Genomic DNA, 144,179 nt, shown 5'->3' with positions numbered 1-144,179 from the left:
TTTGTATCCCCTTTAAATCCCCTCCCCATGGGGTCTCAGCCTAAATGAAAGGAATAGAGCCTTATTTTGGCACAGTAGAGTTGTACTAGTTATGGCAAGGCATTGGGATGCAGAGCGGAGCTAGACCAGAATGGTGCAATGGCAGAGCAATAGATATACCTGTAGCCTCATTCAATCAGGAACAATTCTTTGTTCCCCTCCCCAGGCTAGGTTTTTGAGGGGCACTAGCCCCTCCTATGTCCAGCTTTTAGTGTGCGTGTAAACACAAACTTTGTCCCAACACAAACATTAAATGCCATTGATTATGAATGGCCAGTTTTGAGTGTAAAACACAAACAATGTGTAAACACAAACATGAAGGTGAAGATGAAAGTGAAGACGCAAATTCTAATTGGCCGGAATGAGATGATGTATGAGGATGATAAGAGCGCCCCTCACTTCACAGGGGTGTGATTGTTGACGGGTGCTAGCCCCTCCTATATCCAGCTTTTGGTGTGTGCTCTACACAAACATTACATTCCCATTGACAATAAATGTCAATTTTACGTCATAGTCATAGATAATAGATCCTCATCAGCAATGTAGTAACTATAGTAACCTATCCAATCTATTGGATGTCTGTAGACACTATGGTATACCAGAGGCTGGAATACGTAAGATATCTTACAGCACGTGCCAAAGCTCACAGTTACTGGACTGTGTTTAATTCCCTGCCACCTGCTCTGCCGGATTGGAAAAAAGACAATATTAGAAATCAGGGCTATAGGTTTCAATTACCTTTCCAACAGCAGAGAGGTTGGTGCATGAAATGGACCCTAATTTATACACAGTTGCACACAGGTGTCATGCACTGACAATATGCAATCTTCAAGTGGCACACGTGGCACCGCGACAATTGTGAGACATTTTTGGGTGTGCAGCATACTGCATGGTGGCTGAGTGTATATGCCTCAAACATAGACTGTAAAAAATATGGACAAAGCGTTCTCCGGGTCTAACATGAACGTAAAATGAAGCCCGTCAGTCCTTGTATTGTAAGTCGCCATCTTTCTAGATCCGTTTGGGCCCAGCTGGCCCATTGGCTGGCCCAGACAACGAGGCGGGACTTCCCCCCTTCTTCTCCGTTGGTTTTTATTTTGACTCGAGTGGGAGGGGAATCCCGATCATAGACTGTAACGGTAGCCACGCCCCTCAGAACATACGCGACTTTATGGTCATTTTTTTCATAAATGGGACCATAATTTTCCAAAAAGAATATTATGACATTAGAAATGAGACTTTAAACTAGTGACTGGAAGCAGAAAGTATTCATGACCATGTTTATTACGGTAATACAGTCTAGGACGGTGAAGTTGGGCCCAAATACATGGACCTCTAAGGGGCTATGGGTTTTTCTGGGTCCAATGACAGCGCCACAACAGGCCATTATATGAACTTTCAGGAAATCCCGATTTCCTCAGTGGCTTCACAAAATATCTGTCTGACTGCCCTGGCCTCAAAGCAACACGTGAAGAACTGAAGTATGTGCACTCATCTTCCATCTCTGCCTGACTTACAGCCGGGTGTCCTATATTCATCAGCAGTAGCGTGAATGTCATAGAGGAGAAGAGATTAGCACAGTGTCAACGCTGACGGGGGTTAATGCAGGAGCAGGTCGACCATTTGTAACCCAAAAGGAGATTAATTACTGGGGGCTATGTATGTGTGCGTGTGTGTTAGCCCGTGCCCCGCTGATAATTTTGTGGACTGTTGATCTGTATTAATTTTGGCCAATGAAAATCTTGCGATAATTGGGCTCATCTCTTGTTCATTAAATCTTTTCCCCTCAGCCGTAGTACTTGAGTTAATATTTCAAAGGAGCGGGAACAGTCCATCTTACTTTGCTGCAGGTTATAGTTTTTAATGTAGTTTTTCATTTATGTTTTAGCTTCAACTTAATTTACTTGAGCTTAGTTAGTATTAATGTGAAAATCCCTTTTTCATACCAATTTCAGGCACTTAACCAAAAGCCTATAGATAGACGTTTGGAGAGAGAACCAGCAAGTGCAAAATACTAACACATTTTTGGGGGACTACAAACTTTGCCACTTTATTGGTGAAAATGTTCAGTAGGTTTTAAAAAGATTTTCAGAAAACACAGGTTGCTAAAACATTTCACTATTCATCGTACGACAAAGCAAAAAGTGGTTAAAATAGGCTGAAACTCAGAACCTGGGTTAATTCTCACAGCACTGCAGGGACATGAGATTCTCCAGTACAGGTTATTTATATCTATAGAGCGATGTGGTCTCTATAGATTTGCTACCTCTTTAAGCCTCTACGTTCATTCTTCTTTTAAAAAAATATTCATTTTCCAACCGTTAGCCGTTGCATACAAAACACGGCCATGCTCCACTGCAGAATCAAGGTGTGCAGAGACCTTTCAAGGTCAATTAAAAGACAGGGCATGTACTGTAAGCGTGACAGCAGAGGAGAACATCACAGTGTACAGAAGGAATATATTATCTGTTCTGCTCTCAATATTTAAAAGCTGACAAGGAAAGGAAAAAAATCCAAATGTCACAGCTACACATATCACCTGGGGAAATCAAACACCTGGGTTCATATTAACATAACAGCTCATAACCTCCAGGTGCAACACATGATTCTATCATGGTACCTGCATGCAACAGAGCCAAAAGCAGGGCAGTGAACCAATTTGTACCTTGTCGCATGAAGCCTATGCTATGTCTCGTTATATTCAGCCCAGAGCACATGAGGACCTCTATGGCTGATCCTCCAGTGACATAGAAGGAGCCCAGTCACTGTTAGGGATAAACGGGGGAGGATGGAGGAAGCCATCCATCGACAGGTTAGCATGAGGGACAAGCCTGAGAATAACGACTATGGAAGACGGTACATGAAGCTTAGTGGGGTGAGGAGAGCTCAGCGCAATCCCTCATGGTGCCTCTGCCTCATGAAGACCGTAGTAGCTGCTAACTGGCTACACATATTGTTCACACGCACGCACGCACGCACGCACGCACGCACGCACACACACACACACACACACACACACACACACACACACACACACACACACACACACACACACACACACACACAGTCACACACACACACACACACACACACACACACACACACACACACACACACACACACACACACACACACACACACACACACAAAGCTGTTGTTTGCAACAGGGCAAGCAGGAAATTATACAATAATTCCTGTCCCAACTCTCTCGTGGATGCCCACTCAATTGCCTCAATTTAGTGTGGTACGAGGCGTCAAAAAAACAGCTCCCGTAGGATTTTTGTGCTAAAATTGATTTTTTTGCAGATCTTGGTTCTATAGGGTCCAAACTATGAGAAAATTATGGGGTTCAAATTTTTCCGACCCCCACCCCGTTTCTGGGGGGGTCATCTATTTGGGACCTCCCAGAACAGTATGCCAGCCAGTTAATGTCCGATTTTCATAATATTATAATTGTTTAGTATGGTTTAAAACATTCTGAGTTGATTTCTTAAACTTTTAAAGTGGTCAAAATAATATTTTTTTACTTTTGGTAGGGGTGTTTCCTCACCTGGGACCTCCCGGACTGACCCCTGGGCCTATCCCAGTTCTCATTACATTCCTTGCTCTGCTCCTGCTCCAGAATATTGTCAAATTAGATCATAAATGAAGCATAAAAGTATTTGTAGCTGGGCTCTGATATGAAAAAATAGTAGTAGCCAATACCAGGGGTCTTCCACAGGGGGCCCATGACCCCTAGGGGGTCCTCAGAGTTACTATACAGGGGCCCACCAAATCATTGTGGGATAGGAACTTTTTTCCTTTTTTACATTAAACCACTTGAACCATAGCATCCCTTTTCCAAGGAGAACTTTAGCCAACAATAGCTGATCTACAAGGTTGTAGTTTGAGGTTGTAGATCAGCTCTTTGAAAAGTAACGTGCCTCAGACCCAAGTGTAGCAAATATTGCTGCTAAATAAAGATCAGCCAAGATCAGCCAGGCTGCTGCTGTCTTTCTCTTTTCTCTTTGTCTTTCTGTTGTCGCCGTCGGTCAGGTGACTGGGAGGGCTACTTGTCATCCTTAGAGGAACTCATCAAGTATTTCTTTGCTCGTGATCTCCTTAAATATGCTCGACTGATGCCAGTCTATCTTGCCCAAATGAACGCTCTTGAACAGGATGACCCAGAAACATGGAACGCACTGAAGTCAGGTGAATTTGTGGTGGCAAAGTCAGAGATACCGTTCACTCATCTCTTCACAGATCAAGCCCTTGAGCAGGAAATCAATAAGCTAAAGGGACATGGTGGGATGGTTGGACTCAGTAGAGTTGAAGCAGCTCTGGACCGACTAGTCACTACCACACCTCATCTTTCTGGTCTAGTGAATCAGTACCTCAACAGCTTCCCAAAAGCTTCCAGGTCTTCCAGGAAAGAACATTATCAGCTCTCAGGAGAGATTGCATTGAGGTCAAGAGAAAATGCTCTCAAGCAATGTAAATTGATTGAGTTGCACTGTGGAGGCAATCTGTTCAAAGAGAACACACCATTGAAGAGTCTGGTTTCATCAGCGCTTGTGTCAGATGGGGCAAAAAATGACATTCTTCCTGGACCTACACAATTTCCCTGGGCCTACACAATTTATCTGGTGGTTACAGTCCAAAAGGTCCAACAACCTTGCCATTACTAGATGGGAACTATTTCGGTCAAAGAACTTGGAGGGTGAGATGCTACCTCCAACTCGTGCTGCACTGCTACCACATATCCTCTGTGCCAACTACATCACAATGCGGGATAAGTCATTCATACCTGACAAATTGCCCTGAGCTTCCACCAATCGAACAAAATGTGTGTGTGTGTGTGTGTGTGTGTGTGTGTGTTGTGTTGTTAGTGTGAGTGCAGTGTGTGAAATAAATGGACACGTTCTGCATGCCCAAAGTGAGAAGTTGCAATACCTTTATTCCCTGCAGTAACATCTGTCAACAATAATGGTAGAATACTAATAAACTATCAAAGTACTTTCAAAGGTACATAAACGCAAGATATTCTAATAATATTTGAAATACTTGTGATACAAATCACATATATGGGTGCTGTGGAAGACCCCTGGTATTAACTACTACTCATTTTTGTAAACTTTTAATGCTTCAATTATTATCTAATTTGACATTGTTCTGGAACAGGAGCAGAGCGAGGAATGTAATGAGTACTGAGATGAGTCCGGGGGGCCCCGGGTGAAGAAAGACCCCCAACCAAAAGTCAGAAAAGATTATTCTGGCTACTTTCAAAGTGTAAGAAATCAATTTAAAAACCTATAAACAACCCTAATATTATGAAAATCGGACATTAATTGTCTGGCGTACTATTATGGGGGGTCCCAAAATATATGACCCCCAAAATAAGGGGTGGGGGTCGGGAAAATTTGAACCCCATCCTTTTCTGACAGTTTGGTCCCTATGAAAGCCAAAAAAGCAAAAAAATCACTTTTAGCAAAAGAATCCTACGGAAATACACCTCGTACCACACTAATTATGGTTGGGTTATCCCGTGCAACTCCCTCGAAACATCCTGAAATCGGCAGTTAATTGACCAAAGTATAGTAAAATCCCTGGGCAGGCATTCAATCTGGACCGTCAATCATCACCTCCTGTGTGATTTTACAGTATTGACAGCTTCCTGCCAGCCAGCCTTTCCACCATGGTTCATTTCCATGTAAAATACCTAATTCAATTAAGTGTGTCAATGTGGTTTAATCTAGCATCTGACATGGCTGGGCATAGTTGTAATTAAGGCTCAGTGGGAGCTGGCAGCCCTAGAGCCCATGCAGCTAGGTCTCCAAGGTCAGAATACAATAGACTTCACGTTGACTTTTCGCCGCATGGTAATCTTAGCTTGCAGCCAGGTGGCTTTTGTTGTGAAAAACTTTAATTGGAAGCCATCACTTTTCACAGGCTGAGTAATGGCTGTGAATGGTTTTCAGAGATTGTGAAACAACAGGTCATTTTCAATTACCAGTGTAGGCCTGAGCGCTCAAACAGCATGAAATAGAACAACGATGGAGTTTAGGAAAGCTTGCTTGCACATTTTAAACGTATTCATTTGGAAAATGGACTTCCACCAATCGTGTGTGTGTGTTTGCGTGTGCGTGTGTGTGTGTGTGTGTGTGTGTGTGTGTGTGTGTGTGTGTGTGTGTGCGTGCGTGTGTGCATGTGTGTGGCTGCCTGCATGCGTGCGTGCGTGTGTGCGCGCACACTCGCATGTCAGTGACTGACTGGCGGATTAGAGATGTGACAGCTGGAGTTTTGGGATGACCTTAAGTACTGACCTAGTATACAGTATACCTCCGCTTCGGGGGGGATTCAGAATGTATGTGTTCTTGCCTGCCTGCCTCTGTCCTGACTGACTGACTGACTGACTGTCAACACTCAACAGCACTGTTTGCAAATGTAGTAGGCTACATTTAGTCACAAACACAAAAATATGCTGCTGATGAATGGGCAACACACAATCAACCAAACAAGCTGAACACAAGGTGCCAGCCAATTATGGACCATTATGGTCCATTAACAATGAACAGAGTTTAATGATTGTTTTGTCTGTCACTGAGCAAATCGGCTTATGTTATGATATCGCGATGATGTAAGATGATAAGGGTTGGTAAAGCGCCCCTCACTTCACACGGGTGACGGGAGTGATTTTTTCTTTTTAAGCACTTTAAATCGTTGTTCCTGTTCCATTTTCTCATACCTTATCTAAAGCTTCTGTGTTGCTTTAAATGATTATATTATTTATTATTTATCTATCTCATCATGGAATTAATGTCAATATCTTGCTCAATACTAGGCTTTTGGCTTTGTACTCAATTAATATCTTCATATCTTGCTCAATTCATATCTTGCTCAATACTGAGAGTTGTACTGATTGACTCAAGTATAGTTAGTATAACCTTGTGTCCCCACCCCCCGCAAAATGGTGTCTGTCACACCTAAATAAAACCCAAATTATGTGGTGTGCACGCACGCCACAAGTTTTCAAATTTCGGCCTGCCTGCCTGACTGCCTGCCTCTGTCCTGACTGACTGCCTGCCTCTGTCCTGACTGCCAGACTGACTGACTGCCTGCCTCTGTCCTGACTGCCAGACTGACTGACTGCCTGCCTCTGTCCTGACTGCCAGACTGACTGACTGACTGCCTGCCTCTGTCCTGACTGCCTGCATGCCTGTGCAACTGCAAATGGTTATAGAACACGGTCCCAAGCCTCCCTCCCCCTCTTTCTCTCCTCCTTAGAAGTCTCACTTTAGACTTTACTTCACTCTTTCTTCATCCTTCACAGCCTCTTTTGTTTGACACTGTGGCATCACTACTGCTACTTTTGGTCCTAATGTTGTCTGTCTCTCTCATTCTTCCTTTGCTCTTATAGGGAATCAATGAATATATACACACAAATATGACACTGCCAGTGTGTTTGTGTGTGCGCTCGTGTGCATGTGTGTGTGTGTGTGTGTGTGTGTGTGTGTGTGTGTGTGTGTGTGTGTGTGTGTGTAGGACACAGACATGGATGCCTGTTGCCATCCATGGTCTTTACTCTGCAGGTCCCATCATCACAAAGAGCTGAAGCTGCGCTCTCTCAAGCCCTAAAGGGTGTCTGCATTCCGCATTCCTATTTTAACCAACCTGTGTGGGTTTAACAATGTTGACAATGGAGCTTAGAATTCAGGCATTCCCACTGGACACAGTGAATCACTGAAAGCAGCAGCTTATAATGCCTTTCGTTGATATCCAGAATAAAAGCTATACAGCGTGTGTCTACATTTCAGTTATATAATACCCATGAAAACCATTAAGAGTGAGAATTAAAGTAAAGCATCACTACAGACTGTTATATCACCACTGATAATAGAGAATTGATTTATTCTCTCCTATATGGAGCCAGTGCATGCATTAATTTATAATACATTTATTCCAATTTTGGCATATATTTCTCTCTTCCTTGCCACCATGTTTGGCTTTGAGAGAGAACAGAGGAATGGATGATGTCTAGAGGTCAGCTCTCGAGGGGTTCCACGCTAATCCAATCACGTAGATGCAGATCAAGGGTGGCTGTATTTTCCTCGACTTGAAATGAATTGGTTTTAATTTCCATTAAAGAAATTCACTTAAGTGACCGCTGGAGAACAAGCCATGAGAGGGAATGGACGAAGGCACAGGGTTCCTTTGTCTACCACATTGTCAAGCACGGCGCTAACAATCGGAGCGAGAGAGGACAATAGCTGAGTAAAGAGATTAAGAGATCAATGGAAATCATGAACAATAGAGGGATGTGTATCTGGGAAATAAAGGCAAAATTGGACGTTGTAAGTGCTCTTCATGGTATTACTGAACAAAATAGAAAAACATCTATCACGGTCAGCAACATGGCTTGGTAAATTAACCACTTCTTACAAGCCTTCCAATTCTAACATTCAGAGCTAATAGACTGTATAGATCTGTAGTTCGGCTAATTTCAGAACAGAGATTTGTTGGTGTATAGACAAAATACTAGAAGATCTTGTATATGGCCTGGTGGATTGTAGTAGATTGATAGTGATTGTATACAACATACTGTACACATGTACTGTATGGCTAGTGACCTAAGGGTGGCAGCGGTGGCAGTGTCTTGAGTGTACAGGGTTTGATGAGGGCCGGGCCTTAATTTTCGGGCCTGTTGAGAACTCTAGTTTTCGCTGGCTGCCGGGCACAAATAACTTTGGGGCAGGCCCATCTAGAGTTTAAATGGACAGGTATCAGTCAAAAAGGACACATCAAAGATAAAGGATGGATGGGGAAGGATCAACATTATGGAATGTCAGAACAGGTTCCGACATACTGTATATCCATATATGGGCTTAATTGCGACAGCAGGTCGCATTTACTACGATATGATCCCTGATTTACTATCATCCCTGATGGTGTCATAGTGATGTCACGAGACCCATGTCATAGTGATGTCACGAGACCTGGGCACAATATATGGGGGCTTTCCCCATGGGGATTGTCAGTGACGTGACGTGACAAAAAAGGTTTCATAGTTAACTGCGACCTTTGATCACAATGAATGAACAATATATAGTCTACTCTAGAAGTCCCACTAGCAGCCTCTAGTCTATGCCATGCTTCTCATTACACCTCACCTAATTTATCAAGACAAATTCAGAGCTCCGCTGAATCTGTCGCTGTGTGATTCTCATTTCGGAGATGGATAGCTACACAGTAGCAACATGTGGGCTAAGCTCCCTCTGTTTAGTGTGTGTGTGTGTGTGTGTGTGTGTGTGTGTGTGTGTGTGTGTGTGTGTGTGCGTGTGCGTGTGCGTGTGCGTGTGGCTGCAAATTACTCAGATTTTCAGATGTGCGCACGGGCGCGCCACACAAGGAACGTTGTAACATTCATGTTAGAGTACAGTTAGATAACAGTCCACCAACAGTAATATAAACAGTACACATCCAGTCTATCATTGTCATCTTTAGAGCCCTCATGTGCTCTCACTAGAAGAGATAAAAAAAAGTGAGAGCATGGTGCACTTATATGTAATCCACTTGGCTTATTATTATTACCTTTCATTGCATTATTGTGCATATGCCTAGGCCGTTAGTCATGACACTAAAAGCCTTTCACAGCCTGTGTGTATTGTCCTGATTTTGAAATTCTCAGGAATATGTTCAGTTAGAGAGAGATGGGGTCGCAAGAGAGATAAAAGAGAAAGAAAAGTCACAGAGGGCTTATTGAGTAGGGAACCCAAGTGAAGAAAGATATAATGAGAATTGCCTTCGTAATGGAAGCAAATTACACCCTGCTATAGTTTGAAGTCTACACAAGCACGATTGCCTGAGACAATTGGAAGTGCAGAAAAGCACCTTAGTGTCACACCATTTTCATCTTCATGTGCTAAAATTCAAAACACATTTTTGCTGCAACTTGTTAGTCAATAGTTATTGTCTTTATGCTGTACAACGCCCTCGCTCGAACAAATGCTGTATCCGTTGTCAGAGTAGCTGTTGCATCTGTCTGTCTGTCTGTCTGTCTCTCCCTCCTTTTTAGGCCCATACATTCTAACCGTTGGTCATTATACTGCACTGTACCCCTCATACTGTAGCCTAATTAAAAGATATACGACAGGTCATCTGATTAATGTCCTGTTCAGTCCGCGATATAGGCTGCATCTGACATGCACAAAGAAACGTCAAACGCCTCTCCAAACACAGTGAGAGAGAAACACCCCCCGGACCCACTATATCCGTTTGTCTAGCTGTGAAAATTTTATGCCTATATTTGGAGATATCTGTACCTGTATGTATGTATGCATGCATGCATAAAGGGTCTAAAGGATTTAGAACAGCAGTTGTAATAGACATTAGAGTTCTAGAGTACCTGTGCTCTCTGCTTGCGCACAAGTAGGCCATGTATGGCCTACTTGTGTGTAAGGTGAAAGTTGGCACCTCGACAGAGTGCATTTCTAGTTATTATTATGATGATATATATAATAAAATTAATTGAGGGGCGCTGCCGCGCTTGCCCCTCCTATGCCCAGCTTTGTGTGTTTGCGTGAATAATAGCGATGATTTGGCTGAGCACCCCATAGCAATGATTTGACTGGCTGAGCAAAGTACTTATTGAGGATAAAAAGTGAGGACGGAAAAGTGAGCATGCAAATTGTGATTGGACAGAATGAGATGATGTATGATGATAAGAGGGCCCATCACTTCAAACGGGTCTGATGTTTGTCTCAAAAAGATAAAAAATAGATGAAAAAGGCAATTGAAAAGACACACGTTGGGAGGAGATAACTGAGGAGGTTTGGGATGCAATTTTGCAGCGTGTACATGGGTCCTCTATTTGTGCGAGACGTGCTCTTATTCAATGCAAGTTGTTACACCGTATCTATTAGACTAAGGCCCAGTTGTCAAAAATGTATGATAATGTATCTCCCGATTGTGATAGATGTCAGCAATCTCCGGCAGACGGTGACAGACCTCATTCATATGCTCTGGCTTTGCCCATCTACTATATACACAACTATTGGACAGAGATCTTTCATTATATTAGAGATAGTGGGACAAAGAGTGGAACCTACTCTTTTGGGTATTCTGCTTGGGGATTTCCCCTCACTGCCCTCACTCCCTAATTGAATGAATGAATGAATGAAATGTCTATTGACTGTAGTATGGGTGTTGCTTGTAGGCAATTTTCAGCATGTGACCATAAAATCTAGCATTACGAGATCTTCAAGGCCGTAGCACTTGCCCTAGCCTCGACGACATTACAGGCATATATGCAAAGGCTCAATTTATGTAATTTAGATAGCATTTTATGTAGACATAGCACCTTATAGTGTATACGCATATTTTCATTATATAGATATTCCACTGTTAGATGGATATCAGGTTCTTATAGCTTATGTATGATTCTTGATGACTATTTTTATGTATTTGATGTATTACCATGTGTTGTTCACGCTGGATTAAGAGTATCTGCTAAATGCCTAAATTGTAAATTGTAAATTGAGTAGTGAAATCGTTCTTTTTATTTTTGCAGCTGCAGCGTATAAGGAGAAGTCCATAATCCTATGGACCAGAGCTACTCTTGACTTCTTTATGTTGAAATATTAAAGAAGAGTAGGCCTACCTCAATTGTTTTTGATTATTTTGATGAGAAATATTTTTATGGAATTTATTATATCGGGTAAAACCCAACGTTGGTGATGGTGTAACAATTTTCAACTTTAGTGTTCTAGGGTTAACAAAATTTACTAGTATGAAGGAAAGGCAAAACGGCCAATGTGTCAATAATGTCTCTCAAATGTTGGCCTTCATTGTTGAATTTCATGACTGCCACATTTTGCATTTGCCTTCCCTGACCCTTCTCCTTGAGCTGGAGTGTACCCGACCCGGGCACCACCCTTCCTTTCCGGTGCTGTCCACAGGTTTTTGTGGCCACCACACGCTGTCGTCCACAGTGTGACAGTCAGACATGGACTTGGCCGCCACACAAGCCATCTGCTCCTTTCTTCACGTCCAATGGCAGGAGTGCCTTATTCGGGTCAGCCAGGTAAACCACCAGAGCCTGGCAATGTCATGAGGGACGTATATGTTTTCGTTCTACTGCCATTGCCGTGGCGAGCAGCCGTCACTGTCTGGCAATGCTGGATGACACATGGGTGTAAGTCGCATTCCGTCAACACGTCATCATGACTAGCCATGTCAAAGCCTGGGCTCACACTTAAAATATAGAGCAGTATGTAGGTCGTTGCACACTGGAGTGACTGGACGCGTTTTTCAGATTTTTAGCAGCGTTTTTCCGTCGGTTTTCCGAAAAACGTGTGCAACCACCTTTACTGACCATTTCAACAAAGGAATATGATCCCCAAAAGGAGTCATTCGGCTCCATGTCGGCTCACTGTGGCAGAGCCAATGTGGAGGGCAATGTAGATAGTCCTGGCTTGTATAGAGCTTAACAACGCCAAAGACACATATATATGTAATATCACATGCACCACATGTGATATAACATCTGATCAGTGGACACCTTCGACACTGTAAGATTGTGAGCAATACAATTGCAGGTCTCAGACTCCTCCATTCCCATGAGGGATCATACATATCATGGGACTAACACATGGATTTTCAAACCTCCATAAGTCGGAATCTAAGAGAGCTGTCCTTGGTGGATCTTCAGCCATCCAAAGTTCGGATGTCATTCGTGACTTTGTACCGCATCGCTCCCGACATGTTAACGTTTCTGGCGACAGTGTGCGCTAATGCTAAGGATAGCAAATGGTTGCAGTGAGTGGTTGCAGGGGGCTGTATCCCCTACAGATTCTGTTAAAGTGGACGCAGACGTGGCACATCTTAACTATACAATTATGCTAACAGCTAGCAGCAAAATAAATAGTTAACCGACAGACATCACTGAGCATCAGCACCTTACTAACTAACACTAACTAACTAAGTAACTAAGTATAACTAACTAACTAACTACTGAACACAATGTAGTATGCATGCATTACAATGCTTTTTGCAAGGGTTAAGGGTCTCCTATAGCCCCATTCATTTATTGTGCTCTACACAGTATCATCAGGGTTCATTTGTAACTCTGGGAGAGTACAAATGCAACCGAATGGACCTGTAAGAGGGTCAACTGAGATGAGGATTTCATGTGTTCAAAATGCTCCAATGACTCCATGCACCTCAATCACCTCATCCCTATCCAACATGACTGTTTGTGTACAGCACACAACAATGCCAGTAACCCAGAGCTTTTTAGTCTCTCTATCATATCGAGGCCAAACCAAACTGTCTTCCATTACCATATATGCTTGATGAGGATGACAGTCCATTAACCCTGCAGGGTCAGGTATATCTGCTTTCCATTACTGTCATGTTGTTCTACCCAGCACCAACTAAGTGGTCTATGATCAGATCTGACATTGGGTTTAATAACAAACAGACATATGTTTACATGCCAGTTATCTACATAAATGGAATTATGCATTCAACAGCCGGTTAACAGCCGGTTATTAAATAGGGACATCAAATGGAGGGTGGGTTTTTCAAGGCAATTATCCTCATATCAATTAAGCCATGCAGGCGTTTATAACACTCATATTGGAGTGCTTTTTGATTGTATTGTTTAATTAATTCGTCATTTGCATGGGAGTAAACAGCAACAAACAATCACTGCCTAGCATGAAGACAATGGTTTCTTCCGGGACAGCAACGAATGCTGTACAATTAACTATCTTACACTGTCTTGTCTCTCTGACGCACACACGCGCACGCACACGCACACACACACACACACACACACACACACACACACACACACACACACACACACACACACACACACACACACACACACACACACACACACACACACACACACACACACACACACACACACACACACACACACACACACACACAGATCCTTTTCTTCCAGACTTGTGACATCTAGTCAGTTATAATAGCTGTCAAAACAAGTGTTTTTGTGTGTTGACAGAGATCTCTACGGCATAGGACGGCACAGTAGAGACAGATGGAGGGAGACGAGAGAGAGAGAAGCGGTTGAGTAAGAGAAAAGGAAGCTAAACCCTAGCTAGCCCACAGGGGTAGTTGGTGAGATATATACCAGCGATAGACCTTGAATGATAAATGGAAAGAGAGGGATACGCGCACACACACACACACACACACACACACACACACACACACACACACACACACACACACACACACACACACACACACACACACACACACACACACACACACACACACACACACACACACACACACACACACACACACACACAGACAGATGGAGAGACCAAAAGGCATGAGATAAAACAGCATTAGAGACAGATTAGACGTGTATTTACATTATCTGACATGCACAGTAAAATCCTAATTTAACACCCGCTTATTATTAGATCCAACCGCTATTAGTTTCAAATTAAATTTATACTGAAGATTTCACCATGCGTATATACATCAGGCACACACACACGCCATCTGTATAACTGTCTATTGGCCCTTTTTTACAATCCTTTTTTAGTCCGTCTGTAACTACTGTACCTGCACTGCATCGGCCCCTGTACAGGGCAGGCATTTCTGACATCTCTGCTCTATAAGCTGAATAATATAGGCTGCCTCTCTGCTAGAGCCTTGAGGAGCTCACTGTATATCTGATCTAGCGGCAGAACCTCAGCCTCTGATGATTTGACTCAACGATTCTCTGCTCTTGCTGGGGAGTTGAGGGGTAAACATGAACCGTCTTCATTAAGATTAATGCAGTGTTGGCAACCGCCATGGATAGATAATATTGAATGTTGTTGTGGGTTGAGTGCAGTAAATGCACAGCGATATACCGACGTCAGAGGAAACCTGTTGACTGGGACTGAAGAGAAGCAATACGCCACGGGCTACACCGAGAGCAAGCCAGGCAAGCATGTTTAATGGCCGAAGCAGCTTTGAAACATTGTCCATTATCACAGCCTCTTGCCAAGACTAAACTATAAAAAAAAAAAAAACAGTATAAGGGTGGCTATATGCTACAGTAGCTACTGACAGGAGTCAGGGTCAGGTCTTCCCGTCCTTATTTTAAAAGGATTCTAATTCATTATGCTGCATGCCAGTTCCAACTGTAACTGTATAGCCCCCTTAATGATCTGTAATCTGTAGCCCTGCGCTCATTTTCCATTCTCTCTCCTAGAGGACGACCTCTGTTGCTCTCTTATTACCATACATTGATCGGAGGAAGGGACTCCACTTATTGTGTCGCTCTGGGCTGCATCGCCCCAGTACTGTATATGCACAATTTCTAATTATTATTTATAACCCCCTGGCCTTTAAACTCTATATCCATCACTTAATGTGAAATAAATGACACCGTCAAAGTTAATAATTCTTTGAGAAATCACTATTGTCATTGCCCTTTCTATGAATGCTTACAATGCACTCTATGACTATAGTGATGAAAAACTATAATATGTTAATGTGTTCTTCTGCCACTGAATGTGGCTTTTACGTAGTTACCGGTATTAATCATGTTTTATAAAGATTTGATTACCATCATTCCAACTCAAGTAGATTTCAGTCCACAGTCACCACATCCATAATGAATAGTGTGTTCACAATTTAGAAGTTTGGTGTGGATGGCCATTACTCATGTAAAATGCTTGTTTATACATTCAAGTTCAGCATTTAGTCAAATGAATTGTTTATAATATTTACATGAAGTCTTGTGCATTCCTGTGAAGTGCTGCACTAAAATATTATTGAAATATTTACAGGCTTTGTTATAGAGATTGACACTGGAGGGACCAAAAGGTTACAAATAAGGTCCTCACAATAGCTGCCATAATTGTCTTTGACCAAGGCACCAACATTCTAAACAAATTCCTAATTTGTGTGATATGGCTATTCAATTACGATCTATTTCAGAAGACCCTGCGAATGTTCTCTGCCCAGGCTTATATACTGTAGCTGTAGCCAGGGCTGCATCATAGTTTTTCTGCTCCTTTTTTCCCATCCACCAAATTATCTATTTGAAGATTAGCCGATGTACAAGGTCACAGAGCATTGTGTTGTGATGCATTTTGAGTGTATAGCTGTTATACTTTCATCAATTGTTCTCTCCAGAATTGCTAGGCTAGGGTTCATGTGGTTAACATTTACACACAGATTAGAGAAAAAACAGTGTCATCAGTGTGTGTGTGTGTGTGTGTGTGTGTGTGTGTGTGTGTGTGTGTGTGTGTGTGTGTGTGTGTGTGTGTGTGTGTGTGTGTGTGTGTGAGAGAGAGAGAGAGGGTCTGAGGTGAGCCTACTTAAAAACACTGCATGAATTTTTTATCTGCCAGCAGCTGTTTTCATAACCTTTTCTCAGGACACCTACTGCAGTTCTGCAGTACCAGCGATCCAGTGGCACACGCAGGCTCGACGAGGATTATGGGGATCTGGAGTAATATGAGGGAAAGGAAGATGTTAGATCTTTGGCAGGGGTGACAGGTCAGCTGTGAGGGACTCATGCGGTGGATCCTTGGGGTCTTGTATTTTCTCCCTCTTTTTTTTCTTCTTTTTTCCTGAGAGGAGATGAGACAGCAAGCCTTTGTGTTGTGGCGAACGGCTGTCCCTGGCAGGTTTCCCTCCAAGGGAGTTAGACGAGAGACAGGATCTTTATCCCCAGAGAAACGGCCCATCCCTGTGTGCCAATTTGGTCCTGCTGCTGGTGCATGATGGGAAATAAAAAGATCCTTTCCTCTCTGTTTTTTCTACTCTGCGAAAAGCATGCTGACCTGAATACCGATTCAGAGGAATAATGCTTGCTCTGTAGACGAGGGCAGACACGACTTTTTGACTATTCATCATCCCCCTCACTCGTCTCTTCAAGGTGAGATTTTCTGGGGGTAAGGGCGACAGAATTACACACCAGCTGCCATATCAGGCGAGAACGCAAGAGAAAAGATGGTAAGAGAACGCTGCAAGGAGGGTGGAAAAAACAAGAAAATGTGACTGCGCAGTCGAGAACTGCAGCCTAGATTCACAATCATACTGGGAATCACAACACTTTTTAATAATTCAGGACGAAGAGAGGAGAGAAAAATCTGCAGTAAGCGAGGAAGAAGCTGAAGAAATGACAGAGGGTCTGGGAAAAAATCCAGCACCGCTCTCCATCTATACAACATTCCTGTCTATAGAAAAAGCTGAATGGATGCTATACAGCACCGGTTCTATTCTAATTCTAATTGATTATTACATTCTAATTAAAATAAAATGAATTGTGTATCCAGCTTGCGAATCAATCCATTTTGTGTTTTTTTCTCCACTATATGGTTCTATTCCTCAATTTCTCACCACTTGACAACAAGGTATTGAGTGAAATAACAAATTCCCAATTAGTCAGAGTCCTTGTGAGATTTTGAGACTCTCGCTAACAATAACCATTTGCATGAATTATTCATTCAGAGGCAGCACACACTCAGCCATGAGTTGAAAGCGAAAAAGTGCTGCGGTGAGATTCTGACAGTCTGTGTACAGTACACAATGTTCTGAAGAGTTCCCTTTGACTGTCTCTTAGTGACACCGTGGCCAGTGCTCTATTGCTCTTGTTTTGTACGTACAATTACGCTGTTAGCATATCTTGAAAGCACTTCTTCTTGTTGACAAAATGTAACAGTACTGCGGATTTGGGCACCTCCTCAACCTCTGTATTTAGTTGAATCACAAATGATTTATCTCTGTGCTGCTCTGTGATGGTCCACTGGGGATCACGTTGTCTTTGAACACCCTTCTGTGACTGTCTTGGTGCCCGAACGAGCAGTTTGTTCATGGGAAATGTCTGCCCTCATGAATTTACATTGGCATGAAGCAGCGCTAGTGTTTTTGTGGCCTGGGGCAATAGGCGGGAATCAGACTGGGACAAACAGAAGGCATATACCATTGTTTATTCTCCTATCTTCTTTCAAGTTGTTGTTTGTATAGTGGTGACTTGAGATGAGTTAGGAGTGTGATTGTCAGGACCAAGCATGCTGTGCTGCTGGGTCACAGGACCATGCGCACTCGGAGGTCGTGACCATTACGTTCAGACACACTCTCCAGGGTATAGTGCAACTCGCACGCACGCACGCACGCACGCACACGCACACACACACACACACACACACACACACACACACACAAATGAATGGTTGTTTGTACTCTGCCTTGATTCCTCTCTGTTTCTTTTTAGACAAACACACACACATGCATAGTCTCTTGACATGTCTTATTAATCATAAGCCGAAGAAGAGACAATTAAGAGCTGGATTACACACAGCAGGAGAGAGATGACTAGTACAGAACATAGGGGAAGGTCTGGCTGGGATACAGCAGGGAAGAGAACGTAATGTAATATACTTGTTGCACATCTAAATCTGTGCAGCGAGGTATGGTAACATATTCCATTTTCACACAGGTATACATAAATTAGAGGTTTTGCACTGATGCTGGTGCATGCGTATTCGAACCTGAGTCTACCGTGTGGAAAGTTAACATCTTAACCACTAATCCAAAGGGATAGCCGCATGACTCGGGGGAGATATTAGACTATTGAGGCCACTCTGCTACACTCACCCCCCTTTTGACCTCCTCGGAAAATCCGATCCGGGTCATGACACCAGTGTAACACACAGAAATCGAACCCGGGTCCCCTGTGTGGAAACTAAAGCCAACATCTTAACCATTAAGCCAAAGGGATCCACATGACTTGGGGGAGACATTCTGAGGCCATCAGGCTGAGGTTCTGCTACACATGAAAGACTGAGGTCTCTACCATAACCATTTATCTCCTTTATCAACGCTAATGAAATATGCACATCACTTTTTTGAGGTGCTGGATTAGAAAGATTAAGGCAGGATATCTGGACCACACCAATATACTATTTTTACAATCACACATCATGAAGCTAATGGACCTTGTTGAATATAAAACTGCCCTAATTATGTTTAGAGCAAGGAAAAATACTTTACCAGGTAACCTACAAAAAATGTTCAGTGACAGAGAGGGGGGCTATAATTTAAGACGAGAACTCAACTTCAAAGTACACTATGTTAAATTAAAATCGAAGAGTATGTGCATCTCAGTTTGTGGAGTCCAATTGTGGAACGGACTAAGTAACGAGGTGCAACTCAGCCCTAACATTAACCACTTTAAGAGGTCATATAAAATGATCATATTTAGGAGGTATTTAGACGAGGAGGGGCGGTGTTGACGCACTGAGTCAACACAACTGGTTGTCTGTCCTAGCACCTTTGTGCTAATTCAGCCCATTGTGGGCCTCTGGAAATATATATCTTTTATTTTATTTCTTATTTAGTTAAAGTACTGGTTTTACCAGTTGTATTGACTTTATTTCTATTATTTTCCGAGATTGTTTTTTATTTTATTTTATTTTATTTTATTGCTCTATTTTCATGTCTTCCTTTAAGCAATGATAAACCGGGTTATTATAAATGTATATATACTATTAAGTTATAAGGGTAAAAAAAACCCAGGGGGGTAGGGGCCAAATAAGTTTAACACTTCACCCTACTCCCTTTCAGACATTGTTACGAGTATTTTCTCTTTCGTTTCAGTGTTTTTTTTGTGTATTTGACTTCAAATAATGTTCGAAATAAACTCATTCATTCATTCATTCATTCAAAGATAAAACCTGCTCACTAATATGCTCCAGTATACAACATTTCAAATACGCCCAAATATGGAGTGTCGTCATGGCACCCACCACTATGTTCATATGGTCATATGGACCAACCAACATCAAAACAAGCGGCAATGACTCAAGGGAGTAGTTTCGATGTCCATTGTCCAGTTGTCCAGAACCACCTCCAACAGGTATAAAGACAGAAAAGGACATCTCCATCCATATATGGACACAAAAGAGACACAGACAGACGGGTACAACGGGTACTTTGACCAAACCCAGACACTATGATTCAGACATATTGGTTGGATCAGCGGGCATCAGGCAGCTGTAGGTAAAATAGGTCAAAAAGGTAAAATAGAAAAATACATAGGCCTACAGTGTTAAAACATTGACTTCTTACCCAATCAATACAGGCCTATACTTTACTACTTTTGCCACAGTTCCCTCATATTTGCCACAGTTTTTTGTCTGAAAAGTGACTTTTCATACAACATGACATGACTTTCAACAACATTACATTGTCTGGTATGATGAGTCACAGTAACCAGGTGGCATGCTAAGGGAGACTAACCTGCCATTTTACTTCAGTCAGCAGCTTTCCACTTGAAGGATAAGCTGACCTTTATGTTGCATTGTGCAAAACATTGTAAATCAAAACACAGCTACCGGTATCTGAAGTCCACAAAATCAAGCGTATATATAGAACCAAATAAAAAGGCCACAGCTTGTTGAGTTGTCACATCAACTAGAGTGATGTTTCACATGGACCTGTGCCTTTACACAGTTTAGAGACATTCATCTTAAAAGGTGAGTTTCATTATGAGGGAAAACAGCTCCTGGAAAACAAAACAGAGACTTCAACAGGGCAACATTTGTAAGCATAAGTCAGCACTGTTCATCCCATGGGCCATTTTGTCTCCGCATAAGTATTTATTTAACACCTGGTAGGTAGGAGTCATAGTGCTATACATATGCGCACGCGCACACACACACGCACACGCACGCGCGCACACAACACACACACACACACACACACACACACACACACACACACACACACACACACACACACACACACGAGAGAAATAGGGGGGGGGTGCACACCCCAGGTGCTCCCACACAGCACCATCAGCTATTTCAATCAGTAGTAGGATAATTGTGTCATCATCTCTTATGGTTTCATAAGTCGAGCTGCTCCTCTGCTAGGCACAGAGATGAGAACCTGGATGAATGTGTGCACTCTGGCGGCACAAACAAACAGCACTGTTAGTAAAGTGGCCTGCTGTGAGGGCCCATGACAGATTGAACTGTGGGAATCATGGCTGCTCCTCTGTGCCACACATCAAGCAGCAGAGCTTGCATGGAGATTTGGAGGTGAATGGGAATGTGTAGATCCTAAACAGAGTAGGACAAACACAGCATGCTAAAGTGCTCTCTCTCTCTGTCTTATCTGCTTATATCGCTTGTTCACAGTCTCATGGTATCCATGTGGAAACTGTGCAGAATTCTGGTGGTATGGATTTCAATACGGTTTGCTTTGGATGAGTGCGTGGGGTGGTGAACAAATATGTGAATACTATATTAATACTAATACATCTTGCATCGTTTTAAAACCTTGGTGAGCATACAGACCCCAACAATGTGTAACTGTTTTTAGATCATTTTGAAATTTGTTTTAGCTTTTATTTGTAAACCTATGTAATTTCACATGTATACCTTGTATTGTATTGTATTCTTTGTTTTTATTTTCCTGATCTTCTGATGTATTGTGATGTGATTGTATTACTCGACGACACTGAAAATGAGTTTGATTACTCAGTGTAATTTCGAGAATAAATAAAACTTGAATGAACGTCTTATGATGGATGTTGAAGGTCTTCCTGTGAAAGCAGACAGAGACAGCAATTAATTGCTGTCTTTCCTCATTCCGCTTTGTTCCTCCTTTGAGACAATGAAAAATCAATCTATGCCTCATCTTGTCATTTGGTGTTACGTAGGGTTAATGTATTTATTTAAAGGGTAATGGCTTGCTAGTGTGTGTGTGTGTGTGTGTGTGTGTGTGTGTGTGTGTGTGTGTGTGTTTTAGGCTGTGCAACAGTGACGCTTGGTTGTCAAAACCAACCAAAATATATTTTCGTGCTCGGACACAGGGACACCCCCAGGGACACAGCCAGCCAGCCAGAGACACACATAGCTGTCTATAGGAGTGGCTGCACCTCTCAAAAAGGAGGAAGCCTATAAACTACTTATACAGGGTTTAAGTCATTAAACAACACTTTGCATTAACTTTTCTCCTAACACTGACATTGAGAGTGCGTTTACGTGCACCTCAATTCCCTGATTACTGGGAGAATCAGGTTATGGTAATAACTGTACTGAAACATCATGGTGGATGTGGGTTAACATGTAGTATTAGTGCAATTACTGCAGTACCCTCGGTTAACATGTTTTAGTCAAAAGTGCTGTTTAGGGTTATTAGTATTCAAACAAAAACAACCATCCCTCTTAATTGTGTTTTAAAGTTACCTTGATCAAGACCATGGAAATTAAAAGGAAATGGAAATATGTAATCATTTAACTAGTACTGCGTTAATGAGGGTAAGATAGTCATATTGATGTCCAAGTAAACACATTCAATGTCACTGAGTCTATTATCCTTCCTTTGACTCCGTTGCTGTGCAGCACCCACTAAATAATAGTCCCCTGCGACAACAGTCTGTGATCTACAGTATACCTTGGTTTTATGACATTTTAAAGACATGTGTTTTGTATTCTGCAAGGCGGATGGAACTTCAGACACGCACATTTGATGTGAGTACTAGACTAAATCAAATCTGATTACTTTGTGCAGCCACCTCAATTATGTCAATAACACACCCAGTCATCTTTAAAGGGCATTGATGCCATCAGGTCTAAGCCTATTACCATAATGACAACATGTTCATGTGAGATTACATTTCATGCTGATGATCATTCTCTCCAGATACATGATTACAATAAGCGTGCAGCATGAGTGTGCACTTGGACCCATTGCTGTCACTAGACGTATCGGCCGTTTTCGGGACTAGTATGTGACGAGTATGTGACCTTTGCGACAATTTTATGGTGTCTGGGTCTGGGTTGACTGACTGATATCCCCATTGCCACGTGAGGAGTGTGTCTAGGAAGTGGCTCCAGGGGACGTGCTATGGCGTGAAGACTAATTCACAGTGACTAGTAACCTCCCCATCTGTGAAATGAAGAGAGAAGGCGTGACACGGAGAACCTGCTTCTTCCATTAGAGCCCTGAGACAACGTGATTCCTCTTTGACTTTCTCTGTCTCTTACTGAGTGCCGACTTCTGCTTCCTGTAGTTATGACATGAAACAAATAACCAAAACAACAAAACGTTCTGTTATAATTCCATTTTGTTACCCTTTTTTTGATGCCTGCTGTTAAATTCCCTTGTACTTGCCCACCTCTGAGAAAACAGAAGAGGTTCTAACACTGGCAGTAAGGTAAATTAGCGTGAGTGACACATAGGAATGAAACACCCAGCTCTTATTATGGCCTAAACGCACAAGCACACTTCTGGGAATATAGATGTGTAAATGAGCTCCCCACACCAAGCGCTGTCTTTTCTGGGCGGTTGTTTTGCTCTTTTAAATAATTGACAAGGCTGTGCTTGCAAAGACATTGACAAATGGGCTGAGTTAATATCCCAGCCAGAAGAGTTTTGCACCAAATGCTATCAATCCCTCCTGCAACCATTATGGCAGTTCATAAATCTTGTGTAACCCCAGCTCAGCGATATAACAAGTACATTCTTGCCAGTATGTTCTATTTATTGTTTCATTGTCAAACCAACAAAGGATGATGTGTACTGTATTTACCCTCCGGATTAGGCTCCATTTACAAACAACACTTTAACGTCAAGCAGGGCCTGTAGCATCAGGGCTAGGTAGTCTGATCATGTGTGTGGAATGTTTTGTTTTGGCCCCCATATTGGGCCAAAAGAAACTTGGTAATTGGTGCTGCAAACATGGCTTAGACATTGAATGAACAGAAGGCCATGTTGGGGCAGAGCCATAGACAACATGTGCTCAGTGTCAGTGGTGCCTATGTTCGTCACTCTCCCATATATGAACACAACTGTGTGTGATATTTGAGGCCTATAGCTCGACTATGGAGTGTGAACTACTGTAGGGCATGCATGATTATGCTTAACTGATAATCCTGCTTTGATTAACATTGTGATCATAATTGTAATGATGATTTTAGGTGGAAAAATATATTTTAATAAGTTACATATACTGTATATAAGTACATATCAGTACTGTGTATACTGTATACCATGCCAAGAGGTATGTAATGAATGTAATGTGGTTTTATTTTTGCACAATGTTCGTGAGACAAAAGCAAGCTGCAACAGCTGACAAAATAAGGAGATTTAATTAATTGCGAACTTTCAAGATAGCAAGATGCAGCAGAGGTAGCAACCTGACTCCGCCAGACTGTAAGAAGCTTGCTTCACGCTCGTTTCAAACTACTTCCATCTGGGATCACTGTAACCCGGTTCAGTTCATCGCTACTCCACCTGAGTAGAGCAGCAGCTTGGAAATCGGAAGGTTCCGGGTCCCATCTCCAGCTCCCCCTGAGTTGGTGTCAAAGTGTCCTTGAGCAAGACACTAAACCCCTAACTGCTCCCGATGAGCAGATTGATGCCTTGCATGGTTGTCTCCCCCAGGCCACATTACACATTTTGTCCAAACATCTCGCAATTCGGTACACAGTCTCTCTATAGCCATTAAACGAAACTGGTCTTTCAGATTTTCATACTCCATCTAAAGTTTACAGGAGTGGAAGTTTGCAAATCATGAAGGCAGCGTCCAATTGTGGTGAAACTGTGCACGCATATTCCCACTAGGCTGAGGAAGAACTGCCCCGATATATAACTGCACCAATCTGCGAAAAATGTATACACACTCCCTAAAGACCAAGGAAAAACATCTGTCCTGCATTTTTCAAATCTACCTTTTAGAGCACCATCAGGAGGCCAACATACTGTATGTGAAACACATTTTATTTTTCTTCGTGGTCCGACCTGTCATAATAAATCATCTACAACACACTACAATTAAGGTCTATTGGCTATTGACTGCTACTTCTATGGTCACTCAATAGCAAACAATGCATGCCCATAACAAATGTTCCTGACCTGCTCCAATGGAGCACTTTTTCTATAGTTTCCTCTGCCTTCGGTGTGTGAATGGAATGCATATTCTAAAGCACTTTGGAGAGAGGTGCTACACCAAAATAAACTGGTCTACTACTACTAAATTGGCTACTACTTGGCCTCACTCCCCGAATCCACCTCACCCCTGCCCACTTTAACAGGTTGGGATGGCTTATAGCAGGGTGCGGACTTGTAAGAAATCACCAAGATTTGGCTTTTTTAAATTTTGGTGTGGTGTTAGGTGTTGAAGCCCCCGCTACAAGGTCCCCCAGCTATCACAGAAGTAGTATTCCCTCTTAGGAATAACGGAACCTCTGAGCTCTTGCTCCCTATTACAATCTCGACCATAGCCAGCCCTCGTTGCCATGCGAATAACATCTGAGGATGTTTCATTCAAACTGCCTCACACCGTGCGTTTTTACTCTGCTTTTCAGAAAACCTCATGTGATGTCTGTCCATTCAATACATATTTCTCCCAAGCAGTGGCCTTGTACAATACTTAAAAAACCTCCTGAGGGGTAGATAAGGAAATCTCTATGTTATCTTTCCAGTTTCCACGGTTGTTTCATCTTAGGTACCTGGATTTTTTACAAGAGAAAATGGAAATGGAAAACTGTTCATTGGAATGCACAACTGGAGCACTGCAGAACAGCGATGTTTAGAATATTAAACAACTGGCTTAGTCTGGCTACCATGCAGCCTCTAGTGTTCCTTACTACTCAAATCTCTGCCTCCTTACAGAAGGTACTCCCCCCAGCCACACCTTTTTGCCCAGGAAAGAGCCAGACACTATTGCACCAGTTAAGGTAATGCTCCATAAAAATAAGCATCCTATCTGAAATCATCTTGCAGTACGTTGTATTGTGTGTTCCAAAGTCCAAACCCAACTCTGCATACCAGCCTCTATAGCTACGCCTGCTACGGTCTATAGCTAGTCTTTAAAGGCATAGTGAAACGGAAATGGTGGACACTTTATTTTGAAGTTTCAGACGGTTTCAAGTTGAAACACTGCTATGAAGTTCTGAACCAATCAGAGCATCCCTTCAGGCAATGGGACGGTAACTATATGCTATACGCAGCGCATGGTGTGTGTTTGTTCACAAGTCAGATCGACGGCCATGCTGTACCAGTTTACTGTTATGTGGCTTATTTCTACCCTATAATGTTTTCAGATACATATTTTAGCGTGATGATTAAGTTTAAACCGAGCAATACACTGTCTGGATGTCATCTTGAATGGGAATAAAAACAGAGAAATTTTATTGGCTTTTATCGATGTGGGCCTCGACACGTCATCACACAGCACGTTTTCGTTTTCAGGAAGTAATAAAAAATATATTTTTATGTGTGGAAAACACACAAATGAGAATTTGCCCATTTTTTTGGCATCCATTGTTAGGTATGCCCATATGACGACCACGGATATGGTCTAAAAGTGTGAAAAACTTATTTTTCATTTCACTACACCTTTAACCACTTTCAACATAGCATCTCTATTTCGAGCATGTCATAGGTGAAAACTTTCAAGAAAGAAAGAAAGAAAGAAAGAAAGAAAGAAAGAAAGAAAGAAAGAAAGAAAGAAAGAAAGAAAGAAAGAAAGAAAGAAAGAAAGAAAGAAAGAAAGAAAGAAAGAAAGAAAGAAAGAAAGAAAGAAAGAGATAGTGAAAATAACAAGCTCTCAATGTGAATGTGTCAAACTTGTAGATTGTCTATTTTGATATTTGTCATACATTGACACATACTATAAGGCTTATGTTGTTAACAAGTACTGGAATGATTTATAGCCCTTATAAACTTGGCACCTCTATTTGTAATGTTGACACACACTGTTTATGATACCACAGTCTTAATCAGCCACCTAGAATGGCTTCTATTAGTGGGGTCCAATACCGAAGTGTAACACTTGTTAGAGAGTGAAAAACATGGACGAAATGTCAAGGACTTCATTCTCATTCAGAATGCACGAGAGAGCTTGAGAGAAAGTGTTTTTCTGTGCCAGAAATAGATTTCAATTGGCAGAAGGTAGCTAACACAGCAAGTCGTTATAGACTCTGGCAGCTGTGGCAAAATGTGTAGGATAGAGGATAATGGCCAATTCCAAATCATTATAACCCCCATTGCATGATTAATATGGTCAAGATATGACTCCGCTCCGACACAGAGCTAAGACAATTGTGGAAGTGTTTAAACACAACAAGATGTGCAAGTGTACAGTACAGTAGCATACTGTAGACCTCAATCCATGTTCTGCGGTTCCATATTATGTGCCCGCCATATGTGCCCACCTATCCTTATGCTTTTAAGATAATTATCCTACTTAATTTAGAAGTCAGTGCTGATAAGACAAATATGCCTTGATACATTAAGCTTGATACATTAAGAAAAGATACATTAAGCTTGCCCTATATAACTAAACATTTTAATTAAAAACAAACACATTTTGTAAAATGGCTATAGGTTGTCCACCTATAGCCATTATAAGACCTCAGGCAACATAAACATATGTATCAGATTATTTCGCCTTAGAAATATTAAGCCTCCTGGCCATTGTGTTCTTGTCACTTTCAAACCCCACCTGAATATAATAGGTGTGTGTGTGTTCTCGTGCGTGTGTGTGCGTGTGTGTGTGTAACACAGCATAACAACAGCATTAATCTTCAAAGGTTGCCACCCAAGACTGAAGATGAATCCCTACAGTCACCCAAAAAGTCAGCGCCCCCAAGAGCCACGCAGAGGTAAGCACACAGATAACACTCCCCAGAACAGCACATCTTACAAGGGACTGTCACAGAACAGCAGGCTGGAGAGGTAGGTAAATGGGGAGAGAATAGGTAACAGGAGGATGATTATTGTTCCTTCTTCGCACCATTATGCCCCCACTGACTGCTTTTTAATTCTGCCCTGCTTCTGAGCAGAGATGTGCATTTGGAAGCATATTTAAGTGGTTAATTCATAATGTACATTTTCCCTTCCTAGAAAAGTAGTCAAAAGTACAATATTTACCTTTGGCATGTAGTGGAGTGAGAGTTAAAGTATCCCAAAATACAATTTCTCAACTAAAGTAGAGATAATAAAAAACTGTAACCCTCTGGCCGCCGGGATTAATAAATACATTTGATGTAATTCACGCCAGGATTTCCCCCGTTTAACCCCTATTTTGAAGAGCCAAAACCCGCAACTGGATGTTACAAATGTACTACTACTGTGTGTGTTGTCGCATCTACTCCGGCGGCCATCACAGCGTCGGCTATGGGCCGTGGAATAAACCTTTTTGACCAGAAATGCACGCAGGAAGCGTGTACATTTGTGTGTTCACTGTTCACCACTGTCTGATAATGTATGCACTATAAACTAGAGACGTCAGACATCTCTGAATAAATTTGTTCTGAATGTGACGTGGAAGAGAGTGAGATTAATCTAAGGCATAATAATAAACAAGATAAATTGATGCTCACAGTGTTATGTCACACAGCATATGTGTGTACAGTACGTGACAGAGAGAGAGAGGGGGGGGGAGGGTACAATAACATTTGTGACTATAAAAACAAAATGGTGAGGGAAGACATTTCAAGGTGAACAATATCCTTCCCCTCCACCTCTCTCAACCTCAGCTCCAGTTTGTCCTGATGTGCCACTCCATCTTAAGAAACACCATAATTCTCAATGCCAGAAGGGCATGATGATGCACAGGTGTGCCTGAATCGCTGTCCTCAGCACACAAAGGGAATGCCGCCTTGGGAGGACAACTCGGGACGGGGGAGAGCTGTCAGAGTAACAAGAGAGCACCTGGGATTACTGTCAACAGTCTCCTTCTGCCTCCCACCTGTCTCTGAGACCAATGGCATTCCCATTGACATTGACCTTTAAGCTCCAATTAGCCACTTAATCAGAAATTAATTATTAATATTAGTTAAACCAACAGGGCTTAGATTGTTTGTCTCTTTCACCTCATTATCATCTGCTAATGACCATCCTTGCATCTCATTTCCACAACAAAGGGGAGGAGACAATGTATGCAGAAGATTCCAGTATTTTTTTTTAAAGGGCAAACGGGCAAACTGGAAAGAGCTGTGCTCCAGTCAGGTTTGCTTGATTTTTGAATGCTCTTCCCAATTAGCATGTACTGTGCATGTACAGTCTGGACTGTACAAATTCTGGACTGAACGATTCTAAAAACGCCTTCTAAATGCTGAGGGCAATATTTACAGCCATTAAGTCATCAATATTGTAGGACACATAGTGAATTCTAAGTAGTTTAGAGACAGTTGGCACTTTATCCATTATCGTTTGGCAAAATGCTGTTCACTATTTAATATCATGCAGGATTTAAACATCGCTTTAGCTCGTATTCATTGCCATGTTTTAAACTGTATGTCGAGTGGCAACAAGGATCTGTGCCGGTGATCTGGCAAGCCATGACGCCTACTTTTTAAGAGTTGCCTTCTCTGCAAACCCTTTTGTCATCTTTCGTTAAGTGTCACAGTTGTGGACAAGTGCCAGAAGCTTCCATGGTAACACTGTCAAGAATTGGCCACTAAATAAAACGTCTTTCGGATTCAAACAATCTCCTTCGACTAAATGAGCTGCTTGGCATGCACTGAATGAGCCAGAGGTGTATTGCATAGCAGTCTAATAAATGTGACTCAGCTATGCAATAAGTGGTAATGTCCTTTCAATTACCCATGATTCTCAGTTTTATAGGCAAGCTCCGCAGACTACAAATAACCAACTTTGTTCAAAAATTGGTGAAGCAATCAGAGGTTATGAGGAATACTCTGTATCCTCATCTGATTGACCTCTTGATTTGTTGATTCTATCCCTTGAAGTGGAAATCTTGTAATGTGCATTTGAGTGAATGTCAAACAGAAATAGCCTAGTCGTGTTCTCTTGACACAGATTAGCTATACATTTCAGGCAGTTTATTACAAATTACAGGATCCGTTCTTCACATCACTTCAACCCTATACTCCTCTAAAGCCTCAGACACCTATTCTTCACACAAATACAAGTAAAAGTGACTTCTACAGCCATACAGAGTTGACATGCAATATCACAGAAAGGCACAATGCCATGATCACTTATCGGATTAGGAGGAGGATAATATGAGAAGGAAATCTGCTCTGCTTAAATATGACTCCCTTGGCTACTCACTGGGCCTTGGCTGACGGCATGACGTTTTCAACACGTCACGATGACAGGTGGCTGTTCGCTGCAATTGTGCAAATCCAGGGAGCGGTATCAAATCACTTGCATGAGGCTTATCACCACTGCACAGAAAAATCCTCAATGTCCATTTATCCCCGAGCATAAATGGAGTATTAACACTGAGGAGTTCATTGTGCAGTTACTGTCTATATTTCCTGCTCAAGCCAGACGGCTGCTCGTCCTGGTGACACTGATAGACACTAATTTTATTTTACGCCCCTGACTCATACCTATGCTTCACCGCAACACTAGATGTTAGAGAATTATCTCTCTAGAGTACAAACATCTCTCTGGCAGGTGGGGGAACAAAAGGGCCTCTTGATGCCTTGAGAGTATCACACTTATTTTATCAGTGATCCTCTGCATATTGAACATTGCGGAGAGCACACTTGAAGATGTGTGGTCTGAGGATGTCCATTGAGTGCATTGCCACCGTCCCCCAAGAGAAGGCCCGGGAAGGTGTGCAGCTTCAGAGCAAAGGACACAGGTGCTTTCCCAGTGTTGTGTTTTTCACTGAAGTCATTAATGGCAAGTCGTGTCTTGGTCTCAGGCTGTACCGCTGAATGGTTAGTGAGCCCGCCCAGGACTGTGGAGGTCCCAGAGGTATACCAGGTACGATTCCAGCTCTCAGCATGTGAGCAAGTGTCCCTGAGCAAGACACTTAACCCCTAACTGCTCCCCCCCATGTTTGCCCCTCTGTGGGCAGCACTCTGGGTGAAGCTGAAAACTTCCCCCGTGGGATATAGTAGGCTATATATCGCAAAAAATAAAAGAAATAAATAGAAAACCTCACCCTGTCTGCTTCTACTGGGAAAACAAGGCAAAGTCAAAGAGCAAATTACTCTGGGCTACGCTTTTAATTCTCAAAGTATCACTACTGAATGCTACAGTACTGCTCAAAACAATTACCTATGGACGTATATCATTGCTGTCAGGCAGAAACCTTGTATCTCCATATTTCATCTTTTTTAGTTTTTTCTCTCTCCCCATAAATTAATGCTATTGGTCATCCTTTAACCACTTAAGCCCTATTCTATAATATGTCATAAGACAGTGTCGCACATTATATTGGCAAAAATATCCGATCTACAAGCTCAAAATGCAGCACATGAGTGAGCTTATAGATTGCAGTGACATTTTTAATTACAATTACATGCCCAAAGTAAGTAAGTAAGTAAGTGAAGGGCTACACACACCGTCTGCGAACGCCGCGCGTCAAAACAGCCGCCTCCGTTATTTTCAATTAACCTATCCCACACCAGCTCCGTCCGACGCGTGTTCACGCCTCGCCTGACGCTCCGATACGCCACCGTTCTATTTCCCAGGCGTTGCCGCGTGGCAACGCCTGTGCCGCGTCGCTGCGCACCCGGTGTGTGCTGGACTTCAGTAAGTAAGTAAGTAAATAAATAAACAAATAAATAAATACAAGAAAGAAGAAAAGTAATGTGCAAGTAATGTTTTGGTCGTAGCCTACTGTACAAGGTTTCCACCCAACAAGCCACAACGTATAAAACCAAATATACTGTGGTTTTAATTTTGCGATGGTATGTCGAAGACCAAAGTTGATGGCAGTTCACAACAGTGGATCTGACTGTCACTGCATCATTACAAAATCTTGCAAGATCTACTATGTTCTTTCAATTCCGTTATCGGTCAAAGCTAAATGTCATTGCAAAAACTTTCATCATGGTGAATGATGCTCAAGCATCATTTTTGAGTGGTGCAACCACTCCAAGGAACAGCAATGTCTGTGTGTATGTGTGGTTAACCTATGTGTTCACCTATGTGACGTTAATGAGCACCAGTATGAGTACCAGTAGGGGCGCTGTTGTGCCATGCAGAAACAGAGAGAGACAGTGCTGCACTAATATGAGAGAGAGAGAGAGAGAGAGAGAGAGAGAGAGAGAGAGAGAGAGGGGGGGGGGGGGGAGAGAGGGGAGTTGCACGACTCGTGTCACACGGGTGTGATTTTATATTACGCTCATCTAACATCACAAACATCCCTGTGTATGTGTGTGTGTGCGTGTGTGCGTGTGCGCGTTGCGTGCGTGCGTGCGTGGGTGTACCGTATACTATGTGTGCACATGCTTGTGCATACATGTACTCAAACGCACACATTCAAGTTTGCCTACATGTACATTATTAGTTAAAATCACAAGCAAAGAGATGGAGAAGAAGAAAATAAATCCTATGTGTGACATACAGCAGTAATTATAGTAAATCACGGCATGGGACATATTTAGTGGACCTCTTGTCGTCTAATTTTCATTCCATCTCAGAGCAGTTCAGACACATCACCCAGAGTGACTCTGAGAGTCAGAGAGAGAGTAACAGAGAGTCATACACAGGCACACATATAAACAGCACACACACACACACACACACACACACACACACACACACACACACACACACACACACACACACACACACACACACAGCAACAGAAATCGAGAAAAAACAAAAGAGGGGGCAGTGCCATTAAATCTGTGCTCTTGCTAATGTTCTCCACATCTAGTCAGAACATGTTTGTTACTGTACATCCAGGCAAAGCTAAAGCCTGTATAAGCTCCAAAGGCTACCAAAAATGGCATTTTAAAACCCACTATACATTAACATGGTAATTAAGCATGACTAGTCACAACAGGAATTTGACCCGAGTGCTGCTGACAGTGTGTGCCTGTGAAGAAGATGCCCAGTCCTTTGTGTGCACGTGAATCCAAAATCCAAAATGTCGGGCCGGATATGTCATTCATACTCTTGTGGATGTGTTGTTTCAGGTGTAAAATGCCTGATCCAACAGAGGACTATAGCAGTGTTCCTGCCAAAAGTGACACGTCTCCAACCTGCTATTCTAGGAATGTGGCATGAGCACTTTTGGCAGTGATGTATGCACTTTGAAGTCATTTGTATTGAATTAAGTGATTTTCTGTCTGTGGCTGTGCTTAAATAGAGACAGCCGACTCACAATCAGAAATGCAGGTTACAACAAGGACATGACAGATTACTTAATTGTCACCCACTCTCATTTCAGGCAATCATTCAAGGTAAAACGGTAACCTTGGACATCAGAGGAAAGTTCTTGCAATGAGAAATGCTCCCATTCTGGATCCGGTAATTATCAATGCTATGACCGTAACCCACGTCCATTAGCTTGACATAAGAGACTAACCATTCCTTCCACATTAAACTGCCAAACAAGATAAGATGCGGTACCTTCTGCACTATGTCCAGACACACACAGCTCATTCTTCAACATACTGTACAGTAGGGCTCAGGCAATCCTCTCCAGTTTACTATGGGTTCATAATCTGTATTTGTGTTTCACTGCTGGAATTGCAATAAATGAAATTATTATAGTTTGACAGACATTTTCTATGCCCTGAGGGCTAAGGTAAAGGACCTGTCCCTCTCTGTCTCCCCCCTCTGTCTTTCTCACACACACACACCACACACACACACACACACACACACACACACACACACACACACACACACACACACACACACACACACACACACACACACACACACACACACACACACACACACACACACACACACACACACACACACACACACACACACACACACACACACACACACACACACAAACATTATTACAAATGTTTAGTGACATAGGGGGTCACACTGCAACTCAGTAGGCTATTTGGTCAAATAATCTAATTAATATGTCTGAATGCTATGTGTTTCGCCCTTTATTTCACTTGTCAGGAATCGATTGCAGAGTAAGCCTTTACATTTTGCAGAAAATAGGTCACTCAGATCTAGACTATATAGATCTTTCGAAAATAAACTCAAATCAAATAGCCTGCATGGTGTTAAAGGTTTTTCAGTGGACTATCACCCCAAATATAACCTTGTGAACTGCTATGCTTTGTCCAACAGTAGCCCTATGCCTAACTGCTTTCTGACAAAGTAGAGCCTGCAATGATTTGTGCTTATTTAACAGATAGACTTGTGTCCCCGACACAACTCACAAACTGCAGTGCGGCATAAGCCGTTAATATAATATAGTCGACTCTCTCTCAGCCGAGCTCTTTGCATACGGTAGATTAATATTTCATCCCCTCCAAACTGCGCGTTCTGCGCGCGTTGAGAAAATGTAAGACGCGCTTCAAATGGCGCATTGTCTGGAAAACAAAAACATGGAAAGAAGAATATCCTATATATACGGGAACGAGAAACTTGGTGCATTGCATGTGAAGTGTAAAAAAACATATTTCATGAGAAGCCAGCATGCTAATATATAGGCTACATTACTTAGATTTGGGTATAGGATTGAGCAGGATTGAGCAGATCGAGGATTCGACACTATAAATCACAGTGCAGTGCACACCAAAATGCATAGACTTACCCCTTTTGAACATTTTGCAGGCTTTAGTTGTTCGTCTTGTGTCCTCTGGGAATCATCTAATCTTATATTCCAGACTTTAAGTTGTTCGCTGTAGTTTGTTATTGAAGTTAAGAGGCTTCAGCAGGTCTTCGTAATAATGTCAATTTTCACTCATTTGGCTCGCCTTCCTTTACGGTCCTCTCCGCAATGTTGGGTTGCAGTGTAGGCTAGTCTACCGGTCCGTGTGTCTTAAAACCCATTGGCAATAGACATTATCCTGCTCGGAAAAAGTCTGGTCTCCTTGAAATCGTCCCGTTTCCCCCGAAATAAAGATAGCCTATAGCTATAGGCTATAACTCCTGGCGGGAGGCATCAATCAATCAATCAATCAATCAATCAATCAATCAATCAATCAATCAATCAATCAATCAATCAATCTATGCACATTGTAGACTTACATCTGCCTTTGACATACCCGAACACACATTTACAGCTGCAAACAGTTCTAAAAACGGCGAGCACACGCAGCCTCCAAAATAGAGGGTTTCGGTCTCAAAGGGACAATCTAGATTTCTTCACGTAGAAGACGAAGCTCGACGGGTCAGAGCGGTTCAATCATATCATCAAACTCGTTGAAATCTCTAATTAACATAAGTTATTTGGATTCACATTCCGCCTCTGATGTCGGATTATAAACGCGGAATCCTCCTCAAATCCTCCTTAGTAATAGACTTTGATGCTCTCGCTCCATTAGAATCCCTTTCAGCACTTATCTCCTTCAGTTATATATTTTCTGACCTTGTAGATCGTTTCAGTTTCCACCTCAGTGTGCATTAGCGGGCGTAGACTTTCGCCATGCGCTCGGAGCGGAGGAGAGAAAGTATAGGCTATGATGGGCTGTTTGTTTCTGGTTTCTGCTCCTTCACCGGGCAGCCGCCTATAGCTGCCCTGCTTCATCATAGGCTGGGTGTGTGAAAGTGTCACTGCACTCGTGTCTCGATCTCTTCACATCCCCGTCACCCTTGTGTTTTTACACAACAAATGATTAATCTAAACCGTATAGTTATTTTATAGACGGCATTTGAACATTATATCAGAGACAGATTTTGACAGGTATTATATGCGACAGATTTGGTCACCAATAGAAGAGAGAATGCGAAGAGAGAAATCTTTCACGCACTTTCCTACTAGGCATCCAATTGCCATCAAAGGCATAAGAACAAATGGCACCCTTTTCACATTGGCTTATTATAACGCCACCAGGAGGCCATAACCTATGACCTGCCCTGGTGGAGACCTGTGCCCCGAGGGGAACTTTTTGTAGTTGTATTTTGTTTAGGGCCAAATAGCATTCTCAGTGATTTTTGTTTAATTCTTCACAATCCCTCTGCCTGTCTGTCATGATGGAACTGTCAATGGTCATGTAACTGTCCATGGTCCTGAAACACGCACGCACACACACGCGAACTGTCCGTGGTCCTGTCCCCCACCGCCGCCGCCTCACACACACGCACACACACACACACACTGGAGAACTGTCCATGGTCTCGAAACACAATACGTTTTCCCAGTAACCACACACTTTAGGAAGCCACTTTGAAAGAAGCCAAAACTAAATTACTTTTACTCCGTTTGTGAGTAGAATGTCTATTTTCGCAAAACGAAAAACAAAAAAAAATTAAAACTATTGTGAAATACAACAACGCAATAACCCTGCATTAAAGGCCTACATAAAATCACACCCGTGTGAACTGAGTGTTGCAACCCCCCCCCCCCCCATCTCTCTCTCTCTCTCTCTCTCTCTCTCTCTCATCTCACATTAGCAGCACTATCCCTCTCTCTGTTTCTGGCGCACCTACTGGTACTAATAATCATGGCCACATAGGTAGGTAGCCTACTGGTAGACACATAGGTACGTAGACACGGACATTGCTGGTTGTAGCTTGTAGGAGTGGTTGCACCACTCAAAAATGAAAATGAAAAGTATAGTGTATATACTCGCCCAGTCGCCCCTTTACCAACTCGCCCCTGCGAAAAGTGTTAATGTAGTTAACAGTTAATTTAGTGTTTCCCTGCCTCCCTGAAATCTGAAATGATCTTGTATACAGATTTATTTGATTGTATAGTAGTCGATCTCTATACTCTGTAAATCAAGTAAGAATAACATGAGACAGAGACGGTGACTGGCCATAGCCGTGGCAACTTTAAGGCCTATTCATAGTCTGGATTTTCGGTGGTAAGGTCACGTGACCACCGCTCCGGTGGTGAGCTGACCACCGGAGCTGAAATAACGTTGAGCGGTGGTGAGTAAAAACAGAGAGAAGGGCTGGAGCGGTGGCGGTGGTTTGCTCTTCACCGTGGCTCGTGACGTCATGTTGTAGTTCGGTGGTCACCCCACCACCGTAAAACCAGACTATGTATGAGGCTCATACATAAATCTGGTTTTACGGTGGTTTAACGTTATTTCAGCTCCGGTGGTCAGCTCACCACCGGAGCGGTGGTCACCTTACCACCGAAAATCCAGACTATGAATAGGCCTTAAGACTCCCATGCACGCGCGCACACGCAAAGAATTGCCTTTTTTTCTCCCACAACGGCGCCGCATAATTTGCAATGACAATATCATCCCTTAATTTATACTACATATAGATCTGATCATGACTAGACAGACAGCTGCAGTGACACATGTATTTATAGAACAACTCTGTATAGGCAACTTTAGGAGGATGAAAGACATAAGAATGAAAGTAGGCCTATTACAATTACTAGTAACTTATCACTTTGGGTCCCAATTTATTTTCGCATACTGCACTCACACTGACAACTCAAGTTCAACACACAACAGAAAAGGTGGAGATTCTTATAACTTTTTTTTACATACCTTGAGGTGAGCGTGAGCAGCTGCTGCAGGTCGAGTTCAATAATCCAATCGAAATGTCACTTTAATCCAACATCACAATAATGAATAATCCAAGCCGACACCAACCAAGCTGGTTGAAAAGAACTGTGTGTTTCTGTCCCAAAATCAACATATCAGCGGTGCTGGCGCTGCTGCTACTATAGTAGCTTCTCCTTCTCTTCTCTTAGGCTTTGGAGCCGGTTTTCGAAACCAATCTGAAATCCGTTTTTGAGACATGATACTAACTCGTACTACTATAGTGCCGATGCGCATTCGATTATTGCCCAACTTCTATCTACAATGATGCCGGATGTAAACAGGAAATACACCTGTCCAGCGTGCACCGCGGTGGCGTGAATTCATTGATTGATTGATTGATTGAAATATGTATTAACAGTTTGTAGAATTGACAGTACATTTTAAGCACAAACTCAATACAAAGACTGTTAACTGTGAGTGGACGACCCAATTAAGCATTACACTTGTTTACACCTAGGGTCCACATTGTTCAATTCATCAAAACATTCAGAGACATACAAATAGACACTTCTATGTAGTTAAAGAACAGAACAGGAATTCATCATATATAGGAAGCAAAAAGGGAAAGGATACATATACAGTGAGGGGAAAAAGGGGGGGGCGGTGGGGGGATTCAGATTCTACAGAGGCCAGTTTCGAATTGCAGCCATCCGTAGGTGCCCTTTGAGAGCGGTTTTGAAGGAGTCAAGGGATTCACATGTCTTAATGACTGTTGGTAGGGCGTTCCACATTTTGGTGGCATGGAGCGAAAATAATTTAGTCCCTTGTTTGTGCCGAATCTGGGTTGTACATGGTTTGTTGTACTCCCTCTGGTGTTGTGGGTGTGGACATTGCAAGATGCTGTACTCTGTCGTCGACCCTAAGCCATCCCAGCCTGTCAAAGTGGGCAGGGGTGAGGTGGGTTCGGGGGGTGAGGCCAAGTAGGAGCCTGACCAGTTTGTTTTGGGAGGTCTGGAGCCTTGTTTTAAGGGCCTTTGAGGTGCTGTGGTATACCAAGAGGTGGATGCATAGTCAAAGAAACCTTGTACGAGGGCTCCTGTTAAGGTCTTCAAGGTGTTTTTGTTGACCAGTGAGGAGATCCTGTAAAGGAATCTTGTTCTTTGATTGACTTTTTTGATTACGTTGGTGGCCATTTTATCACCGGAAAGATTGGCCTACAGGATGGAACCTAGGTAGTTAATTTCATCTTTTCGTGTGATAATATTGTCACCCACTCTAACCAAGAAGCCATCTGCCTTGCTGAGATTACTATTTGATCCGAAGAGAATGGATTCAGTTTTTCCCAGGTGTAAGGATAGTTTGTTATCAGCGAGCCGAGCCAGGTGCAGATTCTACCGAGTTCAGAGCTGAGGGTCTTTTCAACCTGCAGTTTGTTTCTGTCCGAGACCAGCAGTGCTGAGTCATCTGCGAACAGGAACAAGTTGCAGTCACAAGCTGAAGTCATGTCGTTAACATATATTAGGAACAGTAAAGGCCCTAGTATGCTTCCTTGTGGGACGCCACAGCTCACTGGGAGGGGGGGGGGGACAGTGTTCCGTTCACCTCCACCATCTGTTCTCTCCCCTCCAGGTAGGATTGCATCCAGCTCGTTGATGTGCTATCAAAACCAATAGCTTTAAGCTTGTTAACCAGTATGGAGTGGTTCACAGTGTCAAAAGCCTTTTGGAGGTCCAGCATGACCATGCCGCAGTATTTTCCAGCATCCACCTCGTTTGATGTGGTCGCTCAAATAGAGGAGGCATGTGTCAGTGGAGTGTATATTTTGTGTATATTTTGTAAATATTGCACTAAATCCCCCACAAAATAACCAACAACATACACTTTATGCAAAACATTGTTTTTAATTATTTGAGTTAAAATGGTTATGATATAATTATTTTCCATTAAAAAAAAAGGAAAGAAATGGAAAAACTCCCCTCCAGACCACTGGGGGTGCTATAGCACCCGCAGCACCCGTACTTCCCACTGCTTAATTCAGTTAATTTAGGACCCTATAGCTGTTCATTTCGTTTTATTAAACACATTTCTTTATAGCCCATGTTTTGTAATGGCAATGGCATCATTATGCTATCAGGCCCATGGATATACAGAGTGAACTTAACAATTATAAATTAATATAATACCTTTTATATTATCACCAACATTAATTTATGTTTGTTATTTACAGCTAGGTAGAGTACAGTATAGTGGGGCGAGATGGAAAAGGGTCGACCGTACCTATATTACCATAGAGAGTGGTGGTGTCACACTAATGAAAGCTGAAAACCTCACATTCCCATTGAAAAATGTCCCATTATTTTTGGCCATATATGTTTAAATGTGCAACGGTAATAATAGTGTAGTGTGTACTGTGTTCTATAGGTAGGCCTATACACGAAACATAGGCCTATTGTGTTTTTGTATTTGTTTCTTTACCTGTAAATAGGGCTTTATATAACGATGCTCTATAGTTTACACAATTCTGTACCCCTCCAACTAGCCTACTTTCCCAATTTTCAACCATAGAGTATATTTTCAACAGCCAGACTGAGCATGTCCGCTATTTTTGGTCTTTAGAGCTCAGCTATGTTCGCTTGTATCGGTACTCGACTACCTCCGCTGCCTGTCAGTGTACTCTACTTTCGATTGGCCATGCCTTTCTAAGCTCACGCTTTAGAAAGAAAACAACATGGCAGCGCCCCTGAGCGAAACGCAAGTTGCTTCTACTAAAAAGACCACAGGTAAAGATGTACAATGTTCATTTCACAGCAGACATATCATGAATGTATTATATGTCCACGCGAGGATGTGTAACTTACAATTCATGGCGAGGTTATTTTCAAACAATATCCGAACGACCAACGCGGATGACAACCATGCAATCATTGCAACCAAATGATGCAAAATGTCATGTGCATTGCATCATTTGGTTATCAAATTATCATTAACCTTAAGTAACGAACAAACCGTGTCTGTTCAGAATCCAGAGAAGCTGTGCTGTGTTAGTTAAATGAACAGAAAGCAATACAAAATAAATATGATCCATATCAGGCTTTATAAAGCCTGTACTTCTCCAAACAAAAACATGCAAAAATATAAAATGTTTTACCCGTAGGCATACCCTTTAGTCATTCGGAACCTGTCTGCACTATATTAGTAGTCGGTATTTAAAAATAAATGTGCTTCAAAACCCGTCGGAAGTTCCTCAATGGTTTGATGAATTGAACAATGTGGACCCTGTTGTAAACAAGTGTAATGCTTAATTGGGTCGTCCACTCACAGTTAACAGTCTTTGTATTGAGTTTGTGCTTGAAATGTACTGTAAATTCTGCAAACTGTTAATAAATATTTCAATCAATCAATCAATCAATGTTGGTTGTAGTGTCGGGGCGCATCAGGTGAAAGGCGGTATTTCACTCTGATGTAAACGAGGCATGAATGCACACACTGGCTTAAAAGCCTTCAATCTAAGGAAAAAAATAAACTACTATTAATTGTCTCCGCCAGGCCGAAGGCGTGGCGAGAGAGTATGTTTTGCACCACCCTGCCTGTCTGTCTGTCCGTCCGTCGTCCCAGTGGCGTAATCGTATGCAGGAATCACATTTAAAGCCCAAACCACACCAAAGGGTCGGGTTGGGACAAAACCTTTTTTAAGGTAAACCACACCAATACAACTCATTGAGTTGCAATTGGTGTGGTCTACCTTAAAAACCGTTTTGTCCCAAACCATCCAACCCTTTGGTTGCCTGTCCTTTTGTACACATAGGAATTCAATCCCCATGACGATTATTAAAATATTTCGTCTCTGGCTAGCGCCCCTAAAAAAAGCACAGTAGGCCTATGCAGCATTACATAAGGCGAACATGATGAATCTGACCTGCAGAAATATATGACTCACTTCAACATTGCTTTGGAAGTAATTACACTGCTTAAATTGAGTGTGAACAAAATGTTGTTGGGCTGTACTAACTTCATTTGCGTCCCACTTTTCAAAAGCATTTTGTCGTTGAACAATCAGAAACACTAAACAGGTTTTCAAAGAGATTTTTCATGCCAGGCGAGTACAGGTGGTGGTCCACTCAGAACAAATTGCCTAAAATCATGAACATAACGTGCAATTTCATTGAGATTTTGCATGCACATTCCCACTTTTCGCCTCAATTCATGAAGGCAAGCCGTGAAGACATGGCAGTGATGGCACCCTTAATTAACACATCTAGTACAGGAACTGCATCAAAAAAGAAGCTCCGGGGTGCCAGAGTTGTCTGATCGCTTTTACTTTGAAAGCCATGAACCGGAAACACTTTCCTAAAAAAGTTGACTTTACAAAGAGACCTCAGATCTCCGATCATCTTAATATATTTTTTTACGCTCCAAAAAACGTTCATATTTTACGGGAGAGACGGATGAGGAGCAGAAATGAAGCGCCAGCATATCGATCCATTCATCACCACGGAGAGCGCCCTGGATTAGGAGATACGAGTCATTCTTTCCGCCGCGCTAACATGGGAGTCAATGACAAGCTAATAGTTGCACTGAGCGTTAGCATACGGCAAGCGAAAAGCGAAATGCCAACAAAAAAAAATAGGAAAATTTCTGAATATTCTTATCTCGACCTGCGTCGCTGGGACGTCGCTAGGACGTCCTCACACGTCAATAGTACTAATATTTCGGGATCCTTATGACGTTCTCAGACGTCCTATGTATAGAATCTGTTTTAATAACCTTGGCCTATTATAGTCATTTATAGAGATAAATGACAGATTGCCTTGAAAAACTAGGGGTTATGAACGTAACCAAAGTTCTATAACAGTGAGCAAGGCTGCTCACTTATAGGAGTTTGCGCCTCCTGGCTTGAACACAGAAGCATTTATTTATAAGCTCACAGACAATAATTAGCCGTTCGCTAAGTCCCACCCAAGCCTGTTCTTGGCCAATACCACGTTAGCGACGGTTACTAGGTAAGGATCCTGGTCAAGCTTTAAATGCTGGTCAAAATGTTTAAGCAGTGTCAATAAATATATTTGCTGTAGCATGTGTGGACCTCAGAAAGAGGGTTTGTTTTCTTACCTTGTTATGAGCAAACTAGTCCATTCCATGAATTATTTCGCTCCGTTGTGCAGTTTAATAGTAAATATTAGAAATAAAAATAGGCTCTCATAGACTTCCATTGTAACGGGGAAACGGCTCTCAAAGTCACTCTTTAGCACATAAGCGAACACAACAAGCTGATTCTGACCGTTTATGACATCAGGAATACTCCGATAATACATCAGAGTAAAAAACGATCTGATTGGTCCAAATCTGTACACCCACTCCTGAAGCCGTATTATTGGAATGCCGTTGGATGTAAACAAACGTATTTGATCTCGTCCGCTTGTCGCTAAAAACCATACACAATGAACGTGTTTGAGAGACACTTTAGAAGACATTTTAGGAGAAATGTCTAGGACTGCTTGTCTGGCTGCAGCTGGGTGCATCTCAAACAGCATGTTTACATTTACAAACAAAACCTCGCAAGATTTTCTTGGCTATTTTTTTGGAATAGATTGAAAGTAGTCTAACAGGAAATGGGGATAGAGATGGAGGAAAGACACGCGGCAAAGGCCGTCGGGATCGGGTGGCACGCCGTCCGGCCCGGGCGTTTAGGACGAGAAACTCTCGTCCTTATGGAAAAACCGAACAGGAGACTTCCCTGCATTGTGTTGAACACATGAGAAGAAACAAACAAATGAAGACGCAGGGCGACGATGACGCGCTGTTATACCGGTGCGCCGGCGGGCGGAGTCAGTGTCCTTGCGTCTTAAAGTCCCAGCCAATTATTGTCAGTTTATAAATAAATGCTTCTGTGTTCACGCCAGGAGGCGCAAACTCCCATAAGTGAGCAGCCTTGTGAAGCTGATTATTAGAACCATAGTGCTTACTGGGTAGGGCTAGGCTAGAATATCTAATCATGATGTGTTCGCGTTGTAAAGCCTGGTGATTAATTTGAGCATTCCATTGGGTTCACACAAAAGTGCAACTGCTTCCTATAAGGGGGAGGCGTCATAAGGCGTCCTGTGGCACTGGGTGAGTTTATGACCAAACAAACACTGCTGTGAGTTATATCAAGTTAAGCTGTAAGCGGTTTGTTTCAGGACATGACATGACAGTGATTCCCATTTTTGGAATAGAAAATGAAGGACTGACTAAACAGAGATCCTCTGTAAACTCGCTAATCCTGCTTTCTGGGATGCAACTTTGTTCTAGTTCAATGTTTACAACATTACCAAAACAAACCTTTACAGCCACAAAACAGAAAGTACAATTCTAATGTACCTGTCATTTAGTCTTTGTTTCTTTTCAAAAAATAGCAGATTTACACACAAAACCCTTGTAGAATGCTTGTACTTGTAGATCAGCTATTTCTTTCAATTCAATTTGATTAAAGTGTCAAATCACAACAAGTTGTCTCAAGATACTTTACATATAGATTAGCTCTGACCCATAGCCTTACTGCTCTTGCTGCCGTTGCATTAAGGCTATGTCACTCTACTCTACTCACCAATACAAAGACGGGTTGTGTAATTAGAAAGCCTACTGCGTCCACTAATGAAAGTAGGCTTTCTAATTACACAAACCGCCTTTGTTTTGGTGAGTAGGTAAAACGTTTTTTATATTTGCGTACAGACGAGAGGCATTAGAGCTATGGACCAGAGCTACATGTAGACCAAAGGACCGACAGAGATCCCACCCTGAGTTTTACGACAGTGGTTTAAGAAATTAAGAGGTTAATGTAGCTAAATCATGTTTCTTCTATTTTAGTGAGAGGACCACGACGGATCGCCAATCAAATTCCAGATGAGATCCTGCAAGACCCAGAGTTACAGGATGCCATCCGAGCCTTGCCTGCAAATTATAACTTTGAGATCCACAAGACGGTGTGGCGAGTCAGACAAGCCAATGCTAAGAGAGGTGAGGTCACACTCCCCAATACACATGGTTCATTTGACAGATTGATAAAGTGGTTAGATTGATTTTCTCTGCTGTTCAGCCAATTTCTTGGATTGGAAGTTGGACAGTCTAATTGTGCTCTCTTGGATCACGGTTTTCAACAATAATACAAAAATTCTAGTATTTGCCAGACTTTGGCAATTTTACAAGCATAATCATATTCTGCACTGGTCAAAAGATATTGAGCATGATAGTCATGATATGAACTCATTCACTGCCAGAGAAAAACAAATAATCCACCCACCACTGCCAGCGGTTTTTGTTTTCCTTTTAAGCAGTCACAGAATATTTATCTGCAGTTCGATCGTTTTATTTTTGTCAAAGCGACCATCCATTCTTTAGTTATGGTCGATTGAAAATAGCCTGTCTGGCACTCGGTGCCGCACTATGAGCTTGTAGATCTGCTATTTTTCAATAGCTAAATTATAACATAATGTTTAAAAAACATTCCAGGGACCACAAGGGGGCGCTCCGCAGGCCGCTAATTGGAGAACCCTGGTGTACAGACATACAGAAGTGCACTTCCAGTCAAGTTGAAAAATTTGTGGTTAAAGATAACAAAATGTTAATGTCCATAATGAATTGTATTTTTATAGCGCTTTTCCAAGTGCTCAAAGCGCTTTACAATTCAATACATTCATACATCGGGAGGTGAAGCGGCGAACAGTCGACACCAGTGTCCTCATGGGCGTTCTCACTTCCCACATTCACACACCATCATTGGACGACCTGCTCTACCTCCTGAGCCACAGCCACAGTCCATAGTCAGTGATATTCATAAGATGCTATGTAATTGAGACTAAAACTAAGTAGGCTATTTAGAATCAAAGACAAGCAGGAGAAGGGCACACACCAACATTTATGAGGTGCTAAAGGCCTAAGGCGATGAACAATGAAAAAGAAGAAAAAGGCTTCACACTCATAGCCACGATACTGGAAATTTAGCAGAAACCAACATTACGACCTGTAAGGTCTTCTTCAGGCATTTCACTGAGCATTCTTTTGTCTAATAGAGTGCCTTGGATCCTATTTTTTTTATTTTCGACGTCTAATATAAGTCTAAAGGGCCATCTAAAAACCTTTAACCCATTTTTAGGCGCATGTCTAATAGCTGTCTATTGCTCACAATGCTCAGTGGTACATTTATAGATGCAGTAATAAATAGAGAAACAGAGTAAGAGAATATAACAGCATGAGTAGTAGGCCCTACACCAAGCCAGGGAAAACAATAACGGCATGTTTAAATATTCCTTGAACCATTTTTGGAATCTTGGCCTACTACTGCACACAATTAAAGACCCTGCTTCACACATGAGAATTTGTCTAATTTGCTTTGAAGACTAATAATTGGTCTGTGCATATAATTCCTCTTTGGCTATTTCCTGTTAAGCTGAGCATGACTGAGTGTTTCAAGGGCTGCCTTCAGCCTGAGGAAAGGCAAAATTGTTCCTGACTAATGTTAATGTGAATGCATAGAGAGTCTCAGGCTGTTGGGGAGTTTGCAGGTGGTATGCCTGGACAATTAAATCTTCTTCTTTTTTTCTCTTTTCTTTTTGTTGTTGTTGCCCATGTCCATGCCCCAAGGGTGGTGTTAGGTTTACGACAGCCTGTCTGGCTTTTTTTTTGCTGTGATGTTTTCATTAAACCACAATATATCTCTTGTGACTCAATAGTCTGCTTCTGTCTGTCCCCTTCCCATCCTTTGTGTCCATCTGTTCCTTTGTCATTCTTTGAACTCTATGAATATCACCATGTTTATGCTGTAGTGGTAATGTAGTGTAGATTCTGTTGTAAGTGGCTCTATTAACAACAATATTTTACTGTAGGTTAACTTTTGATCATTATATTTTTAGCTAAGGTTGTGTGTACCTTCATACATTCATGTGCATACTTATATTAAAATTAGGGTAAGTGATATATGTTTTGAGTGGTGCTAGCCACTCCTATAGACAGCTATGTCTGTCCCTGTCCGTCTGGTTTGTTGACCACCAAGTGTCACTGTTGCGCGAGCGAACACACACACACACACACACACACACACACACACACACACACACACACACACACACACACACACACACACACACACACACACACACACACACACACACACACACAGGCCAGATAAATATTGCTATATAAATATTGTTATATACTTGCTGAACTCCAGATACATTTGTGGACAGTGAACACAATCTTGAGTCTTAATTTAACTGTGAAAGTTTCAGAGTAAAATTATCAATCAGTATTTTGCTGGGTGGGTACCTTTAGGAACCATGAAAGTGGTTCTGGAGAGCCCTGGAGAGGCTTTGACATGCTTCAAGGGAACTGTTTGTGTTTCTGAAGGTCTTCCAATGTCTGCACTGTTAATTATCAAAAGGTTAGCACAGCTACTATTTCCTTTCTAGACATTTTCAAATTCCTTCCATTCTTCGCAACTGTTCCGTCAGCTGGAGAGTTTAAGGAGCAAAGTGCTGCACCGTCACAGATACTCACAGTATGCTTGTCACTAGTTTGATAGAGGTTGTTTTTATTTTGCACAAGGCCACAAGCTAATTGCAATGTGTATTTACCTTTTTCTGTCTCTGTTAATCACTTTTTTGTGATTGACATTTGACAGTAGGAGTATCAGACACTCCTTCTAAGCCGTAGAATGTTCGCTCCACACTAAACAGAGTGGATTAGGGTCCGGAATCACATTGGACTGAGGCTGATTCTAAAAATGCCTTCTAAATCCTGACCTAAGTTTTCTGAAGAACTTAAATCAGAGAGCTTGAGACAGTCTCCTTAAACCACTCCCCAACAGCTAGGTTTTACTTCTCCCATGAGACGTGTGTGTGTGTGTGTGTGTGTGTGTGTGTGTGTGTGTGTGTGTGTGTGTGTGTGTGTGTGTGTGTGTGTGTGTGTGTGTGTGTGTGTGTGTGTGTGTGTGTGTGTGTGTGTGTGTGTGTGTGTGTGTGTGTGTGTGTGTGTGTGTGTGTGTGTGTGTGTGTGTGTGTGTGTGTGTGTGTGTGTGTCGTCCGTCTGTCCGATCTAATTTCCAAGTTTCTGTAAAGGTGAATTACAATGCAAATACATATGTACACTGCCTCGCATCAGCATGACACTATGTACTGTATTTTGCATATCATATAGTCTGCAGCTTCTTTATGGTTATCTATTTTGGAGAAAATGTCCAAATTCCTAGTGAGTAAACATACCTGGCAATGACAGTAATTCAGATTCTGAAACTGTAAAATTGGACAGGGACAACTCACTGTGATTGCTTTTCATCTATGAAATCTCATTTCTGGACTGGAGTGCAATGCCATCCAGAAGTGAAGCACGTTATCTCACACTGTGCAGCTTGAGTATTCTAATCGACAGTCCAGTGAGTCAGTTAGTCCACCAGCGGTATTTGTTTTATTTTGCTCCTATAGATTTTGTCCAAACATCATGCAGATCGGTACAACTTATCTCTATGCTCAAGTTTTAGTTTTAGTTTTTAGCTATGAACCCCTCACACTACAGAATCAGGGAGACACTGCGGGGAGGCACTCAGGGGGACACTGGGAGGCACTGGGGAGACACACAGGGGGACACTGGGGAGGCACTCAGGGGGACACTGGGAGGCACTGGGGAGACACTGGTGAGGCACTCGGGGGGACACTGGGGAGACACTGGGGAGGCACTGGGAGACATTGGGGAGGCACTGGGGAGGCACTCAGGGGGACACTGGGGAGACACTTTGCAGACACTGCAGGGCAGACACTGGGGTGGCACTTGGGGAGGCACTGGGGAGGTACTGGACATTTCATATCACACACACCATGATTCACTAGGCCCCTGGCCTAAAAGAAAAACAACAGCTTGGCATGGCGTGATTTATTTCAAGCATGGCGCAGCGCCATGCCAACAACATTGTGCAGGAAACCCTGGCACTGCTGCATGTACAGTACATGCACTATGCAGCCCTGTAGTGCTGCATGTACAGTACGTGCACTGGTTATTAATATTTGGTTATGTGTGGCTTTCTGGAAAAAAATTAATGTTTACGTTTAGGCACCCCTGCGATCGTCACACTTTTTCTGTTACAAACTGACCCCGGCCCCCATCAGAGAAGGGAAACGTTATGTGGCCCTCACAGGAAAAGGTTTGGGGACCCCTGATCTAGACAGTTAATCTCGAACACTATCTTGTAGTGTGAGCCCAGCGTATGGTGACTGACTACTACCAAGTGTAATTTTAGCCCTGTTTTTAGGACTCGAACTTCGGAAGGAATTTTCGAGCGAACCTTCGAACCGTTCGTTTCTAATTCATTTTAAATATAACCTTCAAGCTCCGAACCTCGGCATGTAACATGTAAACACAACATGAACATAGTACTCTTATTATGCATATCGCATTCTCGCCGAGAAATATTTTCGAGTTAAATAGTAATAATAATTCAAAGAAGAAAAAATAAATAAAACGAATGGTTCAAGCCCATTAATTAAGATTCGAGTGCCAACCCTAACGAGCGAAGGTTCGAACCCTGAATGTTCGGGGACAGCCTTAGTGCGTGTGTGTGCCTTTTGCTGTGGAGAACAGACAGCAAAAGCTCTTTGCTTCTGTCAGCTATGGTTGTGGCGTGCTTGGAAAGTGGAAACCTTTCTCTGTTAATAAACTCGCCCTTTCCATGGTCTGTCTCTGTCCGTCTATTGTTTACACGGGCCCTTTGTGATCCCTTAACCTTTCATTAGAGAAAGACATGCTCTCTCTACTCCTCCTCGATACACCATCCATCATTCCATCTCATGACCATGCCTCCTCCCCTCTCTAGTCTCTACCTTGGCTATTTAGTTTAATGCTGCTTGGCATTGGGAGTTTGGAAATTCTATCAAGTATGGCTGTGTGGTGGTAGTATTTGTGTGCTGAATTTGATGTCCCTGAATTGTTAGTGTCTATTGAAGGATTGATAGCTTTATGAACGCAAGGTGTGACAGTGACAAATGGTTGATTGCAACAACGCCCCTGTCCCCAGAAACTGGGCTCAGCTCCATGGACTTCATTGTATGGTGAAACCTTAATGCTGACATTTCACTGTATTGCATGCATGTGTGGGTTCCCAAAACAAAATCCCAAACAAATTATGACATTTAATGGCCCAAAGAGGATTTGTAAAGCAATTGACTGTTAATGAGAGACTTGGACCATACAGTACATCAGTACTACAATGTTTATAATCCCTTTTCTGAGAATAAAGGATGCATACGAGTACATTTTCATACATAACGAGTGCTTTCCTTTAGCACAATATTCATGGTGAGTGCTTCCCTTTAGCACAATACGTACGTACTACGTAGTCGTGGTGGATGTCTCGGACAGACCTACAACACTGAACACTTGCTGACTTCATGAGCGCCAGTGAAATGACACACAGGCTGGTGTTGTGGTCGGGGAGGAGTAAAAACGAAACGCCTGTGGACGTCTCCGAGGCTACAGAAGTAGTGTACAGACAGTGGTAATGACTGAAACCCATTTCAAACAGCGCATCTTACAGCCAAAGCCAATCATGTAGCGTAGCCTACTGAAAAGTGTAACTGTAACCAATTAAAGCCAGCTACGTGCGCATCACAAAGCCGGTGGTAAAAGTTAACCTTTCTCATAGCTCCGTCGCGCATATTTCTACTTCTCACTAGCAATAAGCTAGCTCTGTGTGTGTGTGTGTGTGTGTGTGTGTGTGTGTGTGTGTGTGTGTGTGTGTGGACTAAGAGTTAAAATGCCGGTTTTATTGTTAATTTTGTTTGTTTGCTGACACAACTGGAAAAATAGCTATATTATTCTTAGATTTTTATATATTAATTAGAATTAATTTGCCTCCTGTGTGAATGGAATAGGTTAGGTGTACGCTACTGTACCCAGAGAGCCAAATATTTTCTGAGGTGGTACTTGGTGAAAAAAGTTGAGAACCACTGCTCTATAGGACCCCATGGATTTCAAGTACTGGTAATCGTCTATATTCAATGGATTTATGGTATTTTTGGGGCGATCAAATGGATTCCACATTTGTGTTTTAGAACACTCGTAAAGCCAGTGACAGTCATGGAGAGAGACAGGTGAACACAGAGTGACTTTCACTGACTTTAATGGGGCTGTAGAAGACAAGAGGTGTAATAACACAATTGAGCTGATCGTTTTAGGTCATATTTCCTACAGCCCTTCAGTCAGAAAGATAATCCAGCAGTAATGTAGTGGCAGAGGGGAAATTGCCCTAAAATATCACTCATGGCTGTCAGTGAAACACACTGAGCTAATGGCGGAAACTGTGTATAGGTCTGCTTTCTAGGATGTATTAAATAATAATAATGTTGCTGTCACTCACAGCATACTCTAACCTTCTATCTGTTCTCTACTTCTACCTGTCTCCCTGGCTGTCTCTACTCTCCAGTGGCTTTGCAGCTTCCGGAGGGCCTGCAGATGTTTGCCTGTGTCATTGCTGACATCATTGAGAGGTAAGTGTAGCACTGTTCCTCAGCAGTCAAGATAAGGAAATAGAGAAATATGTTTCAGTCTGTTTGGTTAAAGTTTGCTGAAGTTTGTAAGTGAGTACAGTAGCTTGCTGAACTCGAGTCGGCACCATGTGAACTTGAACTGGCATGGCCACCACCCCCCGTAGCGATTAGAAGAGCCAGAGTGTTATCATAATTCCCTGCCCTCAGCCCTATCAGGAACTGCACAGAATATTAGAGATGATTGCACTGCAAGAAGACCGACCAGATATCACTGCTTCACTTGCTCACAGTTGGAGGAGGGCAGAGACATTCTTCTTCTTAATTACATTTTGTTTCAGACAGTCTGCATACTGTAGGAGCTAGTGCACTAAAACACTTCAACACGCACGCACACACTTATGCACATTGCATGCTGCCTAATCATTTGTCTTGTGTTCAGTTTCTGTCTATACTGCGGATACCAGAATGTGTGCATCAGGGATCGATCAGTAGAATGATGCATTGAACCACAAAAGGTGTTCTTGTGTGTTGGTCTCTTGACGACAAAGAAAAATATTTGCCCTCTGTTTCCATTTTTCTTCTCTGTTGTTGGTTTCCATCGTCTCATTCCAACCTTCAGTTGGCTCCTCTCTCCTGGGAACAGTGTGTGCTACTGTTAAGTGTTTTCTCAAAGAAAATGGCCATATCATTCAAGATCCAGTCCAGAGTGGATTCCTTTCATAGGTGTCTGGTCAATGCTAACGTGATTACCAGATGGACAGAGTGATGAGTAGTGATTGGTGGAGGTCGCCATAAGATAGTTTTGGTCAAGTCGGATATTTGATTATTTGCAGGAAACTTGGATCATGTTGGTTTGTCCATGCTATTCCTGTTCTCCCCATGCTAGGCTAGGGTGTCTATATGAATAATAATAATAATAATAAAACTTTATTTGTATAGCACCTTTCATGACATGAAATGCAGCTCAAAGTGCTTTACAGAACAATGGAGAATAAAAGAAAAGCAAGGCAACGACATTAAAAAAAACAGCAGTAATGCAATACAGTGAGGACATGAATAACAAAAAATAAAAAAATAAAAGATCAATTAAAAGCAATGTTGTAGAAGTGGGTCTTGAGCTGAGCTTTAAAAATGTCTACAGAGGCTGCCTGACGATGGTACAGTGGGAGCTTGTTCCATGCCGACGGCCCGTAGAAGCAAAAAGCTGCTTCCCCGTATTTTTTAGTTGCCATTTCTTTAGGCAAAGCGAGCAGGCCAGCAGTGGAAGACCTTAGGGGGCGGTTTGGGACATATTTAGGCAGGCAGTCATGTAGGTAGGAAGGTGCGAGACCATTGAGAGCTTTATAGACAAGTAAAATAATTTTAAAATCAATCCTGAAGACATGAGCGCTTGAAATAAACTCACTACTGATTCGGCTGCATCAAATGCATTTGCTCTGAAACTCTCTACATTATCATTGACTGAGGCACGGTTCCAAAGTCAGAGGCTTTTACATTCAGAAGGCGTATAAGCTACTTGGTGCATTCTGGTATTTTAAACACGTCGTTTAGTAATTTATTTGCACTGACAGAATTGGTCTGGTGGAGTCCCTGATATAACGGTTGGACCGATTTATCGGTCGGGGTCTACTTGTGACCTGCAGTGAATTATAAACCTGTGGTTTTCACACAGAGCATTAACGCCTGTGTGAAAGGGGTATTTGTCATACTCACACAACCCACAGCAAGCATTTAAATGTGTGAAGGGGATGTGGGAATGAGACAAATGCCTGTTGATAGGGCCCAGTCTTATCAGTAACACCACTATCTGCCTGAGGGCTGCCACTTGCTACCATGGCTTTGACCTCCCCCCATCGACATGAAGCAGTGTGGTTCAGAGACCATTGCTCCTGGAGTTAGCTAAATCCGCCCAATCTCTTTTAATGAGAGCAATTACTGGAAGCTAATTGCTTTTCTCACTGTCTTCACACCTCTTCATTCTGTCTCTTCCCTCACTATTACCCTCTTCACACCAATATGAGCATGTATTGGGGTTGTTTAAATATATATAATTTTACTCATATAGCAGTCGCAGTCCCTTTCACGACGACGCCAGGCCCAGGAAATGATTCCCAATGCATTTTTCCCATAGACATTTCAAAAAGTATTTATTTAAAGCCAACTCGAATCGTGACAAATCATGACAAACACAATATTTTGGACCAAACAAATAATTACAAAGAAGAAAAACAATAAGAAAAAGTGTTGTAACCTTCCGTTTTCTTCTTCTTTCTAATTATTTGTTCGGCACGACATTTTTTGTTTGTTGTCATGATTTCTCACAACTCGAGTTGGCTTTGTACGAGTCTTAAAAGGTCTTTAAATAAATACTTTTTATTTTGAAATATCTATGAGGAAAATGAACGGGGAATCGTTTTCTGGGCCCTGGTAGTATATTAGTAGTTTATTATTGTTGAAAGACCTAAAGCAGCTGTTGAATGAATACAAAATATGGCATTGGCCATGTTCAGATATGGATTCTGTCATTCCGTCATTTTCAGTAAACTAATTAACATAAGTTGCCGGCATAGGCAGTAAGAGAGGAGTTCACGTGAGATATGACAGTAAGCACGCAGACTATACATAAGGTGATGAGAATGATCAATTCAGCATCCATGTCCATCCATCTGCAAGCTGGCAGATCATGGCTGTAACTTACTTAATCCGTTGAAATAAAAAGTTGGTGTAGTAGTTGGACTAGTTGTGGCATGCAGGGACCGGTGCATTGTAAAAGTAATGAAACATTTCAAATATTAATTGTCGAAGTTGAAATGTGATGATGTCAGGGTCTTTAGGGCTGCATGCAGACGACCTTATGCTACCCTGCTTAACCCATTCTGACCGGGCACCCATTTTGGTGTTAGCATCGTGTCGTGCTTTAGCTATTTAAAAATAGCAGATCTACAAGCTCATATCGCGCCACCGAGTGGCGCGATACGAGCTTGTAGGTCTGCTATTTTTGAAAAATCGAAGACACTTTTAGAATCTGATCTCAGGTCAGAACGGGTTAATAATGAAACTGTCAGGATGTAATAGACATTTTTAGAATCTGATCTCAGGTCAGAATGGGTTAAATCCAGAATGACCGGAGGGTCTCCGGGGTTGTGGGTCTGTTCCAGTCACTACCACTCCCACAACCAATTATCACTCAGGAGACAGGACTTGGATCCATATCAGAATGCGGATCAAAGGGCTAAGCTGTCCACTGAGTAAGGAGCTTTGGTGGGATGGAATACTAAGTCCTAACGATGGCAGGCTTCTTTGCATTATAGCCCTGCTGCTCGCGGTTTATACATGCAAGGCCAAAATATATGCCTGACCCGCCCGCACGCACGCACGCACACACGCACGCACGCACACACGCACGCACGCACGCACACGCACGCACACACACACACACACACACACACACACACACACACACACACACACACACACACACACACACACACACACACACACACACACACACACACACACACACACAGTTTTGGACATAAAGTGGCAGTTGGCACATTGTACAAACAAGCTCTGTCAATAAATCCATCTCTCTCCCTCTCTCTGTCTCACTCCCATCAACCCCTCTCTCTCATCATCAAACCTCTCCCTCCCTCTCTCTCTCACACACACACACACACACACACACACACACACACTGGGAACTCTGGTCTTAGATACAGTATGTACCCACTACATTATTAACGGTGGTACTTACGGAGCAGTTTAATGAGCACTTCATGTCCGCATGTCATGTTATAAGCTTAACAATACATACAAGACACACACACACACACACACACACACACACACACACACACACACACACACACACACACACACACACACACACACACACACACACACACAAGAAATATATAACATATACAGTACTCAACTATTGTCAAGCACAGCCAGGAATAGTATCCACATTTCTTGGAACTTAGCTTGTGTATTCTGTCCGTTATGACAGATTTGTTCCAGCGATAGAGGCAATTCTTCAATTAGTTTTAGTAAGGCATACATGGTAAAACATAAAATAAGGTTCAGTTTGTGTGTATCTTATATTTATTTGTTTGCTTGTTCATTGTAGTTCAAAGTTATTTTCATATATTGAAGTTATACAGAATACTTTTCTTGTATCTATGCATGTGTTTAATTCAAAACAAAATCGGATCAGCATCAGACCTAAAACTTGCATTGGTCATGGGCCTTATTCACTCCTGTTCCTCCATTTCAACTAGGTTGTACATACAGCAGTTCGGTGTTGGGCAGTAACAATGTACATGTAAAAGTAACGTGTTACTGTAATTACTGTATTACCTTTCCCAGTAGAGAGTAATATGATGAATTACTATAATATTTTGAGTAACTAGAAAATATGTGCTCCTCAGAGCACAGGTCTCCACCCGGGCTGGTAGGCTCTAGTTACTTAGGAGTCAGGACAAATCAAGAATGGTTATTTTTTTCACTGTAGGAATGTTTTGAATCATACCATCACACAACTTGAATAGATAGTGTTTTGTTTGAAGGCCATGCACAGTTGTACACAGACACTTCTCCATTTCATCCATCCACCCGTCAAAATAGGCTCAATCAATTCCAAGCAGGTTTAATCATTTATGTAATGGTGGCAGCAGCAGCAGCGGCAGCCTTTGGCTCACGGCCTCCCAGGGTAAATGTCAGTGCTACAATTATGATGGAGTCTGGCAGAAGCCTTTAGCACCTCCTTGCCCTCGCCTCACCACTCTTTCTCTTCACACCTACAGCACAGCTGAGCTGTACTGTAGGTAACGGAAGCTGTGTGTGTCTGTGTGCATAATGCCGCCGTCTGTCTCGGGCTCCTTTTGATAAAGGACCTCACACTGAGCTTGTATAGAACCGGGCCCACGGCTCCAGAGCATGTTCTGACTAATGAGCTTTCCTTCCAGCCATTACCCAATGTTGAACTCATAAGAGCCTCTCATCATCAACGGTCACCCACCCACATCCTCTTAAGAAACATGTTACTATAGTACCAGCCAGACCTCCCATTGTTCCATAACACTGCCTCGCTCACAACCCACAGCTTTCATATGAAGTATACAGTCACAATGTACAGGCCAGGGGAGGTGCTCAGGAATGAAGGTTCAGGCTCTTACTATGACTACCACAGCTAGCGTAGGGACTGTGGGATGTATATATGTATATATATATATAATATATATATATATATATATAATGTTTTCCATATTTATTGTCTTTATACATTTCTAATGAGTTTAAAAAGCATAGACTCAAGGTGTGAGGCCCCATATTGAGTATGATAGCTCATTGTGATGTATCCATATTTTACTATACCTATTTATACTCTCATGATTGTTTTATCCTGTCTTGGTACCATAATTAGTCTTTGATACTGTGTAAGAGGTCCGTGACACCTGTCTTTGATTATTCTTGATTATATCTCGCATATATAAAGACCTCACTTCCTGTTATCTTGTCATAACGCTGACGAAGGCCACACAGGCCGAAACGCGTTCGATATCAACGTCAGAGGTAAATAAATTCATATGAAAAGGACATACAATGAGTGCTGGCATTTTGGAGTGTGATTTCTTTCCTGATGAAGAGGCAGTGGTGTTGAAGAGTGTAATGTGAATCAGCCACACGTGTGTCCCTGGAGGATTGCCAAGATACCGACACAAATTTCTCCACCTGGACAGACTGGGAAAAGTAATAGGTGGTTATACTTTGTGTAGTATATTGGGTTGGCGGGTAACACCTTGGAAATTGCCCAAGCTGTCGTGTAAATGCATTTCAGGCTCTTCTGAGATATAAGAAAAATGGGTTATATTCTCCTCTCCTCTTCATATCTCGGACAAGAGTGAATGAATCAGTCAGACGGTCTGATCTGGTTTAGGAGTCCAAAGGTCTACCATTTAACTCCCCAAATAAAATCGGACAAGTTGATGAAGAAACCACAGCGGGGAACTGACTAGTCAGTAATTCACTCTTCACTCCAAGTGGGCTGCCCAGCGAAAAGGCCACCAGGCCAGTTAAGTGTAATGTATTCCCCTTATTCTTGGGTATGTATGCTACAGAAAGAAACCATTGCTGCACATGCACATTCCCTCAATCCCTGATTGAAGACCTCCTAGGTCGAAACGTTGGATAATAATAAATATACAGCATCGTGGCTACGTGTGTGCTGCCTTTTTCTCATTTTTGCACATGCACAGTGCTCAAGGTTACCACTTCTTTCTAACCGTTCTCTCTTTCTACCCAACACTACTCTACCCAATACCACTCAGACCAGCCATAATCATGCTCGTTTCGGATGGCACATTCCCGCTCACATACCCACATAATTGTACTCATAGAGACATGCATAATAATATGCACACAGAGGGAAAGATGTGGGAGGAATATGACATACAGTACGTTCATGTACATGGAAATGAGCTCATGGCTTTTAAAATGTCCTCCCAGTAATTGCACTGACATTGATATTCCTCTGGAAGTGAAGAGAATGAGTCGGACTAACGGCAAATTGTGAATAATAGAAAAGTACTGAGTGTGAAAACATTCACTGCAATCCTGTTTTACATAAACATTGGCAAATATTGGTGCAGTGTTTCGATGCTCTCCTTCTGAAGCAACAGCAAGAAGCAACTAGAACACAGTACATACTGTATACCTCGAGAAAGTCTCATTGTAGCTGGGCTTCTCAATGGAAAAAGGTCAGCGCATCTTACTTGTACTCCCGAAATGGAGAAAGTAAAGAGTTGCCATGAGGGGATAATATCATGTTTATGAGGTGAGCAGAGGAATGGCTCAAATCTCTTGAGAGCCATCTTGAGATGAGGGAAATATTAGACTAGAGGAGCTGAGACTGGTTGTGAAAATGAAGAGAGGGGGAAAGGGACCATCAAATGACTTGAGGGACTAAAGTGACAGATGATGTAGGACACTTTAGTGGCGAGGGGGTGGAGGGGGGCATTTGCCAGACAGTAAAAGCTCTTTGTAATATTCTTTGTCTCAAAATTGTGACGACCTACTTCTAGCTGTGGAATTATATGCTAGGGAAGGCAGTGATGTTCTGTTATTTGGTAAATAATCCCCCAATTTGAGCGTTTGAATGCACATTAGATTGTGGCCAAATGGTCCCTCTGTTCTTAGTTTACATTTACCTTGCGGGCTCATTTGTGACGGCTAACTGATGGATTTTAAAGTGCCTTATGAAAATGGTATTCATAAATGGGCATTTGATATGCCCTGTTGGAGTAATTCATTTTCACAAGACTAAGCGGAAATTTAATGTTTTCAATTAGCTTTTTTGGCCAGAGGCTCCAGCTTCACCTGTTCTCAGAAAGCTTTGGTTTTTCACTCTGTTCCTGAGTTAACGGCACAATAGCTTTTAATACCTCCCATTATCATTCCTTCATCTCTTTATGCTCTTACAGATCTGATAGCCACAGTTTCAGGCAGGACATTCTGGTCTTTATAGGAACAAATGTGAGATACTTGTAATAACTATTACTGTATAATCTTATTTAGTTTTACTTACACATTCAAATCCTCTGTGATGTATACATTTGTTTTTTTAATTCATGTACCACCATAATAATTAATGTACAAAGGTCCATTTGGAACCCTGTATAAGAATTGTTCAAGGGAACCGTTAAGGAATCATAGTGTTAAGAGTGAATCGTTGAGGAACCGGAATCGTTAGAATTCTAAAGCATCCCCAACACTACTTTGACTCTGCAATACTCACTCTCTCTGTGGGGGGAGATCCGATAAAAACTAAATGGGAGAGCTCCATGGGGAGAGAGAGGGGGGGGGGGGGTATCCTGTGCAGTGACATTTGACAAATTACTTTTTGGAAGTTTGTAATTTGTCAGGGTGCTTTTCATGTTTTGTGTGATGCAAAGCAGATACAGTATACAGATATGTATTAGATCATTTGATACATACTTAACCACCATCCTCACATCTCTCTCTCCCTCTTTAACCCACTCCCATATCTTATCCCTCGACCTCCGACATCCTCCTCATCTTTTTGTCACACTTTGGTTTGCTCCTGTCTCTGTCACTGCTTTTTCCCCTTCAGACCTTCAGGCCCTTCTTCTCAGAGCCTTTCATTTTACACAATTACTTTCACTAGCTTCCACTAACTTCATTCTTTAAAAAAAAGAAAATAATGAGGTTTCCTCTGCTGAATTACACTCCTACCTAGTGAGAGGAGTCTTTCCCTATGCCAAATATGCCAATACGCTGTCTGTCTGTCTGTCTGTCTGTCTGTCTGTCTGTCTGTCTGTCTGTCTGTCTGTCTGTCTGTCTGTCTGTCTGTCTGTCTGTCTGTCTGTCTGTCTGTCTGTCTGTCTGTCTGTCTGTGTCTCTCTCTCACAAGCCAAATTCCAATACCCAAAGTCTCGGTCACTCACTCACTCTCCCTCGCTCACTCCAGCATGGGGATGTTGCAGTGAAATTGGTGACCTGCTGAAATATGTGACAATTGTGTAGACAATCACATAATGTCAGTGTCTGAATTTTAATCGTTGCAGTTTGTTCATTGGCAGAGTTTGACCTGGCGGTATTCAGGCCACATATTTAAAGACCTCCATGTAAGTTGTATGAAGCCCACAAGATGGTAACATATTTCGACAGGTCACCATTTTCACCATAATTTGCCATGCTGGAGTGACGGAGTGTGAGTGAGCGAGTGGCTGAGATTTGGGGTATTGGAATTTGGCTAAGAGAAGAGGCAAAATAAGTGACACAGCTCTGCCAGTAACAATAAATACATGACAAAAAAACAGGACAGACATACAATGCTCATAATTACAGTACCCACAAGTAAGACGCGGGAACGCGGGAAGCGAACACCATTTATTGGAATAAATTAAGTTATATATATATTTTTTTTTATATACGTTTTCTACTGTGTGTGTGTGTGTGTGTGTGTGCACGCGTGTGATACAGCTGCGCCCTCTGTTGGCGGGCGGGTGGTGTCACAGCGTGACACACACAGACAGACGGACAGTTCTGCCTGGGTTACATAGTAATCGCTCAATGCATTCGCAACTACCGAAGAAGCTCAAAGAGAGAACAGGAACGTCTAGTAACGCAACCAATAAAGACTAATAAATAAAAACTAAGCAACGGAATTTGCTAGTAAACTAAAAAGCAAGAGCAAGACCTGTTCTAAATTCCAATTCCTGTACCAATGCTCACTTTTGCTTGACTCTGAGATGTAATGAAATGAAAGATGAGCCATCATCAGGTACAGGAAATATTTTACTCACATTGCTGAGATTGCTCACATTTTTTTATGTACAAGGACAGGCTTTGTGAGACTTTGGCGTGTGTGTGTGTGTGTGTGTGTGTGTGTGTGTGTGTGTGCGTGTGTGTGCGTGTGTGTGTGTGTGTGTGTGTGTGTGTGTGTGTGTGTGTGTGTGTGTGTGTGTGTGTGTGTGTGTGTGTGTGTGTGTGTGTGTGTGTGTGTGTGTGTGTGTGTGTGTGTGTGTGTGTGTGTGTGTGTGTGTGTGTGTGTGTGTGTGTGTGGATGGCAAAAACTAATAGAATACGCACATCACTTAGTATATAGCTAAACATGCCATGTGTGCTGGAGTGGAGCCGTCTGTCTGCAGTGTCACACATGGAAGTGTAGCATTGCTTGTCTATACTAGTCTATACCCTCGCTGACCTGCCTGTCATCCTCCCTCTCCTGTGAGACCACTCTGCTACCCCTGCTATTTTTAGTGCTGACCGCTGGTGGTGACTGGAATGGCCCGATATAACCTGCTGTACAATAACATAGAGTGGGCAGGCTAGGTATGAGAAAGAACTATGTCCGGTCAAAATTGAGCTCCGTTCATAGTTCAGTATTTATCTCCGCCTTGCAGGCCAAGGACCCCCTGGGTGCTCTCTGTCTGTCCGCAACTAACACCAAAGAACTCGATTCCAGAAAAAATCCAGGAAATGTTTTTATACCTAGCTCGAAATAGTCAAGGACTGTTATTATCCATCCAGTCAATTGCCCTGTTTTGCATACACTATATATACTCAAAATGAAGCACAAAAGGTCAGGTTACTTATTTCAAAACCTTCTTTCAGCTTAGACTGACGGTTATAATCCTCCTTTTACCATAAAATAAACCAAGGAAAGAAAAAAAAGGCCCTACGATGAATGAGTGATCAGAGAAAAATCAATCAATCATTGAATATATTACAGTAGGGAATGTGAACAAAGTAGTAGTGATGTGCTGTGTATCGTTTTTAATGAGCTTGATTGTGCTCCATGTGTGCTCATCTCCAGCCATGGTCTGTGAGGACGATTTTTATACAAACTCCAACTCGTTTCAATATTTTACTGAGTTTTCTTGCCGGGTGTACTGTCTGGAAGAGTTACCTACATTACTACAATATTAAAGAATAACACCACTCACAGAACAGTCCTTAAAGACCTAGTGTAATGAAAAATACTGGCATTTTAAATATTTGAAGTTTCACTCACTGAAACGGAAAGCTGTTTGTTTTTTAACTAATCAGAACGTCACATGCCTCCAGGGTACTATGCACACATCACGTTTTCGTTCCAAGGAAGCAGATTTCTATGCACTTTTTATATAAAAATACACAAAAATGGAAATGTTCCTGGCATCCATTGCTAGGTATGCCCGGTATACCCATATGATGACCACGGATATGGTCTAAAAGTATTTCACTAGGTCGTTAAAGGGCCATTTCACCGCTGGAAGAACTCAATGTTAGTAGTATTTGCAGTAGATAACTATAGCACAATTTGCACACGCAGAAATGTAATGTCTGTGTGTTTGACTGGATTGCTGAAGTCCTACGATGACCATAATTTTTTGACGCACTTCCCCTCCTTGTGGAGAGGGGGTGTGACTTGTAGTCCAGGAAGGAAACGAGACTACATTTTGGTCATGAACATGACTAAAATATCTATTGCACACAATTATGTCCTCAACATCATTAAAATAAGTTCCAAAAGGGGTGAAGTGGCCCTTTAAGGTACTTTTATTTATAAGTTGGCACGGTACACTGTAGACAAAACAACTATGTGTTTCAGTGTCAAGCCGTCATCAGTGTTGTCAGGTGAGGAAGATCCATAGGAGGATGCACAAGATAAGGCTCCATACTTTAATCTGTGTACTACTGTAGATTTCTCTGTGTAGTCCCAAGGGCATACACGTAGATCCTTGTGAAAAGTCAATGGTCACTGATAACACTGGAACATACAGTATGTGCATCATAACAGTTATAAACAATGATCAACTAGGGACAATCGCATATTATAAATACTCCAAAACATGTAGAAACCGGTTTCCTCTTTGAGTGCCCACTTTGTATGTCCTTGTGGCATTGTTTCCCTCTTTCTCTGAATAGGCCTATTGTTGCCTTTCATGAGCACCGCTGGTTTGAGGGATACTTAGAATATCCAGAATACATGATTGCAGTATAAAAAACAAGAACAAAACAAAAAACAACAACATGATTAGAAGAATACAAGGTTGGTTATCTACATGATTAGAGAAAAGAAGAGATAATACAAACACATATAATCAAGTGATCTGGTCAATTAAATGGATCCTAAGAACAAAAATGCTATTGCAATTAAGCACTTACACTCTCTCTCTCTCTCTCTCTCTCTCTCTCAATTCAATTCAATTCAATTCAATTCAATTCAATTCAAAGGAGCTTTATTGGCATGAGAAAACGTACGTTTACATTGCCAAAGCAGAAGTGGAACAAGACAATTGAAACGGAACAATGTATTCTCTCTCTCTCTCTCTCTCTGTCCCCCCAGGCTTGTCTAAGGGTGTCTTGTAGCACACAGCAGGGAGATTGTAATATTTCTGTTGTACATAAATCACCATGACAGCAAAGGGGCTGTATGAAAGCATAGCACACATAGATCAAGCAGTGTATACAGTATATGCTTGCTTATTTGGTTTCTTTGAGGGATCATTTTTGGTGAAACGTTTTGTTTCAAGCTGCTTTTGTCAGCTTGAAACAAATTCGACACGCGTGTTCCACACCACCACAGGCCCGGTGTCGAGTCGGTCGGACCCACGGTTGTCCAGAACCTCATAAAAGGCCTCTGCCCGGGCTCTGGACAGGGCCCCTAGGCCCCCTACCCAGTGTCCATATGGAGCTGACCTGTTCTGACATCATTCTGACGTCTGCATAGACTCCATATTTGGGCATGCCTGACAAAGAACTCCATATATGGGCATAAACGGGACAGTGGGACACAGACATAATATCTGGGTGGGGCATGCATTTCCAACTTGCATCGTTCCAAGTAGGCCAGCGCCCAACGGGCATCGCTGTAGAGGCCCCACGGGCACCGCTCTTTTAATGACGACAGCCAGAAAGTTATGCTTTGCTTCAATTGGGGTGAAACACACAGTTCAACAGTTGGACAAAAGATGTTTTAGAGTCTAAAACATCTTTTTTTTAAAACAACCAAAACATGTTTTGGCTACTTCGTCTAAAATGTAGACGAAGTAGCCAAAACAAGTTTTGGTGGGTTTTTTTTAAACTGAAGTGACAAAAAGTTAAACTTTGATAAGCAGTGATCTGAATATTCTTAGATTAGTGCAGAGCCATCCTCACTCCAGGCTGTGGGATGCCAGTTTGAAGAGATCCTGTCAGTGATCTTTGTGGTGTGTTGTCTTGCATTATGTTACTGTCATCTACCTGTAGATGCCTGTTTCCTGCTGTGTGAACTTTCCTGTGCTTGAATGAATACTGGATTGTTCCTAGGCTGCTCGTAATGCAATGCAATCTTCCCAGAGACTACAGATGAAAAATACTTTTCCATGGTCCATCTGAGTTCTCTTGTTCATGCAGTGTCGCTTTTTAATACCTTAAAACTGTTAAAAGCAATTCATAAGCACAGTGTGCCAGTAAAGTTTACAATGTACCATCATATTTTCAGTCGAAAGTAAAAGCGACTTGTTTGAAGTAATGCTTGAAGATTGTTGCAATCACAATCCAATATTAAACCCCTGCTCCGCCCCATAGCACAATGTCTTTTCATAATCACAAGCAATACCAAAACAATTATTATCATTGGTTTGGAACTTTGGATAGTAATTGTACATTGCCTCTGGGCAGCAGAGAGTGTGTGTGTGTGTGTGTGTGTGTGTGTGTGTGTGTGTGTGTGTGTGTGTGTGTGTGTGTGTGTGTGTGTGTGTGTGTGTGGGGGGTGGGTGGGTGTGTGTGTGTGTGTGCGCGTGTCTTACTCACTTTATTTACATTACATATGACTTGCATTTCAGGCATTGCTATGGCATGATTTGACTGTTAGCACGGAGCCCGCCAAAAGCGTAGAATTACTTTTGTCTGGCAGCCCGAACCGTAGCCTACGTTTTTTAGGATTTATATTCTTTATCTTTAATCCATGTTTTGATCAGATCGAATCGATAGCTGTCTCCAGTTAGCATCACAGTGTAAGTGGGACAGTGGCTGTGGCCATTTTTAAGATGCACGTGCATCCACTTGCACTCTTTCAATGGACTGTATCTCTAAATCGGCGCAATGAATGTCGTTTCTGGTTTTTCAACAGCCAACAGCAGGCGCTGTGATACTCGTGGTCTGTTTTTTTCTGCAGACACCACAGACCACACACAGCATTATGTCATCGTAACACCCAGTTACGGATATTTGGCTCTTCAAAATAAAGGTTGAAAGGGGAAAAACCTTGGCAATGCACGATAAATAGATGGATAGAATGAATCCTGGGGGATCATTGTGTTAGATGTCTCACTCATGTTTGTAGTTTTCAAAACATAAATGCAGCAAACCCAGATGTAAACCATGACAGGATACAGTCATACGGAGTCACACACATACAGTACACAGAGGCATCTGATTATTGAACACATGGAGGCAGCACATTGCTGGTTAAAATTTCCAGATGGAGTTTATTTTTCCTCCATTGTCGCTCAGCATTGCGGCAGTTTCTTTTTAGCTGACAGAGGGCGGCATTATTCCATGGTGTTTTATACTTTTTCTTAATTTATAAAGGAGCCACTGTATTTCAATTTGTCATTGAAATCATCTACAGGGTTATCAACTGAGGTCATATTAGATGGAGTAGGAGTGCTCATTAAATCGGAGAAAGTTGCTATTGCTGTCTCATCAAGATTTCTCTTTTTAATTACAGTTTCAGAGCGATCTCTTGGTTTTGGAACTGTATTATTAAAAGATATACAGCAATAATCTGAAACAGAAGCAGGAATTTCAGAAATGGCTGAGACATTAATATCTATACCCTTTGTGAAGACCAAATCTAACGTGTTTCCGTGCTTATGGGTACTGCCAGTTACATGTTGGACGAGGTCAAAGCTTGCCGTGAGGTCCATGAATTCCATTGCTCTAGAGTCAGTACAGTTATTAATATGATTACATCAATACATTGCAGTATTGATACTTTTACTTAAGTAAAACATACTTGCGTGAAGTGAATACTTCATCCATCACTGACATGGACATCATCTTCAGTGGACAGCAGCAAGAGGATAGATCAGTGGGTTTCAACCCTTTTCATATCAGGGCCCATTATTTATTGGGTATTTGAGCAACGGACCACCATTTGATGAGATTTTTTGCCTTTCAGATGCAAAGGTTAGAATATTTTGTTGCTGTTGGACAAGATTTTTCCACAATTCTATGCTGTATTGATTTTGGTACCATAGGAGAGATATGTTGAATTGTGTAGACTTCTTGTAAATTAAGTAATGCAGATGTTTAACAATAATGTAACTCTTGCGCGCGTAAAATGAAACCAAATGGACCCATTTCATTTCACACTCTCAAGAGTTAAAGATCTAAAAGGGTCCATTTGGTTACCAGCTCTCCATCATTTAGCTGGGGACCACTTGGAACCCCCTCAAGGACCACTGGTGGTCCTCGGACCACTGGTTGAAAACCACTGAGATATATCTGCTCTCATGGCTGTTCTGCCATTCTGAGGCAATTCCATGGATGATATGAATCCAGAACATCAATAACGTCTTTGCTCATATGCATTATGCAGTGATGCATTCATTCACTGTTAGGCTGTTCCTTTCGCACCAACTGTTGACTTGCATTTGCACTCAGCAGTAGTTGTTTTGAGTTGACAAGCATTCGGCGAGCAGTACATCACACATATTGAGTCGTGTGCTTTTGCTAAAGAGGCCCCCTAATTAACAAGGACTGTTATTGAGTTCCCAGACTTCTTCAACATCTTAATTACATCTTAATGACATTTGGGTTAAACTGGTTGAGCTGTATAGAGCCTGAGAATGGGGGGTTGTGAGGGGCAAAACCACAGCGATATACCCTGAGGAAAGTGGAAATGGATTGGTGCCTATCAAGGACGGTAGAGAGAATGATAGAGGAAGGGAATGGAAAAATGAGGGAATGGAAATGGAAGGGATGGCAAAATGGAGATGTAACTTATATTAATTATAATAAATGGTGAGAGGAGGGGTTAGGGTTGAAAGTGGAAAGAGGTTGCAGGAGAGGGATTAGATGGAGGACGTGCTCAACCAGCCCCCCAGGTGCTGTTCTTTGACCAGTAATTACTCTGGAGCACATGTCTCATTGGGGTGTCTTATTATTGTCTAATGTATTGCCGGTATATTTCGTCAGTATACTCACTCACTGCAATAATGAGTGTGTATTTTCAATGAGTGTGAATGAGAGACAGTTGATTAGATCCAACGGTTTTTGGCTATAATGTAGTTTGCATTGTAGATGATGATGGAGCTGCGTGACATGCTGTGGGTCTCCTCCGTGTTCAAATGGTGCGTGGACAACCTACCTTCTTTCTTTTTTTTTTTTTTTAAGATATTTTTTTGCGGCTTACGCCTTTTATTGATTTTTTAAGGGACAGATAGTAGGCTGACAGGAAACGGGAGAGAGATGGGGGGATGACATGCGGTAAAGGCCGTGTCGGGTTCGGGAGTCGAACCCGCGGCACACCGCGACTGGATCACCAGTCCGGTGCCCAGACCGTTACGCTACGGCCTGGGCCCCTACCTTCTTTCTTAATGAGTGGTGGAACCTTTAGCTTTGTGGAGGCTATACACATTTGTGTGTCTCCAAAACAAAAGTCTAGCTGTCAAATTCTAGGACAGAAGTTTAAACTGGCAAGCGAGCCAACTGGAGCGCTAAGTTCACAGATCTCTGAACAGAGGATTACATGATTCTCAGTAACCGATTATCACCGTGCTTCTCTTGATCACATTTGCATAATGAGCAGCAGGGGCACTGCAACACGCGTGGACACGCACACACGCACACACAAACAAAACCAAGACCTTGGCGAGAGAGGAGGATAAGCAAATAAAATCTTCTAAAGCAAATATTTATTTAGGAGATGAGTTGCTCTATCTGCCCGGTATGTTTTCCTGGGCTCAGCTGGCCCAAGCTGTCCTTCACACTGAGAGCAGCCATTGGAAGAAAACCGCCAAAGAGAAAGACAACGAGAAAACCACAGGATGCATGCAGGTGGATGAGCTTAAAAACAGTCACACGTGACAACACCAGTGCACTGAGTTGCTGGCCAGATGGTGCATCGACTGTAATCGCAACATTGACCAAATTTTGCCTGAGCACTTTATAATTATATAGACCAGGTTCTATATAGTTTTAGTCATCCTCAAGCAACAATACTTAAAGAAGAAGGGGAGAGTGTGTGTGTGTGTGTGTGTGTGTGTGTGTGTGTGTGTGTGTGTGTGTGTGTGTGTGTGTGTGTGTGTGTGTGTGTGTGTGTGTGTGTGTGTGTGTGTGTGTGTGTGTGTGTGTGTGTGTGTGTGTGCGCGTGTGCGTGTGCGTGCGCGCGTGCGTGCGGGTCCGCAGACTCCCAAACAGTGCTGATAAGAAATGGACAGACCCACTGGGCACTGCAAGTGGTGGATTTGAGTTCAGAGACACAACACAAGAGATAATAATGAGTCATTTTTGGTTTATATAGCCACAAGAAGCCTCTGTACTGCTTCTTGTGTTACCCCAAGCCCCACGTTGCACTCTCCTAGCAACACTACACTCCATCTAGCCTAAATCTGTCAACACAGAGCCACAAACACCAGGCAAAAAACACCATTTAGTGTACACCCAACCCACTTGTCTCCCCCAGCTGTCTCTGATGAGTGTGTGTGTGTGTGTGTGTGGGGGGGGGGGGGGATTATCATAATGAACCACAACACAGCTCTTATGCTGTGTGTATTGATCGCTGTAGTAACGATTGGGGAGAGGTGTGTACGGGTTGCGACTACTCTGTGTGTGTGTGTGTGTGTGTGTGTGTGTGTGTGTGTGTGTGTGTGTGCGTGTGCGTGCGTTTCCTAGATTCTCAGAAGCAGACACTATTGTGATGGGGGATGTGACGTATGGGGCCTGCTGTGTGGACGACTTCACTGCCCGTGCCCTGGGAGCCGATTTCATGGTGCACTATGGCCATAGCTGTCTGAGTGAGTCACTTTCTCTATACGTTTCTCTTATTTCCTCTATTCCGTCCATACTCCTCAATTGCTCTCCTGCAGTCTCACTTTTCTCCCCTCACTGTCTTCGTCCCTCTAGCTGTGTTTAACTCACATTTGTATTTGCACAGTAACAATTCTACAACCTAGAGAAACACGTACAGTATGAAGGACTGGCCCATAGATAGGTGTGTGCAAAGCTACATATGGAACTGTTGTAAACTCTAAGTACTGGACCCTCGTCTGGTTTGACAGACAGGTAGTGTGTGCAGACTGGGTGTTGTGTGATAATCCGGTTGAAGTATTCCTTCTGTACGGCGACTGCGGCAGCGGGCCCGGGAGAACAATAACGCAACATGAGACAGTATCACGCTAAAGGTTCACAAAGTTTATTACACAAACAGGAACATATATAGTGCTGGATCATAATGACGTAACAACAATATATGAGACACAATAATAACGTGCCTACTGCAGCAAGGCTGACCTTGCTGTCACCGAGATGTCTCTCTCTCTTAGCCTAACCATAAAGTATGCTACAGTTCAGGCAGTACACAATACATATCAAGTACACTGTGTCTCACGTTCAAGTACACAGACATGGGCGATCATGATTATAACCGGAACAATGGATGAACTGCAGATGTACCGTAAAGGTGGTTTCACACTGGATGTGTTTTTCGGAAAACCGACGTAAAAACCCTGCTAAAAATGTGAAAAACGCAGCAGTGTGCAGGTCCTGGGACCCTAGTCAAGAACCCCTATCTGGCTTTTGGCGGCTAGACAGCATGTCTCTTAAGGCTGATCAATAGGGTGCATGCTGCATTAGTTAGGCTTAGGCTGTCCTTTTGAAAAAACAAAAACAAAAAAACAAGCAGATCTGGAGGACATTTCATCCTCACGCCCGCTGTCTGCCGGTTCCTGAACATGGGAGAAAATGCTAAATCAATAGTTCTGAAATATCGCTGCCAGTACAGCCCCACTTCTCCCAAATACCAGAAATGGCCAACAGAATATTAATACATTGGACAGATCTGTGTCTGCGTGTACGTACACATGCTTGTGCATGTGTATAAAATCTGTGTGTATGTGTGGGTGGGGGTTCATTGCTGCTAACTCACAAACATACAGGATATACAAAATTGCTTATACAATGAGATCAATACCATCCTTAAGATAAGCGTGTTCTTAAAGCCTCACATTTCTCGCGGGCCTTTTGCGTTAGGGTTAGGTAACCCTAACCCTCTTTAAAAAAAGTTAACATGGTGAATCACATCTTGATGATGTCAATATGTGATTCACCATGTTTCTTTTTCTTCATACCTCCAGTTCTAGGAAACACAGAATGGGGGGACTTTTTTATTATTTCCACACAACAGCTCTAACGTATATTAATGACATAGTAAAATGTTGAAAATGAGTGGTATTCCCCTTTAAGTGAGGGTGGAGAATCCTGAGAAATTGTAGTGCAGCTTAACATGCCCGATTATTAGAGAATAGATTGAGCACTTTCCCCTGTGCAAATCTGTGCTTTAATGCATAACCTATATTGCTTACAAGCTAACAAGTCACCGTATCGTATCAAGTAATGTTTAGTATTCCCTCCATCACTTCTGACTGTCACTGTACTGTACTGTACTGGGTAAAGGCTGACTGACAGACTGACACGAGGCAGCGCCACTTCAGATGTGTGAAGCATTATGGTGTGAATGCCAGACACCTGCACGAGATTAAAGGATTTCTGTATCATTCCACGCACGCACGCACGCACGCACACACACACACAGATACTCTATGCTTTTATGTGTTTTCCTTCCCCTCTAGTTGGCTTTTATTAGCTATCATCTTTCATTTTCACCTCTTTTCTTGTTTGGCCAACATATAACCTTCATGTTGAATGTGCAAGTGAATGAAACCTATACTGTCTGTTCTATTTGATTTAAAAAAGGGAAATGGTGCAATAATATCCACATTTTTGTTCTACATTGCTCTAGTCTACCAGCAGACAGGAGCAGTAGAGGCATAGTGCCACAAAATAAAAACCTGAATTCTCACCTATTCTAACAGAATAGTGTCACTGTAAATGAAAGCCTTATTTTATACTTCATCGGTCATACTACATCGTATGACCGTATCGTATGACAGTATCACATGAAACTTTTGACAAAAGTATCAAAAATAGCTCACAGCACATCAATGATTCTTGTTATGGTGTTGCGATTGTGTACAGGGAAGGTCCTCAGTAAAGGGCTGCAAAGGTGTTCATAAACAAGTGTTACCTTGGTGTGGTTCTATACCGTAGTATAACTGTATATTAAATTGCAATCCATCATCACCGATGCAACTTAGGTCGCCTTCACACCAGATTTCGATTCAGTGCAGGTGGGAATGCAATCCGCAGCAAATAAAGGAAATAAAGCAAACTATGTGGTGGATGAGGATCTAAACACAGTTGGAGACGGAGAAGGGATATTAATTTTATGCAGCGCAAAGTTGTCCCGTTTAACCGTGGATAGACATGGGCAAATAAGGAGACTGAAGCCCTCATTGAAATATGAGGACGAGTAGCCTACATTAATCATTTGCTTAAGGAAACAGAAACTCAAAAAACACTGTACAGAATATTCAGTCCATCTGTGCGTAAACATGGAGTGTTAATTGTCACTGCTGTCACTGTGTGGGGAGGGAGTGGGAACTTTCTTCATGTCGATGAACTTGTAAACTTTTGTGCTGCAGAGCTGTGCCTCCACATGCCCAGAAGAACACGCGTAAGAAACGTCTAGTCTAGTATTAACACCATAGATTTCACTGTGTAGTTTATGAATTGAACACATTGATGAAGTTCCCTCCTGCGTTTGCAATTGCTGCGGATCACAGCGCAGTGTGAAGGCAAATCGCAGCAAATTAAATATGCAAGAATCCCACCTTCTCCGCGAATTTGCATTGAGTATTAGGTGAGAATGCGACCTCAGTCTGTCTTTTCACTCTGTGTCTGTATTAATGAGGCGTGCTGAATGCATCGATTTATGACCCATATTGAGAAACCGAGTTAACTTGGAAATGAGACAAATGAAATTACTGATAGTGTGTACAAGTCCTCTCTGTCTGTCTCATTGACTGTCTCTCTAATTGCAGTGACTAAGTGCCCGCAGGCTGCCTGCCATACTAATGTGATCACAGGGCAAATCAATGCCACTTTACTTTGCCCTTTATGTTTTTGGGGCAGTGACTGTACGAATCCATGGACGGCAACGCAGATGTATCTCAGTCTCGACTTTTTACTAAACATCCATGCCCACTGGGTCCCCAACCTCTGCTGTGTTACGTTATATTTAACTCCTCTCCAGCAACCGTCCTTTTAAACCCCTTATCCGTCCCTATCTCTGTTCCTCTCCCATCTCTGCTCAGATCCTAAATCCATTCATCACTCTGGTAGCGGCTAATTGACAATCCAACACCGCTTCTGCCCCTTTCTCTTTTTCAGTTCTTTGCTCCCATTCCCAACCTTCCTGAATATATACAGTTACATTATCTAGCGGCCGCCACCCGCCTCCCAACCCCTCCAAAATTGAATTCCAATGTATTTCCGGGCCTACATTGATCGGACTTTTCTATTCCTCTCTCTCTCCGTCTCTCTCTCTCTCTCCTCCATCTCCAGCAGACCCTCTGTCCAGATGGATATTGTACATGAAAACACGCATCTCTATATTTCATGTTGGGTCATTCTTAATGCTCTAGTTTATACTTTATACTGTAGTTTATACTTTGTTGTATGACAGTGTCACTGTGTCACACTGTCAAACATGTAGCATGAAAAAAGCCAAACTACAAATAAATTATGTTTGCCTAATGGCTTGCCCAAAACATTGACACCAGGTTGAAAGTGGTTAAGTCTGCCTTATATGAATATTTAACCAATATAATGTATTTGAGCTTTCCAACTGCATTGAATCCATTGTACACACACATTGGTTCTTTTTCTATTTCCAGTAAAGGTTTTGGACCAACAGTGAAAATAGCTTTCAGTGCTTCTCTTTTTCCTCTACAGTAGATCAGCCCTTGCTACTCTCATTCTCACTTCCCCGTTCCACCTCGCACGCACGCACGCTCGCACGCACGCAACCTCCATCACCATTTCCCGCCCAGCCATCATGCGTTTCTCCCGTTACCTCTCTCTCCACTTGATCTGCACGTTCAAGTGGGCTATGCTTGTTCAAAAACATTTACATGATAATGGCCCATTTGTTTAATCATAGCACAAAATGTCTCTCGCTCATGAGCCGTAAATTGAATGTAACACAAGAGGAGCTGTAATTATGGTGATCAACGGTACTGATAATGTGCCCACTCCCCACCCCCCAATCTATGCCCTTTCCCAATCTTGGATTCTCTCCCACTTGTGTCTCCAGCTACATCTACAAGGCCCAAGTGTGTAGTAAATGTGCCTTGAAATTAATGGCATTAATACTAATTGCATGTGTCCCTAATAATTTAGAGAAAAACGCACATTCTCCGTTATTTGGTGCAGAGCCGAACTGTAAGAACAGGAATTGTAGAACAATGCTCCAAAAATATGTATTAGCGACAAAACAGCAGTAATACGACATTTCAACCGAGGGTTCTTTACCTGGTGATCAGGGGTGGTTTCAAGAATTATACATGATTATTATTTTATAAATAATATATACATGATTTCATAACATCTTCAGGGGCAGTACAAAGATGTATACATTATTCTTAAAAAAGAAACCATAGCAAACAAAGAATCCATATTTTTTGCATTTTTAACGCATTTTATAGAAATGATTTATAAAAACGAATAATACAAATAAATAATAATAATAAATAAATTAAAAATAATAAACAAATACTTTAGGCTTTTACGTTAGTTTCCATGTGTGAGGAAGACTCAAATGGATCGAGGGTGGTGGCATGGGTGCCTACTGCTTGCCAGACCATGTCTTACTACTGTTATGGACCTAAATGTAACACGGAATACATGCAAGTGACAGGCTGGGGGTGCCATAAATAGTGCATATCTCTTGGTATCTGCCAGAGGCCTACCTAGCATAACAGTGTGAATTATTCATCGATCTCCTCTCTCGTGTCTTTGTCTTCCTGCAGTCCCCATAGACGCCACAGCGGGCATTAAGATGCTCTACGTGTTTGTGGATATCCAGATGGACAATGCACACTTCCTGGACACGGTCAAGTTCAACTTCCCCTCTGGACGCTCTCTGGCGCTTGTCAGCACGATTCAGTTTGTGGCTGCACTGCAGGTGAACAGGAACTTTTTGTTTGTTTGTGTGTGCGTGTGTGTGTGTGTGTTTGTGTTGATGCGTGCGTGCGTGCGTGCATGTACCTTTGTATGCACATATATGCCGTGCACACAAAGGTAGGCATATTCACTGTCTTTCTGTCACACATGCTCCCCAGGAGTCTTTTGTTCCTTCGTGAGCAGGCGGGCGCACGCTTCTTTGAGGTGCAGTTCAAGTGTGGGCTCGGGAAATGCAGTTATTTTGGATTTGAAAGGAGGCGTGAACTGGCGAAGCCTCTCGGTTCACGTGGTGCTCTGCTCGGCTCTTTACATAAGCAGTAGCTGCAGCAGTAGCGATACTGGCGGGTGCATGCAGGCTGCTTCCCTCGCTGTAACCCTGCTGGTGCCACAGAGAGCCGTCCTTCTTTCTGCCACTCTGCCTCCACTCACGTCGGACCGACAACACTAGCCTCGCTAATGTAACCGCAGCATATTTTTACACACCGCTCCACATGCGTGTGTGTCATGTTCTGTATATGGGAGAGTTGCATTATGTGTGTGCACTCAAGTGTGTAATGTATCGGTGTCTATATATGAGTTTTTGTGCACAACACAGTGTTTGTGCCTGCCTCCCCCTCACTCTCATGCCTCATGGTTGTGTAGGCTTGTGTAGGAGGGTGCTCAGTATGGGCAGGAGGTCTGGCTCACCCACAGCGTTCCTGGATTACTGTTATGGAAGATATTCCCTGTTTTTGCTTTACTGCCGCTAGGTGGCATAGTTGCTACATTATTCTTTTAGTTAGTACCTCCCTGTCTCCAGGGGGCGCTGTTCATTTTGCTGTGCTTCAGTGTTTGATGCAGTTTCATCTGTTTCCGTTTCACACTTTCCTATATTAAATCCAGTCCATGTACAACACTTCTGCCTGTTCAGGAGACTAACACCATGGCTCCACCGGGCGCGTCAGCGTCGCGTCTCCGTCAACGTCAGGGAATGTTCCCTAATGAAGGGTGGCTCCACTGCCCGCGTTGCGTTGTGTTGCGTGACTGCATTAAAATTGCCCCGGTTAGTATTTTGAAGCACGCGACGGAGACGCAACGCGCCCGGTGGAGCCCCGGTGTTATAGGAGAGAGTTTAGCTGGCTGTGAAGCCCAATTAGGACGCATAGTCACGTTGGGTGTAACAGTACAATTACCGTTGAACTTTAAAGCGGTCAATGTATCACTCCGCTTCTGCTTGGAACTAAAACTACACAACCTCTGCTATCCTGATCCTCCCTGTCATTATTGCCCTTTGCTCTCACTCTCCTCTCACTTTGTTTGTTTTAATGACTAGCCCTTACCCGTTGTGAGATATTTGCCCCCCCCCCCCCCCCCCCCCCTTGTGGCCGTGGGGGGTACTGCGCCCGGGTGCGTTTGTAATTGACTAATACATTCATTAATAATCATTAATGTGTGAAATCGAAAAAAGGGCATCGTTACTCCCTCCATATTCATATGGTCAATGCCTGTGTGAAAAGTGATTGGTGCAGGCAGTAAGGAGCTACGGCAGTGTTTCTGACACACAGACAGACACACACACAGACACTTAGACATTGTTAGAATTATAGTATGATGTGTAGGTGTTTGGATCAGTTGACACTCATTAAAATAATATATTTCCAGTTTTTTGAGGGGTGCTAGATCCTCCTATATACGGGTTTAATGTTTGTTTTCTAGTTAAATTTTTGTTTTAAAAACGCCATTGACAATGAAGGGAAAATGTACGTCATCTTGTCCCTAACACAAACATTAAATGCCATTAACAACAAAGAGAATTTAATTTGTTTTGTCACCGTTTGTTTTCCATCACCATTACATCACCTAATCATAGCAACATGAGTTAGACTTTATTAGCGCCCCAATTTTTGTTTCAGAAACCCTCCGGGAGGGGTTGGAATAGGGGACTTACCGAGTAATCAGCTACCTATTTCTGTTGCAGCTTATTGCATTTTTTTAAATTCATTTTCATGCATTTTTATTTATTTAATTTTTTCATATTTCTGTTCTGACTTAGTCTTTGTACATTATTATATTTTTATCCAGACTGTTAAGGAAGCTCGGAGTCCAATAATCTCACTGCTTGCATTGTTGCTACCAGCTGTATGATATGTGTTAAGGGTGACGCATGTTACAGTCAAATAGCCTTGAACTTTGTTCCCTCCCTCTTTGTTTTGTACAAAGAGCCCACCCAGACTGTAGCCATTCATACGTGTTGTAGCCCATTGCCACTCCTGCCTTCCTCACCTTTGCTTTCACTCTCTCTTTGCTTTCACTCCCACCCAGACTGTAGCCATTCATACGTGTTGTAGCCCATTGCCACTCCTGCCTTCCTCACCTTTGCTTTCACTCTCTCTTTGCTTTCACTCCCACCCAGACTGTAGCCATTCATACGTGTTGTAGCCCATTGCCACTCCTGCCTTCCTCACCTTTGCTTTCACTCTCTCTTTGCTTTCACTCCCACCCAGACTGTAGCCATTCATACGTGTTGTAGCCCATTGCCACTCCTGCCTTCCTCACCTTTGCTTTCACTCTCTGTCACTGTCATTTCTCTCCCCGATGCAGGCGGTGAGCGCACCACTGAAATCGGAGTATGAAGTGCTGGTGCCCCAATGTCGGCCTCTGTCACCAGGAGAGATCTTGGGCTGCACCTCGCCTCGTTTGGACCGCAATGTCGACGCCATTATGTGAGACGCGTTGCTTCCTCTTTCCTCCATGTCCCCCCAGACACAACCCTGATCCCTGGCCCCAGCTCGTCACTTTGGCTGCCCCAACCAATAGACACTGTCTGAGTCAACAAGACTCTGTGCCGTAATTATGCATCCTTCCTTCCCCGCCGCCCTGGTCCTCTAGGTGCCACCAAAGGGATTCAATGTGATGGATCAAACATGATCTCTAATGTTCAGTCAGAAACAACCACACTGGAGGACTATACTGCTAAAAATACATTCTTAACATGCACGCCTTTCAAATAGGCAGCTACTACTGGTTTGAGCAGCAACACATTCACCTGTTCACAATATGCTGCGTTGTGACGACAGCAATGACATTGTGCAATCATTTTGTCAACCACGCGTAGGCATGTTATGTTGCGGAAATTCTCTTTTCATAATGTGATATAGTTTAACATCAATATTGATCTGTGAAAGCACAGATTCGTGTTCACAGTGTCGGCAGGTAAGAGAACACATCTAGAGATGATCTTTTGTGTCTCCATCTGTTAGCACATTTAGTGCCGGAAGTGCATCAAAATAGAAGCTCCGGGGTGCCAGAGTTGTCTGATCGCTTTTACTCTGAAAGCCATGAACCGGAAACACTTTCCTAAAAACGATGACTTTACTAAGTGACCTCACATCCCCGATCATCTTAATTAAAAAAATTACGCTCCAAAAAGCGTTCATATTTTGCGGGAGAGACGGATGAGGAGCAGAAATGAAGCGCCAGCATATCGATCCATTTATCACCACGGAGAGCGCCTTGGATTAGGAGATACGAGTCATTCTTTCCGCCGCGCTAACATGGGAGTCAATGACAAGCTAATAGTTGCACTAAGCGTTAGCGTACGGAAAGCGAAAAGCTAAATGCCAAAAAAAAGGAAAAATTCTGAATATTCTTATCTCGCCCCGTGTCACTAGGACGTCGCTAGGACGTCCTCAGACGTCGTAGGCACAAATTTTTCGGGATCCTTATGACGGCCTCATACGTCGTATGAACTGAAACGGCTAGTTTGACTGCGGGATAAATACATCGCAGTCCCCATTTGACTGCCTAGTTTTTCACTAACCTTTGAAGAACCACCGCGCTGGTTCAAAGTCCGCCTTACAATGGTGTGATTCTTTGTCGTAGTGTTGATAAATTATCCAAAGAGCGGAGGAGGAACCTATCCCACTCTGTCCGATGGAAACCGTGTAAGTCTTAAAACGTATTAAAAACGTGAATTAAACAATGAAAACATAACTCGTGAACGGGAGGGAAGCTGTTCTACATCAACTAACTAACTAATGGGAGGGAAAGTGTTAATAGCACTTTCAATTTTTTTTTAACAGTGGGCTGTCTTACATAACTTAAATTAGGGATAACACCACACTGCAAAAAATACAATATGCCCGAGTCATAATGACTCTCACATTAGTGAGGAAGTGAGGAATGGTATATTAGCCTTTGAGCCCCCTCTAATGTTCTGATATTTTGTAAAATGTGCTGATCTATCTCATTAGTATAATGAAGAGAAGTATCTCTAAAAGGCTCAATGTGAAAGCAGCTTTAAGAAAAGCTCAGTCACCATTTATTTCCTACCCATTGCAGCGCCTCTGAAACCTCTCTGGTACGGACCGCCCCGGCACCGGGAACAATAAAGAGCAGAATAGAAGGTCGGGCTGTTGCATAATGCAGAACCCATATAGCATTTGCCATTATAGCTAAAGCACTCAACACTTTTACTAAGGATAATAGAATATGGATGAAATACGAAAGACTGTGATGGGAGAGAGCGCCGTCCTGTTGAAGCTGCAGAATAGAGGTAGGTATGAGGGAGACGAGCCGTAGGATTATTGTAGGGAACGTGATTATGTGAGGGCCTTGGATGTTGCAAAGCAAAGTGGGGCGGCACAAAGGGGGCTTCAGTCAGATATAATTTGCACCGCTGCTCAATATTCTTATCCTGCACGGCACAGACATAGCATAGCATGAACACGTGCGTGCGCACACACACAGTCACACACACACACACACACACACACACACACACAGCTAGAGTGTTACGCATGCTTGCACAAACACACTTAAAAAGGGTGACTTAGGTGAGCAGAGTCTCCTTGGGAGCTCATATGAAATCCCACCCACAGCCTGTTTCAGTGGCTTGGCTAAATACTGGCCAATTAGTGGGTGTAATTGTCTGTCCTCTCCCCTTTGTCTAGCAAGATGTTCCCAAGCCAATACCTGGGAGGGCTACGCATTTTGTTTTGTGTGTAATCATACATTACTTTACTCATTATGCTTTCTTTTATATTGTGCTCTCCCCCCAGTGCAGCCCATGGGTTAAGTGTAAAGGCTTGGCACCTGTGTAAACAGCATGCTGCGATCGTTAAGAGTCATGTTCCTGGACAGTAGAAATTGGTCAGAACCTCAACCTCTGCCTCAGGCCCCTGTACCTGACACTGACACCCCTTTATTCCTCTGCTACGGGGAGGGAGAGGGATGGAGATAAAAGGGAAGGGAGGATGTGTAGGAGGATAAGACCGATAGCTATTGTCGTAAACACAGCAAGTATGTTTGCCTGGAGGAAGTTGTTGCTCGCCCTCTCACATACTCTCGCCTCTCTTGCTTACTCTTATCTTCATTCGTCTGTGGGCGTAAGCATTTATGGTTCATGTGTTTTTCTTTATAGTTACTTGGGAGATGGACGGTTTCACCTAGAGTCAATCATGATCGCCAACCCAGATATACCTGCTTACAGGTAAAGTAACAGCAATGATCATTGTTATGAAACGGTCTCTGTGTTCTCTAAAATGTAATTTATTATCTCTTGACATGACATGTTTTATCGGGATCTTGGTCAGTAGCTGTGAAACCTCCAACAGTTATCAACAACACTGGGAATTTAATTTGATCATTCCAGACTCACGGAAATTAGGAAATGACTGACAAAACATAATGAGAAAGGATTTGAAACTTAACTTATTGTGAAAAGGGTCTCTGGAAGTATATGAATGCACTGCCCACAAGAGGGTTTGTTTTTCCTGAGACTTTTTGGTACCCAAAAGGAAATAAAGTTTTTAAATAGACTTGCGCACTGCACTGTCATGCATATCATCACACTGGCTCCTCATAAACAAGATGCTAATCTCAAGTGAGTCTCTTGTAGTGAAGAATAAAAGATTAGATAGTCAAAGATGCTTCTCTTTTCTCTGAGATACAGTAGCTGCTGTCATACTTGATGGACCTTCGTGATTGGATTTTCTCATCCTTTGTTGTGATTCTGTCCTCAGGATAGATAAAGATATCTTTGTTAACAATCCATTCTGTGTGTGTGTGTGTGTGTGTGTGTGTGTGTGTGTGTGTGTGTGTGTGTGTGTGTGTGTGTGTGTGTGTGTGTGTGTGTGTGTGTGTGTGTGTGTGTGTGTGTGTGTGTGTGTGTGTGTGTGTGTGTGTGTGTGTGTATGTGCGTGCGTGTGTGGGGTGTGCATGTGCGTGCGTGTGTGGGGTGTGCGTGCGTGCGTGCAGATATGACCCATACAGTAAGGTGTTCACCAGGGAGTATTATGATCACGAGGCCATGCGGGCTTTGAGGTTCCAGGCTATCGACAAGGCACGCTCAGCCCAGAAATGGGGCCTCATCATGGGTACACTGGGCCGGCAGGGCAGCCCCAAAGTCTTGGAGGTAAGAGCATATTGTACTCTGTTACCACCTGTTACAGAAGCAGCGAGTGCATTCTCGGGCAGTGGCGATCCCACGGCGCTGCCGGGGGGAGGGGCGGCACCTGCCGAGGAGGGGGGGGGGGGGGATTATGACACTCCGCCGCCGTTCCGTGCCGTGCCGCGGCAGAGTCGGTCCGTCCAGTGGCTGCCGGTCCAGACGCAGCAACTGCCGATAACAGCCTCGGCAGTGTACCGACACATGCGTGTTTGGTTAAAACTCATTCGTGGCTCCCGTCTCCCGACATGCGCTGCAGGTTAAAAATCACCCGTGGCTTAACTGTGAGGTTAGGTTAGGGCATGGGGCATGGGGTAGGGTGTCGTCGGACTAATGCAGAAACACTGCTGCGGCTACTATCGGCAGTTGGCAGCGACGCCGGAACTGACGCCGTTGCCGGAAAATGCACTCGCTCTCTCACCTGTTACCTATAAACATTGTGCCTTGTGGCACATGAGGCCTTCACAGAGAGATTCCACTTTTCACGTTCAGCTGCTGCAGTCCTCACTTCAGACCATAATTTAAATCCTGCTTCTTGTCTTTCTTTCTCAACGGTACGCCTCCAGGTGGTCTTTGGTCTTCCTTTTCTTCGTTTCCATTCTGGTGCCTGCCATGTCAATGCTGTGTGGCAGTTATTGTTGTGGTCCTGTCTTAGTATGTGTGCAACCATATTCCATCTACGCAGCTTCACTTCCTCACTCTGTAGCTTCATCTCGGCTCTTTCTAGCAGGCCTTTAGTACTGACGTGATCTTGACAATGTATACGGAGTATTCTTCGTAGGCGTCTGTTATGGAACACATCAACTGCCTTGTTGTCTCCTTTGTTCATTTTCCACGTTCCACATCCATATAGCAATACTGCCATCACTAGCGTCTTGTACAATTTACAATTTAGGCATTTAATCCAGGCTTAATCCAGAGCGATTTCCAGTAAGCAGGAACAATACAACGTAATACATCAAATATATAGAAATAGTCATCAAATATCATAAGCAAGCAAAGAACATAATATCTGTCTAACAGTGGATTATCTGTACAGTGAAGCTATGAGTATACATTTTACAGTGCTGTGTGCTATGTCTACATAAAATGCTATGCTAATTCATACATCTAATCTAATGCTAAATTATAAATCAAAATTACATAGATTTAGCCTTTGCATACACCTGTAAGGTAAGGTTGTCGAGGCTAGTGCAAGTGCTACTGGCCAAGGTGAGGTGAGGTGAGGTGAGATGAGTGAGATGAGGTGAGATGAGGTGAGTTTTCAGACTACGGCAGAAGATTGGGAGTGAGTCTGCAGTTCTGATTGCAATGGGAAGTTCATTCCATAGCAAGTACAGTTTTAGGTTCTTCTTGTGACGCTGTTGGAGCTCCGGGTCTTTTTTAAGTCTGATGAATGCACCTCTTGCTTTTGGCAATCTATTCTTCACGTCCTTCCTGCCACCTCCCTCTTTACAAACTGTGGCTCCCCAGTAAGGGAACTGCTCTGCCTCTTCAAGATCCTGTCCATTAATCTGAATTTATTGTTCTCAACCTGGGGGTTGTGACCCTCCGAGGGGTCGCCAGAGGCTTTTCTGAATGTGAAATGAAAATCAGATTTTTTTATTTTACAAAAGTCATAATATAGAGGACAGTGTTGGGACAGTGGGAAAAGCTCATATATTGCAGAGATTAGAAAATACCATCAAACAAAGTGAATTAACGTTAGGTGTTGGTTAATCATTATCTAGAAATAGATGCGTGATTCTGATATTCACGTTTACGTAATCCAGTGACCCACCATTGCAGGGCTAGGACGGTTCGACATATAATGTAATGAAGCTATTGTAGCATCTTTGCTTCTGATGGAAAATGTGGTGACTCATTGCTCAGTAAATGTGTGTGTGTGTGTGTGTGTGTGTGTGTGTGTGTGTGTGTGTGTGTGTGTGTGTGTGTGTGTGTGTGTGTGTGTGTGTGTGTGTGTGTGTGTGTGTGTGTGTGTGTGTGTGTGTGTGTGTGTGTGTGTGTGTGTGTGTGTGTGTGTGTGTGTGTGTGTGTAATCTAGACAGCTCAGCCCCTACATTGCAACTGTGTAAAAGATTGTGGGATTTTTGGAATTTCCATTAATTTGACTAAAAAATAATCTAATTGAATATTGGCAGACACAAACTAACAAAACAAATTGGAAATGTAGAAAATGCGACTGCACTTTTGTTTTCTTTCCTTCCAGCAATTAAACTCAGACAATGAACACATGCATAATTTTCATTCTTTGTTTGAAGTGATCACATTTACAATAATACAATAGACAGAAAATACCCATGGATCGCACTATAATGACTACTATCAATATTTCAAATGTGTTTTTCTTACATGTCGCAGTGCATCAAACACATGTCTGGAATGTAGACAATAAGCCTATCCTCATTCAAACCATCTATGTGTCCTCGGGGCACTTATGCAATCATTTGTAATATCCGTCTCTCCCTGTCAGCTTCACTTGACAAGCTGTATGGGTATGGTGAAATGTTCTTTATATATGACAAGCAATCTACCCGGCTGTGTGACCTTGTGATTGCACATTTGAATCTTGAGGCCAAGAAATTGATAGAACGTTGTACCTTTGATCTAGCTGTCTGCCTTTTGATTTGTGTTATGAGACAATTCACTGTATAGATTAGTGTGTGTGTGTGTGTGTGTGTGTGTGTGTGTGTGTGTGTGTGTGTGTGTGTGTGTGTGTGTGTGTGTGTGTGTGTGTGTGTGTGTGTGTGTGTGTGTGTGTGTGTGTGTGTGTGTGTGTGTGTGTGTGTGTGTGTGTGTGTGTGTGTGTGTGTGTGTGTGTGTGTGTGTGTGTGTGTGTGTGTGTGTGTGTGTGTGTGTGTGTGGTCAATACAACCATAGAAGTCAAATTGTATGGTTGCCGTTTGTCAAAAATAGGGCATAATGGTCCTCCACCCATATACAGTATGCAAGCAAACTTCAGACTCATTCCAACCTGCCTTTCTTTCAAGGTATACTATAAATACTGGGAAAGCAGTTTTTCTTGCAGCTATAAACAGTTACGTGGTGAAACCGTGTTTTTATGCTTTAATAACCCCTAGTATGTGTGTATTCCTGCATACATGTGTGACCCAGTGCCCACAACATACTGCAAGGGTTTGCATAACTAGGGGCTAGTCCACACAACGCACACGCATCCGTGCCGATCGATCGGCTAAGAATGATTTTCGAGTTAAAGCCACCTGAGACCTGTCCTGCAGCTGTGCTCCTACATGCCTCCAGCCTTCTCTTTGTTCTCTCTCTCTCCTCCATTTGATCTGCTGTGGTGCAACCACTCCTACAACCAGCAATGTCCGTGCGTATGCGTACGTGTGTATCTGAGCACGAGTGTTATGGACCTTCGTCTAGGGTGAAGGGACATGACACAATTTGAGAGGAGACAGGGTGAAAAAAGAACTTCAATTTATTGGTAGTCGCTCTTTTTGTTCAATAGCAGAGAGTTTACATTTTTTGGTTCACAACTTCTCACATTTTGGCTTCAAGGTGCGGGTGCTATCTAACAAAACGAATCTAACTGGAAATCAAAAGTTTACCCCTATCTAAAGGCCCTAACAGAACGTTAAACTAACCAAAATTACAATAAGTTAACAAAAGAAAAGACCTGGCACCCCTACATGGAAAAGGTAGGAACCGGGCTTCTTGTTAAGCAATGATAAATAATTCGTTTACAAACTTATAAGCAAATTAACAATGACTATGAACTAGAACTGGGCTAACCAAAACAAAACAGAACTTACGGCATAATGAACAAGAACAAACGAAAACAATAAGGCTGGCACAAGAGAGGACAAGAGGGATCGATTCTCTGCTGCTGAAATGCTGTCATCCCCTGCTGAAGGCCAAGTTCAACTGAGCTTTTATACAGAGACAGGAAGAGTGCCCAGCCAACAGGAAACTGGTGTTGTCAGGGAGGACCAATAAGGAACAGAGGGGGCAGGTCCAATCAGGGACCTGTCACTCAGAGCCATGTCTGTCAATTCACTTGAGTACTGTAGTAAAATAATGTGTTTTTTTTTCATTTTTTTCCATTTTTTTAAATACAAGACATACAAGGAATGTTAGGATATAAAGTTAAACTGGAGCCACAAACCACCAGGAAGCAGGATTTTGTATTATCCAGTTTTATTTTGTAGGATAAAGGTTGACATTCAGATGATTGCCTTGATGATGGTTCTATAAATAAACAAAGAAAATAAACTAATTATAATATCTTTCTATATAAACATTAAATTATAATATAGTATGGCCTTTAATCATATATTATATATTGCATATTATTCAAATAATATTTAGCCATACATCTAGAAAGTTCATAATATAAATCAGAATATCAATACAAAAGATAATCCACATCATTGGGGATAACTTACATTGATACAAGATCAAAAGACGCATTGGCAAACATCTCCATGCACAGAGTGAACACAAAGGTGGCTGTGCATGTGTTTGAAGACAAAGGACAAGTGAGCATCATCCAGGCCTGCTTTATTGGGAGTGAGAGGGAGGAAGTGAGGGAGGCAGTGAGGCACTGCCACAAGTCCTTCCTGAGCCATTGTGGGGTCTCCTTGTGGAGCGGAGGGGAACTTGCCCTTTACAGTTTGTGACAGCCGCCCCCGGATTTGTGCAGCAAATGCGTTCCTTGATCACTTGAACAATAGATTGCCTGGGGAAGAGAGGAGTCAGGCCGCCCCATCAACAACATTTCACACGTTTGGTGTGACAGGGTCAGGGTCAGCAAGGTCATTCCATGCATTAGGGCCACAGAAGCCAAACGGAAGTTCAGAGCTTTGGTACCTTGAATTTGGGGTAACTACTTGACCGGGTGCACTTCAGCAAAGATGAGATGTATTTAGGACAATCTCCAACGATGAGATGTATTTAGGACAATCTCCAAGGATGAGATGTATTTAGGACAATCTCCAAGGATGAGATGTATTTAGGACAATCTCCAAAGATGAGATGTATTTACTCATGGTTTTGAGTTCAGAGTACCTTCCACTTCAATCAGGACGGTGTGTATGGCTGTTTCTGTTGTTGGTTTCTTCTGGGATTTAAGGGAGTGGGATTAGTCTGGAAACAGGGCGTATGTTGTCTGGGAAGACACGAACTTGGGGCTGGTGAGAGGCATTCAGCCGCCACGTGTTGACCAGATCTTCAGGCTGGTGACAGGGGGTTACCTCGGGCGGACGGCCCGGAGGCTGGATAGGAGCGGAACTGGCCGCCCCAGTCAGGAACGAAGGACGAGGCAGGTAGGTACGGAGGGTGACCAGGTGGTCGGGATCCAGGGGACCACGGCCGTCGACACGACCACTCTGGCGGTCGACCACTGTACGGGAGCCAGACTGGAAAACCGCCGACACTGGCGGAGCCATACTGGAGGGCGAATTCGGTCTCTCTGCCACTCTTGAACACAGGAAGTGATGGCCTGGGTATCCCATATGCAGAGGCTATAAACAGATCCATGGAGTTGGGGGTTTGAACCTGTGAATAAGCAGATTGTGGCTGCTGGTATGATGTGGCTTGTAGCATTGGTGGTTGGCTACTACTGATGGAACTGGGCTGTACAGGGCCAGGCATGGGCGCAGTATAGGCTGGGGCATGGACAGTAAATGGAGGTGGAAGTACATGGTGAGTAGAGAGGGCAGAGTGTGTTACACTGGCAGCTGCATGGTGACTGGAGGATGGCATTGTCTGGGCAGACATGTGAGGGATGGACAGCGATGCAGCTTGGGCATGAGCTACATAGGGAAAACTGGGAGCCTGAGTAGGGCCTAAGGGCTGCATAGTGGCTTGGGCAGGAGCTACATAGGGCACACTGGGAGCCTGAATAGGGCCTAAGGGCTGCATAGTGGCTTGGGCAGGAGCTACATAGGGCACACCGGGAGCCTGAATAGGGCCTAAGGGCTGCATAGTGGCTTGGGCAGGAGCTACATCTTGCTGTATTGATTGAAGCATGGAGGATGTTGGAGATGGCTGAGCAGTTGATGATGTTAGGGGATGTGAGTCAGCATTCATCGTTCTTGAGGAGGCAGGAGTGAATATGGGAGGCAGGCCATAGAATGAAGACGTGGCTTTTCCATCAGGAGAGGGAATGAGCGCAGCAGCTCCCTCAGGGTGCTCGTCAGAAATTATATTTTGATGAATAAAGCTGGAAACAAGTTGGGCTGATTGAAGCTGGTGCTCTTTCATGCGGATGCGTCGGTCCATTCCGACCTGTCTGACGATTCTCTCTCTCTCCTTATGTGCATCCTCTTGCATGTGCTGAGCAGCTCTGGCTCTCTCATCAATTGACTTACATTGTTCATCAAGCTGCTTTTCCTCCTGTCGTTGCCTTTTAAGCTCCTCTAGTTCATCTCTCCTTTTCTTCTCATCCAGAACACTGATTTGGAGATCACTTAAGTGTGAAGCATGGCTACTGCTGCTTGAATGCCTACTTAATTGAGACCTAGCCTGGAGACTAAAGCATGATTTTGTTCGAGTCCTCCTGCTGTGAGAACTTAGGGCACCGAGGGACAGTGCAGGTTGCCTTTGCTGTGAAATACCATACCAATCAGGGGGGCGTCTATTCCTTTTAGGTCTAACATCAGGACCTGGAATGGCTTCACCAGGTGGTGAAGGGTTTTGATCCTCTTTGTGAGAGGAAGTTAATGTTGGCTTTGGTGAAAGGTGAGGCTCTGTTTGTGTTTGGTGAGGTATAGTTGGACTACTAGGTGTAATAGTTTGAGACTGTGGGGTGGCTTCTTCTGTGAAGAGCTGGGTTGAGTCTGTTATACTAGTAGCAGGTATACTCTCAGTGGACAGAGCTTAAATAATAAATAATAAATAATATTTAGCCATACATCTAGAAAGTTCATAATATAAATCAGAATATCAATACAAAAGATAATCCACATCATTGGGGATAACTTACATTGATACAAGATCAAAAGACGCATTGGCAAACATCTCCATGCACAGAGTGAACACAAAGGTGGCTGTGCATGTGTTTGAAGACAAAGGACAAGTGAGCATCATCCAGGCCTGCTTTATTGGGAGGAAGTGAGGGAGGCAGTGAGGCACTGCCACAAGTCCTTCCTGAGCCATTGTGGGGTCTCCTTGTGGAGCGGAGGGGAACTTGCCCTTTACAGTTTGTGACAAGGAACATGGTACATAAAAACAAAACAAAACAAAAAAACAACAACACCATCCATGACAAAACAAAACCGACAATAACACACATACCCACCCACCCACCCGCTAGCCCTGAGGGGAGAATAGACTTATAGAAAAATGTACGATAATAAACAATACTTACAAAAAATTATTGGGAAAGAAACTTGTAGGCAAGAGATAAGAAAAGTCCCTAGCAGTGGGGTGCTGAAAGCGCCATGGTTCAATACAGCCTAAATGAGACATGAGGTCGGTGAGAGTTCTAGCCATTGCAGTTGGAGTTAAATATTTAGGATTTGAACGATCAATATGGGGGTTGATCACACAATTGTGATCACCACCAAGTATTAAATGATGAGTATCTAAATTAGGCAAACGAGAGACCAGAGTTGACACAAAGTTGGGATTGTCGAAGTTTGGCGCGTAAACGTTAACTAATACAACAGGTGTTTAATGTAGGGTCCCTGAGACAATTACATAGCGGCCTATGTGTTTTCCTCTCATCCCTTTTTCCCCCCATTTTGAGTTTAGTTGGTAGCCTCTTCTCATCCTGGCCTCATTACTTTGGAGAGGGGCCACTCGGCAACATCTGTGCGGCACCTCAGCGTGGCCTGTCAGAAGAGTGAGCTTTAGAGATGAGCAGCTTTTCAGCTGTCATCTCCAAACCTGTACTGTGACAGTGCTCCTTCTGTTAAACACACAGATACACCCTGTGTATCTGCACTTTGGCACACACGGATGCACGCACGCACGCACACGCACGCACACGCATGCCCACGCACACACACGTACACACACACAAACACGCATGCTTACACACACACGCGCGCACGCAAGTTAGTGCTGGAAGTTAAAATATCATCCAGAGATGGAATACCCACAATTTTCCAGTCGATTTGGAGGGAAGGGTTTGGAGTGTATTGTACCACCAGATTTCCCATGGTGACGTGGTCAGATTAAGGAGTGGAGTTTTACAGATGACCTCTCTAGCAGAGGGGACAGTGCTATCTCTGTCCAAGAGCATAGTTGTAGAAATGTTCTCCTGATGTCCCCGAGTACACTGGCTATCAGCAAAGGCTCTCGCCTTTATCTCACCAAAGGAGCCATTCGAGGATAGTATCGCAAGCATAGGGCATTTTAACCCATTAAAACTAGGAAAGCATCTTTGTTATTTTAGATTTTACTAGCGTTGGCTATTCACAAATAGCAGATATACAAGCTCAGATATACTGTGAGCTTGTACATCTGCTATTTTTTATTTATTTATTTTTGAAAATTAAAATTAAAAAATAAATGGAGAACTACTGATTTAGAAGGCATTTGTAGAATCGCCTCATGTCTTAATAATTGATTATTGTTGGTTAAGTTGAAGTCCAGAGGGGTGGGTGTGTGTAGTATGCCCCCTTTCCATCAGACCAAGTGCAGACACTTAATCTATTTTAATTTAAATATATATATATTATTAGTCTTATCTCTCTCGTTACTCTTGTACCATACCTACTGCATACTGTGTTTCATGATTACTGCTGTTACTACTAGGACACCTGCATTTCTTGCCTGGGTCCTGAGTGACCATGGACTCTTCCCACACACTTCTGTCTAATAACAGGATACTGAATTTCCCCAAGGAGATCGATAAAGGTCTACCTACGTAGACCTTTATTGATCATATTAGGCACGGGTGATGGGCTGGTAATTCTTATCCACTTTTGCAAATGTCCCGTCTCTTGCAAGCTACTGGAATTAGCCATGCTAATGACATTGTTAACTAAACCATGCTAGAGCAGAGAGCATTGAAGCACCTAATAAGGACCTCCTACTGGAGTGTGTGTAAGAGCACACATAATTATGTACATAATAATATGTACTGTATGTATGTGTGCAAATCTGCATGTGCGATATAAAACACAGGTTTGTGGAGTTTTACCTTCATGCAGAATAAGGTTTGAGGCCTATGGGAAATGGAGTGGCCCCTCTGCTGGCCCCCTGGTCTCACGTGGTCATTGTTTGTTTGTTTTTTCCTCTCCTCAGCACTTAGAGTCGAAGCTTGAGTCATCAGGCAGGTCCTTCACACGAGTGCTGCTGTCTGAAATTTTCCCCAGCAAGCTGGACTTGATGCCTGATGTGGATGCGTAAGTATAAAGCCACACAGTAACTTACATTCTTCACGCGCGCACGCACTGGCCAGTGTTGTAGTCCTTCACATTGGACCATATTGCATTTGGGCGTTGGGTCATTAACATATTATTCACTGACTTTGAGGAAATATTGATTTGAAATCCAACGGCTCAGTGCCATTGACCAAAATATTCCGTCATTTAAGAGTTTATATTTATTTAGTTGGATCGAGCTCTTCACCACTGTATTGGGTTGCTAGGCCATCGATAAAATTGGCAATGAACTGGAAGTACATTAATATCCACAATGTCACCAAATCATTATTCTGAAGAACTTGATGAAGCCCTGGATGGGCGAAACGCTGTTCACTTTTGGTTAAAAATGATAATGACGGGGGAGCAGGATATCGTGTGCAACTGCGGACATTCCATTTTCTTCCATTATTCTCCCAACTTCTCCCAATCATTATGCCCACACATTCAGGACTTAGTCCTACACCTTTAATCCATTTAGGCCTGACCTCAAAATAAATAAATAAATCTTCTAAATCCTCCAGTTTTCTGAAATAAATATTTTCACGATTTAAAATAAAATAGCAGACCTACACCTGAACCAGTGTATCTATCATGATCAACAACATCAACACTGCAATCAACAGCATATGGAGCTAATTCTATGAGCAACATTGCACGTTTAATTGGAGACTCAGCGAGTAGACCATTTACAACTGGGAGCTGCCAAATAATAGCTTCATCATAAATCAAATTGATGTCTCGTGAAATCAAATTATATAATTCCTGCCACACTAGCAGGAATAAACATTCTGCCTAATCAATACTAATATGAAATACTAATACTATAAGATGCTTGTGACAACTGGATTTTACTGATGTAGCATAGGCAAAGGAATGTTACTGGTCTTTACTTTACTCCATCAATAAAGCACAATAGGCCTATTTTACAAAATACATTAATATTGTACTTTATTTGCTTTATTATCCAAAAGATACGTTTACTGAACATGAGCTCACTCAATCCATGAATTTTACCTGTACATTATGAGTAAACTCACAAATCACTCACACACTGAGTTCCATTTCTCAGAGAGGCATTTAGATTTTCCTTTACATTTCCTTTATGTTCACAGTTTTGAAGTTGAAACACTGTTTGCCAAGCAATTCTGTTCTCCTGCCAGAAGCTGTTATTAGAATCTTAAGCAAACTTCTAAAGTTTCTAAAGTTAATATCCGTTGCACAAGCTTGAGCTTCATACTTCAGTCAATGTGATTTATCTGCCTGCCAGTCAGAAGAAAGGCAAAGAGGAGAATGTAGTGCAGCCATTACTTTCCAAAGAGAGAACTTTTTGGAAAGTGAATGCACATGTGACAGCCATGTACTGTACATGCAGTATATGATGTGTACGTTATATTACATTATGGCTAGGGATGCCCCGATCACATTTTGAGACTTTCAATTATTGAAAGGCAAAATGTGACTATACTTTTATTAGAATGGTAAATGAATAATTAATTTAACACAATGTCATTGTGTTTTTTTTGTCATTTCTATGAAAGCATGGGATCATAGCAAAATAAAGATTAATTAGAGTGATGAATACAGTTCTACAGCTTATAGAACTGAAGTCAGGTTAAAACTCTTAAAGAGTATCTCTCTCATTCAGAGAGAGTACTACAGACACCTATTCCATCTTGCATATCGGGGGTTTCATTTCCTTTGTTTTCATCATAGGTGTCTTTCACGCCTCTGAGTGTGACTAGTCTTTGTTTGATGATTTCTGACTGGGACCAGAAGGAAAACTATAGTATCATAAACAAAACATAATTTACAAAACTTCATTGCTTATACATCTTTCTTTGAGATTTACATTAGACAATTAAAAATCCGATATTTTCTCCCCGATTCCGATCTTTTGAAAATCATGTGATCGGAGCCAATTTCCGATCACCCGGTTAATCGGGACAACCCTAATTATGGCCAATTAATTTAACGTATGGTCAGACAATTTGTCATGTTGGCCAGCCAGAAAAATAGTGGAAACCCTGCATAGGCTCCTGTAATCAATTTGCCAAATTGTGGTCACTGTGGTAGAAACCGCACACACTAAATCTATAGGTGTGTGTGTGCGTGAGTGTGCATGCGTATCGGTGTATCTGTCCTTCGAAGTTCTTGTGAACCAACCAACCGATCAACGTAAAATGTGCCGCACATGCCGCCGGAGTGTGGTGCCTGGCATGCAGTCTGCCGGATATGCAGTTTCCCAGAACTGCCAATCCAACCATATGCTCATATTATGATATAGAGTTATAGATGTAGATCTGGTTGTCCAGAAGCGCATGTCCAACCGACATGTCATTATACAGTATTGGCATAATGCTCATATATATAATGGTGGGCAGCATATTATACTGATTACATCAGGCAACTCCATATAGGGTCATATAATAAAAGACGTGTAGCAGATGTGTGTATACCTAAGCTAAGACGAAGAATGATGAATCAGTCTATGCTCATGGAAAGCATTTTTAATCGTAAGCACATTTCTGGATTGAGGCCCAATCAATGACTTTCTCAAATTCTACTATACTATAGGTACTTTAGCTATCAGTCACAAGTATAGCAATACAAGTACTCTCTCACACACAAACACAGGCACATGAAGTCCTTGCCCTCCCTCACATTGGCCTCTCCCTGTAGGATAATGCGTGGTGTGATGTGCGAGTGAACAAGTGGGTGAGAGAAGGACAGAAGGTCTGACAGATTAGTAAGAGTGGGCTATAGGTTGGAGCACTGTTACTTGAGGCGGCTGTTTTGATACGTTAGTAAAATACCATGAGTGACACATACGTGACTACCATAAACCATTATACATTCTAAAGAAGAGAGCAGTATGAATCATGCACAAATTCCATTCCATAGAGAACACACAAATATATATATAAAATCGAGAATATTGACACATGAAGAGATTGTGAACCGACAGACGTTATTGATTATGTTTAGGGAAAAAAGGAAAACCCTGCCGTAGTGGGGATAGTAGGAGGAGGAAATACAATTTAAAAAAGTCATATGTGTCCTTCAGTAACAGGAATCAGAATGTGGAATTATCGGGTGCAGTACGTTGTTCAGACTAATCATTGGTCTGACAAATGACAACCCACCTCATCTCCTAGCCTAACCATAACCGCAAGCACGGGAGCAGACGCTAGAATTATCTACATAATGACTTCAAGTGTTGTACAAATATTTATCAATTAAAAAAATATTTAAAAAAATAAAATGACTGAAATAGGACCCCCACACGGTAACTCTGTCATTTCTCAACCGTTTCGCACAGTTTTTGGCACCAATTCAGAATTCACTTTAAAGGGTACTGCATCTTCATCAGAGTCTGATGCATAAATGGACCAGATTGCATCCATGTGCACCTATAGCTTGTGTTATTTGTAGAGAAACTGCAGGCAAGAAGAAAATAATAATAATGTTTAGTTAAAAACAATTTGGGCTTCAGAATAGGGGAGACATATCAACATTGCAATTCATTTGGGGGAATAAGAAAGAAAGAAAAAATAATAACTAGATAAAGTGCCACAAGGGGCACAGGTCGCCACCAGGGCAGGTCAGGTTGTGGCCTCCTGGTGGCGCTATAATAGGCCAATGTGAAAAGGGTGGCCTGTTATAGACATTTTGTTTCAAAAATGTGTTTTGCAAAAATACACCTGTTGGTGGCGCTATAACAGGCCAATGTGAAAAGGGTGGCATATATTCCTGGATACAGGCTATGTACCAAAACGTTTGATATTGGCAACATGGGGGGGAAGCAACTCTAGTCAGCCAATGCCAAAGGCAAAATCATCATGCAGTTATCAGCTGTAGTGATGTGGGCACTTAATTAAAACAATGGACTTACATTATTTATTCATACTAGGTCTGTTTCCCAACAGCAGAATAGCCACACCTGTCCATTCTTACACTGTGATTTGCAGGATATGACCAAGTGAGCACTGTCTTGAAGTGATTGCTGGGCTCGATCTGGGCTTGTTTCATCGTCCCATTGACAAACGAGAGCCAGCTGTGTAGTGTGAATTCATTTGCTTGACTGAAGATCTGAAAACGCAAAATGGCAGGAATAGATATCCTACAGAGGGAATTGCATCATGATCCACGGAAAGTAAATAAAGCAGCCTGTTGTAGCACCACCGTGAGGTCTATTTGAAAGAGTGGGGGTGGATGCTCCTCCTTGGCCTACTGGACTGGGAGTGCATGCGTGCAATGTTTCATGCTCATCTATAAAGATTTGGGATGGGGGGGATAATTTTGACCTGAGATCAGATTCTAAAAATGTCTTCTACATCCTATCTATGTCAGCCCAGAATGGGTTAAGTGTATACGGCATGTAGGCTCTTTTGGCTCAGGGCAATGCAAATTAGAACTGATACGAAAATATGCTCTCCGAAAGTCATGGAACGTTTTGGTAGAAATGTTTATCAACTCCGAAAGAACTACCTTTAGTTAGGACTACTGACTAACTAATTTTATAATGGACCATGCTGTTCCCCATGTGGAGATCCACAAATATTGTCTGTATAGCGTGACTCTGCAGGAGGCTAGCTATCTAGCATGGGAGGGTCTGTGTGTGTACCGGTCTTATCTGTCCAGAGATTGCTCAATGCCAGTAGGCTCCATAAGTACCTTCACAAAACAAATTCAGATATGTTTTATGCTTTTTAATATATTAAATTACTTAAAAAATAATATAAGTCAATGGAGCTCTTTTTTTAAACCCATTTTGGGCAGGAACCCCTTTTGGTGTTTTAAACATTATGTTATAATTTAGCTATTTTTGAAAAATCGGATTTAGAAGAATCTTTCAAAATTTCGACGTAAGTCATTTCCATAATTGACCATTTTAGGATATATGCCCCCTAGCCAAAGGACAATTTATCTTGATAATACTGTAGCTTGTGCATTTTAATTCGCAAGACTGACTCATGGAATGTGTGGGTTGTTGTGATTCTACAGTATATTATGAGGACTTTGTCTGTGTGGCAGGGTTCTGTTCGAAATGAATCAGGTGGAGGTACAAGGATAGCAGACAGCCAGTGACCTGGCAAGACCCTGGTCTTTTATAAGCTATACTTAGTCATGACTCTTGACAAGGGTCCATTCACAGTGAGACTGCACAGCTGTAGATAGTTATTTATCACAGCCACTAATCCTTTCTAGTTCGGAGGAGACACGGACACCAAAATAGGCACCTGTGTAGGTAGGGCCTCTTGTCTTGCTGAAGGAGGGAGAGATAAAGAAAGCGAGAATACTGAAGTAAAGTACAGATACTGAAAAATGTTGTTACTGTAAGTACAGTACTCAAGTACAGTAAGTTACTGTCGACAACTAGCAAGAGCAACTAGCAAAAGCTGTTCATCAGCTCTAGCCTACACAGCACATTGTACCACATTGACCACCTCCCAGCCTTTTACTGTCATTACATGCACACACCCACGCACGCGCGCACACAGCAGACTCTCTTAAGTGTGTAATTAGGCTGTCCCCAGGCTTGTTTTTAACCACTGTAGAGATATCTGTGCACCACACACAGATAATGTACACTTACTTCAACTAGACCGCAAATAGCCCCCATTGCTTTTTGAACTTTGTATTTTTACTGTGTGAATTTCCCCTTCCCAAACCTTCACTCGAATTATATATTTTTGTCTTAATTAAATGACGTTTTCTGTTGGTGAGGTGATTGCTTTGAGCTTCCCTCCACGTTGAAAGGTTAATTGTTTCTCCCTGCCTCGAGTCAGGACTGTGAGTGTAGTGTAATTGAAGCACAGTCATGCAGGTAGAAGTCCCAATAACAGTGTCAGTGTGTAATGGGCCACAGAGGGTGATGTAGTGAGGCGTGAGCTCAAGCTCATGTTGTGCAAACAAGCCTCAAAGTCTTAACTTTGTCTTGCCCAGCCCTCCTGACAAGCTACCATATTGGCCCAAATATAAGCCTAATTAGAAGACGACCCCGCTTTTCAAGATCAGTTTCTTGGGTGGAAAAAACTTTTTGGAAGACTAATTCACTAATTCTTCTCATTCACATGATTCACTTTGTCCAATCACACACTCATTCCATCTTCATACCGCCTATATAAACTTGAAGTTTGCACTGCTCATCCCTCTTGCTTGCTGCTGCATACTGATACTGCTGCGCTGCTGTCTGCTTAAACTTTTGCTGCTCCAATTCATCGCCAAACCATAATAAATGTATTGCTCGTTTTATATTCAATAAATATATATTTCATTCATTCCACTCCATTCATGAGTTGTCCTGACTGAACCTCTCTTAATAACAAAGAATCCTATTATATTGTGCACATTTGAGGCATGGCAAGAATCTCATATTAGATATTTCAAACTTGAGAATGACTCAATGGGAAGCCCCTATCATTCCTCGCCCTGTGGCCGATTGTGTTTTAAAGAGGTGGTTCGACAGTGGGATCAGGACTGTCAAGAACTTAAATAGTAATAATACATTTTCAAACTTTCAGCATTTATCTTCTCAATTTAACTTGCCTAATATATATTTTTTAAATATCTCCAAATCAGGCACTGGATCAGAGAAAACTACACAGATTTCCTGCCTTTTCCTAATAAGTCACCTCCCTAACACTAACATAACGAACTCAGTATACGGCTGTTTCTCTGTCCGTCCGTCCGTCTGCCAGGCACTACTGCACCGAACAGCATGAAACTTTGCATGCACACTCCCAGTAGGCCTAGAAGGATTCCTTCCATCATGATCATGACGCAACTATATATATATATATATATCCCCATATAGGCCATGCCCATTTCCGCCTTTGTTTTTTAGAAACTCTTTTTGCTCCTACATTTTGTCCAAAACGCACAAATATTTCTACAACTTATCTCTGAAATGACGTGATGGTGGTGTATCTGTCAGATCTTTCAGATTGCATCAGAATTGTCTACGATTAGATTTCAAAGTTTGCACAAGTGGGCCGTTGTGCACAAACTGCCACAGTCATCATTTCTGATTGACGTAAAACACACCCAGTAGGCCAAGGAAGAACCGCTTCCCCAAATAATATTTCAAATCGGTCTCATAGTGGCACTAAAGCAGGTCGCAACAGAGCCCTGGATCGTTAACCCGGCCTGGTGGGGATCTGTCACGGCTGGTGGGACATTTCATTAGCACCTGCATGGAAGTAGAAGACAATGCAGAGTAGTTGTTGGCAAAATGTGGCAGTTTACAACCCCCAAACTAGAGGTAGAAGTCTCTCTCTGTGCTCAGGCTCCACCCTGCAATGAGTCTCTTGGCGCTCTTATCTCTCTCTCTCTCTCTCTCTCTCTCTCTCTCTCTCTCTCTCTCTCTCTCTCTCTCTCTCTCTCTCTCTCTCTCTCTCTCTCTCTCTCTCTCTCTCTCTCTCTCTCTCTCTCTCTCTCGTCCCATCTACAGCTAGCTTTTGGCAGACTCGAGGCCATATATTGGCTGGAAATTGAATTTGGACTGGATGCTGCGTGCTTACCTGCCGTGTCACCAGGCATTTTAGTGAGCTGGACCAGCCACTGCGCTAATATTAGCCAAGTCCCTTCTGGCACGGTGCACCAATCAGGAAACTCCTCGGGAAGAATGCTCTTGCCCTCCCTCTTTCATGGCTCCTCTCTTCATGGTTCCTCTCTCCCTTTCTCTCTATCTCTCTATCTCTCTGTCTCTCACTCATACCCCTCACTGAGTGCTTGGCTCTTTGGAGCGTTCTTGGCTAGCTATTTTGCGGTCATGCTCCCTTTGCTAGTACTCTCAATGCTCCATTGAACTCAGGTGTACCTAATTACCTAATACCTATATATTATATGCAGGTGCTATCCTATACAGTATGCACACACACCCACTCAAGCTCGCTCTCTGTATATACAGTATATAACCCGGAAGTTATGCAGGAATGCCTACTGAGTGGCTTTGCCACTCGATTTGCCACTCGATGTGCCTTCACTTTAAGCATGCACATACCTTCTATTGTGTTCTCTCCCTACATATGCTTCCTGTAATTTGAGTCGTCTGAGCCCGTGTGTATTGGCTAAGGCCATAATGTATATACGTATGTATGTATGTGTACTGTGTTTTGTAGGCTAAATGGCTCCAGTGTGAATAGAAGCTGAAATTCTTAAAGGTTATCATTGAATTCTACCACTTTTCTAGCTCAGTTTGTCTGCACAGGGCAGCACGCTCTCCTCCCTCAGTTGGACCCATGAAGTGCCCTTGAGCAAGGTAGACAATTCCCATCTCTCCAGGGGAGCAGGTCACTGGCCAACTGTTGTACTGGGCACTTCCCAGATATGAATGAGTGCCAACTATATGATGAATAGGCGCTGTTGAGTAAATAAAGTTAGAATGCACTTTTCTGTGAGTGAGGGGTGTATTACCTTTATATTAAAGAGTTAATATCAAACATAATATCGTAACGTCAGATACATTCCACCTCCAGAGAGAAGTGGAGGACGTTTACCGGGCATCTTTGCCGTTGTGTCCCAAGCATTTATGTATGCCGCAACTCAAATCATGGATGTCGATATTTCTTGTTGATATTTCTTATCTTATAGATGTAGCGCAGGATAGCATTGATCTGTAAGAGCTAACCCTGGCAATTCGTAAGCGTCTTTCACATTGGTCTCCATCTTCATGTCGTTCATTTTCACCTCCAGCTGCGTCCACGTTCTCCTCGTTACATAAACATAAACACCTCTCTGCCAATGTACTTACAGTGCGTTTTAACAGCGGGCGACAGCCAGACGAATTTTCCGGAAGTGCATTAATTGTCTATGGGAACCGGCAACTACTGGCGATAGCAGGCGATAGCAGGCGATGGTCGAAAAGTGGGCGGGGGAACGCTGAATAGATGAAAATAATTCATGTTTTGGGCGACGTCGCCCGGCAATAGTGGGCGATTAGGCGATAGCCAATGAAATTCAAGTGTCGCTCACCGTTGTTAAAACGCACTGTTAGTCTACCCTGGCTCTTTGCTCTCTCTCCCTTTGCCTCCCCTCTCTCTCTCGCTCTTATTTCACCTCCATCTCTCTTCCACCATATCAACTTACATCTATATTGTTATCGCTTTCACTTTCGTTTCCTCCCTCCCTTATCTCTATGACTTTCTCGATCAAATACTCACACCAACACCCCCCCCCCCCCCCCCACCCCCCCATGTCTGCCAGCTATGTAGGCTAGCTCTGTGGAGACTGGGCTGCTTTTTTATTCATGTTCACCTAACCTCTCCCTCCTCTCTCCCCTCGCCCCATGTCTCCTATTCTCACCCTGCGTTATCGTTGTTGTTGTTAGTTCCCCCAATCCGCCGCCCCCACTCTCAGCATCCCTCCCCGGCTTTGCTGGATATACATTCAGATAGCTTAGAGTGAATGTGTTTGCAGTTGTGCAAATCAGGACAGATCTCTGCTACAGATGCCAGAGATCAGTTGGAGCAGAGAGGCTTGGCGCACCAAGTCAGTGCACAAATGTATCCACGTGCGTGCAGCCTGCAGTCTGAGATGTGTCCTGCCTCTCCAATACCATTCCCTGTGCCCTTCTGTCTCTTTCAGTCCTTTGATATCTGTGTTAAACCAACTAAACCAACAACCACCCCCCTCTCTCTCTCTCTCCCCCCCCCCCCCCCCCCCCCCTCTCTCTCTCTCTCTCGCCTCCCTTCCTTGCCTTCCTCCCTGCAGGTGGGTCCAGATCGCTTGCCCACGTCTGTCTATCGATTGGGGCACAGCCTTCTCCAAGCCCCTGCTGTCTCCATACGAGGTAAACAGTAAACACACGCCTTCTCTCTATACACACCAGGAACCATCGCTCACTATCAAAGGAGGACAAACTTCCATTGCATACACACTGTGCACACACGCATGCAGAAACACACACGGGTGTGCATGACTTCCCACTCTTAAAGCCCTTCATAGATGTCCTGTAGTAGCCACTGAGCTGACCTACGATAAGGACTACATGATGGATAGTGATCCCTATACGCCCCACCCTGCAATGAGTGCAGTGGTCCTCTCACTCTCTCTCTCTCTCACTCTCTCACTCACTCACTCACTGTTCACACAGTAGAGCAGCACAGGAGACTAGCTCCCCCTAATGGCTGCAATGGTGCACTGCTTCCCCAACTGCCATATTGTTGTTGTTGTTATATGTAATTTATTTATTTTCAAAATGTGAAAGAGACGGATGGGATAGCAGCACATAGAGATCCATTTCAAAGTAAAATGTTTATGTGCTACTGCAGATGGGGTAGCGAGTCTCTGAAGACACGCATGCTTTGTGATAGGTTTGGCGGTAATGGGCTATTACAGTATGTGACTTGGCCGCCATTTGTTTGATATCAACTATTAATTCAATCAATCATTCCCCTCAAAGATGCAGTGCTGTGGCCCCAAGGGAATTACTGTCTTGAAAGTTATCTCTCTTTTTGGCTTGCTTGATGTTTGTTGTTCGGGCTGCAGATCTTTGTACATCTTATCACAGCCATTGCCTTGGTGTGTACAACACATTTCAGAGGGAAATCATTTCAAATATTGATGGCATCAACCAGTGCTGGTCCATGGCCATCAGTTGTTATTAACGGACCTTTATGAAATGGGGCTACATGCAATGATGGTGATAGTATTGATTAATGACACGGGGGGGGGGGGGAATGCATGCAAGTGGCAATTTGTTCTCATGGGGCCCTTTGTAGCAGAGTGTGTGCCACTCACCATCGCCGCTATTTGGCACCAATACCGGCGCGTGTTAATGATCTGCACCTACATTTGTGTGTGTGCATACTTGCAAGCTAATTCAAATAGTCATCTGCCCTACTAAAACTGTATCGTACTGCACGCAGATGTGCGCTCTGGCATTTATAATTGGGAATGAAAAGAAAGTGTGTGTGTGTGTGTGTGTGTGTGTGTGTGTGTGTGTGTGTGTGTGTGTGTGTGTGTGTGTGTGTGTGTGTGTGTTATGATGTAGCAAGTGAGCAGTGGGTTGGGGGAGGTGCTTATTTTCAGTGTCTCATGTTATATTTATAGTCAATAAGACACACTTGGCTCTCCTGTCAGTGTAGGGATTAGCAGGAGAAGCTATCTTCCAAAGGGAGAGGCAGCGGTAGTGAGAGGAGTGGCTAGAGTCTGGAGATGGAGGATAGAGGCCAAGCAGGAGAATGGGAACAGAGAGGAAACTAATGAATTGCAAAGAGGATGAAAGGTTTATTTGAATTTGCAGCAATTGGTGGAAAGAGAATGGGAGAAAAATAAGTTTGTTTGGAATGATATATCAATGTAATGTGACCCGTGGGTTATTAGGAACTGTTAGAGTGGGACTGATAAATAGACTTGACCTTTTAGTCTGTGTGTGATGATGATTAGATTGATTGATTATTACTTAAAGGTGCAGTGAAATGAAAAAGACGTTTTTCACACTTTTAGACCATATCCGTGGTCATTATATGGGCATACCTAACAATGGATGCCAAAAAAATGTGAAAATTCTCATTTCTGTGTGTTTTTATATCAAAGGTCCATAAAAACGATTGCATTATTTATTTATTAAAACGAAAACGTGCTGCGTGATGACGTGTAGAGATACACATCGATAAAAGCCAATAACAATGAAGCTCACCCGTTTAATTTCCCATATTTGTGCGTCCGTCCATCACAGCTGCTATTGATTACAGAATACTCCGTTTTTATTTCCATTCCAGATAACATCCAGACAGTGTATTACTCGCTTTCAACTTAATCATCACGCTAGAATATGTATCTGAAAACATTATATGGAAGAAATAAGCCACATAACAGTAAACTGGTTGTGCTGGCCGACCATATGATTTATAAACAAACAACACCACGCTGTTGCGCCTAGCATAGCTACCGTCCCTAGCTACCGTCCCATCGCCTGAAGGGATGCGACGCTCTGATTGGTTCAGAAACTTCAGACCGGTGTTTCATGTTGAAACACCATTTTCATGATGTTCACAATTTCCGTTTCACTGCGCCTTTAAGGTTTTAGACTTATTATTGAACCAAAAAACCCATCCATAGTCTGCTTGCCAGCCCATAGAGCCCCATTGTGGACTCGGACATTTTGAGTACCCTATAAGTTTTATGTTAGAAATGTTGAGTATGGGTCCCCAGCATTTAGAAACTGCTGGATGCTAACTTGCATAATTATGTTGGACAATTTTCATAATTAGCATAATATGCTGGGGTAACATTAACAACATCCAATATAAGGCAACATTTTCCAAATTTCATTATGCTTACTTGTAGCAACATTTCTAACATAAAACCTTAGGGTACTCAAAATGTCCAGGTCCAAATTCTGGCAAGGGGACTAACACCTGAACTATAAAAAGTTAGAACCGGCACCATTTAATTATCAGTACTTACTACATACTAAACATTTTTATTAAGGGGTCGCACTGCTGCCTCCTCCATTATGTGAAAATTCAAAACAGGTGGTACGCAGAGCCGTTCAGTGACTTCGACAAACGCTTCCAAACCCCAACACTTTTACCTGGACAGAAGTTTTTGACAGAAAGTAGCTCATGGATTTTTATGAAACAAATGCTTTGCAGTTTGAAAGTCAATGGAGGGTTTTGAAACTCATCCCATTATAAAACAAATCTAGAGTTGCAAATTGCGGCTAATGCATAATATCCTCACAGTTGCTAGCAGGGCTGAGCTGTCGCTAGGGCTGTGCTGGTAGTTTTGAAGATGCACGCAAGCCCCCAAAGCCATTCGCAGTTTTCGCACCTCGCTAACCTCACTAACAAAACCTGCCGATCGACGCCGAGTGTCACAGCTTGAAATAGCAGGTATGACCAACCATGGATGCATGATGCAATGGTGTGACTGTCGATTGAGTGGACCTGCTAATACTGTAGGTGTCAGATATTCTGTCTGAAGTAGTCTAAAGAGTTGGATAACAGTGGCTTATGGATTCATGAACTAATTTATTACAGACGTGCTATTTGCAAGGTAAATGCATAATTATTACCAGTGACCACACTAAAGTTTCCCCATTATGGAAGTAAATAGAATAAAATGTCATATACATTATATTGTGGGTTAATTGGCCTACATTAAAGAGGTTATTTCAATCTGTGATTGCTCAAGAGCCCCACTAGTTAACACATTCCCTCCCGTTACACGTTACACTGTAGCCTGTGGGTTTTTATCAGCGCAATGTTGATCATGGATTTATAAGCTCCCAAACCTCCGATTTTCTCTCATTTTGAGCAGAAAAGCGAATAATAAGCGCACGCCCAAGCACGTGCACGTCGGTTTCAAATTTAGACTTAGAACAGTCTAAATTTGATTGTGAGTGAATAAAAAAGTATATATCTTTTTTTCATTACAGATTAATGCCAATTAATCAAATCTCGTAATCTTGTTTTGGCACAGTGGTGTACAATAGCTATTCACGAGATTATCTCGTTTCAGCACAGATTGTGTTAAAAAATCCACAGCACATCTTTGGATGCTAGCAAACTACTGGTTCCGAAAATGTCCCTGTGCAGTAGCCCCAACTATTGTTCCTGACCTTGACATTGCTAGATTTCTAAGCATTTTAGTGTATAAACCCTATACATTGCTTAAGTTATCTGGGGCATCCAGGTGTCTAATATTGCCCCTTTCATTTCCCCCCTACACCAAATCTCTTTGCCCAAAAATTGTGGTTAAAGTGCTGTAGTGCTTTTGGACATATGGCTTCATAAGAAGGAGATTCATTGACTACCCATAATTTCATATGAATAATTTTTCATATGAATAATTTGGTCAATAATCCCATAGGGAGCTATCTATATTAGGACTTGTTAAGTATGTGAATAGAGTTAAATCATGCATGCCATGTATACACTCAATAAAAATTCAGAGACAATTCTATTCCACATACTGTAGAGTTTTAGAATTATTATGCAATGGTTGCCATTCTCCTGCAGCAGCTGGTTTGGCATGCAGTGTAACTGCAGAGACAGCAGCCTTGATAACTCTGACTAAATGTATCCAGACTCAATTGTGACACATGTCTGCTGTGTGAGTCTGTCCCATGACTTCTCCATGGGTCTGTACTACTGGGGCCATTCAAACATGTACCGTAAACAGGGCTTGTATTCCTGTTAACCACTTTGAAACTGTCCATATGTTGGACATACATATTGAAAATTGCAGACCTACAGTACAAGCTGTTTTTGCTTTGTACAACATGGTAGAGGGGGTGTTGTTTTGTTTGTTTAGAAAAGGACTACACTAGTGATTAAGGATCCTGGGCTACACAATTAAATGTGACTTGACTTACAGTATATGTGACTAACTACCTCAAATGTTTCTCTCTCTTGTTAATCAATCTTCTTGTTCCCTGTCTCTTTCTCTCTCCAGGCTGCCGTGGCTCTGCAGCAGGTGGCCTGGCAGAATGTGTATCCCATGGACTTCTATTCCAATCAAAGCCTTGGGCCATGGGCACCTAACCACCCTGACAACCAACCAGCTCGGCCTGCCCGCAGACAGACACAGGTGATGAGAGTAAGGGGATAAGAGAGAGAGAGTGAGTGTGTGTGTGTGTGGGGGGGGGGGGGCTGCAATAGTAGGTTGTCTCTCTGAATCCACATGTGCCAGTGTGTGCTCTGTGGTTTGCAGTGGAGCTTAGTATTACCACACTGCCACCCAGTGGCGTAGTGAGTAGTGACAACAGAAGTGGATTCTAATCTAGACCACTCTCTTACTGGTAGAACTGAGTTTGACCTTGAAGTGCAGTATGCTCTTTTGTCAATGAAAAAATATGTAGTCTCATTCGTTCATGTCACTGCAGCCATATATATTAATACTGAGCTTAATACTGATTAATACACAGTTTACTATATGCACATACCAGCGATTTTGCTCTTGTATCATATTCACTGGGGTGGGGGGTGTGTGTGTGTGGGGGGAATGTGAATATGGTCATTGTGAGCATACTGTACACGTTAAATGTGTCTGGGGTGGGGGTACTGGCATTAATCTAAAGCTTTCCCACTGTCTTCCTATAGAAGCATGTCTCGGAGCCAGCCACTTCCACCAAGAAGTGTGAACAGAACCAGTCCATCTCCTGTGCTTGTCAAGGGAAATGATTGTGTGTGTGTGTGTGTGTGTGTGTGTGTGTGTGTGTGTGTGTGTGTGTGTGTGTGTGTGTGTGTGTGTGTGTGTGTGTGTGTGTGTGTGTGTGTGTGTGTGTGTGTGTGTGTGTGTGTGTGTGTGTGTGTGTGTGCGTATGCAAATATTTGCACCACCACTGTCTTTGTTCCGGATGCCTTGTTCCACTGCCCCTCTCGTGGACAGCACCCACCAGGAGTAATGCCAAACCTGAGGGATGGGCGTGGCTACACTTATCTCACACATCCCACCAGGAGACACTCTGGAGACCCTCCAATCCAAAATGGATTACCGTCATTAAATCCTTGTATTTTGGCGCATGAAATGAGGTGTGTGTGTGTGTGTGTGTGTGTGTGCACACGTGTGCGTGCGTACATACAGGTATGTGCGCGCACATATGCCGTATATAAAGTTTGTATATGCCTGTGTGGGTGTAGTGCACAAGTGTGTCATATTCCTGCATAAGAACTGCCATCTTCCATCGCACTAATAGGAGAATTCTTTCAGTGCTGGGACATATTTAGGCTTTTTATATCTCAGGCTTACTGCCAGATTTGCATATTGTCGAGTTAGATGCTGAGATGACCCTGAACAGGTTGTATGAAGGGACGTGCCTCTGAATGTGGGTGGAATTAAATGTAATCCCTGAATAAACTCAATACTGTATGCTGTCAGACACTTCAATTTTTAATCCCTTTATGCCATATTTCAAACACAACCATCTTTTGACAAGAAAGTTGGTTTATGCACAAATGAAATAGAATGGATTGTATTTATTTTATTTGTATCACTGGACTAAGTAAAAAATAATGTAGCAAATGTAGTATTGATTTATTTATTTTTCTTTCTTTTTTTGGTGGTACAATAGATCCCAGTGTGTGTAATAGTGTATGAAAGAGTGATTTGTGATGCATGGGAAATGTATGTGTGCACACCTAGTGGGCAGAGATGCACTCTGACCTGACCACTAAAAACATTCTGAGAAGGCACAAACGTAATAGCTAAAGGGAGGCTACTACGACCTAATGATATATTAAATAATTCATAAATACCTCCAAGTAGTACTGCTTGTCAAAATGTAAATTGCAGACTTGAAAAGAAAATAATCCAAGGCATTCCGTCTTTGGTGAAAAATTAAATAGTTTATTTGATGATGAGCAAGGCAAATAAATAACAGGACCTACGTGTTTCGACCAAAAGGTCTTCGTCAGGGTCTATCTATCCCTGGAAATAAAAACGTCTGGGTTTCCGAAGCTAGGGTCTATCTATCTATGGGCCAGTCCTGCTTCTTGTAAGTTCTATCCCTGATTAATTTTGATTTGTTCAGCACGCTCTACTGAAAGCATGCCAACTGCTCAGAAGTCGTGGGTCTCTGTGTTCTGGAGGGACCATTTATCAGATAATGCTTTGGATTACCTGCATATTATGTATTAGCTTGGCTGACTAACCACTAAACCAGACTGAACATACAGTAGCTGATGTGACACTATCAGGGCAGACCCAAATAAGCCTTTTGAATTTGGAAGAGTTTTTCCATACTCTATATTTCCCCAACCCTGATTGCTTTCCTTGTTGTGGAGTGTGACAACTCTACCCTGCTTTAAACCCTTTGGAAAAGGTCCATGCTTGTTTGGTAAATGTACTTTAGGAGTAATCGGTCTGTAGCCTCTGCACTACACCGCAAAATCCTAGTCCTTCATTCAACTGAGTGTGTAAAATTGGCTCCATTAGTCATTAGTCATTCTTCCACAATACTTTCGTTTTACAAGGTTTTACTTCTGTTTGAGAACCAAAGTCTTTTATCTCTTCCCATATATTTTTGGACTGGTGAGCATTTGTATTTGCTGACAAAATAGAATTGACTTGGTTTTCTCCTTGGGCCTACTACAGTAGCTTGGTTTCTCTCCCAGAGTATTTTCCTTGTGGTCTCGAGTTACAGTATATTTTCAATTAATTACATGCCTGTCTCTGTCTGATCAAAGCAAGAAACTCATAAGCGATTCATTTGCAATTCCTATGTGTAATTCCTCATTGATCAGTGCCACAAATGTAATAATTTCCCATTTTCTAAAAATATAAGATTCTGTATCCTAAGAGTGATTACAGAATCTTGCTTGTTGTTGATGTGTTATTCTTTTCTTTTGCCATTGCAGTAAAATAAATGCAATAAACATGCGTGCTGCTGAAGTGCTGAGCAGTTTACTAGACTGAGGAGATGTGTTCCTGGATGCTCTACATCATCATTTATTGATGGAGGAGCCTGTCAATAAAAAGTCCATCGCTACCTGGCTGCCAATGATTGACAGCAGTTTGCTATGACTTCTGTTGATCCTGGGAAGCCCTGTCTCTTCTTGAGTGATGCAGTACATTGTCTATTGCTCTATTTTGAGTTGCGGGGGGGGGGGGGGGGGGTCGTCAGGGAGAACTAGCCTGGCTTATAACCCATTTTGACCTGAGATCAGATTCGATTTTTCAAAAATAGCAGATCTACAAGCTCGTATGAGCTTGTAGATCTGCTATTTTTCAATAGCTAAAGCATAACATAATGCTAAAATGATTGTGATGCTTTATTTTAATTTACCCCGTGGGGTCCCCACTTTGAGAACCACTGAGATACTCCATCTACTCTGCTCCATATCGCCTTGGCAACAGCAGCTAGTGTGCTACAGCTTGTGTTTTCAGTCACATGACCTGCTGGCTGTCTTAACAGTTTGGTGCTACTGTAGATAGCCGCTTTAAGTGTTCAGTGTTCAGAATACATTAGTAACAAGCAGAGCTTTGTCTACTTTGTGTTAACTGCATTTGGAGAGAGAAGATGATAAGCTGATATGCTTATAGAAGTACAAGTCTCCCGTTCCCACAAACCTTTCAGTATCGCAGTAAACATCTGAGGAAAACTTTGAAGTTTCATTTCTCATTAGATCAACAGAAAATTATATATAATTTAAGAAGAAACTTCAAATTTCAGCCTACTTATCTTGTTCTCAAAGTACAGTGCTCATTTACAAATACATACAGTATACTCTTCGATGATAGGACCTATGTTAATTGCGACTGCAGGTCACATTTATATGAAATTGTGCCTGTCAATCACTCATTATCCCCAGTATGGGAATGCCTGTCAGTCACTCATCATCCCATTACATGGGAATGCCCCCCAAAAAGCCCAGGTCTCGTGACATCATAGGGATGGAGATCCCTGATGTCATAGTAAATGCGACATGCTGTCGCAATTAAGCCCATATATGGAGATCCCTGATATCTCCCCTCATCAGCTGGCACCGCCGACGTCCTGCACGTTACGGAGTTCCGGTAATGGGCCTCTTTGCCACAGGCAGACCTAGCCTTGGACGCTCTGGCGCACCAGTGGCCTGCTCTACGCCTTCCCACCGCTAATCCCACAGGTTCTAGCCAGGGTGAGGACTCTGGGCGTGGAGCCGACTACCGCTACACTCTAGGGTGGCGCACGTGTGTCCCTGGGAAAGGGTGGACCTTAATTGGATCGGTCCTATCAGCGGGGTGATCATACGGGAGTGTTATGATCCCCAACTGACTCTCTAAGAGAGGCACTTAGTTGTATAAGTGACTCGAAGAAGAGAGTCATTAAGCTGCCCTTCTGCTTTGTCAGGGGCCAGAAAGGTAGATTGATAGGAATGAAGCTCGGCGGCCCAGCCCACTGGTGGGTGGAGTTGGTCACTTTGCCTTGAGCGACAGCTGCACGATCCAATGAAATTGTTCGGGAGTGTATGCTAAGTTGAAAACCCTTCGAGTCACTTATACAACTGAGGTTACCCCAGATATAGCCCTGGAACATGACTCTCGTATTCATACGAGAGTCATGACGTAACTTCACCCTGGTTTTTGCGAACGCTACATTTACAAATAATTAAAATATATAAACATTCGCATTTCAAATATTAAGTACTCACAAAGTGTCCCACGGGTGTTAGTTAGTAGCAGCACCAGCGATTAGAATTTCTGCATCCCGCGTTGTTTAATAAAAAGCATTTTTATCCGAGGTGTTATTTTGCCATTGGCTTTCAACTACGCGCCCCTATCGGTCGGGAGGAGGGTGGCACTCGGTGTGTTCGATATAGACCGATTCACAGAGGGGTGCCCTGGGCGCGGCCATTACTGAGGGGTAATCCATGGAGCAGGTGCTCCGTAGGCCAGGTGTAGCTAATCAGTGCTGCAGTACTCAATGGTACACCCTCAGTAATGGCCGCACCCAGAAAACCCTCTGTGAATCGGTCTATAGGTAGGCTGACCGCCCTGCCAATACAGACTAATAGGCGAGTGCGCTCCCGGTGTGCAACTGTGGATTTCCCAAACGAACCCCGTTTGAAAAAAGTAGCCGGGGAGCTCGGACAAAAATGCTTTTTATTAAACAACGCGGGACGCAGCAATTCTAATCGCTGGCGCTGCTACTAACTAACACCCGTGGGACACTTTGTGAGTACTTTATATTTGAAATCTGAATGTTTATATATACGGAAATCTTGTAAATGCAGCGAGCGCAAAAAACAGGGCAAAGTTACTGAATGACTGTCATGATAATCATCATGGCAGTCATGTTCCAGGGCTACCCCAGACAGAAAGCTCTGCTGGTCTGCCAGCATGAAACACAAATTGGCAAGTCAGACAAACCCAAAAAAAAAAGATTATCTGAATATATAAGTAAAATCTCAACTTCTTTGCAACTCTTCTTTGAGCACTGGCGCAGTGGCAGTGTTTTACCTATACTACTTTTACCAATACACTACCCTACCATCTCTCTATATCATTTGATAAAGGCATATTAAAAACATGACTTGTACACCCAATGAAAAATTTCAACTTCTTTGCAACGGGCCATTGCGCTGAGCACTGGCAGTGTTTTACCTATACTTGTGAGGACCTCTGCTTGGATTCATGGTGAGTGGAGCACCGACGATCTGCAAGCTCACAACGCGCTGTATGTGGACGCAACACTTGGAGCTTGTAGATCCAAGCCGTGTATATCCACGGATTCCGTGACAATTACCTAAACATGAGAGAGATGTGCCATATGCGCACGCACGATGATTCCATTCACACCTCTCTCTCTCTCTCTCTCTCTGCACCCTCTCTCTCTCTCTCTCTCTCTCCTCACATGACCATGACCATGTAATGGAAAGCAAAATACAGCACGATATATGGATGTGCGAAGATGTGTTATTCAGAATTAGTGGTAAAATATAGAATAGGTCAAAATGATTGATCAGCTGTTCCTCACTGATAACTGCAAGGGACTGAAATGGGTCTCTCTGGCACATTCCATGGATGCAGCCACTCTGGGGTTGCTTATCTGATCCTGATCCTGAGAAGGAGGTTTATGACTTCCACAGGCAGGCAGAAACTAAGTCACTGATTACAGGACATGTCTGTATAGGCTAATAGGAGCCATAACCTGGTTCTTTCTTTGATAATGTGTCCTAAGTAACCTATTATATACTGGGTTGGTAAAAGCCCAGATAAATATATGTAAAGGTTTAAACAGTTAATCTAGACAGTTGATCTAGATAAGCAGCAGCTCACATGACAGGAAGTGATGGGGGCTGTTGCAGAGGCTGTCTCAGTCAGTACACAGGCCATAAAGGTCCGTGCTTTCTCATTGGCTGAGACAGCTGTCCCTGTCGATCTGATTGGTTGCAGAAGCAACCCACTGCTTTAGATAGACTGTCTGGTCCAGGGTTGAATTTAGATTCACCAGACCACCGTGACAGAAGCAGCAGATGGCCAGCGGTAATTATAATGATATGATTTGTGCATTATTCATAACTATGTTTTAATGTGTAATATGATAATTAGATTGTAACCAAGTGTTTATTGTGTTTCTTTTCTCCAATCAATAATCTTGATACGGCAGATTTAAAACCACACACACACATACTTGCCACATAGTTACAAGTGGCCACATACCTGGTTAGTGGGTGGAACACCACACAAACGTGGAACCACACACACACATTACAAAGTGAGCATAGTGGAACCACACAAAGTGGAATACCGCACACATGCACACTTTTAATGGAACCACACAAAGTGGAATACCATAAATATGTTTCAATATAACTACACTTCTCCAAATGAGAGCAGGGTTAGGTACTAGACTTTAAGGGCGTGCTAAGCACAAATCCAGGGTAGGCCTACTAGTATCAGTCTGCGTGGAGAAGTTTGAACAAACGTGTGAATGTTGATATATGTGTTTTATGTTTAAGAATGAACTAATAAAAACCCTATAAAAAGCATGTTTGATTCGTAAAATAAGGAAGTTATTGAAGCATTAAACAAATCAATTGTGCGTATTAAACCCAGCTAAATCTCACCGAAAACCGGACATTGGTGTAGGCTACTGCGCAATGGCATTTGGCCTGGGTCCTTATTGGTAGGTTAATATCCACAGTTTCTCTGTAGCGCAATTAATCTCTCTCATCTCATCTCACACTCCAATACAAATGAAACTACCTATTTGAATAAAGGTTGTACACATCAGTGAAATGAACCTCTGGGAAAATCCCTAATTGAGAGTGTAGGCCTCAAGCGCACCACAGATCATATAGGCTGCATGGCTAACAGGGCTTGGGCACTTCCCTACCATCTCTCTATATCATTTGATAAAGGCATATTAAAAATATGACTTGTACACCCAATGAAAAATGTCAACTTCTTTGCAACGGGCCATTGCGCTGAGCACTGGCAGTGTTTTACTTATAGCCTACTTGTGAGGACCTCGGCTTGGATTCATGGTGAGTGGGGCACCGACGATCTGCAAGTTCACAACTCGCTGCATGTGGACGCAACACTTGGAGCTTGTAGATCCACGGCACGCCAAGCCGTTTTATATCCGAGCTGTATAGGCTACTATACCTAGTACTATATTTTCACCTGTACTTTGAGATTTTTCCTGTACTTTTAAACAGAGAGAGAGAGAGGGGGGGGGGGTACTGTTCAGTAACATCACTTTGCCTACAGTAAGTAAGTAATTGATGCAAAGCATTTGTTTGCATAAATTAAAAATGTAAATAGCTAGTAGCCTAAAATTAAAAAAGAAAATCACACCCGTGTGAGAGGGGCGCTCATCATCATCGTACATCATCAAGAATGGTGGTCCCTTATTGGCCAAGCGTTCCCACTGACATTTGATTGGTTAGCCGATTTGCTCGTCTACATATGACGTAAATTGTCCCTTCATCGTCAATAGAGCACCGACGTCAATATCGGTATGAGGGCGCAAATCCACGGGTTCGTGTACTTTTTATTTGCATTGTAATACCCATAGGGGGATTTTAGATCGCCTCATATAAGAACTGTGTTTGAAAAATAAACAAATCATCAAGGCCGCTTCACTCATATATGAAGAATCAATTGACTGTGAGAAAACACTATTGTTACTGCTACTGAATTAGTTACATTTTCGCTATAAAACAGTATGTATCATATATGAGTGACTGACTGTCGCAAACGATACAGAGACACTGCAACGCTGAGACAGCTTGTTTATTTATGGACAACGCTTATGTGAAGCAATATTAAGCTCACCCCATGTTATCCTCCATAGAGAAATTACTTCCGTGAACCAGGGAAATCGAGGGGATGAGCGAGTGACGTCAGGACTTCAGTGCTCTATGGCGTTTAATGTTTTGATGTTTAATTTACGTCATATTTGGCGGAAATTTGACCTAATTTCTCCTTTCATTGTCAATGGCAAATATTGAGACGTGTGGGGACAAGTTTTAGTGGACATTTGACCTGAATTCCCCTTACATTGTCAATGGAAGATATTGAGACATGTGAGGACAAAAGCTGTATAGGAGGGGCCCCTCAAAAAGAGAATGCAAACCACACCACTGAACATCCTAAACATTTAAGGTTTGAGTCTCCGTTTTGGTGAATGTGAAATGATTACCCAACTTGTACATGATGATAAATGCAGGCATACAATTGTGATAAATTATTTTAATTCTTTTTTTATTAAGGTAATTGGCACTTGACAAAATAAATAAATAAATATTAGAAATGAAGAGAAACATGGTTTCCTTATGAATAAAACATGAATGCAGGCATAAAATTATGGTTTCCTTATAAATGACGGAAACATTTTCTAATAACTACACTGTGTCAAATGTTCAGACAAGCATGTATCACAATGTTATTTTTGAATTCTGATGCTATACAGTATATATAGTATGCACTTCAGATTCATATTGTGGCATTTTGTTTAAACTACTTTGGCGATGTGTTATAAGTCAATAGTCTGGAAACAATATTGTGTTCTGTACTCATTTCTTTCTTATTTCCATACTTATCCAGACCTGGAAATGACAACAATCTAATTCCATACTTTTCCACACTAGGAACCCTGATTATTTGTCTAGGATGAATCATAACAAATTAAGGATTGTGTTGTAACCTCAGCTACATTGAAAATGATCGAGGGCTTGCCCTCAACTGTTCTCCTGAGTAAAGAAAATGGTTCTAAGGAACTGGCAGGGGCCATATTGAAAATGTGTCTTTTTTAGTGGACAGATTTTTCTTTTTTAGGGTCAAACCATATTTGCAGCTATCTAAAAGTCAAACAATAATAAACAGTGTCAAATTCAAGCCAGGCTTGAATTGAGCGCTCTGAATAATGCGTGGGCTTTATGTAACTCATCTGCCCTCCAAGCAGGAAGGCGCTGAATAGATAGAAGAGTGTGTTTTGTATGTGTTGGTGGGGGTGGACTACTGTGACTCAGCCTTTCTCAGGTCAGACAAATAGACAAGCAGGAACAACATACATCACAAGGCCAGACACGTTTTCCTCCCTCACAGGTAACAACAAATACACAGATCTTGCCCATGAGCACAGTGAGTGTCAGTAAATAAATGACCGCACAAATATTATACAATTATTATTTTATTGATTCATTTCCGGTTCTTAATATTAATAAAATAGATTCTTGGGGAGAACAATTATATATGTTACCTAACCGACTAATATCACTGCATAGATGTTAGTCTAAGTCTGGAACATTGTGTGGAACATTTATTTCCAAGGGGCGGTTACAAACAGATTCCAACATCACAGCAAAAAAGTCTCACTTTGAATAGTGGGCTCTGATTGGTCACCCACAACTCTGGGGTGAGCCAAATGTAATTCAAACTGAAGAGTACCAGTCCAATCTCACCAGGGATTTTTCTTCTTCCTGTGGCAGATTTGTTTGCTTTCCCACCCTGTGACAGCTGCTGACATTTGAAGTGGCTGCAATTCCAAAATGTTCCCATTGTTTAGCGTATTTCCTTTTCTTTTTTTCACAGAATCAAAGGTTTTATGGTCATGACTCACCAGGATCCTGGATGGCTTGATTCTAGCCTTAAAATAATTGACTTTTTTGGTTATCCTTTTAGCACCTTTTGTATGAATCTGTACATACCACTGTACTTTATTTTAGTTGCAAAATGTCAATCAAATGGAGGTCAGTGCTGTCACAACCTAAGTGTTTACTGGGTCTTAGCAGGAGTGGTGGAGGAGTGACGCGCAGATAGGGTTCCAGTTATCTTGTTGCAAATGTCTTTTCTGGTGCATTTTAACAGTATGAAAACGTGTCTGGCCTTGTGATTTATGTTCCTGCTTGTCTTATTTGTCTGACCTGGGAAAGGCTGAGTGAGTCACAGTAGTCCCCCCACCAGCACATACAATTTAACCGTTTGAGCGTTTGTGGTGTCCTACAGGTCCCATAGGACACAAGTTAACACTTCCTTATTAGGGCCTGCTTTGTATGAAGCATGGCCTGCCTGCATTCATGCATTATGATATTTGATAGGATCATTTTTGTGTTGGTCCAAAAAGGGGTTCCCGCCCAAAATGGGTTAAGAAAAGAGGAAGTCGATTTTTCAGTATATTCTGTGAATGAGTCATTGGTATGGAAGTGTCTTATTGTGTTAAGAGTGTTGGAGGCAGGCTACATGATTTTATATGAATAAAACATTTTTATTTTGAGCACCCGTCTGATAAGAGCACATGCTCTTATGATGTGTATGAAGTGAATGAAGATGGAGGATGGACGAAATCCATGGTGAATTATTATTAATTAAGACCCATAATGGGTTTCAATTGAATGGATGAACTGCACTCAGCAATCATGACTCATCTGTTGCCAAGCTACCCGCTATTATGAAAGTATAGTGAGAAGTATTAGAAGTAGGCAATATTGAGTAAAAGAAAGTACAATATTTGCCAGAATGAGAATTACTGGAGTAGAAGTAAAAGTATTGAAAATGGAAAATGATCAACTAAAGTAAAAATTTCTGGCAGAGATGAAGACCAGGCGACCAGATAGCAGTGAAGGTTGTTAGAGGGTTGGATAAAACCCTCACAAAAACCTAACTGGTGTAAAGAGATTAAGCTAATTCTGTGTGGGAGGTCAGCATGTCATTGATCATTCAGGCAAGAGCCACCCCAGCACAAAGCTGTCACCACCACACAGTCTTACATCACATCACATCCACTGCCTCTAAACATTGCACACGCATGGTTTTTTCTTACTGTGATAATTCTTCAACTTTGTCCTGGCTTGATCATGTTTGACTATAATGCTCTTTTTAAAAAAAGAAAAAAGTACGGTGGTTAAAGGTTTAAGCTGGTCCTGAAAAAACGACTACTTATTCTATATTAAAATTGGCTTTATTGGCGGGGCCTAGCGGGCACCTATAGGCTGCTAATCCAGCCTGATAGTGGGTCACGGGTACGCTTTATTTATTTAGGTTCCATTCCATTTATTCCGTTCCTCCACCATTCGACTCAATAATGGAAGAAGTGTCTCTGGCTTGGCTCTACTGGTCTAAGTTCTATTCTCTGGACAGTAGAGTTTATCTGCTGCTGGATTGGAGTCACAGGCTCATAGTTTACAGTGCAGAGACAAAGGGCACTCACCCTCGGTGGATACTTATACCTACACTTATGGAAGAAGTACTCACATGTTAGTATCAATACTGCATGTGGAAATCCCGTATTCCCTAATGTACTGAGTAAAAGTACAAAAGTATCGGCATGAAAATAATACTTAAAGTTCCAAAAGTGAAGGTACTTATTGTGCAGAATGTCTCATTTCACAAGTTCAAAGAGTATAAAACATAGATATATCTGAAAATAGCCGATCTACAAGCTCACAATGTGTTGCATTGCGATGCATTGTGAACTTGTAGATCTTCTATTTTCCAAAGGCTGAAATATACTGTACTGTATATAGGGCTGAAGTAGTTAGTGAGTGTTTTGTAATAATAACCAAAATCTACAAAGTATAACTGCAGGTAACTAAAGTTTTCAAATAATTGTAGTGGAGTAAAAGTATAACATTTTCCTTTGAGATGTAGTGGAGTAGAAAAATTGTACTTAAGTACAGTACTTGAGTATGTACTTGAGTATAGTTACTTTACACCACTGCTTACCTACCTTACAGCTACTACACACCAATGCCTGTAAGTGGAACACGCTGTCAATCTTCAGTCTTTTGGCCCGCCATCACACAAGTTATTCAAATAACAATGGCACAAAGATTGCACATGATCTTATGAAGTTATTTTATTTTAGTTTGTGATGGATACTGTACATTATGCAAAAAAAACCTTTTCAATCACAAAGGCAATACAATGGAGAGAAAAAAAATCTATCTAGGGATTCATGTCATGTGCATGGTACGTGTACAAGGACAATGTGCAGAAATACCATGACCTACATGTTTTTACTTGGCTGAAACTGCATCCCCTGCTGGTAAAGAGTAAATGGCAGGATTCACACAGTATTCCCTATATGCTCCCACTGGACTCTTTCATCAGGAGCAGAACATAAATGTGCTCCTGGCTCTGCTGTTAAAACCTTCTCTAACTCACTGTATCTGCTTCATCTTCAGCTGAGGGATTCCTCCCCACTCCAAGTTGTTTAATGATGTGAGCCAGCCTTGAACATTGCATCATCAAGTCCACAGCGCTTACAATTGAGACATTGCGGTTCATTATTTATTGCCAACTTTGCTGACTATATGGTCAGGTTGACGTTAGTTATTTAATAGCCTGCATCTGCATGGCAATATCAGCATTTATTATAAGTCTCAAATAATGTAAATAAAAACACCATTGCATTCTCAGTTCAGTGAATGAGCGTAACATAACAAAACATCAATTTAAAATGTCTCATGAATCGATCTGATATGAATTCAATGGGAACTAACTTAACAACTCAAATGTTACTTCTGTGCTGTGGTCTTCTCATTCAGGTCAGCTGTGCCTGTGGTTCAGATGTGTGCTTGTCCCCTAGCGACCATGGCTGTAGACTGTTACCAGTTGTGCTGTTGCTACAGTAACAATCTAATGCCACGGTAACCATGGAGACAGTTGGATACATGTGGTTGGCTGTGGTAGCTACTGACGTTCACACTGGAATGATGATGTAGTTGACACAGCATTAAGTAGTGTTTGTCCGTTTCTTTTTTAGAGGAATACATCATTGAATGTCTTCCCACTCATCCTTAGCTCCCAGCCACGGTTTCACAATGAATTTCAGAGAAAGTAGAGAGTTGCCAGACGTCAGTAGCCATGACTGTAGACTGTTACTGTGTTTTGGAGGGGTTTTTCTTTTAGCAGTAAGCAGTCTAGAGCCAAGGTATTGATGCACTGACAGTGACAAGAACACGCTATAAGAAATAAGAAATACAATTATGTGTTATTAGAATGTCCAGACATAAAGCAAGCACTATTGTAGCCATATCCCTTGGGCCACATGGTCAGACTGGTGGTAACATGACCCACTTGTTGTGTTTGTAGTATCGATTGTCATGCAGATTATCTCTGAGTCAGCCACGGCTCAGACACCGGTGGCTTATGAGAGTTCAGTTGAGTATAACCCTGGGACTGACGTCAACACTCAGGATATCTGATAATATTTGCTCTTTGATCTGATCTGCTCCTTATAGGCTATAGGGGTGGTTTAAATACTTTGTGGTTTATCTTCTGCAGCCGTGTAGAATGTTGAATGTGCCATGATTAGGCCTGAATTTGGCCTACTTTTTGCAACAGAAATAATATCTGATTAATGTCGCTGGCCATGGTTCTGAAAGATTCTGGCCAATGAAACGAGACGATGCTGACCGAGTGCTCGTGTGAACCGTAAATACCTCCACAATGCTCCACTCCATTTCTGGGATTCACACGTGTTGGTTAGGTTACACTAAACTCACTGTGTTTACCTTATTGGGCTTTAAAACCGAGCTCTTCCACAGTGCCACTGACAAAAGTTAAACGGATAGGCCTAAGAAAAGAAATGGAGGCTAATCAAGGATAGGCTGTTGTGGTTGTCTTTTGACTCTGCCTACTAAAAGTAAATTCTAAATTGCCATTATGTATTTATTTTAAATTGAAGCTAACACGTTTAGGGCATGCCTGAGAGAACATTCCTATATCCACTCTGTCAGTATAGGCCTATATAGCTTCATCACGTGTTCAAAATATATATTCTACGTTCAGCACCATGGACAGCGGCACAGGCTTCCTGTGCGTGCAATGCGTTCGGAGACCCCAGAGAAATGCTGTTGAACTTCATTCTAGAGATTAATCATTTCAAACGCATGAGGCTATAGTATACCCCAGTTAAGTACTCAGTGGGGATTAAGACGCTATAGAGATCAGAGCTTATCGAACCACACTTATTGTAATTCTGTTCATGGTCCACTCGAGGAGTTACCTTAGGGAGTTTTCTGCGTTCCCTGCACCCCCTCATCTCCCGCTCTCAACTCAACCAAAACTATCATCGCAATGCAGTTCATGAATTGCGTGTGTCTTTAAAGTCCCCCCGATGCTGATTGGAAGCCGTCTGCATGCGCAGGAATGACGCAGAATTGACTTCATCGTCCCCAACGCGTCACGAAGTCATTTCAACATGAAAAACTGATAAAACAGTGTTCTAGTATAGCCTGGGTCTGGGCTATAGACGTGACGAGTTTGAATAACCGAAAGCTGACATTTTAATGGCATAAAATGTGTTTTAGGTTACCATGAAGAGGCGGCAGATGAAAAGGGGATTGTGTTACCTAGGCTACGAAAGTAGACTCGATCATTCTCCTTCTCCCCCAAAGGGAAATCAGTGTGTTAAATTGGTAGGCCTATAGCATATACACTATAGCTGCCCTATGCCCCTGCAAGTCAAGTATAGCCTATATAAGTATATATGTCGTGCTGCCCCGTGTGCGGATGCAGTCTGGTTAACATGCAGTTAGCGTAGAGTCTACTCTACACCCAGGACATTATTCTCATCTTTTCTCTTCACTGTTCACTGCACAGTGCCCATGTGCGTCAAAGTGACTCACACTGCAGTAACTTCCAGCATCTGTAATCTACCGTACATTCACGAAATGGCACGCAAAATGAATCTAGGACTATAGGCTATATTACAAGAAACAATGAGCGGCACCGATTTAACAGCTCGGAGTCGTCATAATAATGATTTATTGGCTACACGTGGACGAGAAGCCGAAATAGAAACTCCCCATGAGACAGAATTACAATTAAACAAAAATAGACCCACAAAAATATATATAAAAAAGAACTTACCTCTCAGTCCACGTGGTCCATCTACTATATGCTTCCGTCTTAAGAAATTAAGACCTATAACTGTAGGAAAAAAAGGCCTACGGTATAGCAGCCTATACGGTTTGCCCGCTGAAACATACTTTAATGGTATAGCCAACTTGTTCACATCTTGGTCCTGTTCCCCTAACTAACATCATTGTCAACAGACTCAACACCAATTGCCTTTATTGCCAGAAATAGCTCTTCTTTTTCCCGCTTCCGCGACCAGGCATTCCTCTTGCATCTGGTGCCTCGTGAAATTCGGCGGGCTGTCCCGGCAATCTCTTCTTATAGACATCCCGTAGTACTAGTAATGGGGATGGGAGGGGACACTCATTCATTGAGGAGCATCACCCCGGCTCCGGCAGCATCACATACACGATGTACGTAGACTCTGACGTCACCGAGGTAATTTGGTCAACAGGAGAGCGCTATAGGGTTCCGTGAGGAGAGTGAGAGAAACGGGGGATGGACCACAGCACACCAGTCCATCCTAACGACCATATAAGTCAACAGACAATTAACAGGTCAATCGTTATGGTCACTATATCCTACTCTGCTTCTGCTATATATAGAGCAAAAGCGTGAGCTAGCCATGACGAGATGGTGCTGAAAAGAAAGAAAAAACATTCTGTCCAAAATGTAACAAGTTGGTCAGGACTTGCAGGTGTCAGCTCTAATTAGATTTAAATTTAATTTAATGAGGACCATCCTCTTAAATCACCATGGATTAAACATCTTGTTTTTCCTTGATCACCCCTTTTCCCCCTCACTGTTTCTTTTCCCTTTTTGCCTCTTTTATGATGAATTCCCATTCTGTTCTTTTTTATAGAAGTGTATATTTGTACGTATCTAAATGTTTTGATGAATTGAACAAGGTGGACCCTCTTGTAAACAAGTGTAATGCTTTATTGGGTCGTCCACTCACAGTTAGTCTTTGAGTTGTGCTTGAATTGTACTGTAATTCTGCAAACTGTTAATAAATATTTCAATCAATCAATCAATCACTCGTGGTTCTTTTATGCATGTCTCTATCTGCTGCTGATGCATTTACAAGCCTCTGAAGTAAAGCTTATAGCATTTGAGAATATTGCCCAAAGCCATGAACAGTTCTGATCAGGACACATTATTTTGTTTGCTTGTTTTAAGACTTTTATGAATTGAAATGAATATTTCTGATTGGAACATTGAGTTGTGTTGGGTTGATGAAACATTAATAATTCAGAGTGTAAAACGTGGCTAAGGTAGGCTACATCCGGTGGTTTATGATGAGACTGTGAAGCAACAGTTGTTGAAATGAAGAATGCCCCCATTGTCATTGTCAGTATGTCCCTGTAAAGGTCTCTGCATGGGCCTATGGGAGCGAGATTTTAAGGACACAAGCATAATGACACTTTGAGGAAACCTATACTGTATAGCTCCTCTAAGAAAGTAGTAGGCCTATAGGTCTACTCTCACCCTCACGTTCTCTCTCTGCCTATCAACACTTAAGATAAGATTTAGTCTTTAGCCTGTATTGATCCCGTGAGAGAACTCAGTTCACCAAACGCAGTAGAGAGTTACAGAGAACTCAGTCACCAAACGAAGTACAGCAGTTACAGTTATAGGACAAGGAAACGTACTGTGGATATACTGTACATCAGGGTGAAAGACATACTGTAAAAAGCAGCACACGCACACGAACGCACACACACGTACGCACGCACGCATGCACGCACGCACACACACACACACACACACACACACACACACACACACACACACACACACACACACACACACACACACACACACACACACACACACAAAACACGCTTCTTCATTCAGCCCCACAGGTATAGTGGCTGATTTCCTTTCTTTGAGATCTTGGAGAGAAAATCAGAGAGCAGAAGGGACTGATGATTCACTTGGTTCACTAGTAGTGAAAATAGGAGATCTACACATGGCGGAGGTGAAGTCTTGGTTTACCACCACCTCCGGCCTTCCATGCACATTCTTATTATGCAAATGATAAAACCACAACTCTCTGGGGTAAAGTCACCAGATGAGAGGCAGAGAGACATGTTGAGTTCTACAAACTAATGAGGCTGGCATTAATAAATCATACCAAATCAAAGGTAACTATGGTCAGCTCTCGTATACTCATACAATTGTGTTTTCAGTGTTTTCACAGGGGTGCGATGAATTAAGCATGAAAACGAAAGACGTCACTGGGTCTTGAGGGCTTGATGTTGCTCATGTTCTTATGCTCATTGCTAACTCCTTCTCTCTGCAGGTTGTGCAGGACTATCATCCCCCAAAAGCAGCCCCCCACCTCACCCTGTGCTAGCCTCTCCTCCAGAACATAGTGTTCTCCAATGCAACCCAAACAACAGCTGTCATCGAGGGAGAGAGAGACAGGAGATGGGGAGATGGGGGATGCCTCTTTTAAGTTCCAGGGATCTCTTCGTGCACGCCGCCGGATCCCCTGTGTCATTTCGGTCTGCACTTCTCTCCCTCCCTCTCTCTTTCTCGACCCCTTCATCTCTTCCCATCCCGTGTGCATGTGTTTATTTGTTTATAGGGTACACAGGCATCACTCTGCAGACAGCAGAGGAGAGAGAGAGAGAGAGAGAGAGAGTGAGGGGTTCAGCATTCACCTGCAGAGTGCTGCTTCCAGGTCCCACCCGTCTATTCTCCCCTCCAACGAAACAGTCATCAGTATTCTGCTTTACTTTCCTTATTTGTATTCTCTCTCTCTCTCTCTCTCTCGCACGCACGCACGCACGCACGCACGCTCGCATGCACACTCTATTTCAGGGGTGCCCAAAAGGTTGATCATGGTCTACCAGTAGATCACAAAGGCTGTGCAGGTAGACCACATGACATGCCCCAAAATAATTATAATTAAAATATAAAAACAAAAGTTTAACCCTTCTTTTTGCCATCTGCCAAGTTAGGTGACTTGATGGATTGACAAGAAGGGCCTGTTGGCTCCCTTCATGGCTTCTAAATGTAGGGAAATGCATTGTTTTCCAGAAGAACCTGAAAACCTACCACTTCCATAGAATAACTTTCTAAGTGTGTTTTTCTTAGCGCCGCTATTCCAAACCTCCCTCAGTTTTTATTTATTTTTATTCGGGGTGGGTAGATCATGTTGTGCTGGTCATTTTAAAAGTACCTCTCAAGTAAAAAAGGTGTGGGCACCCCTGCTCTATTTCATCCCCTCTTTCTCCGTCTCATTAGTCAATTTATTTATTTTTCTCCTTTTTTCTACCTCTTTTCCCCTTCCTCATGTTACTATATATGCATCCATCCATCCATCCATCTGTCTGACTGTCTGTCTGTAACACGTGCATCACTGCAGTTTTACATGCACTGAAGTGTAACATTGACAGATCTAATGCGCGCAGCGCCGCAGCCCATTGCAACTGAGAGAGAGCCTTAGAAGCCTGCTACAGTATGCAGTTCACATGAGGCAGAATGTTCTCACATCATCTCTCCATTTCAGAGCTATATTACATCTCATTTGCCGTATATACAGTGGAATGTGTCCAGTTTGCATATCTTTAACATATTACATTTCTTACAGCATCCCATTGCCTCACATTGATAATGCCCCCCCCCCCCCCCCCCCAGCTCATGAATCTTTCATCCCCACACCCCTCTTCTCTACAGTGCTCTCACACCCTCCCCAGTGGAAAGAAGCTAGTGATATAGTGTGTGAGAATTAATTAAACAGGATCACTTGATGGTGATCTCATTCCTCCAGGCATGACGTCTGTTCCATTCGCCCATGCATTCACCAGGACAGGTGTGTATGTGTGCGTGCATGCGTGCGTGCGTGAGTGCATACAATATAGATAAATGAATGTCTAAGATCCACATGAAGCTATGTCGTTGTTAAATACCGGGTGTACAGAAATAAACCAATATTCTCCAGCGCAAGTCTCAGACGCGACCCGCCCCTCTAGACCTGCATGCAGAAAGCACTTATGCATAATGTAATGGTTAGCAGAGGTGTTTTAGGGTTTTAGGCAGGTGACCAAAATAGCCACTTTAGTGGGGGAATGCCCCTTCCCCAATGCTAAATCCTCAAATAATGGCTTTAGAAAGCTCAGACTGAATTAGAGCCCTTAATGTTGCTATTTGTTTGTGTTTCAAATAAATGTTGGTTGAGAGGACAGTTGTATTGATGCATATTATTATGCTTGATAAATATTTAAAGTAAATAATATTTACTTTAAATATTTATCAAGCATAATAATATGCATTCATTCAAATATTATTTGAATGAATCATGTGCACATGCATGAAGTGAATGGAAAATCGAGTGGCAAAGTGACTTGGCAAAGTGATTTTAATGTCGTTTAACGTTGTTTAATGCAATCAGATAGGACTTTTTTGTTTGGATGTATGGGCTGTCAAGGCCAGAAAATAGTTTTTTTTGCCACTCAGTATAGGCTTTCCCGCATAACTTCCAGGTATGATGATGATGTCACGTGCATACCCTCTATACCTAATTTTGAGCTTTTCCAAAGTCAGTCAAATCTATTTGCAGTGTTTCAGATCAAGATTGTTTTCTGTATCTATCACAGGGCTTGACATTACCTTTTTGAGGCACTTCAGACAAGTACATTTCCCATTCACTTGCCCGGGCACAAAAGTCCAGAGCAGGGGTCACCAACATGCAGGCTTGTGATGGACATTTTCCTGAAAGAAAATGTTTGCCAAAATAAAGTACAAAGGGTTGAGGAAACCACTTCACTTTGCTTGAAAAGAAGGTGTGAAGGTCACTCTCCCTCTTTAAAAACACAGCTTTAAGAACAGTATTATTTTCTTCATCGTGTCTATACTGGACTAGTATTGGAAAGCCGAGAGGGAAGGAGCAATTTGTAACCCACAAAATTACTTTAAAAGCGTATTATTGTTACTATTTCCATGGACATCTCTGTACTTTTGGGCAGGAGGATGCATTGCTATACGTACACCAGTCTTAGTAGTGATGCCGGTCGACGGTAGAAAAAGTCACACCCGTGTGAAGTGAGTGGTGCAACTCCGTGTGGGGGTCCCCGGGGGGGGGGGTTCCAGACCCACATGAACGCACCCAGGGTGCCAGCCCGATTCCGGCGAGGCGCCCCGCGTCCGAAACGGTTCAGAAATGACAGTTACCGTGTGGAGGTCCCTGTACTGTACCCTCTACTGTACTGTCACTGTACTGTACTGACAGTATATACCATACAGTTAATATGTGCGTGTGTGTGTTAGGTTGCGCACAGGTGGTGAAAAACAACCATGCTCGTGCTCAGACATTACCATCTGGCCACTCTACCCCTGAACCACTGCGGCCCCAGTATATTGAAGTGATTTCTTTGAACTTTTCAAAGCATTAAAGACAATGAGAGACAGTGGCAAGAGTTGTCGTATTGACGTCATCCACCGGTCATTATAATATCTAATAAAATCACACCTGTGTGAAGTGAGGGCCGCTCATCATTATACATCATGTTACATCATCTCATTCTGGCCAATCACAATTTGCGTCCTCAACTTTTCTGTCCTCACTTTTGTCTTCAATGTTTGTGTTTACACAAACCCGGAAAGCTGGGAATAGGAGTGGCTAGCACCCCTCAAAAATCTACTGTTAAAAAATTGCGGAATGATGCCAAGTTCTTATAGTCTTATACTCTCAAAATGAGTGCGGACAAACGAAAATCTGACACTTACATTTCTAATCACAGCCATTGATCTCATAATTGAGACAAGGAATTACCAAAAGCCTCCTTTATTATATCCCTTTCCCCCCTGTGCTGTTTCAAATACTAAAATATTGTCATCACATGCAGACAGAGAGAAAGATAGAGGTAGAAATGTACTATAGGAATAGAGAGAGAAATACAGTTACAGATGATGTACAAGTTACAACTGTAATCATCACGTTCATGGCTGAGATTTAACTTCATTATTATTGGGGCTTTCCTCCTGGCATAGATTTAATTTTAAGCTGTAATCAGTGCACGTTGGTGTTCGGTGTAGTTGGCCTGGCGCCATCGGGGTGCCAGAGGGGGCCTGGCACCCTCATTTGCATATTCTGCCCCCTCAGTTTAAGTTTTATGTAATATTGTTTAGCTATAAAAAAGATAATGATGTGTGCCCCCTCGCCATTTTCAATTTCCTCCTCAGTCCTTTCATCCTGGAGCTGAGCCTGGTTGTTGCAGTATTTTATTGTGGATACAGTCATGCATTGCTTACGCAAGTGTGTTTCTTATTCGTGCAGAATCTATACTGACTCACTGTCTGAGGATAAATCAGGTACATTTGGACTCTCTTTCTTTATTTCTTTCTTTCTTTCTTTCTTTCTTTCTTTCTTTCTTTCTTTATTTCTTTCTTTCTTTTCATTTTATTTGAATAGAAGCACCTAATGGACAGGATACCACTGATGTGGTTGACTGTCTATCATCATCAGCTTGTGACTGCAACTTGTTCCTGTTCGCGGATGTCTAGATAGCCCTCAGCTCTGAACTATAGGTAGAATCTGCATTTTTAGGGTCTTAATTTTTTTTCCATTTTTGTTTTTCATTAAATAAAATCATGTATAGGCCCACTGTACCAATTGTATAATTTATAGGCCTATACCTGTTCTGAATAAAAACGTATTTGACTGAGTGTCATCAAATTGTGGCTAAATGCATAATAATGGACCACAAAAGGAATGCCCATAGCAGATGTACCCATCATAGGGATGGATGCAGTGGAATTAGGAGTCCTAATTGGCGGAGACCAATATTGGAAAATGGTCACAGGAAAAATGGAGAGACTGAATGAAGGACTATAGTTGCACTGGAAAGTGTATTTGGATGGCTGGTGCAAGAAGTCACCACGCTAAATATCATAATAAGAATCCACATGAAAGAAATGCATTCTGAGAAGGAAGACATATGGCAGTGTATCCCAAGCCGTGCATATCCACGGCTTGCCTATTCCCACTATAGGCTGAGGAAGAAATGCCACTTGACAGTTTTCAAATCAGCCTCATGGTGGCGCTACAACAGGCCAAGTTGCGTCTCACACACACACACACACACACACACACACACACACACACACACTCACACGCACACACACACACACGCACACACACACACACACACACACACACACACGTCACACACACACACACACACACACACACACACACACACACACACACACACACACACACACACACACACACACACACACACACACACGTAGGCCTACTCACGTAGCTCCAGTAGCCACGCCCCCTCCCCCCTCTAATCATCTCAACAAACGAGGTAGGTGCATGGGCGCGTTCGGCGCACCGTGCAATGCATAGGTTAGTGTGCTCGGTGTGACGCGCTCCGGTTCTCTGTGTAGTAGTAACAAGAGTACAGTCAGTGAAATAAACAGCTGAGCTTATAATGTAACTTTGCACCTCATGGAAGTTGAGTCGAGTCTGGGTTGTTATGAAAACTGCTCAAGTCACGTGTGTGAGACAGTGAGTGTGACAGTTTGAAAGATAAGTTAATTCTTGTAACAAATTGTTTGGTCGTTTTGTTTGTATTCTGCAGGTGAGTTAGCTACCGCTATGCTAAGCATTAACGTGTTTACGTTTGTGTGTGTGTGTGTGTGTGTGTGTGTGTGTGTGTGCGCGCGCGCGTGCGTGTTGGAGGGAGCTGAAATGAACATTTATAATACATTGATAGAATAAATGTACAGCACAATGTTTTGTTTGGGGTGTGTCACAGCACTAAATCCTTGTTTCATCCTTAACTGTTTACCATGGTTTAATTGAAAGTGATATTGAACAAAGTGTTACAACCTGAATTGCACATCTCAAATTATTTCAAGGCATACCCTGGTCCAGGCAGCCCCCACAGCTTCCTTCCTAAAATGTAGTATTTATTATTCAATATAAAACTAACATTACGTATACGTGCACGGTGCACCTATACTGCACGTATACTACTATAGGCTGTGTTGTGACAGGGTATAATTTGCTGTACTGTATACCGGGGTTCTCAAAGTGGGGTCCGGTGACCACCAGGGGTCCTTGAGGGAGTTCCAGGGGGTCCCCAACTAAGTGATAGATACTGTAGTTGGGAAGCAAATGGACCCTTATGGGTCTAACTGAGAGTGTACAAATGGAACCAAATGAACTCTTAACGGGTCAATTTGTTTCCATTTGTACACTCCGAGTTAAATGAACAGTGGTTTGACAAAAATTGGGGTTCCAGAGATAGAAATGCCATTGAATGGGTGTCTGAGGCCTAATTCATGTAAAACTGGAGGTTCTTGAAATGAAAATGGTTGAGAATCACTGCTAGAACAGTGGAAATCTAATCTTATATGGGGTCCCTGGTATATCTTTTCAAATGGGGGTCCACAGGCTAATAATTGTTCAGTTAGGGGTCCTTGACATGACAAAGTTTGGGAATCACTGCTGTATACTACTAGGCTATTGTATGTTGTAACTTGTAACCTGGAGGATGCATTGCACAGGCTGTGTATGTCTGCTGTTGCTAGTGAGTTGTGACAGGGTACAGTGTACAGTATGTGGTGCTCAAAGCTTATGGTCTCTCTCAACCTGCTCCTCAGGTACATGAGCCAGGGTGATGATGACCCCAGACCCCCAAGTTCAGCTTCTTCTCAGCCCTGGGTCCATTCTTCTGTGACTTAATGATGGACCCTAGAGCCTGCCCTAAATCCCTGACCACTGCACTACACCAGAATGCTATACAGTAGGCTACTAAACATTCAAGGCTGAGTGAGAAGATGGCAGCCAGGAGAAAGAGGCTGGTCGGTACCATACCGGGAGGAAAGTTCAAAGTACTGGCCAGCTAGCCAGACGTATGGAGGATGGAGATGGTTGGATACACTGCTAGAGGGCTCATCATGAACCAGAGAGAACAGTTTGACCCTGACATCACTTACACAATTGATGAAGTCAAGTGGAAGATGACTCAAGTTAAGGTAGGAACTTATGATTGCTGCTGCTTTTGTGTGTGTGTGTGTGTGTGTGTGTGTGTGTGTGTGTGTGTGTGTGTGTGTGTGTGTGTGTGTGTGTGTGTGCGCGCGCTAGTGTGATTCAAGCTGCACATGTGAATGCCACCAATGACTCATGGGTGGCAATGAAACATGTTCAGTAACATGTGGCTCTGGAATTGAATGCTATGTTGTGTTGCATCTGCCGTTGAAGGTGTGGTTGTATGTGTCTCTTGATCACTCAATAATCTTATGAGTGAATTTGCTATTTCCTTTTGGTTCAAAGTTTTGGACTTTATAAGTTATAACAGCCAAAATGTTAATTTTCAATTGAAGACTCGTACACAGTATGTTATGTGTGTTGCGTTGTGGTTGCTGAGGTTCGTTGTGAGTACAGGGTGACTGTTTGGTTCATGACCGGCATGGTGGCAAAGAATGTCTATGTACAGTAGGCCTTGTTGTCTCTATCAGGCGCGTAGCATAAGGCAGTGCAGCCAGTGCGGTGCACCGGGGCCCAGTGCCCCCTAGAAAAAGAGTCAGGACGAGACGACGGTGAAAGGCAAGCCTGGTTTCAGGGGCTATCGGTCGCAGGAAGAGTAACACCAAGGATTAGCCAGCGATGTCACTGACTGACTGGTTTATAAACAGCTTCAAGTCCATAATACTTCCCTGTTGCATAACAGTGACATCACTGACCTCTCCTTGTTATCTTTACCACCTTGTTTCACAGTCTTGTTATCTTTACCACCTTGTTTCACAGTCTATCTATGCCTCTATGGTGTGTATACTGTGTTCATGGCGCGCTGTCTGTGCCTGTCGTCAGCACAACAAGCTCAGCTGTAGACTATTTTGTCACGTTCCGTCGCGCTAATGAAACACTAGATGGGAATCATGGGATTATTATGTCATGTCAGCAGTCAGCACTATCAGAAGATAACCCAGGTAAAGTAATCTGTCACTCTGCAAGTTTAACTAAAGTTTGTCCAAAGTAATTTCTGATAGCCAGGCCCTGCAGTCCTACTGATTGATTGAAAGTGAAACATGCAAATTGATGTAAACATACATACAGATTGAATGAATATTTATATATCAGATCGCATCACAACCCCCCCCGCATCGCCGCCGCCGCCGACCCCCCTCCCCCCCCCCGCATCACATCGCCGCCGCCGCCTTTGTTCATGGGTTTTTCATTAGCCTATTGTTTGGACCTAACTAACTAAATAACTATGGAGTCTCCTCAGTGTGGGGGAGCACTGCACAGAACTTCTGTTTACAAACTTAGAACACGCCAACTTGACTGACCCCGTATGGCCTGATGGAAATGCTGCTTAGTTGAGAAGGGTGAAGTTTAGTTGAATATAGTTACAAGCTTCGTGTGACTGTGATGCAGTGAAGTGAGAAGAAAAATACAACAAACTGTGCCATGCCCATCTCAGCTTTAAGCTGAGCTGAAAAAGAACAATTTTACTGGTCTAAATCAACCCATTTCAAACGACTATAATGAGTAAAATATGCAATTATTGAAATGCAATGCAGACAGTTGTGTGTTGGCTCCCACAGGCCCCTTTTCCACCGGTTGGGAACCGGTTCAGTTCAGTTTTTAGTCCATGAGCCAGTCCTCCAAAATTGGAATGTTAATTATGAATATAATAATATAATAATAATATAATAAATATTAATAATAATATAATAATAATAATAATAATAATAATATAATTATGAGTGTGCAAAACTATACCTATATTAAATTGTTTATAGGATCAATATAAGTAAATTAATATATAACAACTATGTTTTGCTCCCGATACGATTCCGATCATTTGATTTTGAGACATGCCGATACCGATTTTTCCAGATCCGATCTTTATATTTTATACAACATGCCATGTGAGAAATGTATGTCACTCTAGTCTAGTCTGTTGCCTTTCAATTATTCAAAGGCAAAAATATGTGACTACTACTTTTATTAGAACTATAGAAGGATTGTCATTGTGGATTTCTTATTTTTTTCATGTCATATGAAAGCAGGAAATCATAGCAAAAATAAAATGTGTTAATTAGATTGAGTGAATCTTGCAACTACAGCTTATGGAACTGAAGTCAAAGTTAAAACTTGGCTTTGGCTTTGGCTATCATTCAGAGATAGATAGTAGGCCTACTACAGGGCATATCATGATATCATATCATGCATAGTGGGGGTTGCATTCTGTTTTCATCATCATGGGACAAACATCAAGCATAAACATGACAGTTTTTACAAAATATCATTGTTTATACATCTTTCTTTGAGATTTACAATAGACACAATCCAATTTAGACACACACGGATGACGGAAGTGACTGAGGGCGCTCTTATCATCATACATCATCATAAATCATCTCATTCTGGCCAATCACAATTTGCATCCTCACTTTTCTGTTTTCCCTTTTGTCTTCAATGTTTGTGTTTACACAAACCCGGAAAGCTGGGCATAGGATGGGCTAGCGCCCCTCAAAAACTTCAATTCATTCAAACATAGAGACACTTCACCATGTCAGCCTGCCCTATTTATTCGTCTCACAAACACGCTACATGGACACATGCATTGAAATACCTACTTCTTATTTAAGGACTATAAAGGACTGGCACAGAGATGATCCTCTCAAACATTACAAAAAAATAGTATAAATACAGTATGAAGTCACAATGAGGGTGTCATATAGCACATAATGGACGTAAATGTGTACTATTAGAACACAACAATTACAATTATGTCTTGACGTGAGACATATTTTGCCTTTTAAAATGTTGTATTTATTTGTTTGTTTATTTATTTAAGGGGTGCTAGCCCCTCCTATGTCCAGCTTTTAGGGTTTGTGCCATGCCATTGACAATGAATGGACAGTTTTGACTGTTTGTGCAAACACTAACATTGCATAAACACAAACATTGAAGATGAAGGTGAGGACGCAAATTGTGATTGGCCAGAATGAAAAATCATATGAAAATATGAAAAACAGAAACATATGTTTTTCGTAAAACTGTTGCATTTTTAGAACCGGCATCAGGTCTTAATAGCTGAACAAAAGGTAGTTGATACAGTGTGATTGAGAGAGCCAGAGATGAAAAGTGAGAACAGCGGCATCGAGGAAATACGTCAGCCTTTCTTGATGTGTGCCTATACTCTGGGGGCGGGGGGGATGTGTTCTGAATGACATCAAGCCGGGTCTCAATGAAAGGCTGCTGTGAAAAATAAAAATGCATGTCTCTAATGTCTATTTTCGAAATTTGGCACTTTAGCACTTTAGCACACATTTTCAAAAGTGTTTTATTTTTAAAACAAGGCTTAAGTGGTTGATTTAACTCTGAAGATTGTACAAATTGTTGTTCCATTTGTATACTCTTCAATAAGAGGATTTTACTGTGTAAGCAACACATTTGATGTTATTCTCTCTCTACAAATGTATCGCTGCTCAGCTGTTCTGTCGCATGTCTCTCTGTGCAGTAACATGGGCCATCGCCACACCACCCTCCCTACTGACATCTATCCATCCATTTTTTGCCATCCACACACACACACACACACACACACACACACACACACACACACACACACAGACACTACATGACTCATCCAGATGACTCACCCCCTCCCCCTCCCCAAGCACACACACGAACGCACGCACGCGCGCACACGCACGTATGCACAAGGACACAGCAGTCACACATCTCTGTATTATCAACCCTTTGTAACCATGGCAGAGAAACAGGAATATGCTTCTATTGTAAGACATGGCTGGAGACGTGCTTCATTCTGCCACCTTATTTGACATAATCTTCCCTGTGGAGCCTGTCCAGATTTTAGTAGCATTTGTTTTTAGTATAGCACGTCTTTTCCAAGAGTCTCACCGGCTATCTGTGTGTCACTCAGTAACTAATGTCTCGAAGAGACATTAGTTACTGAGTGACAATCCCCATAGATTATTGTTATTATTGGCATGACAATTTCTACCAATTAATAAAATAATTCAATTTCTTTATACCAATTTCTCAAGTAAGGGATTCTATTCTGAGGTGACAACTTCAATACGGTCATCATTTTCTAACAGTTTTCAACATCTGGCATACCACAAATACTCCCAGATGTTGTACTTTGATGTGAAATGGTCCATAGTATCAGAATGTTCGTATAAACAAACATGTAGAGCTGTATTTCTGGATAGAAGGTCTAATGGATGTCAACACATTGTAAAATAAAGTGTCCAGAATATTAGCTATGTCTAGTTTGTCAACGTGTGGATATATTTATAATAGTCAATAACCAATCATTCATAATGTCATGTTCTTATAAAAAGAAGGTTACTCCAACGACGCTGCGTCACAACGCTGCCACCGTTATCTAGCTGGAAATATATTTTTGTGGTGATATCATGATGAAAAGGAAAAAAAATCATGATGATTTTGTCTAAAACTTCTTCTTGTACATACATACATACATGTACGTACATGCACAAATTTGGGCATGTACAACTTCCTGGTCTCAATTGCGCATGTTTCTTTCCTTCCAGGGAGCAACAGGGAGTCCACAGTATACGTCTTCGCTTCCTAACCTTATTTAATTAACCTTGGTTTTTCATTGTGTCCAACTTCCTCCTTGTGTTTTTGCAACAAACATTAACCTTAACTTTAACCTCACAAAACTACTAGCCTACACTACAGTATGTCTAAACCTAACCTCACAAAACCTCACCTAAACTATCGTAGCCTACTGTATGTCCAAATTGAACCTTAACCTCACAAACAAAACCTTTCATTGCATCCTCCCTTGCTGGCAGCTATACGCTGACTTGGGAACAGTTATTACTTGGTTTATGCTCTTCCATATTACCACTTAGATGTGACCTAGACGTGATGTGATTTAATTTCACCATTAGATGTCAGTGTTGATTTGAGGAAACTCTAGTTGCAGCTCCCAGTGGTGGAAAAAGTAATCAAATGTTTTACTTAAGTTAAAGTATCAATACTGCAATGTAGAAAGACTCCGTTAGTTACAAGTAAATGTCCGGAATTCAAAATGTATAGTTGAGTAAAAGTACAAAAGCATTGGCATCAAAATATACTTAAGTACCAAAAGTACTGTAACTATAGTAACTAAAGTTTTCAAATATTGTCTTCTGAGATTTAGCGGAAGTATTGGAAACTTATTGGAAATGTTTGTAATAATGGAAAATGGAAATGTTTTGTAATAATAATCAAAATCAACAAAGTACTGTAACTATAGTAACTTTTTCTTCTGAGATGTAGCGTAAGTATTGGAAATTGGAAATACTCAAGTAAAGTACCTCAAAATTGTACAAAGTACAGTACTTAATTATATCATTTAAATGTACTTGGTTACTTTCCACCACTGGCAGCTCCAGACCTCAGATAACAGAACATCCTCCGTACATTTATCCTCCAGTAAATGTACAAGCCATACTGTACATGGACTTGTTTTAATTATTTATCCACCCTCTCTCTCTCTCTCCTCCAGAGACTGTCCTGGCTCGGCCTGAGTTTCACTTCATTTCCATGTCAAGAGTCATGGAAAACAAGTGAAGCTTCATCCTTTTCTCTGCTCGTCTCTCCCTCTTGGTGTGGAGACAGTTTAGAACAACCCCAGACTTTATCGACTGCATTGACGTCCTCTAAAACAAACTGGGACGTCACGTGTGGGCATCAAATATTGACCTAACACTATAACACCTATATAGTTTTAGTGAGATGTTGTGTAGTATGTCAACTTTTCTATTTGTGTTTTTTTATCCGGGTGTGAAACATTTGAATTTGCCCACTTGATGAAAATTGGGCTCATTTAATGTACATTCCTCCAGCGACAGTGCCGGTTAACATAGTGTCTCTTAATTGCCATGGGAAGAGCAGATATGGCTGCGATATGAAATGATTTAGTGTTATGATTCCAACCACTGCTGGCTGGCTGCAGCACAGCTCACCACACACTCTGGGTGTGTAATCTGCCTTCGGTCAACCTCATACAGGATATGCCAACACACACTTCAGACATTGAATGCCTCCCTTTCAAACTCTGCTGTGACACTTCAGTGTTGTGACACTGCAATTTGAATATCCAGATTTCTTTTTAATGTCATCCTTAGGTATTTATCACCAACTTGGAGTGCGTCAATGGAACACATACGAAAAACCTTCATACATATCTGTGACACTTTAAAAATCACTTGTCTGAGTGCCATTTAGAAACGGCCACTGGAATCTTGCATGTCCACCCTCCATAAATCTTAGATGCATTTATGGCAGATAGGGAACATTATTTGGCCAGGCTTAGGGTACAGAGGTTTCTATCATGGACGGGTCAAGATTACTAGGTCTGCATCTCAGCCAAAACATTGGATCTGAGAGGACAGTGTTGGGACAGTGGGTTAAAGCTCATCTATTGCAGATAAACTTATAGAGATTAGAAAATACCATCAAACAAAGTGAATTAACGTTAGATGTTGGTTAATCATATCTAGAAATAGATGTGTGATTCTGATATTCACGTTTACGTAATCCAGTGACCCACCATTGCAGGGCTAGAACGGTTTCGACATAACATATAATGTAATGAAGCTAATGTAGCATCTTTGCTTCTGATGGAAAATGTGGTGACTCATTGCTCAGTAAATGTCTGTCGCCATGTGCCATAGTTAGCATGAGGACGTGTGTGTGTGTGTGTGCGCGGCCTCTGTGTGCGTGCGTGCGCGCGCACAGGCCTCTGTGTGCGTGTGTGCGCGTGCGCGCGTGCCTCTGTGTGTGTGCATATTTTGACGCATGATGCACGCGCCCTGTGGCCTGGCTGCTCTCGCTGCGAGGCCGATGTCACGTCCTCAAGCGCTGGGCCGGTGGGAATGTGGTGAGTTTGGTCGAGACCAGCTCATAAAACATTGCACCCTGGCACTGTCCCGCTTCCCCTGCAGACAGGGAAGCAGCCACCGACGGGGGAAGCCACACAGGCAGGAGCTCTGCTCTCCGCTGCTGCTTGTTTTTATCAACCTACCATATAGGCAGCTCATCAGCTGACCCTGGGGTCATAACCTTTAACTAGGGATGTACAGAACTACAGATATATCAGCCACGTATCGGTATCGGCCGATATGTGTTCGTCCGTTATCGCTTTATATAGGTGTCGGCAAACAAATCGGACATTAAAGGGACACTTCACCCTTTTTTGCAAAAAAATATATGTTAATGACGTTTAGAAGATTTAGAACACTTTCCTGGGGGTCTTTGTGTAATATGTGGTTTTAGATATTTTTGATTTTAGCAGTGATCCCAGTGTCTCTGATGTCATCAGTGGGCTCACTTCCTTCCCATTCCCATAATGCTTTTGCTCCTTGTGGATAGGGGGAGGGCTGTCTTACTGAGACAACATGTAGTCCAGGAAGTAAGTAAGCCCAGTGTCCATGACATCAAAGACTCACCTCTAAAATCTAAAATATCTAAAATCACATATTACACACATAAAGACGCCCAGGAAAGTGTTCTAAATCTTCTAAACGTCATTAACATATATATTTTTTGTTTTTTGTAAAGTTTCCCTTTAGCTGATGTTTATCTGCTGTTGAGAATTATACATTTTCTATGTTGGCGACTGGTGTGTTAGTTATCTGAACAGTTATTTCTTATAATGAATTTATTTCCCTGGCACAAAAACAAGTATCTGTATTGGCTATCGGCTAAATTGATATTTTAAACATCGGTAATATAACGGCCAAGAATCTCCATATCGGCGCATCTGTACCTTTAACCAGTGGTTGAAAAAGTACTCAAATGTTTTACTTAAGCAAAAGTATCAATAGAGCACCGAAGTCTGACGTCAATATCGGTAGAGGGTGCAAAATGTACTTTTTATTTGCATTGTAATCCCCATAGGGCGATTTTAGATCGTCTCTATAATAACTGTGTTTGAATAAACGAATCATCCAGGCCGTTTCACTCATATGGATATGAAGAATCAACTGACTGAGAGAAAACGCTATTGTTACTGCTACTGAATTAGTTACAGTTTCGCTATGAAGCAGACTGTATCATGAGTGACTGACTGTCGCAAACGATACAGAGACACCTCCCAGGCTCCCTGACAATAACGCAGAGACAGCTTGTTTATTTTTGGACCACAACGCTTATATGAAACGATTTTAAGATGAGCCCATGTTATTCTCCATAGAGAAATTACTTCCGTGAACCAGGGAAATCGAGGGGACGAGCGAGTGACGTCAGGACTTCGGCACCAAAGTAGTACCAAAGTAGAAAGTACTCATTGTGCAGAATGTCTCATTTCAAGTTTTCAAATGTATAAATATATTTCGAAAATAGCAGATCTACAAGCTCACAATGTGTCACACCGCAATAGTGTATCATCATCATACCCGGAAGTTATGCAGGAATGCCTATTAAGTGACAAAAAACTACTTTCTGGCCTTGACAGCCCATACATCCAAACAGAAAAGTCCTATTTGATTGAATTAAATGACTTTAAACAACATTAAATTAACTTTGCCACTCGATTTGCCACTCTATACATTGTGAGCTTGTAGATCGTCTATTTTCAAATAGTCAAAATGTATGGCCTAGGGCTGAAGCGGTTACTTTTTACAGTTTTGTAAAGTTTTGTAAAGTTTTCAAATAATTGTAGTGGAGTAAAAGTAGGCTACTGTACAATATTTGCCTCCGAGATGTAGTGGAGTAGAAGTAAAAGTATTGTAAATACTCAAGTAAAGTGCAAATACCTCAAAAGTGTACTTAAGTACAGTACTTAAGTAAATGTACTTAGTTACTTTACACCACTGCCTTTAACCAGTCCAGTTTCACTTCACATAACATATTGGCGCTGTCTGGAAGAAACCTCATATTTCATGTGTGTGTGTGAAACTCTTCACCTATGCCTAAAATAGTCATGCCAGGTTGGAAGTGATTTATTCTGTCTATATGAATGTATTTACCCAATTCAAAGTATTAATTGGTAATACCTGTGACCAAATAACTACACTGAGTCCGTTGGAAATCTGGTTATTCTTTTCCCCTTTTTAGTTTTTCCTGAAAAGTAATGATGTTGGACAATCTGCCTGACAGTGGGAATACAATAAAGGGAAACTTCACCCTTTTTGCAAAAAATAAATATGTTAATGATGTTTAGAAGTGTAAAGTTGCCCGAGGGCCAAGGCTCCAAAAACAGTCAGCGATGCTTTTTGATGGTTTTTATTACTCCAAACTCCAGCTCCAGTGCAGATATTCTCAACGGAAAAAATCAAACAACAAAAATAATACTGGCCAAAACACAAAATAAAGAACTCAAAAATACTTAACGCTCAACGAAGGAAAAATAACAAACTGCACTAGGCTATGCCCATGACAGGGGCCCTAGCAGCTCTCTCACGGGTGTGTCAGCATGATACCATCCTATCAGGCCCATGAATGACTTGACATGAGACTTGGTGGTGGGTCTCTCAGCCACCCTGACTGCCTCGAGCTTCCCCACTTGTGGACGAATGACCCCATTACCCAGCACATACCCCAGGTACTCAGTCTCTTGTTTGGCAAGGAAGCACTTGTCAGGACGGATGGTCAGGCCCGCCCCCTTGAGTCTCTGCAACCCCTCCTGTAGATGGGCCAGATGTTCGTCCCAGGACCTGCTGTACACCACCACATCATCGATATATGAAGATGCAAAGGCCTCGGTGCCTGCCAGAACTCTGTCCATCAACCTTTGGAAAGTTGCAGGTGCTCCATTGAGACCAAAGGGCAGGACCGGGAACTGGAAATGTCCAAACGGTGTCCTAAACGCTGTGCACTCTTTGCTCTCTGGGCTGAGGGGGACCTGCCAGTACCCCTTACACAGGTCAAGGGTCGTAATGTAGTGTGAACTGCCAACCCTCTCCAACAGGTCGTCAATTCTTGGCATAGGATACAAGTCCCTCTTAGTGACATTGTTCACCTTTCTGAAGTCCAGACAGAACCTCAGAGTTCCATCTTTCTTGGGAACCAAGATGATAGGGCTGCTCCACTCACTAGACGATGGCTCGATGACACCCATATCCTTCATCGCCTCAATCTCCTTCTTCAGGACTGGTAGCAGGCGTTCTGGAACCCTGTAGACAGGCTGGCGAAGGGGCTTTGGATCTTTTAAGGTGACATGGTGATGGGTGACGTCGGTGCGGCCTGGAGTTAACCCAAACAGGTGTCTGGGCAGGATCTGAAGAAGCTCCTTCCTCTTCTCCGCCTCCAAGTGGCTCATCTCCAGTGGTGGCTCACCCTCTGCCACTGGTAGGTACTGCTCTGGTGTCTCCTCTTCCTCCCTCACAGCCTTGACATACAGAGAGTGGATAGCTGGTGGCGGTGGGGTGGGACGAGGATTCCATTTCTTGAGCATGTTGATATGGGAAGTCTGTAATGGCTGTCTGCGTTCCGGCATGTGGATCTGGTACGTCACCGGACCCATCTTCTGCTTGACCTTGTAGGGACCCTGTCACTTTGCCAACAGCTTATGCTCTGATGTCGGCAACAGCAACAAGACGTCTTCCCCCGGCTGGAGACTTCTCTGCCTGGCTGACCGGTCATACCACTCTTTTTGCTTTGCCTGGGCTTGGAGTAGATGTTCTCTGGCGATGGTAGTGGACCTCATGAGCTGTTCTCTCATGTTCAGGACATAGGAAACGATGTTCATGTCCTGTGCTTTAGCTGGGCCTTCCCACGTCTCACGGAGAACATCCAGAGGACCTCTGACCTGGTGGGCATAAAGCAGCTCAAACGGTGAAAAGCCCGTCGAGGCCTGAGGGACCTCGCGGTAAGCAAACAGAATATATGGCAGCCATTTGTCCCAGTCTTTCCCAGTCTCTGACACAAACTTCTTGAGCATGTCTTTCAAAGTCTTGTTGAAACGCTCTACTAGCCCGTCAGTCTGAGGGTGGTAGGGGGTAGTCCTTACTCTCTTAATCCCTAAAAGCTGATAGGCCTGTGCGAGCGTACGGCTCATGAAGTTTCGGCCCTGATCTGTTAACACCTCCCTAGGTATACCGACCTGAGAGAAAAACTTCATTAAAACTGCCGCTACCTGCCTAGCCGTCACCTCTCTCATGGGGATAGCTTCAGGGTATCTGGTGGCATAGTCACTGATAACCAGAATGAATCTGTTTCCTGCTTTGCTCCTTTCCAGGAGCCCCACTACATCTACTCCTATTCTCTCAAATGGAGTACCAATGACAGGGAGTGGAATTAGCGGTACAGGGGCTGTAGCTTTCCCTGCTGTTAGCTGGCATTCTGGACAGGTTTTACAATAGTCTTTAACCTGGCTATACATCCCTGGCCAACAAAACCTTTTTGAAATGCGCTGCAGGGTTTTCATAAAGCCCAGGTGACCTGCCCAAAGGATTGTGTGACCCACCCTCAGAACCTCCTCTCTACAGGTTTTGGGGAGTACTAGCTGTCTGCCCTCCTCACTGAGTCTATACAGAAGGTCGTTTTCTATCATATAGCGCTCATGTTGGGGTAGACTGCTTGAGTGGTCCTTCTCTGTCTCTTTAAAACAGTTAACAAGGGTGGAGTCTTCACGCTGACACTTGGCAAGATCACATGGTAACAAGTCTACCTGCAGTTCTGGAAATGGAACTTCTGGCTCTGCCTGCTCTGTGAACTGTGGCATAAGACCCCCCACTTGCTGTCTGCGCCTTTCCAATCTGTCCTCCTGTGTAACTGTGGGCTCCCCTACTACCTCCCCATGAAATGGCATTAACTTCAATGTGTCTGCCTGCGTGTCGGGTGCGATAGGTAGGAGTGACCTAACTGGCCCTGTCTCAATTGTAACCGGTGGCCCTGCCTGCTGGTTTACAGAGGCAATGTGTGGTTGTACCTCCGGAAATGGAGCCTGCCTGGCTCTGGCACGTGTCACCACACCACAAAACCTTTCCCTGCTTTCATGAATGAGGTCATACAGGATTGGTAAATCTGTACCTAGCAGGATGGGGTAGGGCAATTCTGGGACAGTTCTTGATGGCCATGGACACAAATGACTGAAACTGAGTCATTCTCATTCCACATTTCTCTTAGAACAAGGTGAGACTGAACTAGCGACTGTGAACATCCTGTGTCTAAGAGGGCAGTGTATGGCTTGCCATTTAGCTTAACAGTGGCCAAAGGGGAGTCTGGCTGCTCTTCCAGGTGTACAGTGAACTCGGGTCTAGGGACATAGCAAAGGCTGGTGGAATTATGCTTTTTGAGGGGACAAACAGGGCGTGTATGGCCTACCTCACCACAATTATAACACACAATCTGTGACTTAGACCCTGGCTGATACCTTGGGTCACTGTGCTCCTGAACCACTGGTCTGCCTGACTTAGGCTGGGTATGAGAGCTATTCTGAGGACTACCCCCCTTGAACCAACCCTCAGACTTACCCCTCGCCTGGCGCTGTCCGGAGTAATGGTAGGAGTCGGACCCCGGACCCTTGTGTGCTGACACGTAGGTGTCGACGAGTGTTGCAGCCTCTTCTGCCGTCTTAGGGTCCCGTTCCTTGACCCAGATCTTCACGTCTGTGTGGAGGACCCTGAGGTACTGTTCGAGGACCACCATCTCTCTGATGTCATCGTTGGAGGCAGACGAGTAGTTCATCCACTTGCTGAATAGGTCTTTGAGGCGTGTATATAGCTCGTGAGGTGACTCGCCTGGCGGCACATCAAGGCTACGGAAGCGTTGGCGGTAAGAGTCTCTGTTCACCTCGTACTTCTTCAACACTGCCTCTTTCAGTCGGTCGTAGTCTTGCGTGTAGGCCGGATCCATCGCTACAAACGCACTTCTTGCTTTCCCGGTCAGCAAGGGGATCAGCCGGATGGCCCACTGCTGTCGTGGCCATTGGTAAACCACTGCTAGCCTCTCAAATGTCGTCAGAAACTGTTCAATATCATCAGAGTCTTCCAACCTCACCAGCCTCGGGTCTCCCATAGGTATTGGCGCCGGCGGTGGTTGTGCTGGTGCAGATGCCACCGAAGGCCCTGCCACGCCCGATGCCGTCCCTGGTCCTGTAGGTGGCGCTCCCGTCGCTGGTTGCTCCCTCGGATGTGCACTGGCCGCCTCCACGTCCGATTGGAGTTGGGTCATCTGCTGAGTGAGTACGTCGAGCTTCCGCTCCTGTCGCTCCCTCTCCTCGTCTTGTCTCCTCTCTTTCTCCATCTGAGACTGCATGTAGGTCTCAAACATCTTAGCCAGATTTGAGAAAGTTTCCTCTTGGGCCGAGGTAGTGCTCACCCCGGTGTGGATTTGTTCTTCCATCGCTCCTCCTGTGGCACCCTCTTCTTCCTCCTCATCGAATGAAACTTGCTGTTGATGGTTCCGCAGATGTGGTTTTGGAGGCATCCTGAACTGTTGTTACTTTCCGCTGCCACCACATGTAAAGTTGCCCGAGGGCCAAGGCTCCAAAAACAGTCAGCGATGCTTTTTGATGGTTTTTATTACTCCAAACTCCAGCTCCAGTGCAGATATTCTCAACGGAAAAAATCAAACAACAAAAATAATACTGGCCAAAACACAAAATAAAGAACTCAAAAATACTTAACGCTCAACGAAGGAAAAATAACAAACTGCACTAGGCTATGCCCATGACAGGGGCCCTAGCAGCTCTCTCACGGGTGTGTCAGCATGATGCCTGCCCGAGCCTAACTGACTAGCTCTGCCTGCAGTCTCCCCTTTATAGGAGAGGATCCTACCACCCACAGAGAAGCAATTAAATATACCCAGCTTATCTACAAGCTCCCAGTTATCAGCTGAACCTGAATCAGTAACCCCATACCTAGATGTTCTATTTTAGATTAACATCATATGGGGTTACATTCATTTCCCCAGATAATAGACATACTTTGATAAATGACATTGTGGAACACCCCTACTCCTCACCAGTACTTGGCACCTTCCCCCTCTTAAAGTGCCAGCACTGGAGAGGCCATACAACTACTGAGGTTACAATAAACACACAGGTTAATAAACTGAATGTTTTCCCTGTGGGTATCATTTCATTTGTACATCCTGTAAATGCATACATCAACAGTATTGACATTAATGATAGGACCTGTCTGCCCCACTACCCACAGTCTGTGTGGTGTGTGCGTGCGTGCAATGTCCTTAATCAGTGTGTGTGTGTGTGTTACAAGAAGATTTAGAACACTTTCCTGGGGGTCTTGTGTAATATGTGGTTTTAGATATTTTAGATTTTAACAGTGTCTCTGATGTCATGGACACTAGGCTCACTTCCTTCCTGGACTACAATTCCCATAATGCTTTGGTGCACTGCTCCTCCTTGTGGATTGGGGGAGGGCTGTCTTACTGAGTAGTCAGTAAGTCCATGAAGTAAGTGAGCCCAGTGTCCATGACATCAGAGACGCACAATTATGAATCCCACCAACGTTCTGGAATAGACCGCCTTACCATGTGTCTGATTGGCTCCCAGGGAGGCATAGTTTTACTGAGGTCAGGGTTAAGGTTGGTTTAAGCATAGTTTTACTGAGGTTATATTTAGGGTTAGGGTTAGGTTTAGGCATAGTTGCAAAAACGAGAACTGTCAATCACAGCGACTACTGGCCAATCACAGCGAGACTTTCCTAGAACTGCGATGGGATCCATAATAACGCATCAGAGACACTGGGCTCACTGCTAAAATCTAAATTATCTAAAACCACATATTACACAAAGACCCCCAGGAAAGTGTTCTAAATCTTCTAAATGTCATTAACGTATATTTCTTTGCAAAAAGGGTGAAGTTTCCCTTTAAGTTACAGACATAATTGTACTTTTTACTTTCCTTTTACTCGTGTCATTTCATAACAAAACATTCATTATGTAATATTTTACTTGTAATAAGATACAGGTATATGAATGTGTTCTATATAAAACATACACAGTTTGATTTAGTTAATCATTTAATTATGATACTTCAGTATGGCATTGTTATTCCTACCATTCGCTATACCAATGGGTGTAATTATCTATAAAGAATATGCACACACTATTGACATGTAAAGTGACACAAAATAGATTATTTGACACATTATTGTTCTTTAAATGTCATGTGAATGGATCACACTTATTGGACAGTATAGGATATTATTTGCAAAAGGGACCTTTTGTTTGAGAATACTGTAGGTAGCAGAAGTAAAGTCTGCTCTGTGGTTGGCCTGTTGTCTTGCTCTGCTCTAATCTGGGCGGAAGTACCTCTCTGCCCTGTCAGTGCACTCTGTGGCCCTCTCCTTCTCTCTGCCTCCTTCTTTGCGCACAAACACATACAGTACACAAGCACAAACACATGCTTCCTGGAGCCAAGCAGTAATTAAAAGCAAAAGTAAATCAGTGGTTGTTGGATGTTCTATGCATCATTACCGTCCATGGAACACTGTACCACAAGTTTAACTCATCTTGACAGGTCCCATTTTCTATGAAGTGAAGAGGCTAAAAGTAGGCTCCGGGATGTAGCCATCCATATATTCACAGTCAGAGATAGTGAATTGATTGTGTTTGTATGTTTGTGCATGCGTGTGTGTGTGTGTGTGTGTGTGTGTGTGTGTGTGTGTGTGTGTGTGTGTGTGTGTGTGTGTGTGTGTGTGTGTGCGCGACTGCGCACGCTGTTTTAGCTGTGATAGGTGTCTTGTGTATATAGCCATACACAGTAAGTACACAGTAAATGTTCATGAATTGTCTACGTCTGTAGTACAGCATATGAGGGTTTTTTTCCATGAATTGTACACCCTGCTGTTGATCTTCTTGTTGCGACCAAAGGGCTTCTCGCCCTCAGTCGTTTTACTGGTTTTGTCCTCTCAGAGATACAGTACCAATGTAACACTGTGTGTGTGTGTGTGTGTGTGTGTGTGTGTGTGTGTGTGTGTGTGCGCGTGCGTGCGTGCACTGTATTAATATGTAGTGTTTTTGCACGACATGTGTTTTAAG

The 144,179-nt window shown here is 42.6% G+C and overlaps 1 protein-coding gene across 2 annotated transcripts; it reads left to right on the top strand.

Annotated features, from left to right (window-relative positions):
• Positions 1-40,092: 40,092 nt before the first annotated feature.
• Positions 40,093-104,717, top strand: dph1 (diphthamide biosynthesis 1). 2 transcript variants are annotated; one of them, XM_083773764.1, is made up of 12 exons: positions 40,093-40,168; positions 44,232-44,381; positions 50,830-50,893; positions 68,285-68,406; positions 73,540-73,694; positions 76,274-76,395; positions 79,095-79,163; positions 79,931-80,087; positions 89,340-89,440; positions 99,176-99,254; positions 103,868-104,002; positions 104,515-104,717. In XM_083773764.1, exons 1-12 carry the CDS (start codon positions 40,117-40,119, stop codon positions 104,593-104,595), a joined length of 1,287 nt encoding a protein of 428 aa, XP_083629890.1. In that variant the 5' UTR covers positions 40,093-40,116; the 3' UTR covers positions 104,596-104,717. The 2 variants fall into 2 exon arrangements, with proteins under 2 accessions (XP_083629890.1, XP_083629891.1); XM_083773765.1 differs by lacking the exon at positions 40,093-40,168 and having other exon boundaries at positions 44,357-44,381; positions 68,293-68,406.
• The last annotated feature ends 39,462 nt before the right edge of the window (positions 104,718-144,179 follow it).

This window comes from Protomyctophum parallelum (genome assembly GCF_964188405.1).
Source record: "Protomyctophum parallelum genome assembly, chromosome: 9".
Taxonomy (NCBI): domain Eukaryota; kingdom Metazoa; phylum Chordata; class Actinopteri; order Myctophiformes; family Myctophidae; genus Protomyctophum; species Protomyctophum parallelum.
This window is presented reverse-complemented; position numbering and strand designations above follow the sequence as displayed.

What these genes read in the sequence shown, in the direction of transcription:
- dph1 (XM_083773764.1), top strand. Translation starts at nt 40,117, where the DNA reads ATGGCAGCGCCCCTGAGCGAAACGCAAGTTGCTTCTACTAAAAAGACC. An exon ending in ACAAGCCAATGCTAAGAGAG is followed by an intron (nt 44,382 to 50,829) that starts GTGAGGTCACAC and finishes TCTACTCTCCAG; the next exon opens with TGGCTTTGCAGCTTCCGGAG. An exon ending in CCAGATATACCTGCTTACAG is followed by an intron (nt 79,164 to 79,930) that starts GTAAAGTAACAG and finishes GCGTGCGTGCAG; the next exon opens with ATATGACCCATACAGTAAGG.